The sequence below is a fragment of the Gouania willdenowi genome, chromosome 1 (assembly GCF_900634775.1).
Source record: "Gouania willdenowi chromosome 1, fGouWil2.1, whole genome shotgun sequence".
Taxonomy (NCBI): domain Eukaryota; kingdom Metazoa; phylum Chordata; class Actinopteri; order Blenniiformes; family Gobiesocidae; genus Gouania; species Gouania willdenowi.
In genome coordinates, this window is record NC_041044.1 from 4,388,223 (window position 1) to 4,532,401 (window position 144,179).

Genomic DNA, 144,179 nt, shown 5'->3' on the forward strand with positions numbered 1-144,179 from the left:
GATAGATAGGTAGATAGATATATAGATATAAGATATCTAAGATAGATGGATGGAAATTCTGGTTTTAATCAGAAATAAAATGGGTTAAAAGTGACAGAAAAAAATGGTTATAGATAGATAGATAGATAGATAGATAGATAGATAGATAGATAGATAGATCTAAGATAGATAGATAGATAGATAGATAGATAGATAGATAGATAGATAGATAGATAGATAGATCTAAGATAGATAGATAGATAGATAGATAGATAGATAGATAGATCTAAGATAGATAGATAGATAGATAGATAGATAGATAAATCAGAAAAGGTATTAAAACTCAATGTAGAAGTGGTAGAAATGAGAGTAATGTAGCAAAAATGTATTAAAAGGAGCAAAAATATAGCAAGAAAAAGTGATGAAAATAAGTTAATATATGGCAAGTTTGGTGTAGTTGCAGTAAAATGGTAAAAAACAAAGCAAAATTAGGCTCAAATATCAAAAAATGTTCCTAGTTTCTTGAAGGCATCTGGTGACGCCCTCTTAGTGTCTCGCAACCCCAAGGTTGAGAACCACTGACGTAACGTTTAATGACCCAAGAAGAGACTGAGGGAAAGTTTTATTAATGTGTTCAAGTAAAGTCGAATGTATCTGTTTTCTTCTCTACATGTTTGTTCAGATTCGTCCTCGATCCACTTCAAAGGATGGAATTCTTTCCAAAACAGGCGAATGAAACGTGAGTGGATCCTTTGGGATGAAAGCAGATAGAAAGAAGAAGAAAGAAGAATGTAACTGAACCCTAGAAAAAAACAGTGCTGTGTGTGTTTGTGTTTGTGTAGTTCACAGCCTGAGGCCATGACCGAGTGAGTGACTAATTGTGTCGTCACTAAAACACACACAGACACACACACACACACACATGGACATGCACTGATATTATGCAATCCCCTTCAGGATAATCTCTTGGGATTGGTGTTTTTCCCTCCATGGGATGAATATCAACACGTCTAGATTACTGTGGTCTGGAAATCTTTCCCTTTACTCACCTAATCCCTGACCTTTGCTTTCAGCATCCATTAAACCATATGCAGCTGATGTTCCACTCAACACTAACTAATCACATACATTTTATAAAAACTCTGCTTTCACTTGTTCTCAGAGAAATGCTTTTGCTGTAATTAAATTACAAAAAAAAGGAGTCATTTTTTACTTGTTTTAATCTGATATGTGATTAATTACAGTTAAAAAGTAACTTTTTTCAGCTGAATACATGTGTATTGGGTTATTAAGTAGTGCTGTTTATTAATCCTAGTCCCACGCTTCACATTTCATTAAAGTATTTTCATTCTTTGTATTTAGTTGTAAAATGTCAGAGTTACTGCCCTCTATGGGTTGAACGCCTGCTATTACAATAAAATTTAGCTATTCGCTGAAACAGATTCTTCGGATTGCCCCTCCTATAAAAGCTAAGAGGAGGGAGGAGGGTTTTCTCCAATCACAGCCCTCAGTAAGCATTGATTGACAGCTCCAATGAGGAAGTCCATGCACTTTGTTCTGTGTGATGTTTTTGACTCTGTGCCTCTATATAGAGCAGATTCTGGTCTAATCAGAGGGTTCACCAAGCTACGTGTGTATGTATAGACACGACTATGCTATGTGTGTATTCCCGTCTGTCTCTGTGTGTGCGTGGACGTGTGTGTACGTCTTATTGCTGTGTATGTGAGGTGGTGAGAGAGCAGGGGCCTCATTTATAAACGCTGCATATGTAAAAAAAGAAACCATGAGCAAAGAAACGGGAAACTCCGCCCCCAACAGAAGAAGAATGAAATTAAAGACAGCTCTGTGAAATAGATAAATTAGTGTGAAATAATTGAACATTGAACATTTCACAATACATATCATATATGAAGGATATATTTGCAAAAATGGAGGAAGATAGATATATACTGACGCCCCAGGAAGTGAGTGACGTACACGTGCCTACAAATACAGTTTTATATTAATAATAATTATAATAAAATCACATGAGCAAAACTGCTGATCAATTGGCTGCGACACCTGTAGCTGTTAATAAAGGAACACACTCACAATGTGTAAAGACCATTGTTGGGCGGTAACTCGTTACTTGTGACAGGTACGTGACAGGTAACGCGATACTTGTAACGCGTTACCTGTCACGTGTTACCACGTGACTTTTGACAGTAACTAGTACTGTAACGCAATATTTTTCTAAAGAAATAACGCCGTTACTGTGACAGTATGGTGCGTTTGTCCGTTACTTTGCTAGCTGCAGTGTACTTCCTGTTTACAGTGGCGCTACATTTTTTTGGAGGACGCCGTGCCAACCACGGTAAAACAGAAGAAGAAGAAGCATTGTCAGCGTGTTTCTGTTTACATCACATGCACCAATCATGGTGAATCAATGCGGGAGCAGGACAAGCTTCTCAGAGTAGAAATACGTGTATTATTTTACTCATCTGTCTCCAAAAGATGCATCAGTGAAGCTAAGCTAACGCTGCGTTGGTGGACGTGATGGAAGCCTCTGCACTGACACAACAGCGTATGGATTTTAACGGTCTGTGACTGTTATGCAGGGACAGATCAGCCAAACTATTGCACGGTGTGTTGTTGTAGATATGCAGCCTGTCGCTGCTGCTGAGTCACCGCTAACAGCAGCTCGTTAGCCTGATATGTTTAGCATTGTGTAGCTGAGAAAAATGCTGTGAATTTGTTTTTCCACATTTTTTACAAGCATTTTCAACAGCAGAATGTGCACCTGAAATACACACAGCTTACTTTACATTACTGTGTTAAGGCTGAAAAATTGCTGTTTTAATTTTGGAGCAGCTGTTTTGTGCTTTATATGACATCATTTATGGTTGTTTAATAGCACTTTTTGTAAAGCAGAGTTGGTCAAAATTTATTCCGAATGTTATTCAGATTGCTTTCATTTATTGATTTTAGAAGGTTTTTTGTGTTTATGTTGAACATTATTGCTAGTTTTTGTACTAAAACTGTAAAGGAACATTCTAAGGCTAAACACAACCGTTTTATGAAGCTGAAGCCACTTTAATTTTTAATCTTTGATTTTGAATAATATTCAGGATGTTTTGTGTTTTATTTATTTCACAATTCATTGTAACATTTTCAGTTTCTGCTGGTCTCAGGTAAATAAACTGGTATTGAAAGAATACTTAGTGTTTGAGTCAGATTGGTGTTTGTAAAGATCAATACTGAGCAGAGTTTAGTTCTGTTAATATAAATGATTATAAACTGTAGATTTGAATACAGTAACATCTCATTTATCAGAGGCTTTTATCCAAAACAATGTTAATACAGGGGCACAGTTGATCAACAGTGCATTATTATATTATTACAGCAGTAATATGAAGCTGTATGGACATAAATGACCCAAAATAAATAATACATTCTTTAATTCTAAGTAACTCAAAAGTTACTTTTTCCAGTAACGCATCACTTTTTGATGTAAGTATTTAAAATAGTAACTGAGTTACGTTGTGAATGAAGTAACTAGTCACGGTAACTAGTTACTCTTTTTTCGGTAACTAGCATAACACTGGTAAAGACACAATGGCTTATCGCTGACGTGCATGGCGCACAGGCACGGGAGACTCCGGAGGGAGCGGGTTTATTTGCTCGTTTTCCCACTCGGTCCACCGTGAAATTTGTATTCGTGAATATTCACTCAGGGCGTTCACCGGACCTTTTATGGGTGGAGAAAGGTGTAAAGGTTGTGTCTAATGCCACAATAGAAACTTCTACTGCTGGAACCTCCACCATTGCACTTTTACTACAGAGGACGTTTACGCGCATTAACTTCAGTTGAGCAGCCAATAGTAACACTCCAAAACAGCTTATAGAGCACTCTGTTTGTAAAAAGAGCTCTGATTGTCTGTAAAGGAGCATCACATTACTGGATTTATCCATCAAAGCTGATATACAGAGAGAAGAAGCAGAGGTCCAGAGTGCTCTCAGAACACTTAAAATTACTATATGATCAAAGGTTAGGATGGATTTTTGACCAAATGAAGCCCAAAAAATGTACATACTGCAGCTTTAAAGTAAAACAAAATGAGTAATTGTTTATTTTTTTTTTTGCATTCCATAAATATCATGTTGTGTCGTTATCAAAAGCCAATTATCATATATCGCATCTTAACGAGAATAGGGGTGTGCATTGTCCAACGACACGATCCACAATTTGCATGTTACACAACGATATATCCTGATACTAAATAACACTATATACATTGCGGAATCAATAGTTACAAATTTCACCACTGCAAGTATAAAATGGTAAGAAACACAATTTATTTCATTTTTTTTAACTTGCAAGAACAAGTAAATAGTAACTGTAATTCATGAACCAATATCAAAAACAAGTGGTATGTTTATCAAACTGTCAAATTACGTTTTTAAATTTTAATTAAAAAAAATTGATTTGGTCGTTTTTTGAATCAATACAATAATCGCATGGTGAAATATTGCAATATATTGCCAAATTAATTTTCTCTTACAACCTTACTGGTCAGCCCAGTGCGTCGTCTCACCCATTATCCAATAATAAAAGCTCACCTCAGGCTCCCATGACATGTATTAATTTATTCCTGGAAGAATCGTTTTAATCCTATTTTAGATCTAGATCTAGAATCTAATTTTTCTTTCTCATTTGTTTGCTCACACCATTGTTTAAAATAGCATCAAAGATTTCTTTGATGCTAATTGTAGGAGGAAAAAACCCCCAAAAGACACTTCACTAGTATTCCAACAAGTCACGACGATGCAACAAGCCAACGCACACAATAAAGTCAAGCAGCAAAATGAGCTTTAGCCAATTATTTAATGGAAGTCTTCATGCACCTGGCTGTTGGAATTTGGGAACGCTTCCAATGGGGAATGTTCCTTTTAAGAAGATGAGCAATTAGATGACGGCAACAAAAACTCTGGAGCTGGGCTCAAAAGAAAGACTCGTAACAGATCATCTGTCGGTGTCATCTGCGTTATTATGACAAGCTGCAGTGAAATAATAAACGTATAGTCTTAAATCATCACCTAACTTTAACGTCTTCATTAATAATGTGTGTAAAGGTTTTTTTTTTATTCATCCTGAGGGATATTCTCACAAATCTATCACTTTTCAAACAGATCCACTGGTGATTTGTTCTCTGCCTGAAACACAGCAGTGGATGGAAGGAGTAAAAAAAAGAGAAGAAAGGCCCTCAGAATAAACAGTTCTTTTTTCTAAATAGTGAGTATGCAGACGCTTAACTTGTCACGTTCAGATTTAAAGTGTGCTTTAATAAAACATGCTTGGACTCACATAGGACTTCCAGCTAGTATTCATCATGCTACATGCTTTTATGAGACATGGTAATGATGTATATGAGTGCAAGCATTTCTTTTTTTCTTCTTTCCTTTTCCATCTGTTCAAAGGAGCTGCCGTGAGCGTGCATGTGAGTGTGTGCACGTGAGTGAGTGTGCATTCATGCGTGCTTGTGTGCTTCAGCTGTGAGGTGTGCCAGCCACAGTTGAGCTAACGCTAAAACCATGAGCAACAAGTGAAAATCAAAACACAGACAGCTGCTCCCACAAACCTGTTAGCACCTCGGGGGGGGGGGGGGGGGGTTAATTATTATTCCGTCAGAAAACCTTAAAATGGGGAGTATTTTAAGCCCCACATTTTTTCTTTGGTCATTTTGTAACTTACATTGTCTCATTTTTGTCCCTTTTCAAAAAGTTCTGATACTTTTTTCAGACGTTATCTTCCCTTTGCCAATAAATATCTCTTTTTTCCTATTTTTTTTCTTTAATTTGTGGCCACTTTTGATCCAAATAAACTAACTTCTGTCCAATAATATCACTTGTTTGCTTTTTCCCCTACATTTTGCCTCTTTTTGTTCCACATTTTTGCCCTTTTTCATCATTGTTTGTCACATTTTGCCCATTTCAGCTTCCCTCTGCCATTGAATACCACCTGGTTTCTCTATATTTGCTCATTTTTGGCCATTTTTTACCACTTTTGGCCCATTTTAGTCACTTTTCACTCTTTTCTGCCATGTTTTTGCCACTTTTGGACCATTTTTGTCCTCCTGTTTTCCTCCAGTGGACCGGACTGGCCCACTTGGGTTGACTGTCTATCGGGACGACACCCAGTATGCCAGATGACTAGTCCACCCCTGGCTCAGAGGTATAAAGAGAACTGATACAGTATATCCTACTCAAGTAGAAGTATTGTTACTTGATTGAAATTGTGCACAAGTACAAGTAAGTCATACATAAAATATTCAAGTACAAGTAAAGAGTAGATCAATTAAATAGTACTTTATTTACCACAAAGGCATCTTTAGAAAATAAACTGAATAACAACAATGAATTCAATTCACAATTGTCAGGCTCTAAGTACAGTATAGCTACATTTATGAACTCTAAAACTGAGAAAATAACCAGTATTTAAAGCTGTAGTGCATTACATTTAATCTGATTGGTCGGCTATGATGTGATGCATTACATTTAATCTGATTGTTTGGCTATGATGTGATGCATTACATTTAATCTGATTGGTTGTCTATGATGTGATGCATTACATTTAATCTGATTGGTTGGCTATGATGTGATGCATTACATTTAATCTGATTGGTTGTCTTATGATGTGATGCATTACATTTAATCTGATTGGTTGGCTATGATGTGATGCATTACATTTAATCTGATTGGTCGGCTATGATGTGATGCATTTGATTGTTGTCTGGTCATTTCAGTTTTTGTAGTTTCACAAATTTAAAAACAAAAAAATAATAGTTTACTCAGTAACAGTTGGGTGTAGAAATGTAACAAATTACAGCTTCTAAAATGTGTTTATGTACAAGTAAAATGACTGATCTAGAAGTACCCATAAAAGCATCTTAATTACAGTAACGCTCTGAGTGAGCTACAGTATGTGTTCTTCAAACACTCCATTATTTATGTTCTTCATCAGATTATTCACTGTGATCTCAACCATTGATCAAATCAAAGGCCAACACAATCATGAAACTGTCACAAAAATTATAGTTTCACTTTTCATTAGGGATGTAACGATTCACTCAACTCCCGATACGATTCGATTCACGATACTGGGTTCACGATACGATTCTCTCACGATTTTAGAAAATGGGACTGTAGTCAAATGATGATTGAAAAATATTCCTGTATTCCTGTATTATTTTCCTTTTATTTTTTATTGTCAAAAGAATCCCTTGATAAACTATTGAGAACAATGCAATTTAACTAAAAATAAATCTTGAATGAAATAAATAAAGGAATAAAACAAATGAAGAAGAAGCCTATTAATTTCAATTCTGGTTCTAAACAATGCAAAACTGCATAATAGTTCTTTTTTATTTTAAAAGTGCAACTGAAAATGTATTTTGTGCACTGTATTTAGGTCAGATATTTGTTTGGACCAGCAGAGGGCGCTGGTAACCCAGTGGTCAGTTGGCATGCAGCTATTCTGTGCAGTGAAGAAGAGATGCTACGCGCTAGCAGACAGAGCTAATAGAAAAACATGCCTTTTACAGACATTCACGTAATATTACAGATATTCTTTCGGTGCTAAAGGAATAATTTATGAACATGTTTAAGAGTAGAAGGTGGCCAGAAAGAAAGTAGTAGCAGATTCCGCCCGCCGCCTCAGCATTTGGACAAGAGAAGGGTCATATATAGCGCCCTCTGCTTTTTTAAAAAAAGTACTGCGATTCAATTTTCAGAAAATCGATGTCAACCACGATACCTATGAATCAATTTTTAACTGCCTTACGATTAATCGTTACATCCCTACTTTTCATGCATGACACCATGATGTTTGTTTTTTTTGTTTTTTTTATACTGCGTGACACAAATCATTTATCAACCGTTGGTACATTCAGATGTGAGCGTACAACGTGCGTTTAACCATATTAACACAAGCTTCAGTATATATGAATTTTGACGTGAGCGTATACAGGCTATATTGAACAAACAGAGAACAAGTAACATCAAAAATCACAAACTAAATTGAACTAATTACCTGCATAAAAAACAAACGTAAAAGTACAAAAATACAGGTAATTATAAAAAAAAAATTCAGAAAACAAAAAAGGAATTTCTTTTTTCAGTCAGATATTAAAAGTTGCAATATTGATTATACAAAGAAAAAAAAAAAAGGACACGCTGGAGAGACTATGTATCTCTGCTGGCATGGGAACGCCTCGGGATTCCTGGGAAGAGCTGGAGGAAGTGACCAAGGAGAGAGAGGTCTGGGCTTCCCTGCTTAGGATGCTGCCCATGTGACACAAATAGGAAAAGCATCAGAATATGGATGGATAAAAAATTATTTAATAATTATAATAGTTTGATAGCTTCCATACAACATGTTCGTATTAAAAACAAGTGTTTATAAATGTATCTCAAAGGTAATGAAGTCATGAGTCTTTTAACAGTATTTTAACAGTATTTTGACATTTTTTTTATTAAAAAACAAAACAAAATAAGCTTTTTCCCTGGGTTTCCTGGTGGAGTTCTCCAGTAAATGTGTCACAGATTAAGCAGATTGTGAATAATGTTTGAAGGTCATGGAAAAGCCAAGCTGTGTGGAGGTCGTGACCCAGAGCAAACATACACGTCTGGAGCTCCTTCTACATCTGCTGGGTTTGTTCTGGTAAGTCTCACTACCTCCATCCACAGGCCTTTATTCCATCAATGGATCCATTGATCCTGCTTTATGTTTTCACACACACACACACACACACACACACACACACACACACACACACACACACACACACACACACACACACACACACACACACACACACACACACAGTGACGTAAGGATGGAGACATTGTTGAATCAATTTGGTGAAATAAGATCATTTCCTTTCCCTGTGACTTCAGACTGACATCTGTCTTTGTTAGTGTGATCACACGCTGTGATGGACTTCCTGTAGAGACTGGTAACTGCTATCACAAAACTTTGATTGTATTTAATCTAATCTAATTTAGTTGTGAATTTGTGTATTTTAGTTGTGAATTTGTGTATTTTAGTTGTCCTTTTGTGTGGGTTTTCTGTAATTTTGTTGTTTATCATGTTATCATAGTCATTCTGTGTATTTGTGCTCTCTTTTTGTGTATTTTTGTGTATAATTGTGTGAATTTGTTGTCAATTTGTGTATGTTTGTTGTCCTTTTGTGTCTTTTTGTATAATTTTCATGTTTTGTGTGTTATGAGTCATTTTGTGTTTTTGAAGTCATTTCTGTGTATTTTTTGTCATGTTGTGTATTTTTGTAGATAATTGTGTAATTTTTTTGGTCAATTTGTGTATTTTTGTTGTCTTCTGTGTGTTTTTCTGTAATGTTCTTGTTTTGTGTGTTATTTGTCATTTTGTGTATTTTTATTATTGTTCTGTGTGTTATGAGTCATTTTTTTGTGTTTCTGTGGTTGTTTTGAAGTCATTTTGTGTATTTTTGTTGTCATTTTGTGTATTTTTGTTGTCATTTTGTGTATTTTTACTGCTTTGTGCATTTTTATTTTTGTTTTGTATATTTTTATAGCTATTTTGTGTATTTTTGTGTATTATTGTAGTCATTTTGTGTGTTTTTGGACTCAGTTTGTGCATTCACTTTGGGGGCCACACTAAATTAGCCTGAGGGTTGCTTGTGGCCTCTGATAAATGATTGTGTTGTAGATTTTAATGAACCAAAATAGCTCTCAGCATAGGATCAACTGCTCCAACGTATCAGCAAAGTCTGCAAATATAAAGAAATGCTTCATAGAACTGCATATAACGTCTGCATTCAGTGTACAGTCAAATCAGTGTTGGTAAAAGAGGATTTTCCTTCTTTTAATACTTCCTTACATAGAGGGGATTGTAACCATGACCTCACTCTTACTTCTATTACAGAAATGGCAGAAGATGAAAAGATTAGCAATTTGTAACCATTTTTGTTTGCGTTGGCACTTGAGCAGTGAGTGTTCATGAAAAACAATGCTGTTGTGTTGTGAGCGCCAGACATGAGCTCACACACAGGATCAGGTTAAGTAGGCAGGTAGGAGGTGAAGAGGTGCTAACCCACCCATATCTGCACATGCAGTCGCTTGTTTGTGTGCATTTGACCACAAATAATCACTTTTAAGAGCAAACGTGCGGTTTTAAAGTTGGAAAAGTCTGACCTAAAGTGTCTGACTAATCAAATCTTCATTCATTCTTACTGTGAAAAACTCTGACAAAGTCTCTTTCCAACATTTTTGTGATGTTGTCACTGAAAGTTGTGGCAAAACAATGGTGGATGTTGATTTTGAGGCTTTAGAGTCAGACCAATCACTGTCCTCCTTGTCTGGAGAAAAAACACAAGAAATCACAGTAAGAATGAGTAAAAACACTTCAATGCTTCTGTCTACAGCAGTGGTTCTCAACCTTTTCAGCCCACGACCCTGAAAATAAAGGCCCCCGAGACAGGGCCATCTATGAGGGGGAATAAAGGGGAGAGATTTTTCGGGTCCATCCATAAAGTCAGCAAAATGATGGTCTATTGTTCTATGAATCTGTGATAACCATATTTACAAGTTTATTATTATTTGTGCCATAGTATATACTGTACATAGTTCCCACAATATTGGCCAGTGTGCGTTTTTCACTTCCGCCCGCCATTTTGTTTGGCATTTCACGCTTAGACGCATTAAACAGATTATGGCACGTTCACATTAAACGCGTTTTGGACGTCAAAATTGTGTCTCACGTGCGTAGTTGGACGCTTGTGCTCAATGATTACAGACGCTTGTCACCAGCGTCGAAGACGCTTGCGACGCGTGCCCAGCAAGTCGAGGGGAGGGGCTTCTCTGTCAAGAATGAGCATCAATGATCACTCAAAAGTTAAAGTCGTACAGGGAGAGCCTCCAGGAACGCCAGCAATATAAATAGGACTGATTGTGGGGCGAGATCCCTGTACGCTTGCAAAGGACGACCTGGTGAACGATGCAAAGTGCCGAGCAGCTGTCACGTACATCGACATTGTGAACTAATAAATGCTTAGAGTGCCTATCCGTTCAAACAGTTAAAGGCATATAAATCAATGGAAGCCTTTAATCAGCTGTGTTGTGAATGGGTATGTGATGTGTAAAGTACTTATTTGCACTTATTTGCTGCAAATATAACTAGATCGTATCAGTGTCCGTAACCGTAATCTACTTTGCCAAAAAAAATGGCGTCACACGGAAACTACCAATAGTCATCTTAAAGATATAAATCCTTGTTTTAATCAGAAATAAAAAGAGTTAAAGTGATCAAAAATAGTGGAAAAGATGGTGAAAAAGGATTTTAAAAACCACAGAAATTGGTTAAAAGTTGCAAATTAGAGTAGGCAAAAACGGAGAGAAAAAGTGGAAAAAAGGGTTGAAAACGTCAATATTGGCTTAAAAGTGGCAGAAATTGGGAGGATAGGGGGTTGGGGTAGTTTAAAAAGTAGGAACAAATAGTTTAAACTGAGCGTGACAAATTGTGAATGTGGTTAAAATGGCAAAAATAATCATGAAATATTGTTAAAAGTGACAATAATGGGTCAAAATATGTGACATTAGGTGAAAAAGTGGTGGACAGGGTTTAAAAGTGCTGAAAATGTTTTGAAAGTGTAAAAAATGTGCAGAAAAGGAATTGAAATTTGATAGAGAAGTATCAGAAATGGGAGTAATGTACCAAAAATGCATTAAAATGAGCAAAAATATGGCAAGAAAAAGTGATGAAAATAGGTTAAAATATGGTAAGTTTGGTGTAGATGCAGAAAAAGGGTTAAAAAAAAAAAAAAAAAAATAGCAAAAATTGTTCAAAAAAATATTCTTAGTTTCTTGAAGGCATCTGACCAAGGTTGAGAAACACTGGTCTACAGGAATCCACATCCCAGAATGCAATTCACCAAACTTTTCCAACAATGTCAATAAGACAGTGTTTACAGTGGAGATCAAAACAAACAAACCTACATTTGTTTGTGAGTAAATGATCTTTGATTTACTGATCTATCTATGTGATCGTCTGCAGAATTTCCTCCTTGGGATCATACAGGAATATTCTGATTCTAATTTTTCTCTCGTTTCATGTTTTTTTAAGTCATTTTGTCTTTTTTTTTGCCTTTTTGTTTATTTTTATTCTTATTTTGTGGGTTTTTTATCCTTTACTGTATTTTTCTTTCATTTTGTGTGATTTTGGCATAAACCTGTGCTCTTACTTTGGGGGCCACATGTGGGTCCCTGGGCCACCAGTTGCCCTTGTCTGATCTTCCAGTACGTTTGTGAACCACTGCTACATAACATCAATTCATTGATTATCCACATAATACACATTTACAGTTTGAGTCATTTTTGTGATTGGACATTGGGCAGATTGTTGTGGAGCAACAGGTGAGCAGCACTCAGCAGCACTGAGCAGCACTGAGCAGCACTGAGCAGCACTCATCATCCGGGCCGGGGGGGGGTTTCTGCTCAGGACAATCTGAGGAAGTGGAGGTGTTTTTATTCCTTTTATGGACTCAGTGCTGTAACAGTCTGGGCCTCTTGTGTCTATACGCTGTGATGTGATGTCAGCCATCAAGAATTCTGCTGTGAGACTGGTTAATAAGTGACAGGAACTGAAAGGAGCGACTGAGACACACACACACACACACACACACACACACACACACACACACACACACACACACACACACACACACACACACAGAGCCTGGTTGGTCCTTTGTCCTGCAGTAAACTGTTTTATCACATCGGGGCCACAATAAAGTGATTTTATCTCATCTAAGGGTCACATGATCAACATTCATGTCAGCATTTAGAAAAATGACAAATCTAAACATAAATACAGGAAAAGAACAGAGGTTTTGTGTGATTTTGTCATTGTTTTGTGAGTTTTCAAACATTGTGGGGATTTTCTGGAGTAAATATTACATATTTTTGTGGTTGTTTTGTGTATTTTGGTTTTTCTTTAGTTTAATATGTTGTCATTTTATGTTTTGGGAGAAAATTTGAGTATTATTGTTGTTCTTATGTCTAATTTTGTTGTCATTTTGTGGTTTTGGAGTCATTTGAATTTTAGGTTTGACTTTTTAGTTTTGTTCTTGTTTTGTCTATATTGATGTTTTTTAATTGTGTGATTTTGTTTTTCTTTTGTGCATGTTGTTGTCATTTTGTTTTTTTAGAAAAAAAAAATTATATTTTTGATATTGCCTTGTGAGATTTTGGAGAAATGTTTTGAATGTGTACATTTTATTTGTTTGTGTGCATTTTTCATATTTTGATGTCAAATAAAAAGCAGTGGTCTCCAACTTGTGGTACTGAACCTGATATTGGGCCATTTGAGGGTTAATGCTGGGCTGGAGGAAGGTTTGAAGCTGTTTTCCACCAGTGAACTGAAATATAGCTCCACCCACTCTCTCAGAATATAGAAACAGATCTGCTGTACACCCTATGTGGTGGACATGTCAGCTCCTCTAAATAGTCACAAAGTCAGTGTGTGTTTGGGTCTGGAACATGTTCAGTAAACTACTTAGCATATGTCTCAGCTCCCTGTAATGTGATCAGCTTAGAGCTATGAACATAGACTGTTCACATCACTAATGATTAATCACAGATACGTCTTTCTTCTGATTTATTGGGATAAAAAACACATTTTCTTTATGCGACTTTGGACCCCAACTTTAGGTTGTTTCATTATTCGTGGATATTGAAAATCATTTAAATGAGACCATTTTAGTTCGGCTCTGTGTCTTATCATCATTTGTTTATTAGTTTTTCACTAATAAGGTTAAAAACACAATAACAATTGCATCAGAAAATGTATGTATTTTTGAAAACATCTCTGAAAGCAAAAAATCTCTGTCTGTGTGTGTGTGTGTGTGTGTGTGTGTGTGTGTGTGTGTGTGTGTGTGTGTGTGTGTGTGTGTGTGTGTGTGTGTGTGTGTGATTGTGTGTGTGTGTGTGTGTGTGTGTGTGTGTGTGTGTGTGTGTGTGTGTGTGTGTGTGTGTGTGTGTGTGTGAGCGTGTGTGTGTGCGTGTGTGTGTGTGTGTGTGTGTGTGTGTGTCTCTTCCTCAAATATCTCTGTGGATCAGGATCAGACTGACCTGAAACTTTCAACATGGCTGCTGCTTGGGTCAAGGGTGTGCAACGTCAGGTTTGTTTGGACTGCAATGTAATTGTAAATAAATTATTTCATAAAATCGTCCACTGAAGTGGAACCATCACAGTCACATGTCCACCAGTTCCAATCGCTGGAGAGCCCACCCCCACGCCCCTCCCTTTTTTAACACTGGAACATTGAAATATTGGAATATTAGAACATTGGGACACTAAACGAGTTTGTTCTGGTCTGAGGAGATCCAGATCTACGAGGACAACAAACTGGAATGGGAATAGATGGGGTTCAGTTCCCTACAGTGTTCTAGCTAAAAGCCAAACTTAATGAAAACACAATATTTATCACTTTACACATTTCACAACAAACCTAAATGTCCCTGACGTCCCACCTTCAAACACGTCATTTAACTATCAATGAAACAACTACTAAACCTCACACTTTATTACAGTAATACATACTTCCTACGGGCACTGACCTAGTAATGTTAATTATGAACAAATATCTCATGTTCTATATTTCCTCTTTGAGACCAAAGTGTGTGGGTGATTTGTTGAAATGACATGAAATAACATTATTCTGAATGTTGATAATGTGATACAGTCACATGTTTGTGGTCTTGCTGTGATAAAAGTTGCCTATCTCTGATCTAATAACCAAATCTCAGCTGAGTGTGTGTGTATTCCATACCTACCACAGACATCAGTGACTCACCTTGATGACATCATCGTGGTGAGGTCATTGTCCTGCTGGACGGGGCTGGGATTAGACTGGGACAGACTGGGATTGTTGTGTTGATTAAACTTGAGCAGTGGAGTCAGCAGATTAGGAGGCGTGTCATGCTGATGATGATGATGATGTCATGATGCTGAGCCCTGCACATGACCTGCACTGGCTGCCAGCTTTCATCACACTTTGTTCAAATGATCATAATGCTAATCAGTGCTAATGCTCAACGTGCTGTAGTGGATGTAATGATGATTTGTGTAACACATGTTGTTCTAAACCAGATACACACTGTGCTGTGGTGCTGATAATCTGATGTCCCCGTTACACATGAGAGTAACAGCGCTGATGGAAGCATGAGTTCAGATTACAGACGCGTTACGCTGAGAGCAGGGGGCGTGGCCAGGAAAATCCATCCTGTTTTTGCACATTCCCAGAATTCCAAGCGTCACACTTTGTCATTTTCCCGACAGGAACCCAGTGTTGAAGGTGGAAATGCCCTCAGACTAATACATGATAGACATTGTTTGGATTTAAAGAAACACATCTACACACGTCTAGCTCCACTCTAACAGTCTTAATCACACGTGTCAAACTCAAGGCCCGGGGGCCAAATCCGGCCCCTTAGAAAATCAAATTCAGCCCTCTCAAAAAAGTTTATTCCACCTTTTCTGTACATGTTGTTGAAGAAAATATATATAGAAAAAACATTGTAAATTACCAACTAATTCAGCTGTAAATATCCTTCAAATACCAAAATGCATTTAAAATCCACAATATTTGCAGAGCTCGGTTTTCTAATGACAGCTTCACTAATAGTGTGTGTGTGTGTGTGTGTGTGTGTGTGTGTGTGTGTGTGTGTGTGTGTGTGTGTGTGTGTGTGTGTGTGTGTGTGTGTGTGTGTGTGTGTGTGTGTGTGTGTGTGTGTGTGTGTGTGTGTGTGTGCGTGCAGCAGGGGGACAGGGGAGACAACAGGGCTGATCACTTCCTTTATTATAAACAGCCATTTTCACGGTATAAATGATCAACTTACTGAGTTATAAAGGATGAGTTCACTCAGAATGTATTGGTTTATTCAAGATTAAATGCTTTAATTTTGCCCTGGTACATTTAGAAAGCCTCCTGCTATGAAGGCAGATATGTTTGTAAAATGTACAGCTCGTAGAATATGATGTGAGTGTGTGTATAAAAAATCCACACACATCTTAAATAAATGTAATGTCAAAAATGATAGGAAAAAGAAAAAATTATAGACTGATTTCTATGAGCATGAATCAGTTTTGCTACAAACGTCTCACAAAATGTGTTGCAAAACTCACGCAGCTCAGATTCACACGAGAAAAGTAGTTTGAACATCTGTAGCAGTAGATTGGATAAGTTATAACCAGAGAGTTGTGGTTGTAAACGATCATTTACACAAGCAGTTAAAAAACATGAATAAATGTTGAATTACAAGTTTGTAGATTTAATTTTATGTATAAATATCAGTCGATATTTTTTTCCAATCAATGGTGACATTACTTTTATTTCACTTGTGTGTGGATTTCTTATACACATTTTGCAACATATCTACCTTCATACCTGCTGCTAGTCTCAGTGTGTGTGTGTGTGTGTGTTGAGTGTAACCAGGAAGTGCTAACACACACCCTGCTGTTGAACTGGTTTTCAGGCAGTGACACTGACTCACAGACAGTGAAATGGCGCAGAGACAGACAGAAACCCTCTCCTGCTCCGTGTGTCTGGAGCTGCTGAAGGTATGTGACACGTGTGTTTATAGTGTGTGTGTGTGTGTGTGTGTGTGTGTGCGTGTGTGTGTGTGTGTGTGTGTGTGTGTGTGTGTGTGTGTGTGTGTGTGTGTGTGTGTGTGTGTGTGTGTGTGTGTGTGTGTGTGTGTAAATCAGGCTGTGTTTGAATATTCCCTCCTATCTCCTTTCCTGTCCACTTTTCCTAAACCCCATTGATGACATCACAGGGTTAAGGAAAGGTGTTAGGAGATTTACTAAAGTAGTTAGGGAAAGGCCATCACGTTGTTTTGACAATCAGACACACTTCCACTAGGTGATGTAATAATCTGACACTGAGGTTTAATCTAACACTGTCCTCTGAGCCTCTAACCACTGATATAATCTCAAATATCACAAGGTTTGAATGTAAATCAAAGTAAAAGAGGTTACCAGGCTACGAGGAACTAAAGTGAAACTAAAAGAACGTCACATTGAGAATGTTTGTTCACACTCACCTTCTACTCACTAATCAACATTAATCCAAGATAAATGAGTAGGATTTTATGAAATAGTTACATTTATACAAGACATAGTCCTACATAACGTTGTAGACATACACATGTACAACCACACAAAGCATTCTTAGGTGAATGAAATATGTTGAATAAAAATAATGAGGTTAATTTTCCCAAACTAGTCTGTTTTCTTTAGTTTTAGCTTCTGAAAAGTCTCTTTCAGAGCGCTCCTAATAACAGGCTATTTTGGGGCATTTATTCATATGCAACAGTGGGCGTGAACACACGCTGCTCAGCACTGCTTCAGCGTGTGTGTTTATCACAGCAGCAGTAAATCATTAACAGTCTTCCTTCTCCTCCTCTGACCACAGAAATAGTTCATTTAAGACGATAGTTCATTGTTTTGTCTGACCGCTGCATCGCATTGGGTCACAAACACGTCAGATCATCACATAAATGTGATACAAGGTGGTGTAACAGCTACTAAAATTGAAACTGATTGTGAGCGCTCTACAGTTTATCTTCATACTGGATTATCTATAAACTGAACATAAATATATTAACTGTAATATTAACCTGCCTTCACTATGTTTGTTTTACCAGTGAGGTAGTTTGAGAGGGAGGAGAAAACTCCAACTCGCCCGTTTGGAGCTGACTTTTTACAAAATGTGTAATAACAATGGAGGGAGGAAACAGAACGTTTTCCACTTTGACCCTCTGAATAAATATTAATAATAATTTATTTAACGTCATCTACACACTAATTAAGCCTCTTTACCATCAGTGTGAGGTGGACACGTTTTACAAGATCATTTTGATCAAAAGCAGCTGTATTTGGAGCAGCAGAAGTAACACTGGTCTCTAGGCAGCCCCCTAGTGGAGGGGTGGTGCTTTCCACATGTGGATCAGGACCTTTGTGTGTGTGAATCTGAGAAAAACTGTTGTGTTTGTCTCAAAAATAAATGCTAATGCTGACTGATCCACAAACGCACTTTACATAATTCACAAGCACAATTAAAGATTTACACATGATAATTCATGATAAATACACATAATTTATAAAACATGTGTAAATTGTGAATATATTTGTGAATATTTTTAAGACAAATCTCTCCCCGTATGAAGGAGCCGGTGACCGTTCCCTGTGGACACAGCTACTGCAGGACTTGTATCAGCAGCTTCTGGGATGGAGAGAAGGAGAAGGACGTGTACAGCTGTCCTCAGTGCAGACAGACGTTCACACCGAGGCCTGTCCTGATGAAGAACACCGTGCTGGTAGAGTTAGTGGACCAGTTAAAGGAGAGCAGACTCCAAGAAGCTGCTGGAGGTCCCAGCTTTGCTGCAGCTGAAGACGTGGCCTGTGATTTCTGCACAAGGAGGAAAGTAAAAGCCTTCAAGTCCTGTTTGAACTGTGTGGCTTCTTACTGTGAGGAACATCTTCAGCCTCATTATCAATCTGCTGCATTCAAGAGGCACAGACTAGTGGATCCCTCCAACAAACTCCAGGAGAACATCTGCTCTCGACACGATGAGGTGATGAAGATGTTCTGCCGCACTGATCAGCAGTGTATCTGTTTTCTCTGCTCCATGGAGGAACATAAAGGCCACAACATTGTTTCAGCTGCAGCAGAACACACTGAGAGGCAGAGAGAGCTGCAGGAGAGTCGAGCTGACATCTACAAGAACATCCAGGACAGAGAGAAAGAGCTGCAGTTGCTTGAGGAGCAGCTGAAGAGCATCCAGCTCTCTGCTGATCACACGGTGCAGCACAGCCAGCAGATCATCACTGAGCTGATCCGTGTCCTCCACAGAAGAAGCTCTGAGTTGGAGAAGGAGGTCCGATCCAAGCAACAGACTGAAGTGAACGCGGTGCGAGCGCTTCAGGAGAAGCTGGAGCAGGAGATCAGTGAGCTGAAGAAGAGAGACGCTGAGCTGCAGCAGATCTCCACCACTGAGGACCACATCCAGTTTGTCCTCAGCTACAGCTCCCTGTCAGCGCTCAGTGTGTCCACACACTCCTCCATCACACACACACATCCTCACAGCTGCTTCCAGGAGCTCACAGAGCATCTCCACACCATCCTGATGGAGGACTGGACCAAAGTCTGTGGGACTGTGGAGAGAGTGAAGGTTCTACAGCTGCCAGAGCCCACGAGCAGAGCTGGATTCTTACAGTATTCACAGAAAATCACTCTGGATCCAAACACAGCTCACAGATTCCTCAGATTATCAAAAGGAAACAGAAAAGTAACATTCATGTTAGACAATCCTGATCATCATCATCCAGACAGATTCACTGGGTGGTGTCCTCAGGTCCTGAGCAGAGAGAGTCTGACTGGACGTTGTTACTGGGAGGTAGAGGTGGAGGTGAGAGGGGTATGGGTTAGTGTAGGGGTCGCATACAAGAGCATCAGTAGGAACTGTGTGTTTGGATCTAATGACAAATCATGGATGTTACAGTGTTCTCATAACAATTACACATTTATCCACAACAACATCTACACTAAGGTCTCAGGTCCTGTTTCCTCCAGGATTGGAGTGTACGTGGATCACACAGCAGCTACTCTGAGCTTCTACAGCGTTGGTGACACCATGACTCTGCTCCACAGAGTGAACACCACCTTCACTGAGCCGCTCCACGCTGGACTTCGTTTTCCTAATTGTTTAGTATCTACAGGAGCAAATGCTGAGTTGTGTGAACTGTAACAGACCAGGTTTGTTTCTTCTTGCAGTTAAAGCAGGTTTGTTTCTGTAGAAGATGTGGTGAAGTCAAAGTGAAAGTGGAATCTAAAACATTCTATAAACCATGAAGACGCAGCACTGCTTCACTTCCTGCTTCACTTCCTGCTTCCTTCCTACCAGGGTTGGAGTCAATTCACCTACAATTACATCTTCAATTACCCATTTTCAATTATAATTCAATTACGATTACAGTGACCGGCATTTTTTTCCAATTATAATTTTTTTTTATTCTCAGAAAGTTCAATTACAATTAATCACAATTACTGAGTCTGAAATAAATAACCCCATAAAAGTTAACCTTCCTCTTGTGTTAGCTTTCTGTTAGCATCTCTAATGCTAACAGGTCCTAAATCAGCTGTAAAATACACTAAAAACTAATATCTATCATTTAATTTATTTCCATTCTATTGATTACATTGTTAGGCTTCATAATCAATAAAAATATAGATTTTAATTATTTTGGTGTGGGTTTCTGAGCCTTTTCTTTTTTTTTTTTAAAGACTTAAAACACACACAAAGCAGCAGAACACACACACATACACACACTTAATTGTTTAGTGCATTTCATACACATGGCAATTCAATGTCCTTTACATGATTTAAGGTGTAACAGAATACATTAAACAGAGTTTAAAAACCACCAAAAAAATTAAGCAGTTTAAAATCTTATTACAAATATATATAAATATATTTTCATTATTAATAACAACATTTTATTGAAATTATAATGATTTTGATCTTACAGAATAGAATAAAATCTTTATTGTTATTGCAACAGGTTCAATGACATTTTAAAGTGTCGTCCAGTGCCAACACAATTATACAAATATAATAAATGATCAATAATAATGATCTAATCATAATTTATCCTTAATAATTTGTTTCTGGTGAGAATTTATAATAACTATGTGTCAAAATTAGCTTCTTTTTTTAATGATCTGTAAATAATTGTCATTGTAATCCTGCATATGTTTCATATGTTTGTGTTTTTTTTTTTATTTGACATTATTATATAGTTCTTGTTCTTTGTAAACTAGTGAAATTGTTGATAAAGTGAGTAAAAATATCATTATTTCAATCTTTCTCTCATTGCGCTAATTTTACTCGTCCCTCCTGATATATTTACTCCACATTTATGTCATTTTTTTGCTTTCTTCATTGTTTGTTGGTTTTAACTTGGAGTCATAAATAATGTTAATGTTGTCTGAGGTGCACGAGCAGCAAAATAAATGGAGGTCTGAGTTAGTCATCATGTTCAGCAATGATGGGCAACTTTTATCACAAAAATATGAATGTCTGATTGGAGTCAAATGATCAACATTTATGTCAGTATTTAGAATAATGAACAATGTGAGCATTGATACATGAAAGATCAAAGGGTTTGTGTGTTTTTGTTTGTATTTTAGGAGTTCTTCTGGGTGTCATTTTATTGTTTTGTGTATTATGAGTCATTTTTAGGGACGTAAGAAAATACTCAACCAACGACTCCATTGGATCCTGATTTAAAAAATAAATAATTCAAATCAAAGATTTAATTTGAATACATAGAGATCATATTTTGGAGAAAAAAAAAAAATTAGTTAAAATATAGATTATTATTATTTTCATTTAAATTGTCAAGAATTGTTTAAACTAATATATCTTTCACCCTCCCCGCTGTCTCTGGCCAGAAAACAGCACTTGCAACTTTCCCTGCCTCCGACCCGGTGAAAGTCTTGCAGCTCTGTTCTCGTTCTCGTGACAACACGTACTGCTTTACAACAGTTACACACTAAAGGTGAAATCACACCAAAAGCGACTTTAGCGACTGCAGTCGCTTCAATCGCCTGTGATGAGTCGCTTGAACACTGCGCTCCTGTGTGTGTGTGTGTGTGTGTGTGTGTGTGTGTGTGTGTGTGTGTGTGTGTGTGTGTGTGTGTAGACTCTTTATTGTGAAGCAGATGATTAAGTGTCGTCTTATTTCTCTAAATTTACCTCAGTCAGAGGAAGCTGCTGCACAATGATAACAGACAGACAATGGGCTTCAATGGGCGTAAACACACACACACACACACACACACACACACTGCTCATAGGCCTGGGGTTCTGTCTGGACCTTCCCAGGTTTTTTTTTTAATTTATTTATTTATTTATTTATTTATTTATTATTTTATCATTATCATCTTTATTGACCATGTATGTTTAACACACAAGGATTTTAACTTTGGTGGACTGTGTTCTCACTGAACAATGTGAACATTAAATAATAACAATCAACTAAAAATATAAACAGTAAATTAAAGACTAGTGTGTACAAGACTAAATAGGATAACATAATAAGATTATAATAGGAATAATAATGTAGTGGTGAGTAGTGCAAAAGGATGATGAAGTAAACATGAGATCATTTATTTTTCAGTATTTACAATGAAGTGTGTGCTTAGATGAACATTTAAATTAAATAATATACGTATATGATTTATATTTATTCACAGTGACAGTTTAGTTCCAGGGTTATTTCATAGCAACAGGTCTGAAGAAACTGTTCTTATGACAGCTTGTTGTGGCGTACAGTGATCTGTAACGTCTGCCGGAGGGGAGGAGTTTAAACAGATTGTGTTCATGGTGTGAGGGGTCTGCAGTGATGTTACCTGACCCTAGATGGGGGGCAGTTCAACACTGATGATCTTTTCTGCAGTCCTGGTTATCTGTTGCAGTCTGTGTCTGTCTAGTTTGGTTACAGATCCAAACCAGACAGTGATGGAGGTGCACAGAACAGACTGAATAAAATATGAAACAATCTGCAGCAGCATTTCTGCACATTGTTCTTTGGTTTCTAGGAATTAAACTAAATTCAGTGGCACAAAATTTTGCAATATAAAAAAAAAAACGTCAATACGAAAAGCAAAAATCAAAGTAAAAAAGTGTTAAAGGACCGCAGCAGCTTCAATAACATTTGACCCTCGTGCTTCCCGTAGCAGGGTAGCATAGGCTGCTTTGTTTACAACATGGCGGACATCGCGGATGGTCTGTAGACTAATGGAGGGTGTCGATGCCCAATACTTTCACGGACCGGATCCTTTCAGATCCTTCTAATGCATGCGTGAAACGCGTCTTCATCTGGTCCGCCTATTTTACAGCAGTGTGTACTATTTAAAAGGTTGAAACCCTGCTATTTAAAATGAATTGGAAAAGTATGTTTTGTGTGAATTCTGATTTATTTTGTTTGTTTATCTTGTTTTCTGTTGGGTTTTTGATTGTTAAAGATGGGTATTATGTTATCTGTTTTTTTTATTTTTAAATTAACAATAAAAACATCACAAAACAGTCACATATTTAAATGTGTACAGTTAAAATATATAACAAACGTTGTATGGTTGGTTTATATTCAAATATCACGTGCCAGCAGCTCTGTCGTAAGTGACGTAAAAAACGTAAAAGTTCTGAAAGGATCCAGTTTGTGAAAGTATTGGGCACTGACAGAAGGTTTTCACAGCGTGTCAACACCGCGTCATCAAACCGGAAGTCGCCATATTGGAGGTACTCAGCAGGTAAACAAAGCAGATCCCAAACGTCGAACAAAAGAAAATGGTTATTGTCGTGTTTTTGGCTGTACCAATCCGTCAGACCGTAAAAACATTTGGAGTTTTATAGACTGGCAAAAGTTAGAACAAATCATGGAGAACAAAGTTAAAAATTACCAGAGAAAATGAGACGCAAAACAAAACATTTTATATACAGTGTAAATTTGGTTTTCATTTTTTATTTGTGAAGCTAAACACTCCCTTGTTACACATTTGTTTCTCTTCACTTCATTTTAGTCATTTTTTATATCATATCGTGAGTATTTCGTATCATGAGCCCTATATCAGCAATTCTCAACTGGTGGGTCGGGACCCAAAAGTGGGTCGCGGACTTGTACTGGGTGGGTCACGGACAGCTGGTCAAAAATAAATAAATAAATAAATACTAATACATATTTCTCATGTTGGACTTGTCTTTTATTTTGAAAGAAACTTTTCGTTTGACAGGCATGCTGTGAAATGCGTGTTACACAGGACAAAATATAGATTTATGTTATAAAAAAAGATTTCCTATTTTTGAAAAAAAATGATTTGGTTGAATTCTAAAAAAAATAAACCTGGATCACCTCTATTGGTTTTTATTCCTAAACTGATGAAGTGCAGTTTGTCATCACTCTGTGTTTAAACTGCATGAGGTGAGTGTGGCTTTATTTTGGTCAGTGCTGTGTAGAGTTCCTCAGGGTTTAGTGGAGGATTGGCCTCAGGTGAGCTTTTCACTGATATCAGACTGTGTTCATGGCTTTGTGTAAATACATACAATAATAAGTCATATCTTTGTTTCAAATCACTTAAAGGAGAACGATGCGTGATGTATTTCCTGAGTTTAAACCTACATCAGCAACAAAAAGCAACATGTCCCACAGATATGAATACATAGACCACATGTGTCAAACTCAAGGCCCGGGTGCAAAATTCGACCCTTTGGAGCATCCATTTCGGCCCCCAAGAAAAGGTAAAAATGAATCATTGTGTAAATTAGGGGTTCTCAACTGGTCTTACCCTGGGACCCACATTTTGCAATGGTCATTAAATTGCGACCCACTTTTTTTTTTTTACAATTCAACCAACACACATGTAATTTTTAAAAAAAACAGAAATCTATATATTTTCTCGTGCAACATACATTTCACAGCATGTTTGTCAAAATAAAAGTTTCTTTCAAAATAAAAGACAAGTCCAATGGGAGAGATATTAAGTATTTATTTATTTTTTGACCAGCTGTCCGTGACCCACCCAGTACAGGTTCACGATCCACTTTTGAGTAACAAAAACACAGGAACTTGTTTTTCATGAAAAGGACCCTGTGCAGCCCCTTATAATTAGGGGACAAAATGTAGAGGTAGTAGACCAGTTTAAATATTTAGGTACATATATTGATTGTAATCTAAATTTCAGTGAAAACACAGACTATATTTTTAAAACTTGTATCCAACGTCTCCATCTACTGCGCAAGCTCAACTCCTTTAGAGTGAGCAAGCACATTATGGAAACAGTTTATAAGAACCCGATAGAGGGCATTTTAACTTTTAATATGGCAATGTGGTATGGGAACCTAAACATAAAAGGAAGAAGCAAGCTGCAGAGAATAGTAATCCTTGCCTCAAAAATCATAGGACAAAACAGAAACAAGTAAGTTGTATGTACGAGGAAGTGCTGAGGAAAAAAGCTGTCAAAATAGCAAACGACCCGTCCCATCCACTCAATAGGGAGTTTGAACTTCTCCCCTCGGGTAGACGTTACAAAGTGCCAAAGGGCAAATCGTAATATTTTTAAAAATTCCTTTATCCCTAAAGCAATTGGGATACTGACCACCATGTCCTGTTGATGTGTTGTATACTGCCACTGCTGTCCTGCTTCTTGCCATGAAGATGTCTGTGTGTAAGTGTTGTTGTTGTTGCTGTTGCTGTTGTTGTTGTTGTTGTTGTTGTTGTTGTTGTTGTTGTTGTTGTTGTTGTTGTTGTTGTTATGTTGTTCTGCTTGTTGTTTTTATATGAGACCAAAGATAAATCTCCACACTGCGGACAATAAATTAACTAACTAACTAACTAACTAACTAACTAACTAACTAACTAACTAACTAACTAACTAACTAACTAACTAACTAACTAACTAACTAACTAACTAACTAACTAACTAACTAACTAACTAACTCACCAGTTGAGAATCATTGGTGTAAATGAAACTCAACAATATTTGCAGGGGCTCACAGATAACCTGGTGTTTATGTCACATGATTGCAGTCATTTTTAATGTAAAACTGTGGGAAAAAACATTAATTTTATTTTTTTTAAATTTTCCTCAAATTATTGTGGAACATTTTCCTTAATTAAATAATAATTGGTCAAAAAATCAAGGAAATTTCAAGTGAAAATCCTGTTGGGACTGATACTGATATCTGTCGCTTATATCTGGGATATGGTCTGTTTACATATTTAGTATTTTATGTATACCTAGAAGTGTCAACTAGGGCACAATAATCTTGACATTTCATTCCCTGTATAAAATCTATGGCCTCCTTGAGATCAAACTGCTCCGTATTTGGCCCCTGAACTAAAATGAGTTTGACAGCCCTGACGTAGACTGTATATAAGCATGAAGACAAATATGAGAAACACTCAGGGCTTACGTTGTTTTTGACATTTGAACATAAAAGTAGAGAGATTTTGATTTTTTTTAAAAATATTGTAAAACTTTCTTTCACATTAAATAACAATTGATGTTGTAATCAAATTATTACAATTATAACAACTTGAAATCAATCATGCATTTTTTATTATCAAAGTAGTTGAATACCCACAATACAGAATATGTGTAATATATATTTAAATGATTCATACACTTGTAGTGAAAAGCTGCAGCCAATAGCAGCTCAATGGCGCCCTCGTGCGTCAGCAGCTCGTGCATCAAACTGAACTGAAATAATAATAATAATAATAAGAAGAATAAGAATTATTATTATTATTATTATTATTATTATTATTATTATTATTATAACAATAATAATAATTCTGCTTATTGACACTAGATGACGCTGTGATGCAGTAAAACAAAAAAGAACAGAATAGAGCAAAATCAGCACAAAACGTTTACATTAACATTAAATTAACTTCCCTGAAACGTGACATGTTTTTATTATATAATTACTCACATTAATTGTCAGTCTCTTGTTTTCTGTGTTTTTATTTGCGGTGACACGTTTTGCACTTTAAATAGAAAGAAAATGTGTCATTTATGTTATAATAAATGTTGTTCTTCATATTCACTTGAGTTGAAAAGCGTATTTAGGACTGTATTTGTTAAAGGACGGCTACATTTTATTTTGTAAGGTCGGTAGTTGTTAAATGACGGCTACATTTTATTTTGTAAGGTCGGTAGTTGTTAAACTACAACAGAAGGAGAGATACATTTTATTTTGTATGGTCAGTATTTGTTAAAGGACGGCTACATTTTATTTTGTAACGTCGGTAGTTGTTAAATGACGGCTACATTTTATTTTGTAAGGTCGGTAGTTGTTAAAGGACGGCTACATTTTATTTTGTAAGGTCGGTAGTTGTTAAACTACAACAGAAGGAGAGATACATTTTATTTTGTATGGTCAGTAGTTGTTAAAGGACGGCTACATTTTATTTTGTAAGGTCGGTCGTTGTTAAATGACGGCTACATTTTATTTTGTAAGGTCTGTCTTTGTTTAACAACTACAGTAGGATTGCTACATTTTATTTTGTAATTATAGTGGTTGTTAAACAACTACAGTAGGAGTGCTACATTTTATTTTGTAATGCTGGTAGTTGTTAAACAACTACAGTAGGATGGCTGTGTTTTATTTTGTAAGACCGGAAGTCGTTGTTGTGTTTTCTTGGTGCAGCTTTACGCAGCTCTGCCGTTCCTGTGTTCAGACTGAAGGCTCCGTGCTGTCACTAGCATAGATATTATATTATATTATATTATATTATATATATTTATTATGTATGTGTATGGTCACTAGTCTGTAGTGAATGTTTTAGTAACTGAAGGATTAACGTTTCCACACGGCTTCGTTTCTCCTGGACTAGAATCAACAATAAGAGGTGAGTTCAGTTCAGGACGGTAAGTTTAAAGTTATCTGTGTTGTCTGTGGATCCATGATGATGTTTACTGACAGACACTGACTGACAGACACTGACTGACAGATACAGACACTTATCTCTAAGGAAGCCTGTGGGCTAATCACACCTTATAAGTCAGTGCTACTTTATCACCGCTACATTTACAGCCTTTCACTGATAAAACACATATAAATATGTTTATAACGTAAATAAAGGTCTGTTTGTAGACTGACAAATACCGACAGCTTAAACTGATTTAATAAATACAGATCAGAAAAGTATAATACCGTGGCTAGTTAGTTAGTAGCTTTATTATTATTATTATTATTATTATTATTATTATTATTATTCAATATAATGGTATTAGAAAAATAATATTGTTTTTATATTCTATTATTACTTTTTAATTTCAGTGGGGGCTTCATCACAAAGAAAAAAATATTAAATGTATTTCAATTATTATTATTATTATTATTATTATTATATTAATAATAATAATCACTACAATTTTATTAGAAATAAAATTTCTAATAAAACAATCAAATTAATTTACATCATTATTACATTTTATTTTAAAGTGAGCTTCAACACAAACTAATTTCTAAAAAAAAATTTTTACATGTTTTTATTTTACAATGAATAAATTATTTGCTTACAAAAACGCAAATTTCTCTAAAAAAACAGACAGATGAACAAAAATACAGTAAAATATAGAAAACACACACAATTAATCATAATTGACTCATAACACAGAAAAACAATATATATATATATATATATATATAATGAATGACTCCAAAAACACACAAAAATACACAGTAAATAACTGTGAAATAAATAAATAGACAACAAAGACACAAAAATAACATTAAAATATACAAAATGAACACTAAAAAATATGGATACACTGAAATGAAAATTGTTGGCTGAAAATGAAAACCATTTTTGGCCGGGTTGTTTTGGTGCAAAAAAGTTTTTCGCCCGAAAACCGAAAATTTACTTTTGGGCCATTTTCAGCCGAAAATGTTTTGGCGCGTCACTACAAAAAGAAAAAAAACAATGACTCAAACCACAAAGTGACAAAATAATTATACAGAATGACTCCAAAAAACACACAAAACAACAACACAAATGACAGCAAAATATACAGAACAGAAAATGAAATTACACAAAGCCTTGTTGTGTCCTGTGTTAATGCTCATATTAGTTCTAAATGCTGACATGTAAGTGTTGATCATGTGATCCTCAGATCAGAACATCACACTTTTGTCACTCTGCCATCAAGGCTGCAACAGCGGATCGATAAAATTGCTAAAAGTCGACTATTAAAAGCTTTGTCAACGAATTTCATTATCGATTCGTTGCCTTGTGCGATTTATGTCACTGATCGTGATGCAGAGCGTTTGATTCACCTGCAGAGATATGTGTGCGCGCACGAGTGTTTGTGTGTGTGTGCGCACAACAAGTGTTTGTGTTTGCGCAGTGTTTGTGTGTGTGCACTCACGAGTGTTTGTGTGTGTGCTCACCATGAGTGTTTGTGTGTGCGCAGAGTGTTTGTGTGCACGCAGAGTGTTTGTGTGTGCGGACCACGAGTGTTTGTGTGTGTGCTCACCATGAGTGTTTGTGTGCGTGCAGAGTGTTTTTGTGTGCAGACCACAAGTGTTTGTGTACGCGGACCACGAGTGCTTGTGTGCGTGCTCACCATGAGTGTTTGTGTGTGCGCAGAGTGTTTGTGTGCACGCAGAGTGTTTGTGTGTGCGGACCACGAGTGTTTGTGTGTGTGCTCACCATGAGTGTTTGTGTGCGTGCAGAGTGTTTTTGTGTGCAGACCACGAGTGTTTGTGTGCGCGCAGAGTGTTTGTGTGTGCGGACCACGAGTGTTTGTGTGTGTGCAGACCACGAGTGTTTGTGTGCGTGCAGTGTTTGTGTGTGCAGAGTGTTTGTGTGTGCGGACCACAAGTGTTTGTGTGTGCGGACCACGAGTGTTTTTGTGTGTGCTCACCACGAGTGTTTGTGTGTGCGGACCACAAGTGTTTTTGTGTGTGCTCACCACGAGTGTTTGTGTGTGCAGACCACAAGTGTTCGTGTGTGCGCTCCCCACGAGTGATTGTGTGCGCGGAGAGTGTTTGTGTGCGAACCATGAGTGTTTGTGTGCACGCAGAGTGTTTGTATGCGCGCGCAGGAGTGTTAGTGTGTGCGCACACAAGTGTCACTGTGTGTGCGCGCCAGTGTTTGTGTATGACTTGTGCGCGAGAGACACTTTTATTTCAGTTTAATTAGCTTAAGCTGGGTTTAAACGTGCTTTTAAGATAAAATGTGTTTAAAAAAAAAAAAATCTGATTCATTGATTAATCGATTACTTTATTGACCGATTAATCGATTATGAAAATAATTGTTAGTTGCAGCTCTATCTGCCATGATAAACGTTACCCATCTCTGCACTAAACTAATTTTTAGGTGTTGAATGTCTTACTATTTCCTCCCTGTGCTTTATATACACTCAGTGTAATGGATGACTCATCTACTCTAAATGTCTGAGTCATGTTTCACTGTTAACCACAGTGTTTACTAAAGTCTGTACCAGTCCCCGTTCTTTGCATTCTTTCCTCTGTTCTTTTCCTCCTGCTATGTTTTCTTACTTATGGAGGTTTTTTCCTTGTTTGTCTTTGTTCAATTATTGTCAGAACTCAGAATGTTTATGGACTCATTTTCTATTTCATCGTCTTGCCCTGTTTAGATGTCTTTAAAGTAGGGATGTAACGATTCACTCAACTCCCAATACGATTCACGATATTGGGTTCACGGTATAATTCTCTCACGATTTATTTTACAAAATGGGACTGTAGACAAATATTTCTTTATTTTTTGGGGGTAAAAAACTAGAAAATACTGTACTATTTTCCTTTTATTTTTCATTGTCAAAAGAATCCATTGATAAACTATTCAAAACAATGCAATTTAACTAAAAATAAATCTTGAATGAAATAAATAAAGGAATAATACAAATGAAGAAGAAGCCCTTTAATTTAAATTCTGGTTTTATAGTAAACAATGCAAAACTGCATACTAGTTGTTTTTCTTTTTAAAAGTGCAACTGAAAATGTATTTTGTGTCTTAACAATTGGACTTTAAAAAAAAAAGTCATTGTACTGTATTTACGTCAGATATTTGTTTGGACAGCAGAGGGCGCTGGTTACCCAGTGGTCAGTTGCATGCAGATATTCTTGCAGTGAAGAAGAGATGCTATGCTAGCAGACAGAGCTAATAGAAAAATGGGACTTTTACAGATATTCACGTAATATTACAGATATTCTTTCGGTGCTAAAGGGGTAAGGAATCATTTTTGAACATGTTTAAGAGTAGAAGGCGATTCCGCCCGCTGTCTACGCTTCTGGACAAGAGAATGGTAAATAGATAGCGCCCTCTTCTGTTTAAAAAGAAGTATTGTGATTCAAATTTCAGAGTATCGATATGAACCGTGATACCTATGAATCGATTTTTAACTGCCTTACGATTAATCGTTACATCCCTACTTTAAAGACTATTAAACGTTCTTAAATCATACCAAAAATGCTAAATTGGGTTAAATGGAGTCGACTAAGTTAACTAAGTCAAATCTGAATTTAAATCTAAATGTTAAATATTAAATACAAATCTAAATGTTAAACCTAAATGTAAATTTTAAATATTAAATCTAAATTTAAATGTTAAACATTAAATCTAAATGTAAATGTTAAATCTAAATGTTTATTTAAATCTAAATGTTTATTTAAATCTAAATGTTTATTTAAATCTAAATGTTAAACCAAATCTAAATGTTAAACCAAATCTAAATGTTAAACCAAATCTAAATGTTAAATATTAAATATAAATGTTAAATATAAATCTAAACCTAAATGTTAAATTTGCATGTTAAATGTTAAATATTAAATCTAAATCTAAATTTAAATGTTAAATATTAAATCTAAATCTAAATCTAAATTTAAATGTTAAATATTAAATTTAAATGTTAAATCTAAATTTAAATGTCAAATCTAAATGTTGAACCGAAATCTAAATGTTAAATGTAAATCAGACAATGGAGTTAAAAGTGAAAAGTGTCCCTGCAGCCCTCACTGAGTGTTTAAGGTCCAGTATGTTGATAAAGTCACAAAGTTTGGGTGTTAAGAGAACAATTAAATGATTTTGTAGAATATTTGACATGAGATTGTTTAACTACAGCACTATGTTCTTCCACTTCCTTTGCAGAGTTGTTGACCCATTTCCTCGTCAGTATGTGCTTCTCTTATCGTTCAAAATCATACCAAACATGCTAAATAGGGTGAATGGAGAAGACTTTTATTCATTTAAATGTATGTGCTTGAGATGAAGGAGGATGAAGGTTGCAGCGCGCTGAAATCAATATTGATATTACGTTGTGAGAAATCCGACATGTCCGTTTGCTACACTCGTAGACACTCAGTCTCCTTTTTTTTTTATCTTTTTCAGGGAATAATAGTGTTTAAATGTGTGATATTATCCCAAAACATGCATGTGAGGTATTTGGGGTCTGATTTTAAATAAAAATAGTTTTAATATAAAAAGTAAATTATGCTTAAAAAAGCTTAGGCACAAAGGCAGAACTTTGTAACACAGTATTGTATAAAACTACTACACTGAGCTTTAGATGTGAATATGTGCTCCTGTGCTGTCTTTTGGGCTAAATGTGAAAAGATGTTGCATCACATGCTTTAAGTTGGTCATTTAATCAGTTTACATCCTCCACTCCCGATAAACATCTTATTTTCTGCTTTTCTACACATGATTCTCTCTGAGCTTGTATCAGCTGTGCAGCTTTCGGTAGAGTTTGTTGTTAACCTGCTTGTCTCTATTCAACACTCTGCAGACGCCCCACGCAGCTTCTGTCTTTGTTTTATGGGGTGCCGAATGTAAAAACTTGGTCACCGTTTCATAGCGACATATTTTGAACATTTACCTCACTTTACTCACATTTAGCATTTTTTTTGTTTTATTTGAGACATGAATTCATGTAAAACAGCATGTTCTATATCATTGTTAAAAATGTGTACACAAAAAATAAATTGAAATGTAAATGTTAAATCTAAATGTAAAAGTTAAATCTAAATGTAAAAGTTAAATCTTCCTCAAATATCTCTGTGGATCAGGATCAGACTGACCTAAAACTTTCAACATGGCTGCTGCTTGGGTCAAGGGTGTGCAATGTCAGATTTGTTTGGACTGCAATGTAATTGTAAATAAATTATTTCATAAAATCGTCCACTGAAGTGGAACCATCACAGTCACATGCGCACCAGTTCCAATCGCTGGAGAGCCCACCCCCCACGCCCCTCCCTTTTTTTAACATTGGAACATTGAAATATTGGAATATTAGAACATTGGGACACTAAACGAGTTTGTTCTGGTCTGAGGAGATCCAGATCTACGAGGACAACAAACTGGAATGGGAATAGATGGGGTTCAACTCCCTACAGTGTTCTTGCTAAAAGCCAAACTTAATGAAAACACAATATTTATCACTTTACACATTTCACAACAAACCTAAATGTCCCTGACGTCCCACCTTCAAACACGTCATTTAACCATCCATGAAACAACTACTAAACCTCACACTTTATTACAGTAATACATACTTCCTACGGGCACTGACCTAGTAATGTTAATTATGAACAAATATCTCATGTTCTATATTTCCTCTTTGAGACCAAAGTGAGTGGGTGATTTGTTGAAATGACATGGAATAACATTATTCTGAATGTTGATAATGTGATACAGTCACATGTTTGTGGTCTTGCTGTGATAAAAGTTGCCTATCTCTGATCTAATAACCAAATCTCAGCTGAGTGTGTGTGTCTTTCATACCTACCACAGACATCAGTGACTCACCTTGATGACATCATCGTGGTGAGGTCATTGTCCTGCTGGACGGGGCTGGGATTAGACTGGGACAGACTGGGATTGTTGTGTTGATTAAACTTGAGCAGTGAAGTCAGCAGATTAGGAGGCGTGTCATGCTGATGATGATGATGTCATGATGCTGAGCCCTGCACATGACCTGCACTGGCTGCCAGCTTTCATCACACTTTGTTCAAATGATCATAATGCTAATCAGTGCTAATGCTCAACGTGCTGTAGTGGATGTAATGATGATTTGTGTAACACATGTTGTTCTAAACCAGATACACACTGTGCTGTGGTGCTGATAATCTGATGTCCCCGTTACACATGAGAGTAACAGCGCTGATGGAAGCATGAGTTCAGATTACAGACGCGTTACGCTGAGAGCAGGGGGCGTGGCCAGGAAAATCCATCCTGTTTTTGTACATTCCCAGAATTCCAAGCGTCACACTTTGTCATTTTCCCGACAGGAACCCAGTGTTGAAGGTGGAAATGCCCTCAGACTAACTCATGATAGACATTGTTTGGATTTAAAGAAACACATCTACACACGTCTAGCTCCACTCTAACAGTCTTAATCATATGTGTCAAACTCAAGGCCCGGGGGCCAAATCCGGCCCTTTAGAACATCAAATTCAGCCCTCTCAAAAAAGTTTATTCCATCTTTTCTGTACATGTTGTTGAAGAAAATATATAGAGAAAAAACATTGTAAATTACCAACTAATTCAGCTGTAAATATCCTTCAAATACCAAAATGCATTTAAAATCCACAATATTTGCAGAGCTCGGTTTTCTAATGACAGCTTCACTAATAGTGTACGTGTGTGTGTGCGTGCGCGTGCGTGTGCGCGTGTACGTCAGAATGTATAGGTTTATTCAAGATTAAATGCTTTAATTTTGCCCTGGTACGTTTAGAAAGCCTCCTGCTATGAAGGCAGATATGTTTGTAAAATGTACAGCTCGTAGAATATGATGTGAGCGTGTGTATAAAAAATCCACACACATGTTAAATAAATGTAATGTCAAAAATGATAGGAAAAAGAAAAAATTATAGACTGATTTCTATGAGCATGAATCAGTTTTGCTACAAACGTCTCACAAAATGTGTTGCAAAACTCAAGCAGCTCAGATTAACACGAGAAAAGTAGTTTGTACATCTGTAGCAGTAGATTGGATAAGTTATAACCAGAGAGTTGTGGTTGTAAACGATCATTTACACAAGCAGTTAAAAAACATGAATAAATGTTGAATTACAAGTTTGTAGATTTAATTTTATGTATAAATATCAGTCGATATTTTTTTCCTATCAATGGTGACATTACATTTATTTCACTTGTGTGTGGATTTCTTATACACATTTTGCAACAGTTCTACCTTCATACCTGCTGCTAGTCTCAGTGTGTGTGTGTGTGTGTGTGTGTGTGTTGGGTGTAACCAGGAAGTGCTAACACACACCCTGCTGTTGAACTGGTTTTCAGGCAGTGACACTGACTCACAGACAGTGAAATGGCGCAGAGACAGACAGAAACCCTCTCCTGCTCCGTGTGTCTGGAGCTGCTGAAGGTATGTGACACGTGTTTTTATAGTGTGTGTGTGTGTGTGTGTGTGTGTGTGTGTGTGTGTGTGTGTGTGTGTGTGTGTGTGTGTGTAAATCAGGCTGTGTCTGAATATTCCCTCCTATCTCCTTTCCTGTCCACTTTTCCTAAACCCCATTGATGACATCACAGGGTTAAGGAAAGGTGTTAGGAGATTTACTAAAGTAGTTAGGGAAAGGCCATCACGTTGTTTTGACAATCAGACACACTTCCACTAGGTGATGTAATAATCTGACACTGAGGTTTAATCTAACACTGTCCTCTGAGCCTCTAACCACTGATATAATCTAAAATATCACAAGGTTTGAATGTAAATCAAAGTAAAAGAGGTTACCAGGCTACGAGGAACTAAAGTGAAACTAAAAGAACGTCACATTGAGAATGTTTGTTCACACTCACCTTCTACTCACTAATCAACATTAATCCAAAATAAATGAGTAGGATTTTATGAATTAGTTACATTTATACAAGACATAGTCCTACATAACATTGTAGACATACACATGTACAACCACACAAAGCATTCTTAGGTGAATGAAATATGTTGAATAAAAATAATGAGGTTTATTTTCCCAAACTAGTCTGTTTTCTTTAGTTTTAGCTTCTGAAAAGTCACTTTCAGAGCGCTCCTAATAACAGGCTATTTCGGGGCGTTTATTCATATGCAACAGTGGGCGTGAACACACGCTGCTCAGCACTGCTTCAGCGTGTGTGTTTATCACAGCAGTAGTAAATCATTAACAGTCTTCCTTCTCCTCCTCTGACCACAGAAGTAGTTCATTTAAGACGATAGTTCATTGTTTTGTCTGACCGCTGCATCGCATTGGGTCACAAACACGTCAGATCATCACAAAAAGGTGATACAAGGTGGTGTAACAGCTACTAAAAGTGAAACTGATAGTGAGCGCTCTACAGTTTATCTATATAATGAATTATCGATATACTGAACATAAATATATTAACTGTAATATTAACCTGCCTTCACTATGTTTGTTTTACCAGTGAGGTAGTTTGAGAGGGACGAGAAAACTCCAACTCGCCCGTTTGGAGCTGACTTTTTACAAAATGTAGAATAACAATGGAGGGAGGAAACAGAACGTTTTCCACTTTGACCCTCTGAATAAATAATAATAATAATTTATTTAACGTCATCTACACACTAATTAAGCCTCTTTACCATCAGTGTGAGGTGGACACGTTTTACAAGATCATTTTGATCAAAAGCAGCTGTGTTTGGAGCAGCAGAAGTAACACTGGTCTCTAGGCAGCCCCCTAGTGGAGGGGTGGTGCTTTCCACATGTGGATCAGGACCTTTGTGTGTGTGAATCTGAGAAAAACTGTTGTGTTTGTCTCAAAAATAAATGCTAATGCTGACTGATCCACAAACGCACTTTACATAATTCACAAACACAATTAAAGATTTACACATGATAATTCATGATAAATACACACAAATTATAAAACACGTGTAAATTGTGAATATATTTGTGAATATTTTTAAGACAAATCTCTCCCCGTATGAAGGAGCCGGTGACCGTTCCCTGTGGACACAGCTACTGCAGGACGTGTATCAGCAGCTTCTGGGATGGAGAGAAGGAGAAGGACGTGTACAGCTGTCCTCAGTGCAGACAGACGTTCACACCGAGGCCTGTCCTGATGAAGAACACCGTGCTGGTAGAGTTAGTGGACCAGTTAAAGGAGAGCAGACTCCAAGAAGCTGCTGGAGGTCCCAGCTTTGCTGCAGCTGAAGACGTGGCCTGTGATTCCTGCACAAAGAGGAAACTGAAAGCCTTCAAGTCCTGTTTGAACTGTGTGGCTTCTTACTGTGAGGAACATCTTCAGCCTCATTATCAATCTGCTGCATTCAAGAGGCACAGACTAGTGGATCCCTCCAACAAACTCCAGGAGAACATCTGCTCTCGACACGATGAGGTGATGAAGATGTTCTGCCGCACTGATCAGCAGTGTATCTGTTTTCTCTGCTCCATGGAGGAACATAAAGGCCACTACATTGTTTCAGCTGCAGCAGAACACACTGAGAGGCAGAGAGAGCTGCAGGAGAGTCGAGCTGACATCTACAAGAACATCCAGGACAGAGGGAAAGAGCTGCAGTTGCTTGAGGAGCAGCTGAAGAGCATCCAGCTCTCTGCTGATCACACGGTGCAGCACAGCCAGCAGATCATCACTGAGCTGATCCGTGTCCTCCACAGAAGAAGCTCTGAGTTGGAGAAGGAGGTCCGATCCAAGCAGCAGACTGAAGTGAGCGTGGTGCGAGCGCTTCAGAAGAAGATGGAGCAGGAGATCAGTGAGCTGAAGAAGAGAGACGCTGAGCTGCAGCAGATCTCCACCACTGAGGACCACATCCAGTTTGTCCTCAGCTACAGCTCCCTGTCAGCGCTCAGTGTGTCCACACACTCCTCCATCACACACACACATCCTCACAGCTGCTTCCAGGAGCTCACAGAGCATCTCCACACCATCCTGATGGAGGACTGGACCAAAGTCTGTGGGACTGTGGAGAGAGTGAAGGTTCTACAGCTGCCAGAGCCCATGAGCAGAGATGGATTCTTACAGTATTCACAGAAAATCACTCTGGATCCAAACACAGCTCACAGACGCCTCAGATTATCAGAAGGAAACAGAAAAGTAACATTAATGTTCAACAATCCTGATCATCATCATCCAGACAGATTCACTGAGTGTCCTCAGGTCCTGAGCAGAGAGAGTCTGACTGGACGTTGTTACTGGGAGGTGGAGGTGGAGGTGAGAGGGGGATGGGTTAGTGTAGGGGTCGCATACAAGAGCATCAGTAGGAACTGTGTGTTTGGATCTGATGACAAATCATGGATGTTACAGTGTGATCATAACAATTACACATTTATCCATAACAACATCTACACTAATGTATCAGGTCCTGTTTCCTCCAGGATTGGAGTGTACGTGGATCACACAGCAGCTACTCTGAGCTTCTACAGCGTTGGTGACACCATGACTCTGCTCCACAGAGTGAACACCACCTTCACTGAGCCGCTCCACGCTGGACTTCGTTTTCCTATTTGTTTAGTATCTACAGGAGCAAATGCTGAGTTGTGTGAACTGTAACAGATCTTACAGAATAGAATAAAATCTTTATTGTTATTGCAACAGGTTCAAGTTTTTAAAGTGTCGTCCAGTGCCAACACAATTATACAAATATAATAAATGATCAATAATAATGATCTAATCACAATTTATCCTTAATAATTTGTTTCTGGTGAGAATTTATAATAACTGCATGTGTCAAAATTAGCTTCTTTTTTTAATGATCTGTAAATAATTGTCATTGTAATCCTGCATATGTTTCATATGTTTGTGACTAAAGTGGTTTTTTTTTTCATTTGACATTATTATATAGTTCTTGTTCTTTGTAAACTAGTGAAATTGTTGATAAAGTGAGTAAAAATATCATTATTTCAATCTTTCTCTCATTGCTCTAATTTTACTCGTCCCTCCTGATATTTTTACTCCACATTTATTTCATTTTTTTGCTTTCTTCATTGTTTGTTTGTTGGTTTTAACTTGGAGTCATAAATAATGTTAATGTTGTCTGAGGTGCACGAGCAGCAAAATAAATGGAGGTCTGAGTTAGTCATCATGTTCAGCAATGATGGGCAACTTTTATCACAAAAATATGAACGTCTGATTGGAGTCAAATGATCAACATTTATGTCAGTATTTAGAATAATGAGCAATATGAGCATTGATACATGAAAGATCAAAGGGTTTGTGTGTTTTTGTTTATATTTTAGGAGTTCTTCTGGGTGTCATTTTATTGTTTTGTGTATTATGAGTCATTTTTAGGGACGTGAGAAAATACTCAACCAACGACTCCATTGGATCCTGATTAAAAAAATAAATAATTCAAATCAAAGATTTAATTTGAATACATAGAGATCATATTTTGGAAAAAAAAAAAAAAAAGATTAGTTAAAATATAGATTCTTTTTATTTTCATTTAAATTGTCAAGAATTGTTTAAACTAATATATCTTTCACCCTCCCCGCTGTCTCTGGCCAGAAAACAGCACTTGCAACTTTCCCTGCCTCCGACCCGGTGAAAGTCTTGCAGCTCTGTTCTCGTTCTCGTGACAACACGTACTGCTTTACAACAGTTACACACTAAAGGTGAAATCACACCAAAAGCGACTTTAGCGACTGCAGTCGCTTCAATCGCCTGTGATGAGTCGCTTGAACACAGAGGTGTTTTTTGGTCCCTTCAGCGCTCCTGTGTGTGTGTGTGTGTGTGTGTGTGTGTGTGTGTGTGTGTGTGTGTGTGTGTGTGTGTGTGTGTGTGTGTGTGTGTGTGTGTGTGTGTGTGTGTGTGTGTGTGTGTGTGTGTAGACTCTTTATTGTGAAGCAGATGATTAAGTGTCGTCTTATTTCTCTAAATTTACCTCAGTCAGAGGAAGCTGCTGCACAATGATAACAGACAGACAATGGGCTTCAATGGGCGTAAACACACACACACACACACACACACACTGCTCATAGGCCTGGGGTTCTGTCTGGACCTTCCCTGGTTTTTTATTTATTTATTTATTTATTATTTTATCATTATCATCTTTATTGACCATGTATGTTTAACACACAAGGATTTTAACTTTGGTGGACTGTGTTCTCACTGAACAATGTGAACATTAAATAATAACAATCAACTAAAAATATAAACAGTAAATTAAAGACTAGTGTGTACAAGACTAAATAGGATAATATAATAAGATTATAATAGGAATAATAATGTAGTGGTGAGTAGTGCAAAAGGATGATGAAGTAAACATGAGATCATTTATTTTTCAGTATTTACAATGAAGTGTGTGCTTAGATGAACATTTAAATTAAATAATATACGTATATGATATATATTTATTCACAGTGACAGTTTAGTTCCAGGGTTATTTCATAGAAACAGGTCTGAAGAAACTGTTCTTATGACAGCTTGTTTTGGCGTACAGTGATCTGTAACGTCTGCCGGAGGGGAGGAGTTTAAACAGATTGTGTTCATGGTGTGAGGGGTCTGCAGTGATGTTACCTGACCCTAGATGGGGGGCAGTTCAACACTGACGATCTTTTCTGCAGTCCTGGTTATCTGTTGCAGTCTGTGTCTGTCTAGTTTGGTTACAGATCCAAACCAGACAGTGATGGAGGTGCACAGAACAGACTGAATAAAATATGAAACAATCTGCAGCAGCATTTCTGCACATTGTTCTTTGGTTTCTAGGAATTAAACTAAATTCAGTGGCACAAAATTTTGCAATATAAGAAAAAAAAAACTTCAATACGAAAAGCAAAAATCAAAGTAAAAAAGTGTTAAAGGACCGCAGCAGCTTCAATAACATTTGACCCTCGTGCTTCCCGTAGCAGGGTAGCATAGGCTGCTTTGTTTACAACATGGCGGACATCGCGGATGGTCTGTAGACTAATGGAGGGTGTCAGTGCCCAATACTTTCACGGACCGGATCCTTTCAGATCCTTCTAATGCATGCGTGAAACGCGTCTTCATCTGGTCCGCCTATTTTACAGCAGTGTGTACTATTTAAAAGGTTGAAACCCTGCTATTTAAAATGAATTGGAAAAGTATGTTTTGTGTGAATTCTGATTTATTTTGTTTGTTTATCTTGTTTTCTGTTGGGTTTTTGATTGTTAAAGATGGGTATTGTGTTATCTGTTTTTTTTAATTTTTAAATTAACAATAAAAACATCACAAAACAGTCACATATTTAAATGTGTACAGTTAAAATATATAACAAACGTTGTATGGTTGGTTTATATTCAAATATCACGTGCCAGCAGCTCTGTCGTAAGTGACGTAAAAAACGTAAAAGTTCTGAAAGGATCCAGTTTGTGAAAGTATTGGGCACTGACAGAAGGTTTTCACAGCGTGTCAACACCGCGTCATCAAATCGGAAGTCGCCATATTGGAGGTACTCAGCAGGTAAACAAAGCAGATCCCAAACGTCGAACTAAAGAAAATGGTTATTGTCGTGTTTTTGGCTGTACCAATCCGTCAGACCGTAAAAACATTTGGAGTTTTATAGACTGGCAAAAGTTAGAACAAATCATGGAGAACAAAGTTAAAAATTACCAGAGAAAATGAGACGCAAAACAAAACATTTTATATACAGTGTAAATTTGGTTTTCATTTTTTATTTGTGAAGCTAAACACTCCCTTGTTACACATTTGTTTCTCTTCACTTCATTTTAGTCATTTTTTATATCATATCGTGAGTATTTCGTATCATGAGCCCTATATCAGCAATTCTTAACTGGTGGGTCGGGACCCAAAAGTGGGTCGCGGACTTGTACTGGGTGGGTCACGGACAGCTGGTCAAAAATAAATAAATAAATAAATACTAATACATATTTCTCATGTTGGACTTGTCTTTTATTTTGAAAGAAACATTTCGTTTGACAGGCATGCTGTGAAATGCGTGTTACACAGGACAAAATATAGATTTATGTTTTAAAAAAAGATTTCCTATTTTTGAAAAAAAATGATTTGGTTGAATTCTAAAAAAAATAAACCTGGATCACCTCTATTGGTTTTTATTCCTAAACTGATGAAGTGCAGTTTGTCATCACTCTGTGTTTAAACTGCATGAGGTGAGTGTGGCTTTATTTTGGTCAGTGCTGTGTAGAGTTCCTCAGGGTTTAGTGGAGGATTGGCCTCAGGTGAGCTTTTCACTGATATCAGACTGTGTTCATGGCTTTGTGTAAATACATACAATAATAAGTCATATCTTTGTTTCAAATCACTTAAAGGAGAACGATGCGTGATGTATTTCCTGAGTTTAAACCTACATCAGCAACAAAAAGCAACATGTCCCACAGATATGAATACATAGACCACATGTGTCAAACTCAAGGCCCGGGTGCAAAATTCGACCCTTTGGAGCATCCATTTCGGCCCCCAAGAAAAGGTAAAAATGAATCGTGTAAATTAGGGGTCCTCAACTGATCTTACCCTGGGACCCACATTTTGCAATGGTCATTAAATTGCGACCCACTTTTTTTTTTTACAATTCAACCAACACGCATGTAATTTTTTTCAAAAACAGAAATCTATATATTTTCTCGTGCAACATACATTTCACAGCATGTTTGTCAAAATAAAAGTTTCTTTCAAAATAAAAGACAAGTCCAATGGGAGAGATATTAAGTATTTATTTATTTTTTGACCAGCTGTCCGTGACCCACCCAGTACAGGTTCACGATCCACTTTTGAGTAACAAAAACACAGGAACTTGTTTTTCATGAAAAGGACCCTGTGCAGCCCCTTATAATTAGGGGACAAATTGTAGAGGTAGTAGACCAGTTTAAATATTTAGGTACATATATTGATTGTAATCTAAATTTCAGTGAAAACACAGACTATATTTTTAAAACTTGTATCCAACGTCTCCATCTACTGCGCAAGCTCAACTCCTTTAGAGTGAGCAAGCACATTATGGAAACAGTTTATAAGAACCTGATAGAGGGCATTTTAACTTTTAATATGGCAATGTGGTATGGGAACCTAAACATAAAAGGAAGAAGCAAGCTGCAGAGAATAGTAATCCTTGCCTCAAAAATCATAGGACAAAACAGAAACAAGTAAGTTGTATGTACGAGGAAGTGCTGAGGAAAAAAGCTGTCAAAATAGCAAACGACCCGTCCCATCCACTCAATAGGGAGTTTGAACTTCTCCCCTCGGGAAGACGTTACAAAGTGCCAAAGGGCAAATCGTAATATTTTTTAAAATTCCTTTATCCCTAAAGCAACTGGGATACTGAACACCATGTCCTGTTGATGTGTTGTATACTGCCACTGCTGTCCTGCTTCTTGCCCTGAAGATGTCTGTGTGTAAGTGTTGTTGTTGTTGCTGTTGCTGTTGTTGTTGTTGTTGTTGTTGTTGTTGTTGTTGTTGTTGTTGTTGTTGTTGTTGTTGTTGTTGTTGTTATGCTGTTCTGCTTGTTGTTTTTATATGAGACCAAAGATAAATCTCCACACTGTGGACAATAAATTAACTAACTAACTAACTAACTAACTAACTGACTAACTGACTAACTAACTAACTAACTAACTAACTAACTAACTAACTAACTAACTAACTAACTGACTCACCAGTTGAGAATCATTGGTGTAAATGAAACTCAACAATATTTGCAGGGGCTCACAGATAACCTGGTGTTTCTGTCACATGATTGCAGTCATTTTTAATGTAAAACTGTGGGAAAAAAAACATTAATTTTAATTTTTTTTAAATTTTCCTCAAATTATTATGGAACATTTTCCTTAATTAAATAATAATTGGTCACAAAATCAAGGAAATTTAAAGTGAAAATCCTGTTGGGACTGATACTGATATCTGTCGCTTATTTCTGGGATATGGTCTGTTTACATATTTAGTATTTTATGTATACGTAGAAGTGTAAACTAGGGCACAATAATCTTGACATTTCATTCCCTGTATAAAATCTATGGCCTCCTTGAGATCAAACTGCTCCGTATTTGGCCCCTGAACTAATATGAGTTTGACAGCCCTGACGTAGACTGTATATAAGCATGAAGACAAATATGAGAAACACTCAGGGCCAATAGCAGCTCAATGGCGCCCTCGTGCCTCAGCAGCTCGTGCGTCAAACTGAACTGAAATAATAATAATAATAATAATAATAATAATAATAATAATAATAATAATAATAATAATAATAATAATAATAATAATAATTCTGCTTATTGACACTAGATGACGCTGTGATGCAGTAAATCAAAAAAGAACAGAATAGAGCAAAATCATCACAAAACGTTTACATTAACATTAAATTAACTTCCCTGAAACGTGACATGTTTTTATTATATAATTACTCACATTAATTGTCAGTCTCTTGTTTTGTGTGTTTTTATTTGCGGTGACACGTTTTTCACTTTAAATAGAAAGAAAATGTGTCATTTATGTTATAATAAATGTTGTTCTTCATATTCACTTGAGTTGAAAAGCGTATTTAGGACTGTAGTTGTTAAAGGACGGCTACATTTTATTTTGTAAGGTCGGTAGTTGTTAAAGGACGGCTACATTTTATTTTGTAAGGTCGGTAGTTGTAAAACTACAACAGAAGAACGGCTACATTTTATTTTTTTAAGGTCAGTATTTGTTAAAGGACGGCTACATTTTATTTTGTAAGGTCGGTAGTTGTTAAACTACAACAAAAGGACGGCTATATTTTATTTTGTAAGGTCGGTAGTTGTTAAACTACAACAAAAGGACGGCTATATTTTATTTTGTAAGGCCGGAAGTTGTTAAACTACTACAGAAGGACGGCTACATTTTATTTTGTACGGTCGGTAGTGGTTAAATGACGGCTACATTTTATTTTGTAAGGTCGGTCGTTGTTAAACTATATCAGAAAGAGAGCTACATTTTATTTTGTAAGGTCTGTCTTTGTTAAACAACTACAGTAGGATTGCTACATTTTATTTTGTAATTATAGTGGTTGTTAAACAACTACAGTAGGAGTGCTACATTTTATTTTGTAATGCTGGTAGTTGTTAAACAACTACAGTAGGATGGCTGTGTTTTATTTTGTAAGACCGGAAGTCGTTGTTGTGTTTTCTTGGTGCAGCTTTACGCAGCTCTGCCGTTCCTGTGTTCAGACTGAAGGCTCCGTGCTGTCACTAGCATAGATATTATATTATATTATATTATATTATATATATTTATTATGTATGTGTATGGTCACTAGTCTGTAGTGAATGTTTTAGTAACTGAAGGATTAACGTTAACACACGGCTTCGTTTCTCCTGGACTAGAATCAACAATAAGAGGTGAGTTCAGTTCAGGACGGTAAGTTTAAAGTTATCTGTGTTGTCTGTGGATCCATGATGATGTTTACTGACAGACACTGACTGACAGATACTGACAGACAGATACAGACACTTATCTCTAAGGAAGCCTGTGGGCTAATCACACCTTATAAGTCAGTGCTACTTTATCACCGCTACATTTACAGCCTTTCACTGATAAAACACATATAAATATGTTTATAACGTAAATAAAGGTCTGTTTGTAGACTGACAAATACCGACAGCTTAAACTGATTTAATAAACACAGATCAGAAAAGTATAATACCGTGGCTAGTTAGTTAGTAGCTTTATTATTATTATTATTATTATTATTATTATTATTATTATTATTATTATTATTATTATTATTCAATATAATGGTATTAGAAAAATTATATTGTTTTTATATTCTATTATTACTTTTTAATTTCAGTGGGGGCTTCATCACAAAGAAAAAAATATTAAATGTATTTCAATTATTATTATTATTATTATTATTATTATATATATATTTTTTTTTAATAATTATTATTATTTTATTATTAATAATAATAATAATAATAATAATAATAATAATAATAATAATCACTACAATTTTATTAGAAATAAAATTTCTAATAAAACAATAAAATTAATTTACATCATTATTACATTTTATTTTAAAGTGAGCTTCAACACAAACTAATTTCTAAAAAAAAAATGTACATGTTTTTATTTTACAATGAATAAATTATTTGCTTACAAAAACACAAATTTCTCTAAAAAAACATACAGATGAACAAAAATACAGTAAAATATAGAAAACACACAATTAATCAAAATTGACTCATAACACAGAAAACCAATATACACTGAAATGAAAATTGTTGGCTGAAAATGAAAACCATTTTTGGCCGGGTTGTTTTGGTGCAAAAAAGTTTTTCGCCCGAAAACCTAAAATTTACTTTTGGGCCATTCTCAGCCGAAAAATTTTTGGCGCGTCACTACAAAAAGAAAAAAACAATGACTCAAACCACAAAACGACAAAATAATTATACAGAATGACTCCAAAAAACACACAAAACAACAACACAAATGACAGCGAAATATACAGAACAGAAAATCAAATTACACAAAGCCTAGTTGTGTCCTGTGTTAATGCTCATATTGGTTCTAAATGCTGACATGTAAGTGTTGATCATGTGATCCTCAGATCAGAACATCACACTTTTGTCACCCTGCCATTAAGGCTGCAACAGCGGATCGATAAAATTGCTAAAAGTCGACTATTAAAAGCTTTGTCAACGAATTTGATCGTGATGCAGAGCGTTTGATTCACCTGCAGAGATTTGTGCGCGCGCACGAGTGTTTGTGTGTGTGTGCGCACAACAAGTGTTTGTGTTTGCGCAGTGTTTGTGTGTGTGCACGCACGAGTGTTTGTGTGTGCGGACCACAAGTGTTTGTGTGCGCGCAGAGTGTTTGTGTGTGCGGACCACGAGTGCTTGTGTGCGCGCAGAGTGTTTGTGTGTGCGGACCACGAGTGTTTGTGTGTGTGTTCACCATGAGTGTTTGTGTGTGCGCAGAGTGTTTGTGTGTGCAGACCACGAGTGTTTGTGTGCGCGCAGAGTGTTTGTGTGTGCGGACCACGAGTGTTTGTGTGCGTGCAGAGTGTTTGTGTGTGTGCTCACCACGAGTGTTTGTGTGCACGCAGAGTGTTTGTATGCGCGCGCAGGAGTGTTAATGTGTGTGCGCACACAAGTGTCATTGTGTGTGCGCGCCAGTGTTTGTGTATGACTTGTGCGCGAGAGACACTTTTATTTCAGTTTAATTAGCTTAAGCTGGGTTTAAACGTGCTTTTAAGATAAAATGTGTTTAAAAAAAAAAAATCTGATTCATTGATTAATCGATTACTTTATTGACCGATTAATCGATTATGAAAATAATTGTTAGTTGCAGCTCTATCTGCCATGATAAACGTTACCCATCTCTGCACTAAACTAATTTTTAGGTATTGAATGTCTTACTATTTCCTCCCTGTGCTTTATATACACTCAGTGTAATGGATGACTCATCTACTCTAAATGTCTGAGTCATGTTTCACTGTTAACCACAGTGTTTACTAAAGTCTGTACCAGTCCCCGTTCTTTGCATTCTTTCCTCTGTTCTTTTCCTCCTGCTATGTTTTCTTACTTATGGAGTTTTTTTCCTTGTTTGTCTTTGTTCAATTATTGTCAGAACTCAGAATGTTTATGGACTCATTTTCTATTTCATCGTCTTGCGCTGTTTAGATGTCTTTAAAGTAGGGATGTAACGATTCACTCAACTCCCAATACGATTCACGATATTGGGTTCACGGTATAATTCTCTCACGATTCATTTTACAAAATGGGACTGTAGACAAATATTTCTTTATTTTTTTGGGGTAAAAAACTAGAAAATACTGTACTATTTTCCTTTTATTTTTCATTGTCAAAAGAATCCATTGATAAACTATTCAAAACAATGCAATTTAACTAAAAATAAATCTTGAATGAAATAAATAAAGGAAAAATACAAATGAAGAAGAAGCCCTTTAATTTAAATTCTGGTTTTATAGTAAACAATGCAAAACTGCATAATAGTTGTTTTTCTTTTTGCAACTGAAAATGTATTTTGTGTCTTAACAATTGGACTTTAAAAAAAAAAAGTCATTGTACTGTATTTACGTCAGATATTTGTTTGGACAGCAGAGGGCGCTGGTTACCCAGTGGACAGTTGCATGCAGATATTCTTGCAGTGAAGAAGAAATGCTATGCTAGCAGACAGAGCTAATGGAAAAATGGGACTTTTACAGATATTCACGTAATATTACAGATATTCTTTCGATGCTAAAGGGGTAAGGAATCATTTATGAACATGTTTAAGAGTAGAAGGCGATTCCGCCCGCCGTCTACGCTTCTGGACAAGAGAATGGTAAATAGATAGCGCCCTTTTCTGTTTAAAAAAAGTATTGTGATTCAAATTTCAGAGTATCGATATGAACCGTGATACCTATGAATCGATTTTTAACTGCCTTACGATTAATCGTTACATCCCTACTTTAAAGACTATTAAACGTTCTTAAATCATACCAAAAATGCTAAATTGGGTTAAATGGAGTCGACTAAGTGAACTAAGTCAAATCTGAATTTAAATCTAAATGTAAAATATTAAATACAAATCTAAATGTTAAACCTAAATGTAAATTTTAAATATTAAAGCTAAATTTAAATGTTAAACATTAAATCTAAATGTAAATGTTAAATCTAAATGTAAATGTTTATTTAAATCTAAATGTTTATTTAAATCTAAATGTTAAACCAAATCTAAATGTTAAATATAAATCTAAACCTAAATGTTAAATTTGCATGTTAAATGTTAAATCTAAATCTAAATTTAAATGTTAAATATTAAATTTAAATGTTAAATCTAAATTTAAATGTCAAATCTAAATGTTGAACCGAAATCTAAATGTTAAATGTAAATCAGACAATGGAGTTAAAAGTGAAAAGTGTCCCTGCTGCCCTCACTGAGTGTTTAAGGTCCAGTATGTTGATAAAGTCACAGAGTTTGGGTGTTAAGAGAACAATTAAATGATTTTGTAGAATATTTGACATGAGATTGTTTAACTACAGCACTATGTTCTTCCACTTCCTTTGCAGAGTTGTTGGCTCATTTCCTCGTCAGTATGTGCTTCTCTTATCGTTCAAAATCATACCAAACATGCTAAATAGGGTGAATGGAGAAGACTTTTATTCATTTAAATGTATGTGCTTGAGATGGAGGAGGATGAAGGTTGCAGCGCGCTGAAATCAATATTGATATTACGTTGTGAGAAATCCGACATGTCCGTTTGCTACACTCGTAGACACTCAGTCTCCTTTTTTTCATCTTTTTCAGGGAATAATAGTGTTTAAATGTGTGATATTATCCCAAAACATGCATGTGAGGTATTTGGGGTCTGATTTTAAATAAAAATAGTTTTAATATAAAAAGTAAATTATGCTTAAAAAAGCTTAGGCACAAAGGCAGAACTTTGTAACACAGTATTGTATAAAACTACTACACTGAGCTTTAGATGTGAATATGTGCTCCTGTGCTGTCTTTTGGGCTAAATGTGAAAAGATGTTGCATCACATGCTTTAAGTTGGTCATTTAATCAGTTTACATCCTCCACTCCCGATAAACATCTTATTTTCTGCTTTTCTACACATGATTCTCTCTGAGCTTGTATCAGCTGTGCAGCGTTTGGTAGAGTTTGTTGTTAACCTGCTTGTCTCTATTCAACACTCTGCAGACGCCCCACGCAGCTTCTGTCTTTGTTTTATGGGGTGCCGAATGTAAAAACTTGGTCACCGTTTCATAGCGACATTGTTTGAACATTTACCTCACTTTACTCACATTTAGCATTTTTTTTGTTTCATTTGAGACATGAATTCATGTAAAACAGCATGTTCTATATCATTGTTAAAAATGTGTACACAAAAAATAAATTGAAATGTAAATGTTAAATCTAAATGCAAAAGTTAAATGTAAATGTTAAATCTAAATGTAAAAGTTAAATGTAAATGTTAAATCTAAATTTAAAAGTTAAATGTAAATGTTAAATCAAAATACAAAAGTTAAATCTTAATCGAAATGTAAATGAAAATGCAAAAGTTAAATTGAAATCTTAAATCAAAATCTTAAATCTAAATCTTAAATCTAGATCTTAAATCTAAATCTAAATGTTAAAACTAAAGATTTAGAATGTTAAATTTAAATCTAAATGTTAAATCGGTCCCCAAGTGTAAAGCTAAATGTATAGAAATTATACAAAGAGGGCAGGTCAACCAAAAATTGGGAGTAACTTTGATTAGCTGTATAATTTTGAATGAATGCTAATATTTAGATTTGGATATGATACAATTACAAAACATAACATTTTAACTTGGGTTGAAAAAATTTCAGGAATTTTCAAAGTTGTAAACTTTTTATTGGAGGAACAGGAAATTTTCTAAATTAAAGGTTGGCCCCTAACATGGATGTTAAAGTTAATGTATTAGAGTGTTTTAAAGTTCTATAATGAGTCAGCATTCTTTATGAGTTCAAAGAGTGAGTTCCAGAGGGCGGGGCAGCGGCAGCAAAACCTCGGTCTCCCAAGGTTTGGTGCTTATTAGTTCTTTTTGGGCGTGGCCAACTTAACAGTTTTCTCAGGCTGGCCACGCCCCCTGTCAGTAGATACCTCTGAGGAAGACTGACAGTTGGCAGTCGAAAGATGTCAGGAGATCAAAGTAAATTTCCTGAAAAAAGTTGTTTTTGAATATTTCAAAATTCCTGAGCTTAACTTTTAGTGGATATTTTTTGCCGCTTTGCAACAGTTATTATGACTTTATTTATTTAACCTGGCAAAAAAAAGATAAACATCAGAATCTTATTTATAACACAAACAGCCACTGTAACACAGCGCCACCTGTGGTCAAATGTGAAACTGTTGTGTTGTGCCTGCTACTCTCACAGTGTAACACTGGTTGTCAGATTGCTTGAAGTTAATTTGATATTTTTGTCAAATTCCCCTGGCGGGCCTCATTGGACCCTCAGGCGGGCCAGTTTTAGCCCGCGGGCTGCAGGTTTGACACCCCTGGGTTACCTTTGCATCATAATCCTCTATATAATGAGGTATTTGAATGTTGGGGCGAGGCAACGACTGCTGCATAATGAACTCTTTACTTTACCGTGAAGAAACACATTTCCTCTGACAGTGGTTTGACTGGTTGCCGTAGCAACGTAAATGGTGTCTGCACTAGTCTGCTTACATTAACATCACTGGTGACATCATCTACTGTACGTTTTCACTGTCATATTCTGCTTAATGTAAACTTAATCTAAATGTTCCTCAAACATGTGGAAATGAAGGAGAAACTTTCTCATAACTTTTACCGTCTTATGAGAAATGAGCAGCACGATGGTGTGGTGATGATAAATGACAGTGTGCTTTTTGTGTGTGTGTGTGTGTGTGTGCGTCTTCTCACTAACTTCCTACCACAGCTTCCTTTGCACTTATCTCCTTTGCACTCGTACGTAGCTAACGCTAAGTCGTGTCATGTGCTGATACTGGACAGAAAGAAGAAAACATCGAGTTTAACTCAAAGACAAAGAGAAGATCATCACACTGGTAGATAAACACAAGCTGCTGTGTGTGTGTGTGTGTGTGTGTGTGTGTGTGTGTGTGTGTGTGTGTGTGTGTGTGTGTGTGTGTGTGTGTGTGCGTGTGTGTGTGTGTGTGTGTGTGTGTGTGTGTGTGTGTGTGCGCGCGTGTGTGTGTGTGTCATTTTTGTATGAGTGTGTGTGGCGGACACTTTAAGGGTGTGTTGTCGGGTCAGGTTTAATGAACACAAAGTACACTGTGTACCTGCTCTGTTAGAAACAACAGCAGCTGAAATAGAGACGTTATTACATTTAATGATGGCGGCACAGACGCAACCACCTCCACCTGTGAGCTGTGTGTGTGTGTGTGTGTGTGTGTGTGTGTGTGTGTGTGTGTGTGTGTGTGTGTGTGTGTGTGTGTGTGTGTGTGTGTGTGTGTGTGTGTGTGTGTGTGTGTGTGTGTGTGTGTGTGTGTATGCTTGTGTGCTAGTGTGCGTGTATAGTTGTGTGTGTGTGTGTGTGTTTGTGCTCGTGTGTGTGTATGCTAGCGTTTTTGCGTGTGTGCTTGTGTTTGTGTGCTAGTGTGTGTGTGTGCTAGTGTGTGTGTGTGTATGCTCGTGTGTGTCTGCTTGTGTGCTAGTGTGCATGTATAGTTGTGTGTGTGTGTGCTAGTGTGTGTGTGTGTTAGTGTGTGTGTGTTAGTGTGTGTGTGTGTGCGCTAGTGTGTGTCTGCTTGTGTGCTACTGTGCGTGTATAGTTGTGCGTGTGTGCGTGTGCTTGTGTGTGTGTGTGTGTATGCTCGTGTGTGTCTGCTTGTGTGCTAGTGTGCATGTATAGTTGTGTGTGTGTGTGCTAGTGTGTGTGTGTGTTAGTGTGTGTGTGTTAGTGTGTGTGTGTGTGCGCTAGTGTGTGTCTGCTTGTGTGCTACTGTGCGTGTATAGTTGTGCGTGTGTGCGTGTGCTTGTGTGTGTGTTTGTATGCTCGTGTGTGTCTGCTTGTGTGCATGTACGGTATAGTTGTGTGTGTGTGCGTGTGCTCGTGTGTGTGTGTGTGTGCTCGTGTGTGTGCGTGTCAGGGTTGGGGTCAATTATATTTTTCAGTTACAATTACGTCTTCAATTATCCATGTTCAAATACAATTCAGTTATGATTCCGCTGACCAGCATTTGTTTTAATTACAATTAAATTACTATTATTTTTTTTCTTACAACAATGCTCTCAATTATGAAATGTCTGAACCATTTTCTTAAATCATCTGTAATATACACTGACAATTATCCATCATTTAATTTGTTTCTCATCTTGTTAGGCTTAAATCAAGGCCACACCCCTTGAGTTATTTTTTTTTTTTAAAGAAAAAATGATCTTCATAACATAACTCATAACAGCTAATCCATGATATTAAAAAACAACAGCAGACCATGATTCATGCTGAATAACTGTAATACCTTCTACCTGTGGGTGTGAAGATTCTCAAGGTATTATTCATCATGACATCTGAGGAATGCACACCTACTGTATAGAATGAACAACCAACCCTGATTAACGTGTTGGGATTCACCCACCTTTAGGAGGTAGAGCAGACAACGATACCAGATGAACAATGGCAGCCCAGGCCGGGCCAGGTCGTGCATGTGTGAAACCATTGGGGGTCTATTGGGGGTCTATTGGGGGTCTATTGGGGGTCTATTGTGAGGCTTGAGTTAGTGTTACATTCCTTGTTAAAAAGACCTTGTTGGTCACACATGTATTCTGTAAACAGGGACAAGGCTGGTCTAGAGCAGTGAGTGCTATCAGATATGTGTAAGCCATAAAGTTTTTATTGAATTTTTATGCCAATTACAATGAAAACTAAACTCAATTACAATTCAATTACAATTACAACAGCAAAACATTCTTTCAAGTACAATTTTACATACAATTATTCCATAATTGTAATTAATTATCAATTACGCAATTACAATTATAATTGACCCCAACCCTGGTGCGTGTATGTGTACGTGTATGCTAGTGTTTTTTAGTGTTTTTGTGTGTGTGCTAGTGTGTGTGTGTATATATATATATATAAAGTTGAGTAGTGTGTGTGTATCCACATGTGTGCATGCTAGTGTGTGTACTAATGCACGTGTGCTAGTGTGTGTGTGTGTGTGTCAAGAGGCTTTCCTGTGCCACACACACACACACATTTACATTTCAGTTCTGTAACCTGAATGATATATCTTTTATTTCTGTACTTTTTAATGTTGGTCTTTCGTAGCCTTTAACACTTTTGTTTGAACACACACACACACACACACACACACACACACACACACACACACACACACACACACACACACACACACACACACACACACACACACACACACACACACACACACGTTGTTCACTGTTTTCTCATGACTTAAGGTCAGCGAGGGGAGTAGAGCAGAGTTGGTCTGCCCTGTAATATGTATATATTTTAATCAAGTCCCAGCCCTAATTATTAGACATTTAGAGCACAACCTGACCCGTCAGCTGCACTTCCTGTTGAGGTGCTGCTATGAAAAGCTAATGCTAACATTGCAAAACTGTTGCAGTAACATTTTATGCATAAAGATTGTTGTTGTTGTTGTTGTATAGACTGAAGTTGGACACAGTGTTATCTTTTACAGCACATCTAATATTTAACTGCATGGGTCATTTTTCACATGTACGTATAACGTTCTTATGTGGAAGTTGGAGGATATTTGACATTCCAGAGACGCCGTACAGTAAAGCCTCTGAGCTGCGTTAGTGCTAATCATCAACAACACTGTGAGAACAATGAGAGGGCCTGTTTAATGTGTCACGAAAGTTTGAAACTTGGGAGTGTTACAGCCGACCGATAATTACACATGAAATCAGGTTATTCTGTATTCTTCTTTTTCTATCATATTGGCGTTTACACGCTCTAATACAGTGGTTCTGCAGGTACCCCTTTTCTCTTACTTTTGAATCTAAGTCTCTTCTTTTTTTGACTACAACATTTTGCTCAGAATTCTGTAAAAAGCATAATGATGGAATTAATTAGTGTTAAAACTCATTTTAATAACTCTAACTTCATAATTAAGTGGAATGAAACAGTATTTTGTGTCTCATTAATAGATTTATTTCTATAGTTCTTATAATGTACGGTCATCTCCCTCCTGATGTGGAACAAACACTGACATTTATATTTCAAGTTCATGTTTAATCAAGATCATTTCTATCATCAGTTAGTGGGTTTTTGGTGTCATATTGTTTATTTTGTTGTTGTTTGTTTGTTTTTTATTATTAAGTATATTTTTCTCTTATTTTGTGTGTTTTTGTGGTCATTTTTGTGTGTTGTTGGTATTATTAAATTTATTCTATCTCAGTGTGTGTGTTTTTGGTGTCGTTTTGTATGTTTCTCTGTTATATTTGTGTATTTCGTAGTGTTCTTCTCTCATTTAGTGTGTCTTTTTATGTGTTGCTGGTAATAGTAAGCATTTTTCAATCTTAGTGTGTGTGTGTTTTTGATGTCATTTCGTGTATTTTGTTGTTGTTTGACTGTTCTTTTCATTTTTCATTGTTATATATCATCTTATTTTGTGTTTACATTGCTGGTAATATTTAGTGTGATTATCATTTTTAACTCAAAATAAACATTATGAAACCCCATATTTTTTATGCTTTTATTTGTTAATTTTTCTCAGTCTCTCTCTAAAGTACCCCCCGTGGTGCCATCGCGTACGTACCCCCATTTCAGAAACACTGCTCCAATAGACGAGGCAAACGTTGATCAGTTTATGTATTATTTTTGATCAGCTGTGTGTCTGGAGTTCATATATGCTCTGTAATCCCAACAAGTGTTTTAGCTGTGCAGCAGATTAGTTGGATTACAACGAACCCAGATTAACAAAAAGAGCAGCTGTCAGAGATTTACCAGTTAGTGCTCCCATTACAGCCACTGTAACATGCTGCTTTATGTTCCACTGCACAGGTAAGAACCACTGCTTTATGCTCTGCATGTTAACGTACAGCACACAAGGCTCCACAGATGATACATTCCTTTTATGCTTCTTTTTATTTTGGATTCTGAACTGTCGATGGTTACTTTATGCAAGGATTACTGGGATTACTCATAGTGTCATTTAGGGCGACCGTGGCGCAGGTGGTAGTGGGTCGTCTTCTGATTGAGAGGTTGGGGGTTCGATCCCTGTACCTGTCGAAGTGTCCTTGGGCAAGACACTGAACCCTAAGTTGCTCCCAGTGGTCGACTAGCGCCTTGCATGGCAGTCCTGTCCCACTGGTGTGTGAATGGGTGAATGAGCTGATATGTAAAGCGCTTTGAGACTGCTTCTGTGTCGTGATAATATATAAAATCAAGTTCATTTACCATTTAGATCTCTGCCATAAAACGGTGATTGTCTGATCCGAGGGTCACATGATCAACAGTCACGTCAGCATTAAGATGACTAAGCATTAACACAGGAAACAACAGGGTTTGTGTGTTTTTGTCGTTGGTTTGTGTATTTTTCTCTAATTTTGTGACTGTTTGTTTTGTTGTTTGTTTTTTGGAATCATTTATTGTGTTGTAGTTGTCGTTTTGCATATTTTTTCTCTCCTTTTGTATTTTATTTTTTCATTTTGTGTGAGCTTGTTTTGTGTTTTTTTTTAATTCATTTTGTGATATTTTTATTGTCATTTTTTTAGTATGTTTTTCTGTCATTGTGTGATTTTGTGTATTTTTGTTGTCATATTTAGTTTTTGGAGTCATGTTTGTGCAATTATATCATCATTTTGTGCTTTTTTGTAATTTGTGTGTGGCTGTTGTTTTGTGTTTTTAGTTTCATTTTGCGATTTTATTTTTTTCTATTTTGTTTTGTGTGTTTTTGACTCATTTTACATATTTTTCTCTGCTTTTTGTATATTTTCTGATTTTGGGTGAGCTTGTTGTTTTGTGTTTTTGTTTTCATTTTGTGATCTTTTTTATTGTCTTTTTCTGTCAATTTAGGTATTTTTGTAGTTATTTTGCAAGTAATTTTGTGCATTTTTGTTGTCATAATGAGTTTTTGGAGTCGTGTGTGCTTGGTGTTGTTTTGTGTTTTTAGATTCATTTTGTGATTTTATTTTCATTATGTAGTTTTGTGTGTTTTTGACTTATTTTGCATATCTGTATCTGTCATTTTAAGCATTTTGTTTACTCTTCTTTCTGTGTTTGCTGTTGTTTTGTATTTTTTTTACTCCCTTTGTAAGTAGTTGTGCAAGTAAGTTTGTGCTTTTTTATTTGTCGTAATGTGTGTTTTTGGATTAATTTTGTTCAATTTTATTTTAATTGTGGGTATTTTGCTGCTTGTTTTGTTTTGTGTTTCATTTTGTGATTTTTACATTTTTTTTTTTACCCCTGTCATTTTGTGTGTTTTTGGTAGTTTTTCTCTCATTTTGTGTGTTGTTGTTTTGTGTTTTTCTTTTGACACATTTAGTGTATTTAGCAAATCATCAGTTGTTTAAAATTCCCCTGTATCTTGCCCTGTAGCCATTTCTGTTGTTGTTTTTTTACTAGCCAAGCTTTGCTGGTGGGAATTACTTCCACTCTGTATTTTGATGAATCAGAACAGTGATTATTAACAGTAATGAACAGTGTGATTTGCTGTCAGTGTGATTGAACAGACTTTATTATTCTGATGTTTTCCTTCTCTGTCTTTCAGTCATGGCTCGTAGGAGCACTCGTTTGATATCTGGTGGATATTACAACTCAGACGAAGACTCCGACTCAAGCACTGTGACCAACATTTCTTACCGTGAAAACACTGTTAAGTATGTTTCTCCTCTCTGGGTCCATGTGTGTCTGAGGGTAAAATGCCCACTATGATATCAAAGTCATTCTCATTTACTTTGGTCATCCTTAGGGTTTTCAAGAAGAAGGGCGGAAACCGCAAAGGGATCGTTTCCCCCTCAGCTAAATCCAGGAGCAATGCTAGATCTGCCACCCCGGAGGCTGAGCAGGATGACGGTAACATATTAGGAGCTCGTAGTACTAATGTGTTTAACTATGGTTGCATTGTATGATGATGAAATATATACAGTAGGTCAGACATGGGCCACATGCGGCTCATTGTTCCCTTTACTTTGGGGGCCGCACAAAATCAGACCCAGGACCACTAACTCATTTTGGCTCAGTGGTCATATGTATGGAGCAGTTTGATCTCACATGGGTCACAGACTATAGGTCAGAAAAAGGGCTTGTATGAGTTAAGCTAGACATTCCCGCCCATCATGAGTCTCTGCTGTCTTGTGAGCATACCACAACAGTTGGCTAGCTGTTGTGTCTGTGATCTTCAACTATAGGTCTTATCTACCTTGTATGTGAAGCCTGGTTTTTGGTGAATTACGCTGAGGAAACCTCAGTGGCTCAACGGGCATAAAGGTGATTCACAGCTATGCGTCGTAGAGTGCAGAGGGCATGGTGAGACAGACAAGGTCGTCTGGGTCATCCACTGCGTCCAACTCCGTCTCCAGCCGTCTCAACTCTGTCCTGCTGCTGGGCTACGATGGTTTTTTGGCAAGAGTGTGAGGTCTATGAGAGGCGCAACTCTTCCTCACATTATACCAATTCACCACGCAAGTCACTTGGCATCCTTCCCCTTTCCCACCCCTCCCCTTCATTCCATCCCATCATCACAGAAAAAAACAAGTCCTGTAACAAAGCGGCAGGTGTTGGTACACTGCCAGCCGTAGCCGCAGACACACAGGTGGCTCAGGGCATGTGGTTGCTCTTCACAGACAAGAAGAAGATTCTCGAACATTGGACTGAACACTTCAACAGTGTCCTAAACCGCCCTTTTGTCATTAACAATGAAGCAATCAAAAGTCTCCCCCAGGTGCCAATCAATGCAGCACTGGATGACATACCAATGCTACCTGAGACCCAGAAAGCAATTCACCAGCTCTCCTGTGGCAAAGCTCTGGGCATGGACTCCTTTCTTGCTGAGGTCTACAATGAATGGTCATGGCTGAAAAGCTCCTCCAGTTGTTCCTGCTTATGTGGCAGCATGAGACCATCCCCAAGAGTTCAAGAATGCTTCCTTCATACATCTGTACAAAATAAAGAGAAACCATCAGGCCTGCGACAACCATCGAGGAGGTATACCCTTGCTTTACATTGCTGGCAAGATAGTTACCAGGTTCCTGCTGAATCGCCTCACAACACACCTTGAACAGGGACTTCTGCCTAATAGCCAGTGTGGCTTCTGGAAAGTGTGCTAGACAGTAAACATGGTGTTTTCTGCCAGGCAGCTACAAGGGAAGTGCCTGGAGCAGAACTATGGCCTGTTCTCATCATATGTCAACCTGACAAATGCCTTTGACACCGTGAGTAGAGAGGGTCTTTGGAGGTTCCTGGCCAAATACAGATGTCTACAGAGGTTCATTGTCATGTTGAAGCAGTTGCACAACGGTATGCAGGCAAGAGTCTAGGACAATGGAGAGATGTCCTAGCCATTTGCTGTCTCAAATGGTGTGAAACAGGGCTGCGTCCTGGCACCATCACTCTTCAGCCCCATGTTCCTCTGCGATGCTGACAGATGCTTTCAGAGATCGTGATGTTGGAATCGCCATTTACAGTAGGTTTCAAGCTGTTTAACCTGCGCAAACTTCAAGCAAAAACCAAAGTTCTGACAGACATCATCAGAGACTTTCTGTTTGCTGATCTGTGTCACCAACTTTGGCCTGACCATCAGCACAAAGAAAACAGACCTTGTGCACCAGCCAGCCCCAGGGAAACTCTAAGTTGAGCCCAACATCACAGCCAATAACAAGAAACTCAGCGCAGTGAACAGGTTCACTTATTTTGGCTGCATACTCTCTCAGAATGCCACCTTAAACATCGAGGTAAATGCCCAAATCACAAAGGCCAGTGTGACCTTCGGCAGGCTACACACCTTGAAACAAAGCTGAAGGTGTACAGGGCAGTGGTGCTTCCCACACTGCTTTATGCCTGCGAGACATGGACAGTGTGTCAACGCCATGCCAAAAAGCTGGACCACTTTCAAACAAAGTGGCTCAGGAAAATCCTCAACATCTGATGACAAGACAGGATTCCCGACACTGAGGTTCCTGTCTCGTGCAGACATGCCCAGCATCTTCACCATCCTGATGCAGACACCGCTGCGCTGGGCAGGGCATGTAGATCGGTTCTATATTGAACTACAGCATGGAAGATGCTTCAAATACACCTTGAAGGCATCATTGAAAGAATTTGACATCAACCCTGACTCCTGGGTGCAGGCTGCCATGGACCACTCCAAGTGGCACTCTGCTGTTCATAGAGACACTGAGCTGTACGAGGCAAACCAAAAAAGTATCTTTGATTTATTGATTAATGAGGCCTACACTGTGTCTTTATCTGTGGTATAAAGAAGTGTTAGTTCATTCAGTGCTTGGGGATGTCCAGTGTGTGAAATGTAAAGATCTTTAATCTTATGGTAAATACTCCATATAATAAAGTTACTCACATATTTGATAAAGTGCAGTAGTTTATCTGTCCTTAATTAAAATATTCATGGATTTGGACAAAACCTCAGCTCGTATGCTTTTCTATGAAGGTAATCTGATTTAGAAATCTTGTTTTGGTTAAAACCGTTCCTTCACTCTAACTAATTATGCTGTAGACATTCAGAAAACCATAAGAAAAGGCTTTTTTGTAGTTTCTGATTGGGTGAATACTTCACTGATGATTCCCATATCTCCCCTGCCTCTCAGGTCTGAGTCCATCCTCTTACAACAGTCAGACCGAGTCTACTATGAGGACCGTAGCGTACGTCTCCACATCGCCCACCCCCCGTCCAGCCCTCACCACATCCTCATCCCGGGGTAACACCCCCACCCGCCCCTTCTCAGAGCATCTGCAGAGGCGTTCTTACAACGGCCGCCTCAGCAGCAGCAGCAGGTCCGAGCCCAAAGAAGTGAGTCAGAGCGCCGTGGACAGCTCGGGATACTCGTCCTCTGAGGGATTCTACAGGAAGACCTTAGCGTCAGTCAGCGACGCTGTCAGAGCTGCCGGTGTCGGCCACAGGAGAGCAATCAGCCAAACCTTCTACAGTTTAATCAGTGAGTAGCAAACTCACTACGTCTGTGTCCGTTTGCTTTGCTTTTTACTGCTTTCTGAGCCTTTGGTTGTGTTTCCTGTTTGGAGCAGACTCAGCGTCAGCAGCTGCATCTGCGACGCGTTCAAAGATACGTCATGTGACTGCTTCAGGTACGAAACACATGAGGAGTACACACTGTGACCATTCAGTGACAGCAAGTGTTTTCTCCTGTGTCTGCTGCTCCGTGCGTGTGATCTGGCTGCAGTTTACTAACATCCTTATTTATGTGTGTTTTCCTCCTGAAGCCAATGTGTCACTCAGCGGTCGTATGAAGAAGGCGTGTGCTCTCATTCTCCTCCTCCTTCTTCTACTTTTAAGTGAGTAACATGAACTTTAGATCTCATTTGAATGTTGAAACATGTCCTTATTGTGGGTTTGTCAGAGTTGATTTGATTGTTATTCTTTAGCATTGGTTATTCACCATTTGGAATCTTTTCATTTGCAACTAATCCCACACATGTGAACCCCAGACAGTGATGATCCTTATTTCTAATATAAGAGGATGTATTAATTATAATTTGTATGGAATCCACACCAGAGAGGATTAAACGCACTTGGGTTCACAACATGGGACGATATACAGGCAACAGAAAATGCTAGAAGGCCACTCTGTTGGACTTAAGTACTTTGATGATTTTTCTAGAGTAGACCAATGAAAGAGTTCCATTTCCACCTCAGCATTCTACCGACCAATGTCGATACCGGAAACACACGAATGTCCACAAAAGCATCCAATCGTGATTACTGGTTTGACTACCTCGCTGATGTTTTCCCCCAAATTATGGAGAAATTACTGATGGTAAAGTAAATCACTTAAAAAGGATTTAAGATAAATTCCATATGAAACTAAAGCAACTATGAGTAAAGACAAAAAAAAAACATGTACCTTCTTGTAATTTTAAACATTTAAGAATTCATAGTTTTATATTGCAATATGTTAAAATCATTAAAAGTGTAAACAGAAAAACAGAAACAGATTTCATAAATATGAATAACCACGGAGAAATAAATAGCAATATTACTTACAAAATACAGTAATGTTCTGTTATTTTGCTTCATATTTAAGGAAGTTGTATTTGTCTTACTTTTTAGGTTAAATACTAAAATATAAAATTGTGTTTATTGTTGAACTTTGGGGAAAATAAGTTTTGTTTTACCTTAATTTGGAATATAAATGCACAGTTAAGTGAAACACTGGAGTTGTGTTTATTTAATCAGTGTTGATTGTTGGGCTTTTAACAACAATAACTAAAGCTCATTACGCAGGTATATCAATAAAAGGTGATCTGGGACACTCTGGGGGGCTCGGCCGGTGTGCCTGGGGATGGTCAGTGCTGCTTTTATTCTGGGTCCTTCTGGCCTGGGGTCTGGTCCCTGCTGGTTCTGGGCCTGCCGGCGAGCACCCCCTGGCTGCCCATTTGGCACGGCTCTGGCCGTCTGCTGGGCGTGTGCCTTGGCTCCTCTGCTGGGGTCTCGGGCGGGGGGCTGGCTGTGAGGGTGTGGGTGTTTTGTTGGCAAGGTGCCTTGGGTTTGGGGGTTGGGGTCAGTGGCAGTGTGCGCTGGGTCCTCGGCTCCTTGAGGCTTTCTCGGGTGTGTGTGTGGGGAGCGGTGGCTGCCTCTTGGCTTGGGATCTTGGGGGCATCTGGGGGGCTGCTTGGCCGTGGCGGGGTGCTCTTTCAGCTGGCCTGGCTGCATCTCGGGCCCGGGGCGGCGCTTGGGTTTGCAGTAGTGGTTCTTGCACATACATTGGTCTTGTATGCACTGGCACGCCTTGGGCTGTGGGATAAAACTCATACTGGGCTAAACTTTAGACACGTTAATCCCAAATACCTGCTTTAGGTACTACCACTCACTCCTTCCCCCTGTCCACAGCCACCACCATTATAGCTAAGCTTGTCACTATACTGGCTTGATTACCCAACACAATATGCACAACTACAACATCACATCTCACTCTCACTTTAAAATATTCAACTCTTCCTCACCCTTTCCATTTCATACCTTGAATTTCTCCTCCCTGTTCCCTTCCCCCTCCCCCTCCCCCTCACCTAGCTGTAACACTGCCCTCTCTTTTTATATCCTCCCTAAAATCAAGTATTTCTTACCCTTCCTTAGGGAGGGCTGGTGATGGTCACAATTATGCAATAAAATAAATTAATTTATATAATTGCAATAACAAAACCTGCATTGCTGTCTTAAAAAAGATACACTTCTGGTAGTGTTGACTTTTGACAGCATTTGCAGACAAGTGGAAAAAAAGTCCCTTGCACAGAGACAGCCAATAGAATGTCCCGGTTTGATTACCCACACATACGGATGTTAATATTGACACACAGATTGGATTACGCAACTTTGTTTCCAAATCCTAATTCTTAACACATGGATTGAAACACATACACCCAGATCAAGGTACAGACACACGGATTGTACTACAAATAGTTTTGTTACAATAATGGCTCCATATAATGCCTATTGAAAAAGTCATGTGAGTTGATTTTGTTTAATTCGTCTTTGTTTAAAGCTGCAGTCTGTGGAATCCTCTCTCTGTTTCGTTTTGTAACCAAAACTGAACTTCCCATACCCATATTTTTTGTGAACACTCTTAGTGGCTTTTTTCTCTATATAGACTAGTGACAAATGTATGGACTTTATCTTTTTTTTTTTTTTTTTTTTTTTTTTATTTGTTTATTTGATATGGACATAACAACTGCATTGGACGAACCAGATACATTGTTTTCAGTGTTATAGCAAAACTGCTAATTTGCAACACCTGTCCATAAATGTGTTGTGTTATTGGACATTAATGTACCTATCACTCTGTAGTTACCGTCCTGAGCAGCGGCTGCTTCCGTCAGCTTGTCCCCGCCACAAGCACACAGAGGCGGCTGCACTGATCCCAGCTGCCTGAGCTGCTCTAATGGAACTGATAACCATCACTCCGCATCCAAACTGCAAAAAGAATTCAAAAAACTTACAAACTGCAGCTTTAACTGTGGAATAAGAATGATATATTGATCGATTACTATAAGAATTGTTTACTGCGGCCCTTTTTGTGTGTATGTTTTTGTCATTTTGTATATTTTTGTTGTAATTTTTTTTCTTTCTTTTTTAAAAAAGATTTTTAAAGTATTTTTGTGTTTTTTTCTGTCGTTTTGTGTGTTTTTGGAGTCCTGTTTCTGGGGCCACACATAATGAGACTGAGGGCCACAATGTAGTTTTGCTGAAGTAACGAGACACCTGCTCGCTTCACACAGTGTTGCACACATCCGCCCTGTTTTTCCAGGTGTTTGGTGGCTCCTTCCTTTCGTCGCCTCTTTCTTCTCTGCCATGACGACCACAAAGATCCAACCACACACAACGACTGAGGCTCAACCTGCTGCCCCTGCTGTTCCTCTGCCTCCTCCGCCCAACGTCATCTCGTCCTCTGCTGAGCTGGTGGGTCTGGTAGGTCTGCAGCTCTCTGATTATTGAACTGGCAGTGGGTGTGTGGCTAGATTAGCAGTAGATATGCAGTGCTACGAAGCAGCCTGAAAATAACGTGAGGCTGTTCTACAGGAAACACCCACCACACATTAAGCATTACACATTACGCACGAGGTCTGCATGTTTATGGAGAATGAGGAGTGCCACAATTAAATAAATATATAAATATACCGTTCATTAATTAATTAAGTGTTAATAATTCATTGAACACATTTTATATTTCACTTTCATTGCATAAATTCTGAAGTATTTCATAATTTTATTTATTTATATTTCATGCAGCAGTTCATGAATTAATTTTATTTGTCAAACTCGCTCATCAGATGCTGGGTTTCCGTTACACATTTTCTCAAAATAAAAGCGATATTTCTAAATGTCAACAAAGTATAATTCTGCTTCGAACATGTTTCCATTGAACATTATTTTGAGCAGGAGCCTCGTAACTCCCGTGAAATCTCATCTCGCGAGACTTCGGCGTAGGAAGACAGACGTCCAAACCTCCTCATAACACTTTGTATTCCTTTGTTGTTTCTTGTCTAATGTGGCACTAATAATCCTTTAAGTATAACACTAAGAAATGTTCCGGTCTCCTCTTCTGTTTACACGCAGCGCGTCATGTTATCTCAGAGAGAAGTGGTCATGTGACCAGGTACGTCATGTTCCGTCATGTGTATTTGCTGAAAAAGTGTTTCCATTGCACTTTTGCGACACATTTCAATATCGAAACATCTGAAATACCTCGTAATGAAAGCGTTAAAGCTTTTTTTGAGATATTTGAGTGTTTTTTTTTTTTAAATTCCATTACCAGTTTTTATTGTGCTACAGTATTTAGATTTTGCGCCCCCCACAGAATGCAGCTACAGTCTGTGGGGGCGGGGTTTACATCAATTCAGCCAAATCCATTGCTTTGGTCTTCACTCTTTCCAATCATGGCTATGACAATGGAGGATGTGGATGAACTTTCCAGGGAGTTGATGAGAGAGATTTTAGTCCTCGCTGAATGTAGAAGCAGGAATATAGAACAAAACCAACGTACAGATTGTATAGCGCCACCCAGTTTATTAGATTAATGTTTACTAGCTCTGCATCAATCTATTTGTCAGGGACTGATTTAGCTTGACTTGATGTGCAGGTAACCAATCAAGTTGTTAGGAAACCTCCCCCACAGACTTTGATGAGCGAGTTTGACAGATAAAATTAATTAAGTGTTGCAACACCGGACCATGAAATAAATAAAGAGTGAAATATTTATACTTTATACGTTTGAAAGGTAAATGGATTTTATTAATTATTGACTTATTTAATTAATTAATGAACGGTGTATTTATTCATTTGTGGCAATCCTCGTTCTCCACATGTTAGGCATATATTTCTCACATACCTAAATATTAGCAATCTGGACTTTTTTTAATACGTGCTTCAGCTAGCAAACAAATGTTGTATTTAATCATTGATTCATTGCTGACTGTGTAGATGTAGCCACAGATTTAGATGACTACATAGATACTTTACTCAAATTATATAAGATAAGATGTTTTTGTCATCTCATAATGGGAAAATTGGGTTTCTTCTAAAAGCAAGAAGATTAAAAGAACTGAGATTTAAATATAATATAAACAGTATCAGTTACTTCTATTGTTTTAAATTACAGTTTTTCTTGTTTGTTTACACACATTTTTGGAAAGCATGCCTCACACTCTCAGAACTCTACACACAAATCAAAAAACACACAATGGGCAAAACCCCCTTTATTCTCCTGTAAAAGCAAACTTCACATTCCAAACAATGTTATTTCTTATCCAAATGGTGTTTTGTTTTCAAATGACACAAAACATCTGAATAAACTTTTAAAAAAAACCACTGATGTACTCATCAACATAAAACACTTCATAATTACTTATGCCTTTATTTGTTTAGTGTGTGTAGTTAATGTAACACTGAATACATACGTGTGCTGTGAAATATTTTAGAATATTGTTTTTATACTCAAAAAACACCAATACATGGCAACATATTAGGGGTGTAACGATTCGTTTTAGCAACGATTGGATTCAAATCACGATTGGTTGATATTAATTAATTTATAACGATTTGATCCAAAATGATTCAGTAACTTTTTAGCCAAAATATAATAATAATTCAACCAGTGTAAGTGAAATAAATCCCTACTGGACAGTATAGGTGAGGTTTAAATTATTTATGGACATAAACAAACAAGCAAACATTATTTAATGGATACGTTAAACATTAGACTGCCACTTTATGCATATGCAGCGCCCCTCATTGGCCAGTTTAGGTCATGTGATAGTTGCACCAAGGCAAGGCAAATTTATTTGTATAGCGCATTTCATAGACAAGGCAACTCAATGTGCTTTACATGATCAAACATTCAACAGCTTAAAATCAATAAGAACATTTAAAATCATTATTAAAATCATCAACAAACACATTACATCAACAACATGAAATCTCTCTCTCAATCATACGCAGTAGAGAAAAAGGTTCCTTTAACTTTTTGATTTAAAAATGTTCACATGTGATGCTGACTTCAGCTCTGCTGCAGTTTGTTCCACTTCTTTGCAGCATAACAACTAAAAGCAGCATCACCATGTTTACTGTGAACTCTGGGCTCCACTATCTGATCTGTGTCCATAGATCTGAGAGACCTGCTGCGTTCATACCTGACTAACATGTCACTGATGTATTCTGGACCAAACCCATTCACAGATTTATACACCAGCAGCAGAACTTTAAAGTCTATTCTGAGGCTGACTGGGAGCCAGTGTAAAGACTTTAAAACTGGAGTAATGTGTTCTGATCTTTTTGTTCTGGTTCAGACCTGAGCTGCAGCGTTCTGAACCAGCTGTAGATGTTTGATGAAGACCATTACAATAGTCCAGTCTGCTGGAGATAAAAGCATGGACCAGTTTCTCCTGAACTTTCTGAGTCATTAAACCTTTCACTCTGGAGATGTTCTTTAGGTGGTAGAAGATGTTTTTGTGATAGATTTGATCTGATGCTGAATGTAAGATCTGAGTCAATCAGAACATCAAGGTTTTTGACTTGGTCTTTAGCTTTTAAAGATCGAGACTCAAGATAATTGCTGACAGCAGTCCTCTTTTCCTTGTTACCAAAGACAATCACCTCCATCTTGTCATGGTTTAGTTGAAGGAAGTTTTCACTCATCCAGCAGTTTACTTTTTCTAAACAGTCACACAACACCTCAATGGGACCATGGTCATCTGGGTTCAGTGATAGATATAGTTGTGTGTCATCTGCGTAGCTCTGATAATCAACCTTACAGTTCTGTAAAATTTGTCCTAAAGGAAGCATATAAAGGCTAAACAGAAGGGGTCCAAGAACAGAGCCCTGAGGAACCCCACAGGACATTGGTAATCTGTCAGATTCAAAGTTTCCAATGCTTACAAAATAACTTTGATCCTCCAAGTAGAACTTAAATCATTGCATTACTTTTCCATTTAGTCCAACCCATGTTTGCAATCTGTGCAACAAAATTGTATGATCTACAGTGTCAAATGCAGCACTTAGATCCAACAGAATGAGAACAGATACTTTTCCTGAATCAGTGTTCAACCTTATGTCATTGATCACTTTGATCAGAACAGTTTCAGTGCTGTGATGAGAACCAAAACCTGACTGAAATTTATCAAATATTTTGTTGAATGTTAAGAATTGACTCAGTTGGTTGAAGACCACCTTCTCAATGATCTTGGCCATGAATGGAAGGTTGCTGATTGGTCTATAGTTAGCCAGTATAGAGGTATCCAGTGTTCTCTTTTTTAACAGCGGTTTCACAGCAGCTACTTTCAGGGATTTTGGTACGGTGCCTGATTGGAATGAGCAGTTAATTATCTGACACAAATCAGTGACAATTGACTTTACAACAGTTTTAAAGAAGTTTGAGGGTATTGTGTCAAGGCAACACATTGATGAATTCAGCTGCTGAACAGTTTCCTCTATTGTTTTTGGGTTCACTGTAATAAACACTAACATTGTAGTTGACTCATCCCTCAGTGGTTGAAGCTGTTCAAGCTTTTTGTGATTTTGCTGGTTTGTTCTGATGTTTGACCTTATTGATTGTATTTTTTCATTGAAATATACAGAAAATTCATTGCATTTTCCAGCTGACTGTAATTCAGGGGCTATCTGATCTGGGGGGGTTGTGAGCTTTTCAATTACAGAAAATAATGTTTGTTGTTGACATTTTTAACAAAATTTTCAGAAAAGTGCTGCTGCCTCGCTTTGAACAAGCCATCATTGAAATTTTGCAGACTTATTTTGTATAGTTCTAGATTACCTAAACTGTCCATTGAGACGCTACTTACTTGTACTTCCATTTCAACTAAGTTATGGACTACCTAACCCTAACCTTAACCCTAAACTACGTTACGGACTAACTAACCCTAATCCTAACCCTAAACTACGTTACAGACTAACTAACCCTAACCCTAATCCTGACCCTAACCCTAAACTACATTACGGACTAACTAACCCTACCTTCCGGTAACGTCATCGGTCGTACCCATAGTCCCAGGGGCTATGGCTACATTTAAGTTATCTATAAACACTTTCTTATTTAATGGCAAATGTGTTCACATTTTATTTGAGTAAAGACCAACACACATTTCAGTTTTCAATATAAATACATATTAGGTTTACCTGACACTTCTGTTAGTTTTTTCAACATGAAAATACAATATTAATATAAAAAAATCAAGTTCAACCAAGATCTGTTCAGGTTAACTGAGCGGTGGTTAAATCTGCTTCTTTTCACTTCAACATGATGGTGAGCCTGAGGCAGCTTCTGCAGAGCTAATGCTAGCGAGCTAACGCTACCTGTGCTGCTGCTGTGAACGCTGTCAGAAGGGCCTGGTGGTGGACGGTTGAATATCCAAAGTGTTTCCACACACTGGACCCAAAGGTGGATTGATCCATTTCTCCTTCGCCAGTTTCTCAGTTTTGTTTGCAGTCTGCTGACGCATGTCGTGTGACGTCACAGACAGCCAGCAGTCGGTGTAACGTCTCTATTATTTACAAGCGCTTTTAAAACACATCCATATTAAGTCTGCTGTGCTTATATATTCAACACGTTATTTCCTTGTATTGATACAATCGATTGATTAGCTTTTAAAACCATTTTAGATTGATGAATGTCATCCGGAAGGCCAACTTGCCAAGCACAGATTGATGTAGTTGGATCGTAGGAATATAAATCAATTCATCGATCTAATGGATGAATTGTTACTGGCTTACAATACAGCAACACAGCATAACGTGGATGGCTGTTCATCATAGGAATGGGATCCACACAAGGTTCCTGCTGCTTAACAGAAGGTTTTCCTTGCCGCCATGATGAATTCATGTTGGGTGTGGGATACATATGTATGTGTATATACGTATATATGCATATGTGTGTATCCATAAAATGAAGAGTCCGTCCTTAAGACTGCTCTACTGTAAAGTGTCTTGAGATACCATTGGTTATGATTTGGCGCTATACAAATAAAGATTGATTGATTGATTGATTGATTGATTGATTACAATGTACACAGTGTACATCCCATTCAACACAAAGTTGCAAATACAGTGTTCTACATACCAAACAGAAACATTGACTGCATACAGTTAGAGTGAAATAGAAACTGCACTACTGTACTCAATCAGTCCTGTATTAATATGCAGTACTTCAGTTTTCCAGTGAGAGTAGATTTCTTACCTATTGTCATTGTGTAAAGTGCTGATGATGATGCTACTGTGAATCTGCTTAGATTTCCTTTGCCCAGCCTCCCTCACTGTAACACCATGGTTGACCACATGGTCCATTAAAGTGGCTCAGATCTCATCATAGAATATAGTCCTTTGCTTTCCTCCTCCTCTTATTCTCACTCTTCTGGCTCCGCCTCTGTTTTCAATGTTGCTCCAAAACAGAAAAGCTCACCTGTTGCCCTTTTATCCTAAAGCTTTGATTTACGAAATGTAAACGTGTGTGACAGGAGTTTGCCCATGTGATGAGCCAGTGATCATAGTACGGCAATCCACTTAAGAATATTTAATGACAGCGGGTTCCTTAAGAAAATGAGAGATTTTTTTCATGAAAATTGTGTGAAATGCAGAGAATTGTGTGTAGTGTATACAAAAAAATGTGTGTTTTACAACTGAAGTGTAAGTGTAAAGCAGGAATTGTGCCTGTAGTTTACCAGAATTGGTTCAGGGGGGGTTGGTGCATGCAGTACATGCTGTGGTCATCGTGTCTGTAGAACCAGTGCTTGTGTGTAAACTGTTGACGTGTTTCCGTTCAGGATCCAGACGCTGTGTCCGCTGCTGTTGATGCAAAGATGGATCGTCTTTTGGTGAGAATTGGATTGAACATTTGACTTTTATAAAAGTGTGTTATTATATTATAGAGTAAAGGTGATGTGAGTATATGGAGCTACCTGACATAACGTGTTATCTGTGTTTGCTGCAGGTGGACATGCAGCTGAAGCAGGAGCATCTTCTTGCCGAGGTCAGCATTTCTCTTTGACTATTTAACTCTGACCTTTTTCTCGGGTTTCATCCTCTGCTGGTTGTGCTTTGATTTTGTAGCTCAATTGTTTTTTAACCTCTTCAGCTCCAACGGACTGAAGCCATGGTGGCAGCTCCAGCCTCCGTCACGGATCTCATGGGTCTAAATGTTGTAAAGAAATGAATGAAATCTATATCTATACCTTTCCCTATTCTTAAGAAACTCCCTTCTGCTAAAACTGTAGCCAACCCACATTCAGAACAAAAGACCACAGCACGCACACTAGGCCGTTATGTTCAAAGAGGGAAAAGTCGAGAACTCGGCAAACTCGGGTTTTCTCACTGCTGTGAGTCACAAAATAAACACAGAGCTCTATAACAAGAGCCGAACCCCCTGATATACAGGTTGGATATGTTACGTACCAAAACAATGCCACAAAATCTGATACACAGCGGCTAAAGTCAGCAATTTAGGTTACAAATTGTGTCTTACCTTCGTTGTTTCTTATCAAAAGTTGCTCTAATGTGCATAAAACTCCATATTTTGATAAATCCAAGTTGTCATCAGATAGCTACCGCCATTACAGATATCCAGGCATTTTTCAGTCGATAAATCCGTCCTAAGAGCGCATAACACTCGTGCGTAAAATGGCAGGTCCCTCATATATTAAGCTCTGATTGGCCAGGGTTAAAGCCACTCCCATAGTGTTTGATATCACCAATTTCTACAGGTTCTGAGCTTTACGACCCTGTGTCAAGCATTCTGATTGGTCAAAGCATTGCTGAATAACATCCATGCATAACGGCATCAAAGAGTGGAACGAGAAATAGCATTACGCATGGCACAGCAGAACAGTTCTTTTAACTACAGATTTCTGTATTTATAACATGATTTATTGTCACTCATATATATATTTCCAAAATGTCACATCATCTGTAACCACTAAGGGTCCTACTTCAGTATGAACAGAAATTAGCCATTTAGGTCATGTGGAAGCTTAGAAAAACGTTAATTGTTATGTGTATGTCATTTTTAGAGAAAAGTGTGTGGGGCTTTATTAACAGCAGTGTCTGTTTGGGGGTTGGATGAAAACTGGATCCTGATCTGTGTTACATGTGCTACACTGACCTCCAGTGGAGGACATCAGATACTGTAACTCAACATGTGGAACTCATGCTGTTTCATTGTGTAGATAAAGCGTAGAGTGCAGCTGGACATCCAGGATATGAAAGCCCAGCTGGAGGAAGTGAACTCTGAGAGTCGTCTGAATCTGAAACAGGAGGTTTCTGCTCTGGACAAACAGATCTCTGACTACCACGAGGAGAGCCAATCAGCTGCTGCCACTTTGATGTTAAAGATGGAGCGTTTGGAGGCTGAGAATGCCAAGGTAAGTGATTCAGGAGGCCCTGCTGGGATAATAAGCTAATGGAGCTGCTCCACTTTGTAGCTTCAAATATTTACAAACCATTTCAACCTTATTGCAAATGTTAAGCTTTTGCTAAATGAATGCTCAGCTAATGCTAGGTTAATGTTATTGCTAGGTTATTGCTAATGCTTGCTAATTCTAATGCTACCTTATTCTAATGCTAGGTTATGTTAATGCTAGCTAATGTAAATGCTAATTCTAGCTAATGCTACCTAATGTTAGTGTTAATTGATGCTAACTTATTTTAATGCTAATTCTAGCTAATGCTACCTAATGTTAGTGTTAATTGATGCTAACTTATTTTAATGCTAATTCTTAGCTAATTGTAATTCTTACTTATTCTAATGCCAGGTAACGTTAATGCTAGCTAACGTTAAAGCTAATGAAACCTAATGGTAATTAATGGTAACTTATGCTAATGCTTAGCTAATGCAGTGCAACACAGGCCAGCACCTGCATGCAAATATTCTAGTTGACTTTGTAATTGAAATGGAAATGCTGTCAAATTTTTAATTTAAAGGTCCAGTATTATGTTATTTTCCAACACCAACAACACAGTATTTCAGGTTTATTTTCCCAAACTCGCCTGGTTTCTGGAGTTTCAGCCTCTGAAAAGTGACTTCCTGAGCAATTCTGAAAATGTGCTAATTTGCAGCGTACTTATGCATATTCATGAAAATGACTCCTTTGGTTACGTCACGACAGGCTCTGAATCTGAACATCCTGTTGGAGCGCCGTTTTACCAGTGGGTGGGCTGCAGAGACCATGCAGGAATCTCTTGTTTTCCTCATTCTGGGAGTTGGCAGGTTCAGAGAAGACCAGTTTATAGATGTAGAGACCAGAAAAAAAACATTTTTAATAATATGGGACCTTTAATATAAATTAATTAAATGTAAAATTGAGGAACCATGTTGCAGTTCTATGTCCTACACATATATAGTCAACAATTATTAAAAAGTGTTTCATATCAAGTTTCCCCACAGCTTGTGAGTGAATCTTCACACTCATACAGGAGGTAAGGGTTAGAGTTAAGACATATAGTGATTTTACACAGTAACAGTAGTGTGAGTGTAACCAATGTTTTGTACAAATAGTTTATAGCTATTGCTAAAATCCAACCCCTGTCTCTGGTCCGAGTTTTTACATAAGTTATTATAATCAATGCACTAAGATGTAAATGTAAAGATGCTAAAACTATTCACTAGTGCTTCTCAAAGTGTGTGGCGCGCCTCCTGGTGGGGAATAGAGGTACGACAGGTGGGGCGACAAACTTTTCAATTATATGCCAAATGCCTTTCTGAGATAAATAACACTAAACAAACAAAACACCTACACACAAAGACAGTAATAATGAGAACCTAAACATGTTGCAGACATTGAACAAAACGTAACGTGGAACTAAAGTGCTAAAATAATGTTCTAAAATGACTGACAAAGTAAATGTCCTGTTTGGGTTTCTTAATATTTTTCTCACAGATTGCAGACAAAGTTTCTTTATTTCCTGTATTTTTGACTATTGCACTTTAACATTTGTTTTTCATGCAGGTGATGAGTTCAATTTATTATTTGGATTTTTGATTTATTATAAAATATGGCGTTACTTGTTCCGTTAGCTCAATAAATTTGAAAATGTGTTATTTGTCAGGATTATTTTGGAGGGGGAACCCCGCCCAAAAAGTTTGAGAACCACTGCTATACACACACGTAGAAAAGCACATACCTGGTACACCAAAGTACATACTACATCATTAGTAAAGCACTGTGGGCTGTTTTTAAGTGCTATATAAATAAAAGGTGGTAAAATTGTAAAATTGAACTTCAGTAATTGAAATTGTAATTGTAATTAATCGACCTTTACCGTAAAAATGATCATTGTAATTGGAAGAAATGCCAGTCACCCTAATCATAATGGAATTGTAATTGAAAACATAAATATATTTGAAAAATGTAATTAAACCCAACCCTGATTTTTAGTCTCTGATGGAGTCTGACCTTCTTTCTGTCTCAGCTCAACGAGGAGATGTCGTCCATCAAACTGACCCCGCCTCCAGTCCCAGAACCTGACACCAGCTCCTCTCCTGTCCATCATCTCACCCCAGAGCTGGAGCAGGCCATGGAGAACTGGTTCAGTGCCCGTGTGCAGGTAGAGATCACACCCCTGTACATAGTTTGTCTGTCAACAGTGTCATCATTTACTGTGAATGTGAAACAGGAGCACGAGGCCACCCGACCGAGCCAAGGCACCGACAGTGAAAGTCCATGGGCTGACAGAATGCCAGACTTTACTTTGGAAAGTCAAGGTGAGAAACGTTCAATGGTATGGGGCATCGATTGTAACATTCCGCATGCTAAAATAAACAGCAACGTTTAGCAACATTTAGCAACAAACCACATTTAAAAAAACACATGTTCATTTTTTATGTTCCTTTTTACCAGATTTACAGCAGTATTTGTGAAACTTGTGATTTACTTCTCATAGAAATATAATGTCAATGTTAGATGCAAATGTTAAATATTAAATCGAAGTACGAAGCGCCCCGCTATATTGGCCGCATTTCGCATTCTCTGCTTTTTGTTATACACTTGTGTAGGTGGCAGTGTGATCAGCACCAGGTGTTCAGAGACGTACCGTAGCCAATCAGCCTGTGTGACCCTTTTTGGTTTCCCCCTGTGGTATCCGTCAGAGAGCCCACGCACTGTTATTCAGGTAAAACACACACACACACTGCTCTCTATTTGCCTTCTTAACTTCTCAAAAGTTTATTTTAAATTGTCAATCATCTATCGCAGTATTGTGAGAGCGCAGAACAGTTTTAAAAGCCACAATACTGTTTATTACGCACAATGTGCGGTTTTTACGCCCTCGATTTGCATTTCTACTCTTGCGTAGTTAAAAAGGCAAAGTAACGCCTTAGTTCTTCGTCTTCTGTTGGTTTAATGCTGCATTTGGATTAATACTCCCGCCCCCGCCGTAATGAACGTCCGGGTCACTGAGCTGTCCCTCAAAAACCAACTAGCCAATGAGGACACACGGTTAATAAACTCCACCTACACGAGACATTTGTGTCAGAATCGCAAGCAAAAAGTAAAAAAATCAAAAGCAAAAAGTAAAGAATCTCAAGCAAAAAGTTAGGAAGTGGAAACTTTTTTAGATGAGTTTTTTGGAAAAGTTTTATTTTTTGTTTTCGATTCACAAATTGTTTCTTTTGGACACAAACTGGACTCCATTCTTCCAGGGCCACCCCGTACTTCTGCCTGGTAAATGCTGGGCCTTCCACGGTGTACAGGGCACGCTGGTCATCTCCCTCTCCCACCCTGTGAGCATCACCCATGTGACCTTGGATCACCTGCCACGCTACAACGCCCCCACGGGCCGTATCGACTCCGCCCCCAAAGACTTTGAAGTTTACGTAAGTGCTCACACTCTATACAGGTTTCACAACATGAAACTGTGAACGGTTAGCATTGTGGTTCTGACATTGTGAGTGTGAAGCAGGCACTGCTGCAGTGATGTTGGCGGCCACAGGTGGCAGCACTCTGACGTCAGTGACTGTTTGTGTTTCTGATGCAGGGGATGACCAATGAGAACGAAGAAGGAACTCTGCTGGGAAGGTTCACTTATGACCAGTATGGAGAACCAACGCAGACCTTTGAGCTGCCTGTAAGTCCTTCACTCTACAACATAGGTGTCCAACCCATGGTCCGGGGGCCAAATACGGCCCTTTAGAGCAGAGATTCTCAACCTTGGGGTCAGCACACCATTTAGGAGGGTGTAGTCAGATGCCTTCAAGAAACAAAATATATATATATATTTTTTTTTTACAATTTGAGCCCATTCTGCTTTTCTTTTTTTTTTTTTTCCTTTTTTCTGCATCTAAACCAAATTTGCCATATTTTAACCTATTTTCATCACTTTTTCTTGCCATATTTTTGCTCCTTTCAATGCATTTTTGCTACATTTTTCCTGTTTCTGCCTCTTCTAATGCCTTTTCTGCACATTTTTACCACTTTCACGACATTTTCCACCACTTTTCCACCTAATGTCACATATGTGTGACCCATTATTGTCCCTTTTAACCTCTTTTCACCATATTTCATGCTTATTTTTGCCAATTTAACCACCTCCACGATTTGTCATGCCTATTATTTGCCAGTTTAAATTGATTGTTCCTACTTTTTAGATTACATTACTCACAACCCACACCCAATTTATGCCACTTTTAGGCCAATACTGACACTTTGAACTTTTTACCACTTTTTCTGTCTGTTTTTGGCCACTCTAATTAGCAACTTTTAACCAATTTCTGAGTTTTTTTTAAAGAAAAATCCCATTTCACCAACTTTTTCAACCATTTTTGGTCACTTTTTACCGATTTTATTTGTGATTAAAACAAGGATTTATATCTTTAAGATGACTATATACTATGGCCCCAATAATACTAAACAGCAGATATTATTCAGATGAATAAATAAATGTGGTTATCACAGATTCATAGAACAATGGACCATCATTTTGATGACTTTAGCTCTCCTCTTTATTCCGTGGGCTGAAAAGGTTGAAAAACATTGCTCTAGAAGACGTGATCGACGTCATGTTGTAAAACACTTTTCTTTCTGTCCTACAGAGTCCCAGTGCCGTCCATCACCTGGTAGAGCTGCGTGTCCTCACTAACTGGGGTCAGGTGGAGTACACGTGTCTCTACCGCTTCCGTGTGCACGGAAAGTTGGCCGAGAGGAGATCACACATATTGTGAAGAATTAAAACTTCTTTTGAAGCTCTGCGGTGTTTTTAGGGCCAAATGTTACAGTAGATGTTGACTGTTCTGCTGCTCTCTGCTGTGTGTGTGTGTGCGTGTGCGTGTGCGTGTGCGTGTGCGTGCGTGCGTGCGTGCGTGTGTGTGGTGCAGCTTCTTACCTGATTTTGAATGACAACGTTCTTCCTGGCTTTGCTGTGCTGTGCACGAGAAGCTTTGAATAACTGGAGTGAAAAATGTAAAGGACAAACCCAAAGTGGACCTGATGAAGAAATTTGGAAAAAGAAAGTTCTGGAAACTTGATGCTTTCCCTCAGTGGAGCTTCAGCAAGTAATGTTTGAGTTGTGTTTGGATATTTATCACCTCAGCAGCAGGGAGCCTCCAGGCTGTGACTCACAGAACGAGTGCGATTCTCTTTGAAACTGTTTCAAACTCAGACTCAGGCTCTGCAAAGCTTGTGTTTCTGGTGTGTTAGGGTGCTTTCACACATACCTCTTTGATCCGCACCATCCTTTGTGTTCTCCGATAGTCCCGTGTTTTTGCGATATGTGAAAGCTCACTAGAACTCTGGTGTGGGTCTCGGTTTGCCTCAGCATACAAACAAACACACTACTAACATTTACGCTCACATCATTCATTTATTTCACTTCTCTCTCTTCCTCAAACTGTTCACATGGTCAGCGATGGATGCACACCTGACTGCTCTATGTTTCTCCTGCTCATACAGTCATATTCACACGATACATCCTTACCTGTCAGTTATCGGTGACGTGACGTCACTGACGGAGTGGCATCAGCTGTGTTTATGTAGCACATTAGCACAGGCTGTGGGATCATGTGATTATGGGGTTTTTTTAATTAATATTAATGATGTTTTTGAGGTTTTCTTTTAGAATTTCCTTTGGAAAACATAGGTAGAGGGACCAAATATAGGACGTGACTGCAGCGACACGTCGTCACGGCAACGAGCACACACACACAATAAACACACACACACACCTGGCGCTCCTCCGTCCTTCAGCAACACACATACATACACAACACAAACATTTCCACACTCATTGTGTTTATGGGATATTTTTATTAATTATTGATTACATTTCTGGGGGTTTTGTTTCAGAATTTCCTTTGGAAAATGTATTTATCTGACAGAAGTGTTGTTTTCGTCTGTGGAGGCTAAAGTATTCTGTCCAATAGACACGCGACCGTTTTGCTGCGTGACGTTTTTTATAAAGAGCATGTGTGAAAGTGGACCGGACCAAATTAAAATGCAACAATGTTGCAGATTCAGCGTCTGAACCGCACCGAGTCCACCGGTCTCTATGTGTGAAAGCACCCTTAGTGTAGTTAGTGAATGTTCACGACCGCACTCGTTATTTAAAGACGAGAACAGATACCAAAGCTACCCAGTCATGGAGCCGTTTTAACACTTATTCATAGGGCTTACTCGTTGCTAACTCGTTTTCTACTTTGACATTGTTGAGCGTCTCTTACTTCCGTTGATTTCCAAACACTCTGCAGTTTGCTCCACACACAGAAGATGGCGACGCCTAGCCCCGCCTCTACACGCACAATGAGGCGTCTACGTATATGACGTCTATGGTTTGATCAAGGAAGCCTAATTATATCAGCAGAATGGCTGATGTTTGATACATAATTTTAAAGTCGATTTCGGCCGATACCGATAATGTGCTGATAAAATCGTGCATCACTACTTCTCACTAGTATAGTGGTGCTTTCTGTGGCACCAGCCTTTCCAGAGCTCTTCCATCACAACAACATGTATTCAAAATGAGTAAAAAAAATGTCAACTTAATTGAAAACGGTAAAAAAAAAATGTCTATTATTTTTCAAAACTCATAAGAATAACATCAAATGTACAATCACACTTTTTAGAACAGTAATAATAAGGTTTTGTGTGTATCCGTTTTGCAATATTTTGACTAATGTCACTTCTAATTCTAATTTTGAAAATCTGTAAAACTATTTTGACAAAGTACAAATATATTTTAAGACATAATTATATAAACTAGTCAAGCCTTATTTACCTTATCTTTATTTTATTTGACTTGTGGAAATTTATTTTTCCCATTTCTGATATCAATAATTGCATTCATATCCATATCCATTCATATCCAAAAAAATGTTAAAATGGTTTGCTGATAGGCTCTTTTAACATGAAATCGGATATGTTTCCTAAATTTGCCCATTCATTTTGGATTATTGGGCTAATTTTGATGTCTGAAGTTAAAAAAAAAATGGATTTTACGTAAAACATGCACATGATATGTGATTAAAGGAACCAGAGGTGGTGTAATGAATCTACTGGTGTTCCTCGTTTCTTGTGATCAACTTCTGTATGTTTTGACGACTGCTGTTGGTGGCTAGCGGTATTATAACCTGCACAATATATGTGTTTTAATGCTCTCAAAAAAGCTGTGTCATTGTTTTTGCAAACGTGTCAAATGGTAGAATTTCTAACGTCTATTGTTCCTCACACCAGCCTCACAGTCGATAGTGAGTCAGCAGTTTATTTGGATACTGTTTTGATCGTAACGCTGTTCGGTAAAGTTGGTACGATATTCACAGATTCAGACTTTCAGCATCAATAACTCTTAAAAGAAACGTCATCGACACAAATTAAGCCTCTGCCATCGGTGTGAGGTGGACAATACGCTGCAAGATCATTTTATCAAACGCAGCAGAGTAAAAGTCTGCCCCCGTCTGTGGGTCCCCTCTGTGTGGTGAGATTAAAACATGAAGCTCTAGTTTCCCCGTAAATATCCAAATATCACACAAACGGAACAAGACTTTATTTTTGCTTATCTGGGTTTTGATTTTTCTGTTTTGTTTTTAAGTCAGTAAAACAAAATAACCACAATGTTATTTTTATTTGGTTTTAAAACAAAATAACCGAAGAACGAAGAGAAACCTACAAAAGTCATGTCTACTGATTAAATGTTAAAACGGCTCGCCATAATAAAGTACTGTTGTGAAGAAAAGCTAGGAAACCATTGTCAGAAGGAAAACGTTTTCATGTTCTCGTGTTGCACTTTAGGTCAGGATGCAAGTTTTTCAGAGTAAGGCTTTGCTTTTTTACACATACTTTTATTTTGAAACCAGAACTGGCACAGTTTGACTTCCTGTCACTTCTATGACCACAAACTTGCCAAAAACAAGAAGCTAAAGCTGCGCTAGTTTAGCTCAAGTCGGTTCTCGTCCATTCATACAGGTAGTGGGTAAACATACAGGTATGTTTCACTCAGTATTGTTCAGGTATGTTAAGTTTATTTTGGTACATTTTTGTACAATGGTAAGAAGGAAATCTACTGGTTTTCTTAGATTACTTGATTACTTGAAGACTCCTCTCGACACTGAACCAGTCACTGCTTTTGTGTCTTGTTTATAAGTAAGGAATTTGTTTATTTAAAAAAAAAAACAACAACTATGCATTTCTTGTGTTTTCCTTGGACAGCTAAAGCCACTTTGTATTCTCGTGCATAATGCAACAATTAGAAACGCACAATCAATATCCTGCTTTTGGAACAAACTTGAATTTCTGAGTTTATTTTCATGTTTCATGATGATCTGATTCAGGATGATGGACTTTTATTTTCACACACAGTTGACATTGATCGTGACTAGTTCTCTATAGATCAGCATTGATTGTCTTTTGTACGTGTGTGTCGAACTAAATCAGCATCTTGCTTTTTGAATAAAATCATGCAAATACCAAATGAAGTATTTAATAAAATTGGACTTTCTGGTTTTTTTTTATTTATTTTTTTAATCAACACATTCACTATTTCCTGATAATTGGTGCAACTCATGGAAGGAAAGGATACTGTATAAGATAATAGTTTGTCTCACAATGAGGAACAAAATAAATACTGAGACTTCATGTTTGAAAAAAAAACAAACGTTCAACAACTCAACTACAAATTACACTTTAATTTTATTACTTTAATAAGTAAAGTCATTTATTTATTAAAGGGTAATTTACTGAGACCATTATAAGTAAATTAAAGTCAATTCTTGCTCTAAATGTGACTTGATTTAAGAGTAAGTGAATTTTAGAATTGTTTGACTTCCATTAAATGTGCTGAAGCTCAAACAAACATCCCTCTTTCTATTTGTTAAATGTAGTTTTTTGCACATCTCTGTATGTAAAGATTAAAAAACATTTTTAAAGTAGGGAGGCACTTCGTCAGGCACTGATGTTGGATGAGAAGGCCTGGGCCTTCCGCAAACTGCTCCTACAAAGTTGGAAGCATAACATTGTCCAAAATATACTGGCATGATGAAGCATTACCATTGGCCTTCACTGGAGTGGAAAAACAGGTGTGACCAAATACTTTTGTCCATTTAGTGTAAGCTGTTGAAATTGTTGTAACTAGGGATGTAACGATTCACTCAACTCCCGATACGATTCGATTCACGATACTGGGTTCACGATACGATTCTCTCACGATTTATTTTACAAAATGGGACTGTAGACAATTTTTTTTTTTGGGAAAAAACTAGAAAATACTGTATTATTTTCCTTTTATATTTCATTGTCAAAAGAATTCCTTGATAAACTATTCAAAACAATGTAATTTAACTAAAAATAAATCTTGAATGAAATAAATAAAGGAATAATAGAAATGAAAATGAAGCCTATTAATTAAAATTCTGGTTCTATAATAAACAATGCAAAACTGCATAATAGTTCTTTTTCTTTTTAAAAGTGCAACTGAAAATGTATTTTGTGCCTTAACAATTGGGCTTAAAAAAAAAAAACCGTGATTACACTGATTTACGTCATATTTGTTTGGACCAGCAGAGGGTGCTGGTTACCCAGTGGTCGGTTGGCATGCAGAAATTCTTGCAGTGAAGAAGAGATGCTATGCTAGCAGACAGAGCTAATAGAAAAACGTGACTTTTACAGATACTCAAGTAATATTACAGATATTCTTTCGGTGCTTAAGGGGCAATGAATCATTTATTAACATATTTAAGAGTAGAAGGCGGCCAGAAAGAAAGTATTAGCAGACTCCGCCTGCCGCCTACACTTGTACACTTGCCCTCTGCTGGTTAAAAAAAGTACTGCGATTCAATTTTCAGAAAATCGATATCAACCGTGATACCTATGAATCGATTTTTAACTGCCTTACGATTAATCGTTACATCCCTAGTTGTAACTATTGTGATGGATTGTGTGGAATCATTATTTCCACAACATGCATTGATTACATCTTAATAGCTAAACACTCTGGGCCGATACTATAAAGCTAGATAATTATATCCTGGATTTATCTCCATTAGCTTCACCTACCAAACATTGTCCGTCAGAGAGAAGCTGTCCTACAAAGCTTGATTACAACTCGCTAAGCTAAGCGAGTTGATTCCATCATGGCTACGTGCACGCTCTTGTGACAGAAGAGGATATGTCATCATCAGGCCAATCACAGATCAGCTGTCGAGCAATTTACGTCACAATTGAGAAATCATTCTTTAAACATATGAAGAATTAAAATCCATAACTCAGATTAAAAACAACACTGTTGCTTCAGTAAAAACAGGAAGGAATTAATGCAGGAATTAATGAGTGTTAATGATTAAAGGTATAGTGGAGGATGTTATTTTATGGCTTAAAATTCTGGGTGGATCATTGAGACTATTGGTCCAACTAATTGTCAATCATTCTGACGTAAGGCCGTCGTACGTGCTCGTCCCTAGCTAGTTTTTGCTTGCTGCACATGCGCACTTTCAAATGTTTATATGTCTCGTGAGCTACGGTTTTAGCCATTCATTGTAGCTCGCCGTTCTCACCGGGTGCAGATCTTTTTTTGGAAACAAAGCGTGTGTGAGCGACTTGTAAACAGAGCTGTGCACGAGGAAAACTGGTCTCGTGCACGCTCTCTCGCACGCGTTTAATAGACGTTCCCTCTTGGGAGCAGGTAGAGTGTTGTGCATGTGCATTTTTTCCAAAAGTGGAGAGGGCGTTTTTTGTTCTAAACTTTGGAAAAATCATCCTCGAAACCTTTAAATGAGTGAGATTATTAACGGAGAATAAACACGCTTTGATCAGTTTCACTTTTCCCTTGTCTGTGACTCTGATGCTGCGTTCATACAGATCAGCCTTCATCATAAGGTGGAATATATTTATATTTTATTTTATCTTACAGGTCTGAGGCTCTCAGTGTCACCACAGAATGCATGAATTAATTTATTTATTTATTGGTCTGAAAGCGTCCAACGCACACATTTATTATCAGGTCAGTCTATCAGATATAAATCTATATGTTTCCTATAGGATGTCATCAGTAAATGAAAGGATAAATATTCTCTCTCTGTCAGCGTCACACAGACGTGTTCACACAATGATCCTCCTTTTATTGGACAGGTCGTTTTCTAAGAGAGTTGATTGGTCAGGAGGCGGGGCTTTAGTACTCACTCAAATACAAAACCTGGTCCCAACCAGGCTAGTCGTTCAGTCTAAGTTACCATGATGATTAAGCTCCTTAAGACGTTAGCGAGCTTTGTAGCAGCACACACTGATTCAATCCTGGAAGTTAGCGTGAAAAGAGGAAATCTTGCTTTGTTGTAAAGACCCCAGGAGTCGGTTCTCATCCAGTTTGTTTGGAACTCCCTTTAGGTGCTGCTGGATTTCCTTTTATGTTCCACACAAAGCTGGCAGGTAGCAGGTACACATACTGTAAAGGTATGTTTCACTCAGTGTTGTTTGGGTCTGTTACGTTTATTTTGGTACATTTTTGTACAAAGGTAAGAAGGAAAGACTTTTCTTGAGCTCCTTCTTGGTCACAGTAGCAGCAAATTTAATTTATTACGGTAAGGTTCCAACGATGAAGAACAACGGTCATTTATCAGAAGTTTTATTGAATGTTTAAAAATTCACGCAGTACCTTTAATAAAGCATTGATATGGTTTGAATTACTTTAACCTTCTTTCTTTTTTATTGCAATAAAAATGATAAACACTATATTAAAAATCATTCCATAAAGTTCTATAAATAAAGATAATTGTTACATGAAATCATTTTTTTAAAAAAAGTCTGTTTTTTAATGATTAATAATAATAAATGTGATGGATGGTTGACTCAGGGGCTGTTGATGACCTGCTTCATCCACTCAGTGAGTCTGGTGATACGAGTGTAGACGCCGTAGTAATCTGGACGACCACAGCCTCGGCCCCAGCTCACCACTCCAGCCAGGAACCAACGTCCAGACGATTCCTGGCAAACCAAAGGACCCCCAGAGTCTCCCTGATGGATTATAATAATGATCAGCAGAGGTAACAGTAACAGATTACAACTACTCACTTTACTGTAACTGAGTTGTATTTATGGCTATTGGTTTTTGTTTTTCTAAATCAGTCATTTTACTTGTACTTAATTACGTCTTAAAAGAAGTAATTTGTTACATTTCTACAGCCAATCGTTACTGAGTAAATTATTATTTTTTTGTTTTAAAATGATCAACATACATTGTGAAACTACAACAAATTAAATGACCAGAAAACAATCAAATGGAGCGGAGCGGCCTTTGGATTTTTCTTGGAAAATTGCTACATTATAGGAATGCGGCGAATACAGCGATGCCTTCAATAGCCCAGAAAATACGATATCAAATAATATCAAAAACTGGCTGAGATGTCTTACATTTGAAACCTTAGTGTACTTTTTATTTATAAATGCATACTAGCCAGCACCGCTCCACAAACTTCCTTTTATTACTGGTATTTGATTTGTATTTAAACCATCAGAAATCTTATTTTTATATATGAATAGACAGTAAATATATCAATAAAAACTAATTATCAACAGATGTTTGACTTCAGCTCTCACTCCCTCCACGATCAGACGCCATCCTGCACACGGACCATGACGCCTCCGTCCTGTTATTAAAGCAATGAGAGTTTTCACTTTTCCTACATTATCTGAAGCTGGTTATGAACGTTGAGTTCACCGTGACGTTCATAAGTGGCTGTTACAGTGAACTCATTCTGCTGTACGGGGGGACTATCAGTAATATTCTGCCTCCTACTGATGCTGTCACTGGACACATGTGTGCGACTGACTGAAGGATCCACACATAAAGCTCACCTCCACATTGGCCACGCCCTCAACTTTAAAGGAAAAAAATGGCGTCCAATACGCCGGAAAATACGGTCGTAACTATTACTACTATTTGATTGAGCTACTTTTACTTGTACTTTTGTATTTTATGTATGCCTTGCTTGTACTACAGTACTTCTACTTGAGTAGGATATATCAGTTCTTTACACCTCAGGCTTGGATATTTTCTTCTTCTATGGTCCTAAACATGTAGATGTTTATTTATACCTGACAGGCATCTTTCTTTCCACTGCGATAACCGGCACAAAGCATTCTGGGAGTGACCAAGTCTCCATAGGAACGAACACATGCGTCCTCGCTGACCAGACGTACGTCCACCTTCTGAAGGGTGTTACTGGCTCTCCCTGAAAATCAGAAAATAAAATAAAAACAAATCTGTATGCAATGAAATTGCAAATGATTCCAAAATAAATGACTCAAAAAATATACAAAACGACAACAAACATACACAAAATTATTAAAAGAAATGTTCAAAACAAAACTCTTTTCCAGATATTATCAGTTTTCTAGATCAATGGTACCAATATCATTCATACTTTAAAGGCTTGGATAAAACTTTGATAAAGTTTGGTTCATAATAAACTGAGATGTGGATTTCTGACATTTTTAAAGCTGATCCAGAAACAATCTATTGATCTGGATTTCCCGCAAAAATGAATGGAATTTTCCATGACATAAAGTCTATCTTTGACTTTAAGTACTTTTGACTTAATCCTGTTTACAAAAAACAAAGAAATAAATAAACCCCAGTGAAAATATTACAAAATGACACCAATAACATAAAATCCAAAAACATACAAAACAACAACAAAAACACACAAAAAGAGATAAAAACCTACTAAAGACTCCAAAAATATACAAAAACAAACAAACCCTTTGTTGTTTACTGTGTTAACGATCAGATCATTATTCTGAATGTTGATCATGTGACCCTCGATCAGATACAATCACAGTTTTATGATCCTGCAGTGATAGAAGTCGCTCATCTCAGTTCGACCTTAATCAGTTAAATTGATTTGTGAGGAAACACCAACACATCATCGGGAAAAACATTATTATTTCAAAATCCATTTCCAATTTTGTCAATAAAGATGTTTGTATTTTTGTTGTACAGCTGTGTGTGTGTGTGTGTGTGTGTGTGTGTGTGTGTGTGTGTGTGTGTGTGTGTGTGTGTGTGCGTGCGTGATGAGATGACATCAGAAACACACTCATTTCTTTTACACTTCTCTGTCTACAAACATTCTGTGTGTTAAGGATGCACAACATGTACAGGAAGTTCCATGAACAAGAGGAATGGCCTTGTGCTTTTATTTTGAAAGGAATTGTTTACTGTAAGACCTGTGCACATGCCTCTGCGTACATCTGTGGAACCAAACAGTAGTTTAGTCCACTGTGCTTGTCGTCTTTCAGTCTCCAAGCGTCTTCTTCTCATTCTTCTTTATTTCTAGTATTCAAGCCGTCGAGAACGCGCACCAGCGTCATTTGACATCATGTCTGCAGAACTACGCGGGAAATTTGTGCCCAGGACAGAAGAACAAAATGTTTCACACCATAAGTAGAAATATGTGTGGACTCGTTCTCCATGGTTTAGAGTGCTTCATCAACCATTAGCATTTAAAAACTTAAAATGTATTTTTATTTTTTCACAAATCTTGCTCTATGCTCCTTTAAGCTCTAGTAGTAATCACATTTGGAGTACATGTGCTCAAGTTTGATTCATTAGTGCACTGGTGAAGTAAAAGGTGTTACTATCGGAACTAGTAAGACTTATATGCTAATGAGGGGGCGGGGAAAGCCAATTGAAGCTTGCCATTGGCATTCAATAGTATTCCAACCAATCAGAGCTGGATTTATCCCTCCTACTACATTTGCATTATGACTAAGAGTACGACTAGTGAATCTTTTTTTCCCCTTTGCTAGTACTACTAGTAGAATAAAACAGTCCTACTAGTCGTGATATTTTGAGTGTACTAGTAAACAAACATTTTGTTCCACTAGTAAAGATTTTTGGTGCACTAGTAAGTAAGTAATATTTATTTATATAGCACCTTTTACAGACAGGAGTCACAAAGTTAAACCATCTACTAGTTGGCAATTTTGTGTTACTAGTAGTACAGACTTGAAATATGTCTTTTTTTATTTTTTAATTAGCCTTTATTGTCATATACTGTACATACAGGGAGCAGTGGGCAGCCATGGTGTGACGCTCAGGGAGCAGTTGGAGGGTTGAAGGACTTGCTCAGGATCTCACAGTGTTGGCCCAGATGAGACTTGAACCGGTAACCCTCCTTAGCCACTAGGCCACCATTCCCCTAGTTAAAACTCAAACCTTTACTTGTCGTACTCGTAACTTAACATCAATTTTTAAAATATCAAACCAAAATTGAGTACATGTACTTAACTATGGCTGATATCACATTTATATTCACAGAGATATTCCACCAAGAGCAAGACTCTCTTGTTTATATTTGCTGTACAAAGTGATCTTGCGAAAGAACGTGATAATGTCAAAAAAAAAAAGAAAGAAGCTATTGTTGCGGCACGTTTTTGGCAGGCTTTTGTTGTGCTGGGTAGTGAAACACACAAATAGTTTTTATGTTTTTTATGAACGATTTTAACAACTTTTTTCTCATTAAAGACATAGCGACAAACATATGGGACGTTATCTTGTGTTAGTGGATATTTTTCTGGTGTTTTAGAGATGATGACATTAATGCGCGTATCACTCTGTAGTTAATGTCTCGAGCAGCGGCTGCTGTTGTCGGCTCAGCCCTGCCAGCGTACACACAGGGGGCTGTGATCCTAGCTGCCTGAGCAGCAGCCGCATTCAGACTGTGAAATGAATTCACCTTGAATAAGCTTCTCTTAGGATTACACGCGATTTATCCCGTCTGTTCTCGCTCTCCCTATGAAGCCAGTGTGTGTGTGGCAGACCCTCCACAGTCACATCTGCTGTAGTGAAAAAACTACACATTTCCGAAGATGAACTAAAAGCATTTACTGTATAACATTTTACCCTGTGTCTCTAACCACTGATATAATCTCAAAAATCACAAGGTTTTGACCTTTAGGTCCACAGTAAACATTTGTTGCTTCTTCTCTTTGTCCTAAAGCCTTATTTAGACACCACATGTCGGTTTCAGGTTTCTCTTCAGAACATACGTATATGTGTTCGCTTTCCTGTTTTCCTTGGAGCAGCATTTTGGCTTTGATGTTCTCTGACCTTACCATGGAGGGTCTAATTCGGACACTGATCTTCACTTTGTGTTGATAAAATGTTATGTTTATATCAAGGTGCCCGCAATTAATTCTTCACATCATCACATCAACATTTAGATAAAGAGAAACCCACCACAGTTTGAACGTAAATCAAATGAAAAGAGGTTACCAGGCAACAAGGAACAAAAGTGAAACTAAAAGAACGTCACATTGAGAATGGTTGTTCACACTCACCTTCTACTCACTAATCAACATTAATTCAAAATACGTAGTATTTTATGAAATAGTTACATTTATGCCAGACATAGGCCTACATAACGTTGTACACATACACATGTACAACCACACAAATCATTCTGAGGTGAATGTGGTTAAATCTAAATGTCTGTGATCTCTTTTTCTTGAAGGACAGAGTGTCTGTTTTCAGTCATTGTGAGTTTCCGTGAACGCTCAGATGAGTGGGTCCCTTTAAATGTTATCGCTGCAAGGAATTGTGGGTCAGCATTATGTGGTCTCCTTTGGTAAAGGATGCATCAGTGTTTCCTAGGCTAAAGGAGGTTATAAAGGAAGCATTAAGCCTCCTTTCCTTAGATTTTAGAGAATTGGAATGCTCCTTATCATGGTCGCCACTTAAACACTTCCAGGGTTTAAAGTAAAGTGGATAGGAAAGGAGATAGGGAAGAATAATCAGTATAAGTTTGGCTCCCAGAGTGGGAGCAGCTGAGAAACACTGGGTGAGTAGATGCTCATTGCTCACCTCCTTCTCTCATCGCCCCCCACCCAGTCACCCAGCACAGCAGACCTGCTTCCAGCTGGTGAGTGGGTGGAGGCAGGCAGGCAGGTCGGGCGTGTCCGGCCAGCAGGGCGGAGGCGGGCCGGTCCAGCTTCAGCAGAGCCAGGTCGTAGTCATTTGACTCCTGGTCGTAGTAGTGATGCAGAACGATGCGTCTGATTCGAGCCACTTCTTCAGTTGAGCTGCTGCGGCTTAGCAGGAGTTTCCCCAGATAAACCGTCCACACTGAGGGGGCGTACAGACTGCACGGAAACACATCCATTCATCACAGTCAGGGTGGGGGCGTATAAAGACATTTTTACCTTCCACGTGTACATGAGAAATACATTTAAGCAATAAGTGACAGATATCAGACCCTACAGGATCTTCACTTATAAATTCCTTTACTTATTGACTCATTTTTGGATGATTCTTCTTCGAGTTTTGTGGGATTGTTTGTGAGAAATTGCAGGATTTTTAGAAAAATACAGAGTTCTTCTTCCCACACATGATTAAAAATGGCTGCCGTCACGTGATAAAAACATAGAAAAGTTTTACAAAAACTGTAGTTTCATTGATTTGGCAGGACTGAGATTTCTACAACTGAATTGCTTGCTCATTTTTTATTGCTCCTGTGGGCCACATTGGGTGCTCTAAAGTAGTTGGACACATATCATGCAGGCAATAAACATTACACAGCACAGTTTTCATGCTTAAGGTTCAGCATGGCCATTCTAGCCCCCCCCCCATTATTATTAAAAATGTAAAATTACTGAACAATATGCAAAACACACAAAATTAGAGGGAATAAATATAAGTATTACAAAACAAAAAAATCACCTAAAAATATACAAAATGACTCCAATACATAAACGTTAATAATGTGGCCCTCAGATCATCACATGTTTGTGGCCCCGCTGTGATAACAGTTGTCCAGCTCTGGTCCGATCAGCTGCTCTATAATGTGTATGTGGTTACAGAAGCTGAGCTCAGCATTTTCACAGTTTGTTGAAAGCAGAAATATTAACTCGAGATGCTGAAAGCGTCTGATCGGAGTCAGCATAACTAATGAAATGACTTTCACTCACCGGTCATCATAGAAACAGTGTGCAGCAGACACCACCCACTGGCTGGAGATCAGGGCCCCCCCACACAGGTGGGAGCCTCGCACCTGAAGGCTGGCCTGCCATGGCCACTCCCCCTCAGAGGCGTCGCTGCCTCCAACAATACGACTGGAGAAGTGACGAAGGCCACAATCTACACACACACACACACACACACACACACACACACACACACACACACACACACACACACACACACACACACATTAAAGGTCCAGTATTATGCTATGCTATGCCGTCTCCATTTGTCCAGAACCCCAACAACGCAGTATTTGTGGTTTATTTTCCCAAACTCGCCTGTTTTTTGGAGTTTCAGCCTCTGAAAAGTCACTTTCACAACACTCCTAAAAACAGGCTGTTTTTGGGCCTTCGTGCATATGCACAAGTGGGCGTAAACACACACTGCTTCAGTGTGTATCACAGCAGCAGTAAATCATTAACAGTCTTTCTCCTCCTCTGACCACAGAAATAGTCCATTTTAGACAATAATCCATTGTTTTGTCCGACCGCTGCATCGCATTGGGTCACAAACACATCAAATCATCACATAAAGGTGATACAATGTAACGGATACTAAAAGTGAAACTGATTGTGAGGGCTCTTCTGTTAATCTTTATACTGGATTATCTATATACTGAACATAAAGATATTAACTGTAATATTAACCTGCCTTTGCTATGTTTGTTTAACCTGTGAGGTAGATTGAGAGGGAGGAGCTCACATTCTTATGTAGGGTAGGAGGAGCCAGGATTGTCAGGAGGAGTTGGACATTTTACATTAACAAAGTAATTAGTTACCGTTACAAATTACTTCTCCCAAAAAGGAATTGAGTTAGTAACACAGTTACTATGCTGTAAAAGTAATTAGTTACTCTGCAAAATAATTATGAAGTTATTTTTGTTTTTATCTTTTGTACTATCGTGTCAAACAGTGTTATTTTCATTGACTAAATATTTTCGTCACCCTAACCCTAACCCATCACAAATATATTTTTGTGGATGAAAACAAAAACTAAAGAAGTCATTGATTGAGACTAAAACTATGACTAAATTGATCATTATCGTCAATGAATAAAGGACGAGACAAAAATAGACAGAGACGTAAAATCAAATCAGAAGACGAGAGAGATGTAGCCTGGAATCTGTCCTAATCTTGTATTATTCATACATGCTCTCACCAGGCGTTTGAGTTCTGGTGGCTGAGCGGGGCGGGACAAACAAGAGTGTAGCTCTTTTTCCCTAAACGGAGCCAGCAGCTGAAAACAGCGTGTAGTACGGTACCAACTTACGTTTTTTTAAAACAGAGCAGAACGCAGCTGCGATGGTCTTCTCCCTGTCGGCCACCATGTTTGTTTTGATACTGCTTTGCGCTTTTTTCCTGTTCGGCTCTCATTGGCTTGATCAACTCTGCGTGAGCAGAGACTCCGCCCACCAACACTAACCCTGCTCACCCATGCACTCTCCACTGTCCTGCTGCTGCTGCTGGGCTGCCTGCTGCCTAGATGCCTGACACGGGACACTTCATTAAACCATTTTATTTTCCCAGTAATGATAACGGTGTTGTAACGATAAGAAGAGTAATTAAGATTACTCCATTACCGAAAAAGTAGCTCCATTGGTAGCACCGTTATACTTAAACGCTGTTATTCCCAACACCGGTCAGGAGGAGGAGTTTCCACGTTGTGACGTCATAACGCGAGAAAAATCCAACTCGCCCATTTGAAGTCGACTTTTTACAAAACGTGGAATAACAAGGGAGTTAGGAAACAGATCTTTGACCCTCTGAATGAGGCTAGATGAATATATATCACTGTAGCAAAACCATTAGAAAGATAATTTTTCATAATATTGCCCCATTAACTGCTCAGAGTTAACAGATGAAGAACAGAAAAGTCAGAATAAGTGGAAGTTTGATGTAATCACCACATTGCGTCTCATCGGACTCATCCGGGCAGTCGGTAACAAAGTCACACTCTGGGTTTGGCTTCTTCAGACACGTGCCGTCAGCACACACATACGTCATGTCTGTACACTGCACACCTGAACACAACACACACAAATACACAGCTGCATGAAAACTCATCTTTTTTAAATCTCATAGCTTAAAAAAAATACATTATTTATGTTGAAAAGCAAACACGAGGTTACAATGTTTACACTCGATATGCTTGAAACTGGTGGAAACTGGAAGTGACGAAGAAGCCGAGGGTTTAACAACAACCCAATTTATTTCCTTCCTACCATTGGTTTGACTTTTTTTTTAGAAAAAAATCAACTTATTTTCGTTCTCGACTAAGTGATTTCAAAATAAGAGTGATGAAACTTTGTCATCATAAAGTTTTTTGCAAACAGAAACAGTGTGACTCTGTAAACATTCTACACAGGACAAAAACAGTTGCTCTCAGAACGCAAGCTTTACAGCACTGCCCCACTCCCAACTCACAGCTTCCTGGGGGGGACGGGGGGCCCCTCGCCCCTGGCGCAACTGTCAATCAGAGCAGTTTGTCCTCAGTACGCCCCGACTGCGTGGCGCTGCCCAAAGTGGGGACCGGCCCACGACAGTTGGCGCAAGGGGTCGGTAGCGATGTCGGCCACCCACCCGACTCATCTTGAAGCCTGGCCCCACCAGCCAGGACTCTACCCAGGGACCAGGCAACCTCCCCAGGGACGAGGCACCCTCCCCGGCCCAGGGGGACCAGACTCCTCCTCATGCTCCTGATGCTCGTCCTCCATATCGGTCACTATCCTCGTCCCCTTCGGCTCGCTGGAATGTCACGTGACCAAACAGGCTGAGCACTTACACCCCTCCCAGAAATAAACACACATGGACAGATGTTCTGAGCCGTGATGAATGTGATAAAACAGACTCCAGAGAACAGACCCACTGGTCTATTTAAATCACAAACCACAGCCTTTCATGTGGTTATATAATAGCATATTCTCATATTAGATACATCTTACAGCATTAATTTATTCATTCTTTTCTGCAGCAATAGTATTGTTTTTTGGTCTGAATTATGGATTTTAATTCCATATATTTTTTAAGAATTATTCCTCAGTTGTGATGTAAGTTCCTCTACACAGTTTCTCTGTGTTTGTGATTGGTCAGACACTGTAATCTCCTCCCATTTCATGTGAGCATGCTAATAGCCAGGCTGAAATCACCCGGGGTAGTGAATGTGTTGATAACCTGCTTCATAGTACAGCTGCTCTGTGATGGAGAAAGTTTGGTTAGGTGAAGCTAACGGAGAGCTATCAGGATATACTGATCCATCCTTGTATTACAGGCCCTTTGGACCCTTTGGACCCTTTGGACCCTTTGGACCCGAACGACAAAGAACAGAAAAACTGTGAATACTCAAGTCACACATGGGGAATAATTCTTTAAAAATATGGAGAATTCAAATCCATAATTCAGACCAAAAAGAACGCTGTTGCTGCAGAAAAAGTAGGAAGAAAGGAACGCCCGACGCACACAGGCTTTATCAGCTGACTAATAAAAATCTATATGTTTCCTATTGGATGTCATCGGTAAATGAAAGGATTGATCAATGTCTAAATATTCTCTCTCCTGTCACATCAGATCCCCACAGTGACGTGTTCACACAGTGATCCTCCTTTTATTGAACTGGTCATAATCTAAGAGAACTGATTGGTCAGGAGGCGGGACTTAAGTACTCACTCATGTCCTATCCACATCTTAACCTACTTCCGACCAGGTTTGTTGTTCAGCCTAAGTTACCATGGTGATTTAGCTCCGCAAGACGTTAGCCAGCATTGTAGTACAGCACATACCGAATAAACCCTGGAAGTTTGGGTGATAAGTACAGGTCCTTTGTGTTATCTTGTGTGTTTTTGCTGTCATTTTGTGTATATTTTTATTTATTTAAATAATTTTGTGTTCACTTTGAGGGCCACACAAACAGCAGCCTGGCCCCTGGGCCACCAGTTGCTCATGCCTGCCTCATAATATGACATTGACCTGGGATTTTCAAATCCTGGGCTGCCCCTTTTCTCTAATTCAGACTTCAGGTTTAGAAAAATGTAAATGCAGGTGGGCTGGGCAGGACCCTGAATAACCCCATCACATGTTCAGAAAGCAAACTGTGTATTTGTTAAAACTGTCCAAAGAGCAGGAAACGATCTGCCATGTGAGAGCAGGACAGGAAATGACAACTGATTATATAACGAGGTTCATGATAATTAGACAAAAGCCTGCACATTATTTTACAGTACAATTCAGACTTTAAACTTGTGTTATTTTAGGCCATGTGAGCGAGTGTGTTACCGTTGGTACAGTTGATCTCATCTGAAGCTTCAGGGCAGTCAGGGTGTTGGTCACACACTTTGTAGTAGTCCACACACTGACTGTCCTCTGGACACCTGTACTGTGCCACACACACTGACACACGCACACATGGAAATAATGAGTTAGAGTTTCCACGCTAATCCATCTGAGGGAACAATATGGTAGTGGTATTTCTCCTATATTTAAATAATGATATTTTTTAGGCTGGGCTGATGAGACGCTCGGAGCCTCCCATCATATTCATTCATAGAGTATTCATACCAAACTACATTCTGATCTAACGAGAACTAACGGAGGAGTAATCATTTGACAAATGGGGCCCTCTGGCGTCCCCTTGACACGGCCTAAAAAGAGGAAACAGGTGGTATATAATGGCAAACCAATGGGGCAAAAATGTGGAACAAAAGAAAGCAAAATGTAGGGAAACAAGTGTTGTTTATTGGGCAAAAGGTTGATGAAAAGTGTCCAAAAATGTAAAAAATGTATTTTCCCCAAAAGCATCTGTATAAAATAAAAGGTTTGTCAAAATGTACAATTATTATTACTTTTTAAATAAAATAACACCAATGAATTCAATTTAAATTTAGAAAAAATGATCATGCTCTAATTTAGCAACATTTATGAACTCTAAAACTGAGAAAATAACCAGCATTCAATGCTGTTTAGGCCGTGGTGCTTTAGGTTTAATCTGATTGGTCGGCTATGATGTGATGCATTTGATTGTTGTCTGGTTATTTCAATTCTTGTAGTTTCACAATTTCTGTTGATCATTTTAAAACAAAAACATTATAATTTACTCTGTAACGGTTGAGTGTAGAAATGTAACAAATTACTTTACTTTTTTAAAAACATACTTAAGTGCAAGTAAAATTACTGATTTAGAAATGTATCAGTATTCAAAAAAGTACTTATGCTTTAAAAGGTATTGCTTATTTAGATGAAAAGTAACAAAAAATGGTTAAAGAATGGACAAAATTTGGTCAAAAAGATAAATGGACAAAAATTAGGAAAAAGGAAGCTAAACAAAAAAGGGACAAAGAAAAGATAAAACAGAGTTAAAAAGTTTCCCCCTTTTATGGTTTTTTGAGGGAAAAATAATGAACATTAAGACATAAAGAACCACATGTTGAGAATCACTGACTTTATCATGGTCTGTGACATTAAGTGGAATAAATAAGAAGAGATCAATACCACAGTTCCTCTCATCGAGCCCATTGGGACAGTCCTTGATCCCATCACAGACTGGAACACACAGACCATTGAGCGTGCACAGGAACTGGCCTGGACAAGCTGTTGAAAACACACACACACACACACACACACACACACACACACACACACACACACACACACACACACACCAGAATGATTGAAGTCTTCTCATAGTAAATCCTGCATCTGTAACTCACGGTCCGTTAGGTTAAAGACACTGTAGTGCAGCTGAAGGCCCGGCCCGGTCAGAGACACCTCAGAGGTCAGGACCACCGTGGCTGTAGACGTGAGCAGGTAGAGGCGTTCACTGTAGGACTGCAGACTCCTGATCCCACACAGTCTGTGCACAGGAACGGAACCAGGATCAAAATGACTCCAAGGAACATAAAAAACTTTGAACAAAATAAACAAAAGAGCAACGAAAATATACAGTGACAATAAAAAGCTTCAAATTGTTTTCAGTTACAATAAAATATACAAGAAGAATAACAAAAACACCAACAGACTACAAACTACACATGAAAAAGTACAAGTTAAAAGCAAAAATACATAGAATGACTCCAAACATACCCAAAATGACTGATAACACACACAAAAGCAACAAAAACACACAGAATGACAAAAAAGACAAATGACGACAACAAATACACACAGTATTAAAATAATATACAAAATTACACAACATGATTCATAACACACAGAATGACACAGAATATCAACAAAAACACACAAACCCTGTGTGGTTTCCTGTGTTAATGTTGATAATGTGGCCCTCAGATCAGATACAATCACATTTCTGTGGCCCCGCTGTGATAAAAGTTGTCTCTAAATGTCTTTACAGAAATTTTAACTTCCACTAAACAAAACAAAACTGCTTCAGAATAAAAACCAACATAAGTGCAAATAGTTTAAACTCAAATCTTTTGTGAATATAAATGTGGTTCAGCACTCAAGGAGAAGATGCTTCTAGCTTAGATATGAATCTTAATATTTCTTTTGTTGGGTACCTTTAAAACCTTTACAACTTTTATTACAGCATTTAGGGGTCAATTTTAATTGCAATTTTCCTTTAATTATTCCACAGAATTCCCCCAAATTGAATAAAAATTGGTCACAAAATCAAGAATAGTGAAGAAAGAAAGTGAAGATTCTGCAGGGACTAATATCTGTTTGCTGGTTATTGTCTGAGCCTTTACATACTTTATTTTTCACTAAAAGATGGAAATGTAAACTAAGGCACAGTATTGTTGAAATTACTCATTTTCTGAGGGCCACCAGAGATCAAACTGATGCATATTGGGGCCCCTTCCACTAAAATAAGTTTGACAGCCCTGCTCTGTTACTTTTTTGTACTCGTGCTAATGTTAAGCTAGCACTAGCTGTGTTTCCATTACAGATTTTTGCAAAATAAAAGCGATATTTCTAAATGTCGACAAAGTATATTTGCACTTTAAACGTGTTTCCATTGAAGGTTGTTCTGGGCAGGAACCTCATAACTCTGGTGAAATCTCATCAAGCGAAACTTCGCTGCAGGAAAACGGACGCTCAGAACCTCCTTATAACACTCCGTATGACTTTGTTGTTTCACGTTTAATGTGGCAGTAATCATTTTAAAGTCTAATGCTCCTTTTCTGTCCTCCCGTAAGTGGTCATGTGACCAGGTACATCATGTCCTGTGACGTGTATTTGTGGAAAAAGTGTTTCCATGGAGTTTTTCCGACACATTTCATTATCGAAATGTCTGAAATTCCTCCTCATGAAAGCGTAAAAATGTTTTAGCGATATTTGAGTGTTTTTTCGAAATTCCAGGAATTTCCATCACCAGTTTTTATTGCACTATTGAGATTTTGCGCATTTCGAAGGGTGATGGAAGCAGTAAGTAAACTTTCTCATTCCATCCCTCGTTGTTGGTGATATGTGATTACAGTCTCTCCTGGTCAGTTCTGGTCACACTGCCCTAAGCAGGCCAGATACTATCGTATTGATAGCATTTACCAAGGCCTCTTCTCAGAGGCTCCGTCACTGTTATGCTTAGCGCTATCAGTAGCATACAAAACCCTAAGAGCACAGAACAGTTACAGATTCATTGGACACACACACTGAAACCTCTGAGTCTGAATTTAGTTCTGCCTAAAAACCCTTTGACCAAATAAATCCTGTGTCCGCATCTGACCAGCAACCCTACAACGTGACTCTGTCTCATTCCATTCAAAACCAGCACAACAGTTAGTGCTGCGTTTACACAGCAGCTAGCTTATATCTTACCTGGAGAAAAGTCAACTCTCTCAGTGAGGTTAAAGAGAGTTAAACGATTAAACCTGTGTCTGCTGTACCTGCGGTTCTGGATGATCCACTGACCCTGGGTGCAGGCCTGGTTGTAGCTGGCTCTGCTCAGCTCGTAGCCCTCAAACTCCAGGGACAAACCCATCTGTGCTTCAGGCATCTGGAAGCACCAACAGAAGCAGAGTCTGAGGTTGGTTTCAGATTTAACATCACGATCGATGTCCAATCACACAAATGAGGAATCATAACATAAATGTGTTGCAATAACAACTGAATTTGTCTTATATTAATATAATCATACGCAGAGTTTGCGGATGGGTCAAAAGTTTTCATTACTGTTTTTCCAAATTCATTTGAAAAAATACAATTCTTGATTCTATTATATTACTGTTATTTATAATGCTGCATTCACACCGATTGTATCTTCTGCGGCTCCGAACGCATCTGCCGCATGGAATGTTCCGCATGTGTCGCAGGATCAAAAATGTCCCCATTCGCTTCATATGCATGTCTGAAGCGAAGCACCGCCCACCAGTGACACATACAACTGGGTGAGTTTCACTGCCTGCTGAAGCGAGGAGCTGTGCTCCTTTTTCTCCTCTTATAAATATAAACCATCAGTGAAAAACGCTGTTGTGATTAGCAGCTAATGCTATCCTAGCTCAGTGCTACAGAGAAAACTTTTACCTGCTACTACCACCTCCTCGCTGATTCTCCTCCACGCCAAATCCTTCCTAGTCCGGTCCTGGTTATAAAGGGCGTGTCCTACAGCTCCAGGTGGTCACACACAGCTTCTACTCCATGGTTGAATGGGTGAACAGACCGGTGTCCGTGTTGACGGCCTGACGTTGTCGTCAACAAAGACTCTCATTGGCTTTTGTCATGTGAAGCAGTCACAGGAGTTTAATATTTTCAACTCTTGCGAATGTGCGGATAAGCATAAAATCGAGAGCGCGCTCGCACGGCCAACGCTCTTGAAGTGCGGATCGGACCGCACCGTCACACAGGAAAGATTTCACATCTGGGACGCATCTATCTGTTGATTTTGTATGTAATCTGGACATACGGACATTTCGTGACGCATCCGGTGTGAACGCAGCATTAGTCACAGATGTTAGTTCTACCTCAGGTGTGTTGTATAAGTTTTCAGTGAAATGATCCCAAACTTTTGAGACTTTAGGTTGGTTCTTAATCCGTGTATCATTCGTTGATTTGTTTTTCATTATGTAACAAAAACATGAAAAATGAAAAAAACACTCATTATTTGATATTTGTTTCCAAAACCAAAATGAAAAAACGGAAAATGCGTTGTTTTTCGAATTCAAGCTCTCTTGCTTCTGTACGAAAAGCAAAAAACAGAAAACTAACACCTTTATCCGTTTTCTCTATCACCGATTTGCCAAAATACGTGACCCAGAAGTGAAGCGTTACACATTCCGAGATATCTTTAGCTCTGCAACACTTAGGAGTCTCTAAATCCTCTGAAATGTCCGTGAGGAGGTTCTGTGTCCAACACCAGCTACAGTGAAAAGGACACGTTTCTGATGTACAGTTGGAATGCGATCTTGTCATGCCGCTGTAGGTATTACCACTCACTCCTTCCCTCTGTCCACATCCACCACCATTATAGCTAAGCTTCACACTTTGTCACCAGACTGGCTTGATTACACAACATAATAATCACAATATGTTGTACTACAACTTCACATCTCACTCACTTTTTAATAATCTATTCTTCCCCACCCTTGAGTCTCTCCTCCCTGTTCCCTTCCCCCTCCCCCTCCCCCTCCACCTAGGTGGAACACTGCTCTCCCTTTTTATATCCTCCCTATAAAAAAAGATTTCTTACCCTTCCTTAGGGAGGGCTGGTGATGGTCACAATTAAGCAATAAAATGAATTAATTTATTTTATTGCAATAACAAAACATGCATTGTTGTCTCATAATGATTGCACTTCTTGTAGTGTTGACCTTTGACAGCATGTGCAGACAAAGAAAAACAAGACATTTTCCATTTTTTCATTTTGGATTTGGAAACAAATATCAAATAATGAGTATTTTTTTTTGTTTTTTATGCTTTTGTTACATAATGAAAAACAAATGAATGAATGATACACGGATTGTTCTTCATTCTACAATTGACTTCTGTGAAAAATTACAGATCATTTTTGTGCGACATAGTGCAGAGTTTTTGGAGCGATGTTAAAAGTTGGTTTCTATCTAAAGGGATTCAACTCAATATGTATCAGATGGGACATTTTGCTTGTTTGTTAATGAAGATGATTGATTTTGGCAAGAATAATATTATTTTGTTAGGTAAATATTATATTCATTAATGTTGTTTCTTTGAATCTAAATTTAATTTTATGCAATAGAGGAACTTTTGCCAGTATTTTATTTTTTCTTCATGGCAGAAATGCCTTCTTTTAAGAAAAAACTTGATTTATTTTAATTGCCAGATTTGTTGTTTGATTGTAAGTACATTGTTAAGCCCCTTAGTTCTTTTTGTTTTGTCCTTTATGTCTTTTGACCTTGTCTATAATCTGCATTAATTCTTTTTCTCAATATAAACAGTGAAACGACACTGTATCCAGTTCATGTGCAGTATATGGTACTGCAGCAAAAATGAAGCAGAAAGATTTTATCATGAATTTACAACATTAAACAAAGTGTCAATGCAAGTTTTTATCAGTTATGTTACTAAGCATTTTTACATTATTGTACTGTATATGTTACACACATTGTGATTAGTGCAAATCTCATGACGGTCTATATATTTAATCTCAAACTCCGCCAATAGCCAATAGAAAGAAAGAACCACTCCCTCTGTTCCAATGAAATGGTGCTGAATGTGCAGAGGAGGGGCTTACGATGAAGCTCCAGGAGCAGTTGGTGTTTGGGGGATAGTAGCTGGGAAAGAAAGGAGTCTTTAATGTTCCCTGGACTCCAGGCAGTGCATTTAGATGGACTGTGGCGTTGCATTCTGGGTAGGACAGAGACAGAGGACAATAGCAGGAACCGGCTATCAATGTACCAATGATACTTTGATTTAAAATGTCTTTAGTCCCAGCCTACTATAACACACACACACACACACACACACACGCACACACACACACACACACACACACACACACACACACACACACACACACACACACACACACACACACACACACACACGCACACACACACACACACACACACACAGATTATCATCCTGAATCAATGTAGAGTTGCTCATACTTTGCATGTTTTGGACAATAAAAAATATGGAGTAAAATCATAAATGCTTTCATTTAATTAATAACATCTGATATTACCGTCAGAATTCTGAGATTAAAGTCTGATTCTGGGTTTAAAGTTGAGTTTTAAGTAAGAATTCTGAGAAGAAAATGAGAATACTGAGAATTCTAAGATTAAAGTCAGAACTCTGAGTTTAATGTCAGAGTTCTGAGGAAAAAAAGTCATTATTTTGGTGGAAAAAAAGTCAGAATTTAAAGTCAAAATTCAGGGAAAAAAGTCAGAATTATCACATTAAAATCAAAATTCTGAGTTTAAAGTCAAAATTCTAAGTTCAAAGACAGAATTCTGAGGAAAAAAGTCAATATTTTGAAAAAAAGTCAGAATTCTGTGATTAAAGTCAGAATTCTGAGAAGAAAAAGGTCAAGATTCTGAGTTGAATGTCAGAATTTTTAGATTAAAATCAGAATTCCGAGTTTAATGTCAACATTTTTGAGTTTAAAGTCAGAATTTTTAAACTAAAGTCAGAATTTTGAAACTAAAGGCAGAATTATGAGTTTAAAGTCAGAATTCTGAGGAAAAAAATTCGAATTCTGAGTTTGAATTCAGAATTCTGAGAAATAAGTTGGAACATTAATTAAGAAATTTTGGATCTTGTTTTGTGTTTATTTCGGTGGCCCTAATCCTCATAATATCAGAACAACTGTTATATTGCATTATTTGGATTGTTTATTGCTCTCCCATCAGCTTTAAACATACAGTATATAGTTATTATTGTATGTTTTTTCAGCTCCAGGGTCATAGATGGTCTCCTTACCTTGGTGGTCCCAGGCTTGTGCAGACAAAGAGAACGGGTCTTTGTAATTATACAGTCCCTGTTTCCAGATCACCGTCATCCACTCGCCTGATGACAGCACACGCACCACGTGCTCGTGTCTGCTGCAGCCGTACACGCTGCAAACACACGACACCACAACTAAAATATACATTCACATGTACAACGCAAATTTCAATGTAAAATATAAATATTTCTGCCCAATTTTTTTTTTTCATTTTTTTTGTACCATGTCAGCATAAATGGCATGGTGCACGTTCATGTGCAGTGGAAATAAAAGTCAGAGCGACTGACTGACTGACTGACTGACTGACTGACTGACTGACTGAATCAATGACTGACTGACTGACTGACTGACTGACTGAATCAATGACTGACTGACTGACTGACCGACTGAATCAATGACTGACTGACTGACTGACTGACTGACTGACTGAATCAATGACTGACTGACTGACTGACCGACTGAATCAATGACTGACTGACTGACTGACTGACTGAATCAATGACTGACTGACTAACTGACTGACTGACTGAATGACTGACTGAATCAATGACTGACTGACTGACTGACTGACTGACTGACTGACTGACTGAATCAATGACTGACTGACTGACTGACTGACTGAATCAATGACTGACTGACTGACTGACTGACTGACTGAATCAATGACTGACTGACTGACTGACTGACTGAATCAATGACTGACTGACTGACTGACTGACTGACTGACTGAATCAATGACTGACTGACTGACTGACTGACCGAATCAATGACTGACTGACTGACTGACTGACTGACTGACTGACTGACTGAATCAATGACTGACTGACTGACTGACTGACTGACTCGAGCTGTGGATCGTTTATTGTGACCAAGTAGAATATCAACATGTGCTCATTTCATCCATAAAACTCACATAAACACATTTAATGCCAGAATGTGGAGACCCTCCATTGTGCTACTGACAAAACTTCTGGTTAACTTCAAAACAAGAGCCCTATACAAAAGAGTTTAAGAGATGCTTTTATTTTGAAAAAGGGATGTTGGATTTTTAGCTCAAAGTCGGTCCGAGGACCATTTTACATTCCGCTCGCAATGCATCATGGGACAGTTGAGTATGACTAGTGTGCCCACAGTGCATACTTCAAAAATGTCCCCATACATCCTGGTATTTCTCACATACTCAATATTTTCATACTATTTAATGTGAACACGCTACATACTCATTTTGAAGTATGAGTTCTACGTTAATATGACATTTCAAACACAATGCAACCCTCACTGGAAACCAGCCTGACTTACTGCCTGCAAGGTGGACCAAACTCTGACTCGGATCGTACAGGGAACGGATCCGTTAATTAGTTTATATTTAGATTTTCATTTACCTATAATAACCCTGGTACTGTTATTGAAACAGTGATTAATTGTTACGTTTGTGACGTGTTCAGCGTCTTACGATGTAATGAGATGATCGTCAGAGGGCGTGAGGGAGTCGTACACCACCAGTCGGTCCCTGCACTCCGGGAGAAGCCACTCTATGTGGAGCTCCAGCTGGGAGCCCGGGGCCGCCTGGAGGTGCCACATGCAGGAGGAGCGCTGGGTGTCGGGCCCTCGGAGGCTCACGGGGCCACTGGGTGCCACCCTCTGGTAGCGGTAACAGTCTAAGATGAATTCACATGAGGTCAGGGCTTTGTCAAATGCATCAAATTATCCTGGATCATCATAATCTACTGCACTGAGCAGCCATAGCATTAGGATACTTTTTATTAAAACAGATATGGACTCTACTGCTCATCTAAAGGTGTGCTGTGGTAACTGGAGGCAACAATTCAGCTGTGGATCTTTTAAGTGCTGTCGAGGTCAGACATTAGCGACTGGCTCTGTCTAATTTTTGAAAACCTCACAACCTCAGCCAAGCCCCAGATACTGTCAGCCCGGGTTGGGGTCAATTATAATTGTAATTGCGTGATTTTTAATTAATTACAATTGTGACATAATTTAATTTAATTAAAAATATATATATTGCTGTTTTAATCGTAATTGAATTGTAATTGAGTTCAAATAACTGACTTTGTAATTGTAATTTGCATAGAACTTAAATAAAATACATCTAGGGGTTATACTGACTCACAACAAAAATACCAATATGTTTATGGATACTGACCCCTTCTGTTTAACCTTTACATGCTTCCTTTAGGACAAATTTTACAGAACTGTAAGGTTGATTATCAGAGCTATGCAGATGACACACAACTATATCTATCACTGAACCCAGATGACTATGGTCCCATTGAGGTGTTGTGTGACTGTTTAGAAAAAGTAAACTGCTGGATGAGTGAAAACTTCCTTCAACTAAACCATGACAAGATGGAGGTGATTGTCTTTGGTAACAAGGAAAAGAGGACTGCTGTCAGCGAGTATCTGAGTCTGGATCTTTAAAAGCTAAAGACCAAGTCAAAAACCTTGGTGTTCTGATTGACTCAGATCTTACATTCAGCAGTCAGATCAAATCTATCACAAAAACATCTTCTACCACCTAAAGAACATCTCCAGAGTGAAAGGTTTAATGACTCAGAAAGATCAGGAGAAACTGGTCCATGTTTTTATCTCCAGCAGACTGGACTATTGTAATGGTCTTCTGACAGGAATCCCCCAAAAGAGCATCAAACAGCTACAGCTGGTTCAGAACGCTGCAGCTCGGGTCTGAACCAGAACAAAGAGATCAGAACACATTACTCCAGTTTTAAAGTCTTTACACTGGCTCCCAGTCAGCCTCAGAATAGACTTTAAAGTTCTGCTGCTGGTGTATAAATCTGTGAATGGGTTTGGTCCAGAATACATCAGTGACATGTTAGTCAGGTATGAACCCAGCAGGTCTCTCAGATCTATGGACACAGGTCAGATAGTGGAGCCCAGAGTTCACAGTAAACATGGTGATGCTGCTTTTAGTTGTTATGCTGCAAAGAAGTGGAACAAACTGCCAGCGGAGCTGAAGTCAGCATCACATGTGAACATTTTTAAATCAAAGTTAAAGGAACTTTTTTCTCTACTGCGTATGATTGAGAGAGAGATTTTTTGTCATGTTGTTGATGTAATGATGATTTTACTGATGATTTTAATTGATTTTACTGATGATTTAAATGTTCTTATTGATTTAAATGTTCTTATTGATTTTAAACAATTGAATGTTTTATCATGTAAAGCACATTGAGTTGCCTTGAGTATGAAATGCGCTATATAAATAAATTTGCCTTGCCTTGCCTTGAAGCCAAACAACAAAACCAAGAGATGAGAAATAAATTGGATGATATATAATATTTTTTTAGTGTATTTTACAGCTGATCATCAGAGATGCTAACAGAAAGCTAACTCAAGTTAAGTTTTATGAGGTTGTTTATTAAAGGCTCAGTAATTGTGATTAATTGTAATTTAACTTTATAGCAATTGAGAATTTAATTGTAATTTACTTTGAGGGGAAAAATTATCCTTGTAATTGTAGTTGGTCACCATAATCGTAAATGAGTTGTAATTGAACATTGATAATTGAAGACGTAGTTGTAATTTACCCCAACCCTGGTGTCAGTTACTGTATATGGACCAATGATCCTGATCATTTACATTTCTACCCTTATTAATAACCATACATTAGGTCACAATGTATGGACACTCCCATTTTTTTTGTTGGAAAATCATCATAAAATGCACAAATCTGATTTGATCTGGATGAAACTCAGTAGGATAATTGAGGAACCAACCCAATTTCATAAAGAATGTTGAATTATGAACCAATATATTAATTTAAAAAATGTTGTCAATCATAAGATAGAAGGATTTTTCCATTTTAAAAATGATCTATAGAATAAGTATGTTGATCTGGATTCCCTCCAAAGTTTGATGACGTCTTTAATTGCCTAAGGTCTGACTGTCTTTGGTTAAAATCTGTTAACTTTTGTTGATGCTACAAACAAACAAATAAGAAAATATGACTTGGTGGATGAAACAACAGAAAAATGAACAAAATGAAAACAACAATAAGCAAAATCCCTCCAAAAACACACAAAAAATATACACATTTTGTAAAAATGTACAAAACTGTTGCACATTTGGTTGATTTGTTGTAAATCTGCAAAATTTTAACTCTTCCACTTTTTGGAGAAATGGCCTTTTTTTGCAGCTGAGACAATTTGACATGAATTCTCATATTTTGACCCCTGGATCAGATACAGTCACACTTTTCTGGCCCTCACTGTGACAAAAGTTGCCCATTTCTGATTCTTTTCTGGCTCAAAAAAGGTTGAAAAACACTGTTCTAAGGCATAGGTGTCATAGGTTAATGTAGTGCAGCCGGCCTTAAAGATAGAATAAAGTTTAAAAAATGAGATCGATTTAATTCTCCTTATGTCTGCCCATATTTACAGCTACTAGCACAATGAGGACAGAACAAAAGGCCGTTCAGTGTTCAGCGTGTGTTCAATGTAGAAAACGACGATCATATCCTTCAAACATGCATAATTATACATGAATTGAGGTCATTGACACTTAGACTAAGAGATTTAGTACGATTTTATTACCAATAATTATACAGAGTAGGATAGAAACTTTTGGACACATCTTGATACAACTGATGTTGTTTATTGAATCATAAATGATGCACAAGGCTGACTTTGGCAAGAAAATTCAGGTTCGTGTTTGGTGAAAGCAGACTCGTCTTGTGAAGCACAACAAATTAATTTTCTGTAAAGTTTTTATGGTCATAATTAGGATTTTGTTAAATCTGAACAGTGTCCATAAAGGTTTTCCCATTACTCTATACCATATGCATGCAAATCAATTGGAATAGAAGATTATTGTGAATTGAAAATTGTTTTGGAAACAAAAACAAAAGTAATACCAAATGAGGATCTCAAAAGTTCTACCACTTTCTGTTCAGTTTCTGTGGAAAACACATCACAGACAAGAATAAATACTTCCTGTTTCTATTGTTAGCACACACTACATATATCTATGCTTTCCATATGTATCTGCTTGGGACTCACCCATGACAACCAGTGTTGGAAGGTGGAGTAAATACCCTCCGATCATAGCCGTCTCCATCTCCTTTGATTCTCTCCATCTGTTCAGGCTGATCATCAGACTCTTTGTGACCTGCTCTGAGGTCACCCTACCAACATGGCTGCTGGGTATGGACAGGATCATCCACAAGTGAGCCACAACGCTGCCCTCCCTGCAGAGGAAAGTGATCACGTTTACAAAAAGCCCTGGAAAGAGCTGCAAGTCAATAACATGTCTTTATACCAGCAGGTCCATCCAAGATAGTCTAATACTCAGTAGTACGGTGTAATAATATGTAAATTAAAACTCCAAGCATTGATAACAGGCCCTCGCACCTGCCCTGCCCATCGAGCCATGAGGCGACTCTTTCCTACCGTCGCATCCAAGTCAAACTTCATTCCGTACGGCACAAGATCTGGTTGCGGATTGGGGCAGATCGATAAGTAAGCAAATATATAATATATTACTCTTTCAGGGGTTAAAATGACGATCTCACAAGAGTTTAAGGTTCGCCACTCCCACACTGTGTGAGATATGGAAATACTTTCAAGACCTATTGATTTCTCATTGGTCCTTTAGTGATGTGCACAAGAAGCTAAAATGTGAGTCCAGTAAATTGGATTAAAAATTAATTTTGATTAGAAATAGCAGGTATTAGAACATGGCTTCAAGAGACTTTTTTGTCCATCTTAATAGATTCTGTATGTCAGTAAATTGTGGAATGTTTAGAGCAAATGTGTGCGAGGGGCTGCTAATTAAAAGTTTATGGGGGCACTACAAAGCCAGTTTTGAAAAAAGTAATTACATGACAGGTTTTGTCACTTGCAAAAATGTCTAACTACTCTAATTGAGACATTCTGTTTTTTGGCGAATAGCGCTCTGCCACAGGAAGTGCATTCCATAAAAACTTGCCATCTTCCTGACAAATAATTATCCACTTGTCCAGAGCATTTCTGAGCACATTTGGGAAGTATGTGTCGAAAAAAGACCAACACAATGAGTAGTAGAATGAAAAAAGTACTTTTCTATCACCACCAGGGGGCAGTAAGGGTTGGTTATTGATGTCATTATTATGTATTTATTCATCCATTATTATTACTATTATCATTATTGCTGTTGTTCATGTTGCCCTACATAATTTTCCCTTTGACAAACACTCCCTTGTGTAAAGAACAGTTATATTTCATAGTATTTCGTGAGATGTCTCACTATGGGATGGATCCTCCATCTGCAACCCTCTGAAGCATTTATATCAATATGCCAATCCTGATTGGCTGGTGAAACGTGTCCGTCCACCAGGGACACTCCCAACTCCAGTAAAAGGAGGAGGCGGACAGACACCCTCCATTCAAACACTTCTTCTTTCTCTCAGCATATCTCACGTTTTTTATCTCCAGCTAAATTGTTGACGGACGCTGGTTAGTATATACGCATTGCTTGGACCACACCAGGTTGAGAAGAAGTGCTGTCCTCGGTTCATCACCGGTAGGTATTGAACCACCGAGCCTAAGCTCCGGCTGACGGCGCTCTCCCAATGCTGACGGTCCGTCCGTGGTGTGATCATCATCATCTGGTGATGGTCACGCCGGGTGTGCCAGGGGTGTGCCATTTTTTCCTGGCACAAGGGATGACTAATGGCACCGTCACGTTCAGAAAGGTTCTACCTGTGGGTGGTTTCACATGAGCTGAGTCCTGTGCGTCATGATGCAAGGAAAGTGTTGGTTACATCAGAGTGCGGCGCGACTCTGCGCCACTGTGCGCCAGGTTCCCTGACGCACGGTGTACTTGTGGGCACCATTATGTCCAGGAAGGTGGTCTCCACAAATGCCAGCTTGAAGGGCTGGGATGGGGTTCACGCTGGCCAGTCTGTAAGAGGTTACTGGAATGAAGACCACCGGCGTTCTCACATAAATGATTTGGAGCTCTCAGGGGTGTTCCTCTTGCTGATACGCTTCCTTCCATCTCTCGGGGGATACCATGTCCTGGTGAGGACAGACAATACCACGACTGTCATGTATGTCAAGCGCCAAGGCAAGTTGCGCTCCTCTCAGTTACATATGCTAACGTGTAAACTGATCCTGTAGAGCTGCCATCGTCTCCTCTCATTGAGGGCAATGCGGGGGATCCTGAACACGGGCGTAGACTTGTTGTCCAGGGGCGTGCCGGTATACGGGAAATGGATGTTACACCCACAGGTGGTGCAACAGTTGTGCAAGGTTTTGGTCCCTGCGCAGCAGGGATGATCCCCTCGGCGAAGATGCACTGGCGCACAGTTTGGCTGAGCATACTTCTTTACACATTCCCCCGTTGGCTCTGATACCCCCACCCTATCAAGGGTGATGGAGCACGGCCATACACTGATCCTGGTGGCTCCATATTTGAGATCTACCAGTTGCTGTGTGCTCGTCCTTGGCAGCTCCTGCTGCACAGGGACCTGCTGTCGCAGGCGGGGGACACAGTTTTTCACCCACGCCCAGAGCGCATGTACTGTGGGCTTGGCCCCTGAGTGGCTTAATCTGTCAGCTGTGGGACTCTCACAGAGTGTGATTTCCACCATACAGAGCGCTCGAGCCTCCTCCACTATATCTCATTATGATTGTAAGTGGAGGATATTTGAGGGATGGTGCCTCCAGAGGAGTTACATCCCTTTTCAGTACTCGATGGGGGTGATTTTGTCATTCCTGCAGGACCTCATTGACAAGTGCAAAGCTTTTCCTCTGTGAAAGTGTGTTTGGTGACAATGTCCACCTGTCACGTTGGCTTTGGGAACAAATCGGCGAGTCAGCAACCACTGATCTTCCATTTTATGAAGGGAGCGCGTAGGCTCCTATCCGTGTCCAGACCACTGGTAACACCGTGGGATCTGGTGGTGGTTCGGGGAGGACTTAAACATCCTCCGTTTGAACCACTGGAGAAGGCGGGCCACAAGTTCGCCTCTCTAAAGGCTGTTTTGTGACTGGCTCTTGGCTTGCTGGACTGTCCTGATGTGTACGGACTTCTGCCCTGCGTGCTGGTATTTCTTCGATAAGCATGTCTGCAAAACAGGAGCGACCATATCCTATAATCAGACATCTCATGAAATATTATGAAATACAACTTTAGGCTATTCACATAACCTCGGTTCTATGAGTAATATGAGTGAGATGTCACCAGACAACCCTTCTCGCTCAAACGAGCAAGAAGAGGTGCTTATTTTGAATAGAGGGTGTCTGTCCGCCTCCTCCTTTTATAGGAGGTGGGAGTGTCCCTGGCGGACGGACACGTTTCACCAGCCAATCAGGATTGGCAGATTGATATAAAAGCGGGCTGCAGATGGAGGATGCATCTCATAGTGAGAAATCGCTCTCATATTACTCATAGAAGGGGGTTATGTAAATAGTTTTTTTTTTTTTTTTATTATTATTATTCTGGAAAACTAAACCAAACCATGAAGTCAAAGAATGGTTTTATATTTCAAAGTATTTTCTTTGAAACTCAATCTTTGATTCAATCTCACAATTCTGGAGTTTTACTGTTTAAGCACATACCCAAAAGCAAACACAGTGGTGTAGTTGAAATATCGTGACGTCGCTGAGCCTTTCATGACCTCTGTTATCTACAGGAGAAAAAAGAAAAGTGTGTAAATTATGATGCTGCCTTCTCACTAGGGTTGGGCACCAAGAACCTGTCCATACACATTTTTCATTATATCCATGTCTTTTAAGGCTCTTATTAAATAGTCTCGGTTGGAGTCCGGGCCGCCGCCATCTTGGATTATGTCATGACCAGCGCGTCATCGCCGCAAGTCGTGCAAGCGCAGAATGACCCAAATTAACTTAATCTTTCTCAATAAGAACTGTTGATTGATTTGTCACATGACTGTTCCAGGGTTTGAGTTTGTTTTATTTAGTTTCACATCTACCTGTAGCTCTTTGTTTTCTAGACTGCTGCCAATTTGTTTTTAGTGTTGTTTCAGCAAGTTTCACTTTTACAGTTACAGTTGAGGACCTTTTTAATTTAATACCCTAGTTACAGTACAGGAACAAAATTAAACTGTATCAACTAAGTGAAATAATAAAAATGGCCTGTGTAAAGGCTTTTTCAAAATAAAAAATTATCCTGTGAAATCTGTGACCTGTTGACCTCCACAACTCAAAGAATCGGAATCGAGAATTGTTTAGAACAGGAATAGAAAATGAAAACCGGAATCAGAATCGTTAAAATCCAAGCGATGCCCAACCCTAGTTCTCACCACTCTCTGCATTCCTGCTGCTTCTCTCTTGAAATCAGAGCTGATGTGAGACGACAGATGGGCTGAGAAGTTCTTGTTTAGGATGGACACATAGATGGTGTACTGCTGCTGGATCCGAGGCTCCAACACCCACACCCTGTACTCTGTTACACATGTTTCACGTGTTTGGTCAGATCAACAGATGGAGGTTCAACACTTAGGACATCCTCAGGTCTCAGACTGAGGTATCAGGAAAACCTCTGTCAGATGAAAAGGCCTCACTTGTCAAACCAAACAGCATCAAATAAAACGGCTTCGGGCTTCAAAATAAAAGTCATCAGACTCTGTAAAATACATGACGTTATATTTTGAAGGAAGCAGAAGTACACATGATGAAGTAAGTTGAAAAGCTGTTGTGTGTATTGTTTGTGTGTGTGTGTGTGTGTGTGTGGTGGGGGGGGGGAGTACTACAAAGCTAGATAATTATATTCTGGATTAGCAGGCTTCACCTAACCAAACATTCTCCGTCAGACAGAAGCTGTCCTACTAATCTCAATTACAACTCACTAAGTTAAGCAACTTAAGTTCTGCCTGGCTATGTGCGCGCTCTTGTTACAGAAGAGGAGATTACAGCGTTAGATCAATCACAGTCACAGTGAAACTATGGAGAGAAATTCAAGTCACAAGTACAAACAATTTAAATCAATAATTCAGACCAAAAACAAGACTGTTACAAACAACACTATGTGATTGAACCCGACCACCAGTTCTAAAACCCGACCAGGGGTCCCGTCAGAGTATGGTCGAGTATTCATCCTCTAGTCACAGTATCAGCCGTACTCCACTGATAAACAGTTGATGCGCGCCCCAGCGGTGGCTTGGCTGATGACTGCAGTTACTGTGGAATCTTATATCTGAAGCAGCAAATATTGATGATGTGATGTGTATTTCCGGTTTCTTCAAGAGACCATTGAGTGTGATGACTTTTATTTCTGATCTGTGTCATCTGACGGAGGTTTTGCTGAGTCATGAGTGAACTTGGTCTGACCTATGACAGAGGTTTTCCTGATACCTGATACCTCACTCTGAGGATTTCCTAAATGTACACCGTACAGTAGGAAACAAACAGTAGGACAGAGACGAACCCAGGAAGTACCAGACCAACACAGCTACTGCCACTACTAGTATGATGAAGAAGACGATGAGGAAGGCCAGGAGACACTTGCACAGTCGACTTCTTCCTGGAGGGGAAGCCATGGTTTGAGCAGCAGATCCCAAATCCTGAGAAAAGTCAAATCCTCAGACACTGATTAAAATATGAGAAAACATAATTTTAATAACACTGTGATTATTTTGTACACAGACACATTCATCCTTTTCTTTTACTTTGTGATGCATAAATAATGAAAGAAGATCTGAGAAGATGAATGTTTTAACTCTGTATAGCCAGAATTCTTAATAATTGACAGGAAATTTTGAAACTGGAGCCTTTATTGGTCCCTATGAAAACCAAAAAATACATAAAAAATCAAATATCAATTTCCATTCATGAATTTTAATTTGTATCACATTTGATACATCCGGTGTCAAGAAATGATTAATTCCATACACACATAAGAACATTTTTAGAGCTACTTTCATGCATCAATGAGATATCCACGATGGAACTGGCACGCTGAAGTTTATAACATAATATTTCACTTATTTTTCCTCATTATGTGCATCACACGAGCCTCTACCAGCGGGGACTGCCTGGTCCCAAGATGCAGGACTTCTTTTGGTCATTCTGCTCTCTCCGTAAAACGAGCAAAACTGTGGAACTCTCTACCCACGCATCTAAATTTAGAGACTAGTAACAATGCTTTTAACAATCGACTAAAAAACGGCTAAAATCAAAATAACAGTGTTTGAAGAATCTTGTTCTGTGCAGACTTTGATAATTATGCTGAGATGTGAAGGATACAGTACCAGAGCGGAGTGCATTCAGAGCATAATCTAAACTGCGTTAGCACTACTGACCTCATCATGCAGAGCTGCTGGTGCGACTCCCGGCTCAAATGAAACAGACTTCGTCGCGCCTTCCCCGAGGGCCATGGGTTCACTTTACGTTGGTTCTTCTTCCACAAGTCATTTTATCCTCCATCTGAGCTGCTAGAGAGCTTATTTGTTTGAATATATTAGGTTTTAGTTGTCCTCGTGTGTAATCACACAGCCAGACATGTTGGAAAACGTCTGTTTGCAGGTCCAAAGGTAAAGAAAAGTCAAAGCCAGTCGATATTTTCTGAAGGTCTCCTGGCTCTGCTCATTGTGCACAGCCCTCCTGCATTGTGTGAACAACATTAGAAAGCACCATGTATTCCACTGATGAGAACAGAGAGCATTCTCCCAGCATGCAGCAGTGAGGCAGGTGCCTATACAGCGCTCTTCACCTAGCAACACTGATGCACAGCATGGACTCACCTGCACAGGTACTGTACGTCATTGGGGAGCAAAGAGGCTTAATATTCCTTCTCATTCCTCCTGAGTTCAAATTACTTTCCATGCAAACAAGTCTCCCCAGTGAGCATTAGGACCAGTATAACCATAACTACAGCCATGGGACAATTCACAAAGCAGAGGTTGGTTTATTCTATAGTTCCATATTGAAAGTATCAAGAAACACAACAAGAAATCATAAAAGCTCACATTCATTTGCCAACATTATTGAGATTTTCAGCAAGAAAAAAAAGGCCAAAGCAACTTGAAATAATGCATGATTTTCCATTTTAAAATTTGTTTGTTTGTTTACAGAGTTTACCTTTTCCATTTCATCTTATTTCCCTGTTTTTACTGGCTATCAAATTCCCGACATGGTAAAGAGGATTTTTTTTTGCTGAATACATATGTATTTGGGTATTAAGTAATGCTTATGTTTATTATTCCTTGTCCCACTCTTCACATTTCAGTAAAAGTATTTACATTTTGTGTATTTATGTGGATCAAATGTCACAGTTACTGGCCTCTAATGCTGCGGTAACACCGGATGAGATTACATACAAAGTTTATGGGAAAGACGCGGTAAGAGGCAAATTCTTCTCCTGTTGGGCGGCGCGGTTTGATCCGCAGCACGCGCGCTCCTGTTGTTCCATGACATTTGTCATTCGCTTGAGTTGATAATATCCAGCAAATGTTTTGTGTGACGCACAGGCGCAAAAGCCAATCAGAATCCTTGTTGTCAATGACGTCAGGCAGTCAACACGGACACCGGTCTTTTCACCCATTTCAGCATGGAGGAGAAAATAATCTTGGTGTTTTGTGACCACCAGGAGCTCTACAACACAGTCAGTTGGTTAGACATTTACATTTCATTTTCATTACATATTTTCTTATAGTTTCTCATGCTCACTTCTGGTATTCAGTAATGACTTATTAGATATATTTGTTGCAGAATTTAACACCTTTTTAAAGAAGTGAATTTGTGGCGCTTGTGATTGGTGTATTTTTAATTTTCCTTGCTGACCTTTCCACGTTCTTTCCCCCTGAGGAGACGCTAACATCTCAGTTACAAATCTTACAGAACGTGTAACTGTGTCTCATCCTGCTGCTCTTTAGGAAGATAAACTCTGTCACATTTTCCAAGGTATTTACACAGGTTCATTGTTTTTTTCGCCTTTCGTCTTCTTTCATCATCTCTCTTGTTGTTTCCTGGTTTGTTCCTGCTGCTGTCACTAATCTCGCAAGAACTGCCACTCAGGCCATTTCAGGTGGCAGTTCTGGCAAGGCTAGTGACGGCGTCCAGTTTAGTAAGGCATCTTTTAATTATTATTACATTAAAATACAGGATATTTACAGGAAAATACTAGTACAGAACGATGGTGGGAAAGAGGGGTAAAATACTGGAGTTTCCCGGCCAAAACCTGATACTTGACAGGTATGACAGTGACGTGTTCACACATCACCTTTTATTGGACAGCTCACTTTATAAGAGAAAAAATCCAACTGGCCCATTTGGAGCTGACTTTTTACAAAATGTGGAATAACAAGGGAGGAAAAAACAGAACGTTTTCTACTGTGACCCTCTGAATGAGGCTAAAGGAATGTATATCACTGTAGCAAAGCCATTATAAAGTGATTTTTTCCATAATACTGCCCTTTTAAAGTTGGTTTCCCTTCTGTTCTCATGAGTGTTCCTGTTTCACAGGCATGTAACCGTCACCAGCCGGTTCTACGGACCCCACAGATGACATCAGAGCAAACGCTTGCAGAGATGGAGCCAAACCTGTAGAACAGGATGGCGTGTGTAACAAAGTCAGCAAAGAAAAATGTCCTGAAGTAGAAGGATGAGGTAGCAGAAGATGTGCTGATTCTGCAGATTCATCCTCCTGTTTGTCTAAATCCTGATGAGGGAACGTCAGACTTTGGTCCTCCTGCTTCTCAGTCGACTCATAGTCATAATACAGCTGAATGGACCGTGTGCCAACACAAGCTGCACTGAGCAACGAGTCGGAACGGGCTTTAGTTTGTAGCTGCTGGTCGATGCTGTCGGCCTCCATGCTCTCCTCACTCACCTGTTCACTGGTGCACACACCTGAGTCCAGGCTTTGGAGTCGGAGAAGCTCAAGTCGTGGCCTCGGGGCTTTGTCAAGAACCAAAATCATCTGTCCTGACTCTTTGGAATGCAACTCCAAAGTCTCCACTTCAGTGCCGTCACACGCTGGGCTTTGTTCCTGGTCTTTGCTGACGACTGGTCCGTACGGTGAGTCTGACGGACATGGATCCAGGTTCCCATCAGCGTTAGAGGAAGTGGGAGACAGAGCGTAAAGCATGGAGTACGTGGGGTTGGAAAAGTGTCGCTCTCCCATGTCTGTGTTCAGTCTGCAGCAGGTGACAGCGTCTACTGGTGAAGTAACCTCCACTGACACGACCTCTGGCTGCAGGAAGGCCAGAAAGGACTCAGTGGGAAAAGGTGGATTCAGCCAACTCTGGAGATGAAAGTTTGGAGAAAAAGAGTTTATGTAAAGATCCTCACAAGGTGAAAATAACAAAAGTCACGTGTGAAATGTTTGATTTAAGATGATCAATGTGAGGTTTGGTCAATATTTAAGCTTTGAAATAATAGACTTGAATTTGATTCAAAAGGAATCGAGAAAATTTGAAAACAATATCACTTCACTCTCCCCCCAGAAGTAAAAATAAAATCAGTACAAATTTTAAATGAGATTCATCCATCAGGTGAATTCATAACTTTGTACTTTGAAATGAATTATTTAGTGCTTTGTGCAAATGAAGATGAAGATCTCGTCGTCTGGTTTGGAGATCCAGAGATGGATTTGTCAAACAGAATCAGTTACAGCAAGTTGTTCATTTTAATGATAATAATGTCACGTGCAATGTCAGTTAATTATGACAGCGTATTAGGCCCGCATTAAAAAGAAATCTTAGAATTACGAGATTAAAGTCGTAATATTTGTAGAATAAAGTCGTAAAGCCACTTCCTCCTTCACAATAAAAGAGGCTCTTTGCTCCTAATCAGTCTGGTTCTTTGGTTGAAACAAACGCAAACATCTGCAAAGTGTCTTTAAAGTCCTTAAAGTGATAACAGTGGTGATGATGGACCTAAAGGCTCAGTATTTCACCATGTGTGAACCCTAAACACAAATATAATCTCAATAATCCTCCACAAAGCACGAGTGACCACAACACAGATAACGCGTTTTGATTTCAATTTTATTCTCATAAAATTCAAACTTTCTTCTTGAAATATTACAACTTTAATCTCATAGTGTCCAGATTTTTTTTTATTTATTCTAATACGCTGTCATAATTCGTTCTTTAAAAAAAAAATACATAAATAAAAATAGACTTCTTTGATTTTGATTTTATTTGTTCATCTATTTAAATCCCTTTCTATAATCAACCAATTAAAATGACGTTTTATTTAAATGTCCATTTATTGTATCACATCTACATTATATACTGTATATCATGTATTTACTTGTATATTCATGTTCTGTTTTTATCATTATTATTATTATTATTATTATTATTATTATGCTCTGATCTTTAGTTCACAAAGAAAAGCTCACGGTGTTTGTAAGTGATTGCGAAGCTGCTGAGATGAATGTAAAGTCCTTCTCAGTTGGTTTTGATGTTTCCTACTTAATCCAGGTCCACTAAGACGCAGGTATTTGGGAATGGCTTGGATCACATAGACAAGGCGTGTCAAATGTGTTCTCGTTCAGGAGGGAAATACAGACCAGTTTGATCTCCAGTGGACCACAGAATTTATTGTGCCCTAGTTTCCACTTTCACATATAAATAATATAAAAAGTATGTAATGCACTGACAATATCCAAGCAATAGATATCATTGCCTGCAGAAACTTCCCTTAAAATGTCCAAGGTTGAATGAATTTGGGAAAATGTTCTGAAATAATTTGATTTTGGAATGATTGAGAGTTTCTTTAAAGAGTTTCTCTTTGTTATCGAAAACTTAACCCAGGGTTTTTCTACCTGGATCATTATAAACAGAGACAAACTCTCGAGTCAATTAGGAACTCCAAAAACCTGGTGCACATGTTTTCAAACTATTGGGAGGAAACTGAAAAAACCCTCTACACTCTTTTACATTTAGGGAGAACATGCAATCTACACATAGACAACGCTGTCAACACAAAACAGATCCAAGGAAAGCTAAAAGCAGAGTGGAAACTTTACACCAGACATGAGCAACTCTATGACAGTGGGGACCACAAAAATATGATTGCCACATGATCAACATTTATGTCAGCATTAGAATAATGAGTGATCTGAGCATTAATACGTTTTGGTTTTGTTGTTTTGTCAGTTTTTAGTCGTTTTGTGTGTTCTTTTTGTAATTTTGTTTTTATTTCTGTCATTTTCTGTATTTATGTTGTCGATTTGTGTGTTTTGGGGCCCTATGCTACAAATCTAGATAATTACATCCTGGATTAATCACCGTTAGCAGGCTTTTTTTATTCAAATGTTTTTTGTCTTTTTTTAATTGAATACTAAAGACACAAATCTACCTCCATCAGCTTTGGTTCTCACTTTACCCATTGATAATCACATGCACTGACCTCATTCACGTATGATTATCATCAGTGGATAATAATAATAATAATAATAATAATAATAATAATAATAATAATAATAATAATAATAATAATAGTAAAAATACCCCCGCAAGCCTGGAATAGGACAAAGCAGGTCAGAAAATGGATGGATGGATGGATGGATGGATGGATAATAATAATTAGAGATGTAACGATTCACTCAATTCCCGATACGATCCGATTCACGATACTGGGTTGACGATACGATTCTCTCACGATTTATTTTACAAAATGGGAATGTAGACAAATATTCCTTTATTTTTAATACTGTACTATTTTCCTTTTATTTTTCATTGTCAAAAGAATCCCTTGATAAACTATTGAGAACAATGCAATTTATGTAAAAATAAATCTTGAATGAAATAAATAAAGGAATAATACAAATGAAGAAGAAGCCTATTAATTTAAATTCTGGTTCTATAGTAAACAATGCAAAACTACATAAAAGTTCCTTTTCTTTTTAAAAGTGCAACTGAAAATGTATTTTGTGTCTTAACAATTGGACTTTAAAAAAAACAGTCTGCACTGTATTTACGTCAGATGTTTGTTTGTACCAGCAAAGGGCACTGGTAACCCAGTGGTCGGTTGGCATGCAGCTAATCTAGCAGTGAAGAAGAGATGCTATGCTAGCAGACAGAGCTAACAGAAAAACGTGACTTTCACAGATATTCAAGTAATATTACAGATATTCTTTCACTGCTAAAGGGGTAAAGAATCATTTATGAACATGTTTAAGAGTAGATGGCGGCCAGAAAGAAAGTAAAAGCAGATTCCGCCCACCACCTACACTTTTAGACGAGAAGGATATATAATTTAAAAAAGTACTGCGATTAAATTTTCAGCGCATCGATGTGAACCGTGATACCTATGAATCGCTTTTTAACTGCCTTACGATTAATCGTTACATTCCTAATGATGATACACTAATAATATTCACTCCACCCCACTATTGACCTGTAGGAGTCAGGGCAGAGGCAGTGAGAGGAGAGAGACTTCTACTGGAAAGGTCAGTAGGAGAGTAATGATTAGAAAGCGGAGAAAGGCCGCGTATGAGCCAAATTAGCCGTTTTTGTCACATATGTATCCAAATTTTAATCTGTGCAACTTCAAACTATTTGGGAACAAACAATGATTGTGTTGTGAACAAAAGTCAAGTCATTAGCCTTCATGTTTTAGTGCACTGCGTCGACTGCATTCCTGGCTGCGTAAAACAATGCGACAGAAAAGACTTCACAGTCATGTCTATCAAAAAAGATGAGCTTCAGCAACTCAGTCACAACAGAGCGATAGACAGATTTGCTGCCTTAAAAAACAGACGCATTCGTTGATTCGTCCATCCACAAAGTAACTTTCAATTATAGCTTTTTTTTGTTAATGCTGTTAACATACTGTTAGCTGGTGAAGAAGGCTCAGTAGCTGTATTTCCTGAGGAGGCTGAGGAAATTTGACATGCCACCAAAAGTCCTCACCAACCTCTACAGCTGCATCATTGAGTCCATCCTCACCAGCTGTATCACCGTGTGGTACGACAACACCAGTGCTATGGACCACAAACACCTGCAGAGAGTGGTGAAGACAGCATCTAAGATCACCAGGACTCCACCCCCCTCTCTGCAGAGCATTTACAAGTGCAGAGTTCACAGGAGAGCTGGTTCCATCATTAAAGACCCCACACACCCCCAACGCGGTCTGTTCACAGTTCTACCCTCAGGATGGAGGTACAGAAGTGTGAAATGCAGGACCACCAGACTGAGGAACTCCTTCTTTCCCTCTGCCATCAGACTCCTCAACAGCCAATAGGACTGGTTATGTTTCACTATGTACACTTTATATTTGACTTTTCTATCTTTTCCAGCGTGTACATATTTATATTTATCTTTATTACTTTTTAAATTATTATAATTATTGTTACTATACTTTTCTCTTTATTTGTTTTTTGTTTGTTTTGGGGTTTTTTGTGGCATCCAGTGTGGTGAGCAAAATAGAAATTTAATTGTACAGGGAAACACGTTTCTTTACTGTGCACATGATAATAAAGACTTTGAATCATGAATCTTGTTACTGTGTTTGTTGTTGTTCTACTACTGTATAAAAAACAAACTGAAATTATAATGAATAATTTCTCAATATATTTGTTAGTCGTTTGTAAAGTTTTGTGCTTGTGTGCTATGTTTGCTCATCCTTTGCATCTACTGGGGGCTAGCCCCCCCTGTCAATAAAACCTAGTGACGCCCTTGGTTGTGTTTCTCTTTGTCGTCATTTTGTGTATTTTAGAAAAACATTTTAATACTCCATTTTCCTGTCTATTTGTGTGTTTTGGGAGTTGTTTTGTGTATTATGTTTGTCTTTATATTCCTTCCAACTTCTTGAAATACAATTTTTGGGGGGATTTTAAAATTCAAAATCAGACTGAGTGCCTCATGTGGCCCCTGGGCCGCCAATGTCTGCTTCATACTATAGACTTCTCAAGTGGTTAAAGTTATTTTCAAAATATAGAGTTTACATTTGTTCACCAACATACAGTAAATACTATGATATCCCACAGTGCTTTCTGAAATTTAAACAGTTTGAATTAAAAAACCCAAATATTTAAAATATAAACCCTTCTTAAAATGCTCCTGAGCGGACAAAGATACGTACCTTTTGTAGAAAGGAATTTGCTGGGTTTGGTACAGGTGCTCCCTGAATCTTCTTTACCAGGTAAACCCTAAAGAATCAGAATCAGAATCAGAAGAGCTTTATTGACCAGGTACAGTTTAGAACAATACGAGGAATTTGACTTGGTAGTTGCAGTGAAAGAAGACACATCAACACACCGGAGCAGCCATTTGCGGCGCCCATATATTTAGGTGAAAAAGGGATCAACAACAGGAGGAGAGGAGGGGTGAGGGGAAAAAAAAATGCCAGTTTGAAACTGATTTCCCTAAACAGAGAAAGCAGTGTGAAACCAGGAAAAAAAAAACCGCCTCCGCAAACATAAATGTAGGCATGACACAGTCAAACAACTCGAGACAAGGCATGTGGGAAGGGTTGGGTGGGAGGTTGGCTGGGGGAGGGGGTCAGGTGGGAAGAACAGCAGGATTCCAGCCGTTTGGGGACATGGTGCTGCCAATGGGCGCTGCAAGATGGCCAACGAGGCATTTGAAGTTGAAGACCTGTAGCTGCGTTACTGACAACCAGATGACGTGTGGAAAAGTTCAGCATCAACAGTTCCAGGTGGGAATGTAGGGAAGGAGCGGGGGGAGGGAGTGGGGGTAAGAGCCGCCGTCTGCAGAAACTTCCTGGTGATAAGAGTTGGGACACCCTTGGCTTTAGCCTTGGCTAGCTGGGGAGCCGAAAGGGAAATAAGCAATGTGATTTGATACAGGCTATGTCAATTTCCAATAGCCTTCTGTCCTGGGTCTCTCTGCTGTAATCCAAGGAGTGGCCTAGTTTCCACTTCCAAGCCGGGTCTCCAACTTCTCCCAGTTGTTATCCATAACGCGTAGACGATCCAAAAGCAGCTCTTGCTTGCTTTTGATATCGATCAACACATGAGTCTGAGTGTTCAGAGCCCTGCTACATCCTTCAGAAATCACTGGCAGCTTTTCCAAAACAGTCACCAGCGTAGTACGGACTTTTCGATAGATTAGGAAGCCACCAGCTTCGATCAGCAGCATGCCTACTATCATTATTCCAATCATGTAGATGTCCTCCACGTCTTCCACAGAAAGGATGGACAGACACACAACTCGCCACTTGTTCCAAGGGTCAAGTGTGTATCCAGCCGCAAACGTCCTGCTTGGACATGGGGGTTCACCACCCCCGGTTCTTTTCATCAAAAAAATCTGATCGATTGCACTGAGAGACCAACTAATTAGTTCCATTATTCCGGTTTTGGATGAGTTACAGAGAGAGGCTCTTGTTAGGCTCACAAGACCAGACAAAGCAGCAGCTGGGAGAGAGATAAGAATGGAAGGGAGGGAGAAACAGAGAGTGCGACTGTCCTTGTCGAGAGAAGCAAGAAGAAAAGCACATCAGTGATGGTGAGTTTACAGCAGACATACACTTTATATACTTTAGTGTTCCTGCTTACCAGATGGTTTTGTCCTTCCTATGGAGAACCACGATCAGCATTAAGACAACCACTGCCACGCCCACCACAGTCATTTCCCAAAAACTCACAGCAAATGCTGAAAAACACAGAAATATGCATGCATGGAGCCCAAAGTTAAACCCCAACATGGACATCTGAGGACAACTAAAAATACACTCAAGGAAAACAAAAATATGCACAAAATCAACTCCCAAAACATGCAAAATAACAGGAAAGTGCATCAAAACACAACAAAAATGACTCCAAAAACCCCAACGGACAACAGACATGCACAAAATGACACCACAAACACATAATATGACAGAAAAATACAAAGAAAGGACAACAATTAAACAAAAAAGGACTCAAAAAACCCAAAACAGCAAAACATCACAAGAGACTGTAAAAGCACACCAAATGCAAATAAAATAACTACAAAAATACAGAATATAATCACACACCCTTTGTTGTTTCCTGCATTAATGCTCATGTTGGTCACTATTAATATTGATGATGTGATCTTCAGATCAGATACATCCACGCAACAGAACAAAGATTGTTTGTCAAATGAAAAATAACACAAGCATCTATTTAGAGCTAATAATCACTTTCTATTGTGTCATATTTATGATGTCTATTATTTAACACATCTGTGGGGATTGGATTGGTGCCTGCACTGCAGTAAATATAATCAGAGTGACAGTCCTGCACTAAGGAGATTATCACAGTTGAAGAACCATTTAATTATTTTAAGAGGTTTTGTTTTTATTGCTAAAACTTATTCTCTGTTTAATATTCTCTGCACTAAAAAACCGAGCCCTCATTACGAACATTAGCTGACTATTAGCACCTTCAGAATTATTCACCGTTTTTTAAAAGAGCTTGTAAATAAAGTGAACCACAGTAGAGGTGAAGATGAACATTTGTATTATTATTATTAGTAGTATTTTATCTTATTTTATTTTTCCACTGTAATGTGTGCACTTATATTTAATCCTTATTTAATTATCAGTCTATTGTAAGTTTTATTTTCTCTTTCTTTAGTGTTTATTCATTTCATTTGTATTATTTTTCAATTCTTCTGATTTTCCCATACGCGTAAGTCAGTAAAGTCAGGCACTATTCTCCCCCTGTACCTAAATCAGTCACTGCTCGACGCTGTGGGCTGAGCGGCCCAGAAATGTGGGCGTTCCCATTCAAATCTGGCCTTACGCCCATTCTCCGGGTGACCTTTTATGCGCTTCTGAACCTGGAATAAGTGCAGCACCCCGATATGGTAAAACGTTATATTGCATTAGCAGTTTGGACTTGGTTACAATTTGAGCTCCACAGACTCATAATATTGCAAAAGAGACACAGAAAGAATCTATTCAAAGTGACACTGTCACGCTGTCACTAATCAGCTCTGTGACTCTGACAGACGTCAGACTGATGTACAACTATTTTCACACAAGCCACAGTTTGATCCACAACAAGAGTAAATAACAAGTGAAACATAGCTAATCATTTCTGAATGTAGCAATGTAAGAAATTAATAAAATCAGGCTTTCCACACTAACGATCATTAATCTATAGTTAATATCAGGTGGAAAAAAAGAGGGATTTTTACTGTGGTTCGGACAGAAAAAATGCGGTTGAATCTGGTTGATTTACGTGTGGTGGGCGTGTCATGGAGCCTGGACCAGACAATAAGCGCAGGAGAGAAGCGCGTAACTGCAGGCGCGTAAAAAAGACACTTAAGTCCAGACGGGAGAATAGGGCCTTAAATGAATAATGTTTAAATGTATAAATGACTTGTTCTTTACTCGATCATGAGCTGTGTGCACACATACGGGCTTGAACAAATTGTCTTCATTTGGGTACAGGTCGAACGTTTATGGCCCGTTGTTAAACGTTTTATTTTTTTATCTGTGATTATTTCTTAAATGGCTGTAACAAAAGCAATTTCCCCCTGGGATTAATAAAGGAATTCTGATTCTGATATGTCCATATTTTGTAAACTAGGTCTTAAATTAAATTTTGTCAGGTCTTAAATTATGTATATTCATTGACCACTTGCTTTGTCACCCCCGTTTGTATTTAATTACTTGTTAAACTAACTAAAACTAAAAAAAAAACTAAAAAAAAAAAGGTTAGATCTGAAAAACAAAATAAACAAACCAAATTAAATTTCAAGAAGTATAATAATCCTGACACACACTCACTCACTCTATTGTATATACCAGAATTTCTCAAATGAATAGAAACTAGTATAGTGCCCGTCGGAGGTATGCATTCATGTAGGAGCTTAAGTAGAGTTAATTATGACCAAATGAGCATGTGTTTGAAGGTTGGATGTACAAAGAGGTGTACATACTCTGTAGTGTTATGAAGGGGTTTATTATTAATTACAGCGTGTGCGATTTCCCTGGTTTAATTCTATGGGCCATTAACATGATAAATGTGTTTGTTGTTTTTTTTTTTTTTACTTTTATATTTTTTGGTTTGGTGTATTTTTCTGTAATGTATGTTTTTTGGAGTCATTATGTGTATTTTTGTATCTTTCTGTTGTGTTTTTGTATAATTATAGTTTTTTGTTGCCATTGTAGTGTGATTCTGTTGTCATTTTGTGTATTTTTTTGTATAAATATTTAGCGACTGCTAAAAGTGGAACTGATTGTAGGCTTTTTGTTTTATCTATATACTGGATTATTCACTGAACGTAAAGATATTAACTGTGATATCAGCCTTTCGTCGCTGTGTTTGTTGTAGTGTTGTGTTCAAGACCACACTATCCGAGACCAAGACTTGCCCGAGACCAGAATGCACTGAGAACAAGACAAGACCAAGACTTTCGGGAGCCGAGACCGAGTCAAGACCAAGACCGAGACAAGCCGAGACCGAGACCAAGACCATAAACATTATTTTTTTCAATTTAAAAAAATCTATAAATAAATAAAATTATGACAAGGTTTAACAGTTAAATAACATTCTGTCTTTAATTTTAGTTTATTTTAAATACATTTGACGGACAAAAAAGGTGCCTGCAAAAAATTAACTAAAATATTAAAACTACTACTGCTACTGATAAATTCACAATTATTCTACATATTTGAAAACAAGATTTTTATGTCAGCTCAATGTACAGCAAGTGTTTAAAAGCATTTCTGCCAAGAAATAATGATTCTTGATTCTGATTCTTTGAGTTGTGCAGGTCAACAGGTCACAGAGTTCACAAGATCATTTTTTTGTTTGAAAAAAGCCTTTACACAGGTTATTGTTATTAATTCACTAAGTTGATATAGTTTAATTTGGTTGCTGTAATATAACTAGGATATTTAATTAACAAAGGTTTCCAACTGTAACTGTAAAAGTGAAACTTTCTGAAATAAAACTACAAACAAGTTGTCATCAGTGTAAAAAACATAGATCTACAGGTAGATGTGAAACTAAATAAAACAAACTCAAACCCTGGAACAGTCATGTAACAAATTAATCAATAGTTCTTGTTGAGAATTATTATTATTCTGGATACAGTGGAAACAGAAACTATAAAAATAATTATATTGTGAACCTGTTTATATTGTGGGGAACATATTATCTACATAAATGTAATTAGAGTCTGAAGCCACAAAAAAAACACCACTTTAAAAAGAAAATAGACTAATATAAGACCTCTTTACAGTTATTTGAGTCATTCTGTGCTAGTGCAACTCTGCGGCGATGACGCGCTGGTGACGACATAATCCAAGATGGCGGCGGCCCGGACTACAGCCGACATTATGTAATAAAGCCTTAAAAGACATGGATATTATGAAAAGAGTGGATGGACAGAGGCATAAACATGCAGACTTTCACACGGACACACACAGACTTATTAAACACACACAGACTTATTAAACACACACGGACTTATTAAACACACACAGACTTATTAAACACACACAGACTTATTAAACACACACAGACCTCAGTAAACACGGTAAACGGAACAGGCTTCACCAACCGGCTGGCACTAGGACCCAGAAGCAGAGTAAGTGCGTCCCCTATCCAGCCTTCACAGGCTGTAATATCATCAGTTTATCATTTTACCAGTTATTAGAGCTACTGTCTTTACCAGGGAGATAATATTTATTACTGGTGATTGTTTTCTGGAGTTTTACTGGGATTTTTACCGGTGAATAGTTCATTTGTCCCTTGCGCTCCGCGGTCCAAACTGACACCGTAGCCACACACGTATGAGTGTCACACACGTCACTCAGTCACATTAAGGAAGGTTGTGGTCATTATATGGGGTGGATTAAAGAATGAATAAAGGATTGTTTTATCCCGTTCTTCTCCGTGTTATTATCACATTATAAAAAAGTTTAATAATAGCAGGAATTAGTGCTGGTCTCGAACGGTCTTGACGGAAAATCCAGAGTCCGGGCAGCCCGAGTCCGAGACAAGACCGAGTCAAAATGCTTCAGAGTCCGAGACGAGACCGAGACCTTTAAAATTTGGTCTCGAGACCAAGACCGGTCTTGACCACCACAACACTAGTTTGTTGTACCTCGGAGGTAGTCTGAGAAGGAGGAGCTCACATTCTCACATTATTATAGGGTAGGAGGCGCCAGTATTGTCAGGAGGAGGAGTTTCCGCGTTATGATGTCACAACAAGAGAATAATCCAACTGGCCCGTTTGGTGCTGACTTTTGGCAAAATGTGGAATAACAAGGGAGGGAGGAAACAGAACTTTTTCTCCTGTGACCCTCTGAATGAGGCTAAAATAATGTATATCACTGTAGCAAAGCCATTATAAAGTGAATTTTTCATAATACTGCCCCTTTAACGTGAGTAAAGTGTGGCGTGACATGATGACTGTGTGCTCATTTACTTTTGTTGGAATCACAGGTCATGTGATGATTGTTACCTGTTGGTTGTCCTGATCTCCCAACTGGTGACACCCATGACACTGTTGGACTCCAGTCACTCCAGGTTCCCAGAAATCCTTCTTCATTGCTCTTCATTCGAACACGTGCCTCATACTTCTCACCCCTGATCAAATTTTGTTGTGGCAGGTCCACTTTGAACTCTCCATTATCCTGATGGTCTTGATTCTTTGAAGCATCCTGAAAGTAACAACATTTAAAACTTTACACACTGTCATTCATCTCACTTCCTCTCATGGGCATTGGACTAGGGCCAGTAAAGGGTACTGAGTACCCAGGGCTCATGGCAGGGGGGACCTCAGAAGTAATTTTTAATTATTTTTATTATATGTACGAAAATGCATTTAAAACAGTTTTAGATTGTTTATATTGGAATGTAAAAGGCCCTGTGTGAAAATAAGCTGGTTGTTAAGCACAGTTTTTCACTAAAAATAATGATTTATGCTGCATCTGGCCCTAGCTACCAACCCTGTTAAAACAGTGTAAATGGTACGACCCACAAGTGTTTTTGCTGCTGCTTTGGCAGGTAGTCTGAACTGTGGATGTGACAAGGAACGAGAGATAAACAGCTGCAGGAAAGCATGTTTTTCCTCAAGAAAGGAAAACCAGGCCAAAAACACAAAGAAAGAAAGGAGAGGGAGAGAAGGTGAAATGAGGGGAAGCAACTGCTACTCAATTCTTCAGAGATGAGCTTCAAAACACTCATCTTTTTTCGGCAATATATTATTTCAATTAAAATACCCCCGCGCACTCTCACGCATTTAAATGCTGGAACATTCCTTTTGCTTGTAAAATCTTAATTGGAAATAAAAATATATAAAAAATCAATGATTTTTGAAGACAAAATTTTACAATATATATATATATATATATATATATATATATGTCTTTTTCAGTTATAGCCCCCCAAAAAACATTGTTTAGCAAAAGTATGTCACACAAACAATATTCAATAAACTAAAATATTGTAGAACAGATTTATAAAACAGAAGCAATGGATATGGAGTCATTAGGTTATTGCAGTGTTTTTCAACCTGGGGTTGGGACCCCATGTGGGGTCGCCTGTAATTAAAATGGGGGTGCCTAAAATGTCTAGTAATTGAAAAAAAAACAGATAAAAACAGATTAAAATTCAATTTTTATTTATTTATTTATTTTATTTTATTTTTTTGACTACAAATCACAAACAAATGTCAAATAACTGTATCCTATACTTTAACTTTCTCAAATTAATCAAGTTCATAAAATGCAGTATAAAAATATCTAAGGTGGTGCACTCGTCACTTTGTGCACTAATCCTGTATAAACTCTGTATTTGTAGCATAATCAAAAACTAATTCTAGAAAATAGAAATGTCTCTGTGGTCACTGGACATTTGTGATATCAAAATGGGGTCACGGCTCAAACAAGGTTAGGAACCGCTGTACATAACTTTCAGGGGGGGCCCACCAAGACGGTTTGTACCCAGAGCCCCAAAATGTGGTGCTACGGCCCTGCTTCCTCTACTTATTGTATTAGCAGTAAAACCTCTGACACACAGCTACAGGGTGATCAAATGCAGTAAATGATACTATTTTCTTATATTACTCATAGAAACATCAACATGAAGTTATACATACGCTCCATAACTGGTTGTGTTGTTTCCACTGCAGCTCGTAGCTCCAAACATTGATAAATCCATGATCGAAGAACCAGGAAATTGTGGAAATGTTGACCACTGGTTTTCCCACACTGACTTTGACTGTTAGAACACACACACACACACACACACACACACACACACACACACACACACACACACACACACACACACACACACACACACACACACACACACACACTGTTTTAGGTCATTCTGAACAGCTCAGTAGTAAAGCCATGCTATAGTGAACTAGTCATACTCACCATGACATCTTGGCACATATGTCATATTCAGCTCCTTGACATGGTTACAGTGTACAGAGATGGACAATTCATCATGCTCATCGAACTGAAAACAGAAATAGATGTATCACTCTAATGATCTCATCATATTATTATTATTACTTTGAAGTATGCCTGTTGAAATTGGGTCATTCAATGCCATTTCAACAAATTTTCTGGACATCCCATGCCTTTCGGTCTAAAGCAATTCTGCATTTTTTATTATTCAATAATCACACTGTTAATTTTTAGTTTGATCATATAAACACTTTTTGAGATATGGACAATTTAGTGAAGGGGGTATGTGTCGATCTTTGTCCATCCTTGTTTTTTTTTTCCATTTTCAGCTTCCAATATCTCAGGAACTACATCACATAGGAAACTGAAATTTGGTATAGTAATGTATGTAGTAAATAATCTCAAATGGAATTGTAGTTAAAATGCAATGCAATAAAAAAGAATATCTGAGCTGGGGCATCTTGTGCATTTTTGCGCACTAATCCTGTATAACTGTGCGACCGCTCTCTCTGCTTATGCATCTCCACGTAGCTCATGGAAGAGCAAGAGGGGGCTCCCTTTGCTTCGGGCTTTCCACGTAGCTGTTGCAAGGACAGAGAGGTCCCAGAACAGAGCCTTACTGCTTACTAACTAATTCTAAAGAGAAAATGTCTCCTGGGTGGCCAGAAATATGTGATATAAAAATGGGGTAAAGACCCATAAAAGGTTGGGAACCACTTATGCAATAAATAAATAGTTTTTGAACGTTTAATACGTTCCAGAAATAAACATTTATTTTGCAATGGTTTTAAACTAGTAATTTTTTTTTTATGATGCTACTCACGGTATAGTCTGTGTCGAAGATCAGGGAGCAGTTCTTTACTGTTGATGTGGTAACAGAAAGTGACTTGAGGTCACAGGAAGCTTTGAATGGGCTGCCATTGGATAGAAAATGCACACGTTATATTTCTGTCAACAGTGACAGTGAAATAAAATACTTTCTTTTTGGATTGAATCCTCACCTGTAATTAGGGTGGGAATATTCTGCCAATATCTCGCACTCATTGTTGGCCGAATCAAAGGAATCAGAGCTGATCCAAACACAGTCGATAGTATGATTGAAGTCATTATAGCAGCTGAGGTCTGTGAGAAGATGAGAATAAAAGCGTTACATTCCGTCACCTTTCAACATGTCTCCAGTTTTACCAGTTTTACCAACCTTTGCTGGAGTGGCTGGGACACGCATGATGTTGGACGTTACACAGATTAAACAGAAACTGGACAAACAGGAGAATAGATGTCTTCTTTTTCTCCATTTCTAATCCTAAACCGTCATGGCAACGCTTTCCAGAGGTGGGAGAAAATTATAACCTCCTTATTTTCATCCTGTGAAACATAAAACATGGAATGCTTGACATGGTCACAGACACACCAGCCATTTTGTGTTGTCTGATGTCTAAATGAGATCATTCATTTAACATGAAACTCATAACATCCATCTTTTCCTTGGTTTAAAGATCTACATCAGACATGAGCAACTGGCGGACCGGGGCCACATGCAGCGGTCGACTTCATTTTGTGTGGCCCAAATGCTCAAAATAAATCCAAACACGTAAAATTATTTAAAAATACATAAAATGACTTCAAAAAAAGACACACAAAAAACCTCACAAAATACACAAAATGGCAACAAAAACAGACAAATTAGTGCTAAAAGCAGAGGTGTAAATAGTACTGATGTTTCCTACTCAAGTAGAAGTATTATTTGGTTGAAATTGTACACAAGTACAAGTAAGTCATACATAAAATACTACAGTACAAGTAAAAAGTAGCTCAATTAAATAGTACTCAAAGTAAAAGTAACTAGTTACTTTCACTCCATACATTTATTTTTGGTAATAAATTTTGGTACGTTGCCATACATACAGGAAACATCTCATGTATAAACTTAAAAAGAAAAAGAACAAATCTTACACTTCTTTTTTTTTTCTACAAAGGCATCTGTATAAAATAAAAGATTTGTCAAAATATACAATTATTTTTGTTATTTAAATAAAATAACAGAAGAATTCAATTTAAAATAAATCAATAAAAAATGATCAAGCTCTTTTTTGTAGTTTCTCAATGTCCGTTGATTATTTAAAAAATAAATAAATAAATGACTCAGTAACGGTTGGATATAGAAATGTAACAAATTACTTCTTTTAAAATGTACTTAAGCACAAGTAAAATTACTGATTTAGAAATGTACTGAAAAAGTACAAGTACCTATAAAAGCAACTGAATTACAGTAACGTGTAATCCATTACTTTCACCTAAAATAGAACTAAATATGTCTCAAGATTCCTACCAAATACAACGTACATATGCAACATATACATTAATGCAAAAATGATTAGTAACATAATTGATAATGTCGACTACAGAAATTTACATTGACTCATTGTTTATGCTCCACAGTGACCTTCAATTTTCTTTTAATTTAAAAGTTAGTTTTGGTCTGTTTCAAAGCAGACAGCGTCTGAAAACTGCACGTACACCACAGCGACAAAATATTAGGAAGTGAGAGTGAACGTGCGTCTTTCTTGTAGAATTTATCTCATGTGGTTAAAACCCACAGATTGGCACCTACAACCATAAACGTACATTTACTTTTGCAGCAATAGAATTAGAATGTTAAAAATGGTAAAGTAAAAAATGTTCAAATGAAAAAAGCTACATATCAAATCAATAATTCTTACCAGACTGACAGACTTTTCTAAAGTACTTCTGAGGTGAAGATTAACAACAACAAGCCTGTAACTAAACGTACTCACTGCATTGTTGAAAAGCTAATTTTAAAATATGTAGACAAACGTTAGATTCTGACCTTTATGGCAAGAGGATGAAGTGAAAACGAATGAGGTTTGAGGCTTCTTTTTCTGCACTTTGGTTTCTGTGAACATGGGAAGTGGTCTCCTGGCTTTAGGTACTGCTTTTGGTCAGGATAGCTTTCTGAGAACTCAAAAGTTCCTTTTTTCCGACAACTGAAAGCTGACTGACATCTACACTTCCTGCTACTGTTGTATAGTTATCATCACAACAATGATCAGCTTTGTGCGTCCTAACGTTAAAGGAAAAAAAAAAACAAATCAGGAAGATATTTTTAAACTGATGTTAAACCAAAGTGTTACTTCCTGTCTGTGAAGGTACAATAAAAATAGATGGAGTTATAGCTTCTGACTGTGTTCCTTTTCATTTGCTATTTCAATGTTTAAAGTAATTGCAAACAGGGAAAGTAATTCATGTTACCTTAAAAGGCCAGTCAGCAAATAAGCTAAACATCACTTTAGCATTCACATACCTGTACGAAATACATAAAAAAGCTGGACATAGTCAAAACCTTTTTTTTTGTCTTGAATCTACATTGCAACGGCAAATAAACAATATGATAAATAAAAAAAGTTGTTCTTGTCCATAAGGTATAAAATTTTCTCTTTTTATAACAAAGACTTTTAAATCTGAAATCAGTGGTGACTGAAGTCAATCACCTTTATGTTGTTTTTATGATGATTTTGTCTGAATCTTTGAAATGTTGTTGATTTTTGTTGTACAATAAAATGATTCTATTGTAATCTCATTTAAACCTTGAAATCTCCGAATAATTGAAACAATATGAGAAACATTGCCTAAAAGTGTGAGAAAAAACTCGAGGTTTACAGAACATAAACTAATCATTAAATAAACACTTCAATAAATAACCTTTTCAATGAAATCCATCGCTATTTGGTCTCTTTGAATCTCTCTCCCTTTCTCTTGGACTTTGCTTCTCTTTCTTTTTTCCTCGTGTGTGACGATTTTGTCAAAACAAAGCGGCATCGTATATTGATTCTGTGACGTATGAGTAAAATGACTGTGATGACCCAGATTGCCTTTAAAGAGCAACTCATTCGCTTTCAGAAACTGGTGGGCTTTCCCGGATATTAGCGGCATTACAGTCTTTTACTTTAACATGTTCCCAACTTCCCAAGATGCGTTCAAGGTCCCTGAGAAACCTGGACAATTTTATTAATTTCTAAAATATCCCCAGACAGAGGACATGTCTGGGTATTGTCCCCCCCCAGTACTGTGTCGACCACCAAAATCACTTTATAAGGTGTGGCAATGTGGTATGCTAGTACTTACTTAGAGCTACAGAGTTAGATAGCCTTTAGAATTATCTATACTCTTTCTCCGAAAGTCTCAATAAGGTGCTGTGAAGCTAAAAGTGTGTTTAAGATGGGTATTCTGTGGTAAATAAACTGGTTGGGAACAATAGGCTCATTATACTTTTCAACCACGAATGCGCAAGAAATTGAAGTCAAAGGTTATGGTAACCAAAGTCATTATTCTGTGCCATATTTACCATACATTGTTACGATTTGTGAACTGTGAAGCTGTTTTTACTGATTAAAGCAACTTTATGTCCCGCCCACATTGTGCCATTAAGAACTGCTCAAACGCCACCATACACCCGTGAAATGGAAATGGTTAAAATGCGATCTACATGCTTGTAATTACGTTATAAGGGTAAAGGATATGTTTTCCACTAAAAGACCAGACACAGCAAAACATCAAACAAGGAGGAAAAACATTAATAAATGTATGATGGTGTGACGTGTGATCAGGAGGAGGGAGGTGATTCAGGGAAAGGCTCTGTGTGATTGACTATTTCCCTGAAAAGCGGCTGGAATGGGAGAGTTAGCACACTCCTGTAGAGAAGCTGAGCTGAGCTAAGCTAACAGAACTCTGTAGGAATAAATAGAGATGATTTCCCACCATGGTGAAGTTAGTTTGATGTTGGACAATGAACAGTGTTAGGCTGAAAATACTAATTGAATGTCCATTATCAAACTAATTTCACCACCGTTAGATTTCCGTGTCTGTTAATTCCTTTCACTTAAATACTCTTCAGTGTAAATATACGTACACAGGAGCCACAAGCAGGTTCTAGCTGTGTTTCCATTACCCTTGGAAAAGCTCAAAATCTAAATTGCGCAAAAAAAACTGGTAATGGAAACACCTGAATTTTCGAAAAAGCATTCAAATATAGCTAAAAGGTTTTTACGCTTTCATGAAGAGGTATTTCAGACGTTTTCATATTGAAATGTGTCGCAAAAGCGCTATGAAAACAGGTTATCATTTCTACAGCTAAAAATCTGTTTTTGCAACAGACGTCTCGCAAAAAGTGTTGCAAAACTCAAGCAGTGCAGAGTCTCACGAGGTTTGTGCAGCTGTTGTGTCAGATTGGAGAGTTGTGGTCGTAAACAATAATTGACACAAGTAATAAAAAAAAATGTGAGTAAATGTTGCATTACAAGTTTGCAGTCATTTTATTTGAGTAAATATCAGTCTACACATGTGTGAAGACTATTTCTGTGACTTCACATTCAGATCATGCATGTGTGGATCTTTTTGTTTGGGTTTAAGTTTTAACCCTAATACATCAAACATATATTTTACGACGGTTGGTGGAACCGAATCATTGGCACATACCAGTATTTGAATGGAGCCCATTTCCCCGTACGTGTCACTGGGGGGGGGATTATTTTTCAAATGAGTACTCCTCTGTTAGTTCTTGTTAGATCGGAATGCAGTTTGGTATGAATACTCTATGAATGAATATGATGAGACACTCTGAGCCCTTTCTTTGAAATGGGACCCGGGGCCAAACTCCAATTTCTGGTAATTTCCAAACTAATGGGAACATAGTCGTGTGATATAGCGTTTCAAAGGTAATTCAACGTAGATTACGATTATGCCTCGCACAATTCGGTTAGGGGCTCTTCCCACCCCCCTTTTTTTTTGGCGTTTTTCATTAAAGTCATTTTCTCATTTATTTGTGGATCAAATATTGCAACAGTTGCTGGTACCTAATCATTGACACATACCAACATAGGATTGGGGCCCATTAGTCCGTATCTGCCAGGGGGCAAATGACTACTCCTCTGTTAATGCTCGTTGAATCAGGCTGTAATTTGACATGGATTATCTATGAGCGGAAGTCAAGAGTTTCTCTGAGACCTTTTTTTACTCGATGGAATCGAGTCATTTGACTGTATTCTCTGGAATGTGGTACGTGCTATTTGGCACAGAGATGTTCTGCGGGCCTGGCCGTATTTCGTCATAACTTGTTTCTTAAATAAAAAACCTGATGTATACGATTATATACATGCAATACAAGGATAATCCACCCAGAGGCAGTAATTAGTTCAGCAGCGGTCTTTCCAGCAACTCTACAAGATTGTCATTTATGAGGAAAGTTGCACAGGTGGTTTTAGAAGAAGAACTTTTCCAATTTTGAAAAGATGACTGTGAGATTTTTTGTTTAATGAAACATCAATAGGAAGAGTTACTGGGTTAATACAGTGTGATAGTAGCTTGTATTTCATAATCTGTGTTTAAGTAATACCATGTTGAAAAAGGTCTATGAGGTCATGTAACTCTCAATCAGTCAATTTTCATTTTATTTCATTTTCATGCATTTTACATATCAAGCAAAAAAAAAGTATTTTTTTTTATTTTCCAAGTAATCTAAATAAATGTTTAAATTGCATAATTTGGTAACCAACATTATAAACAGACAGTGATGTAAGCACTGTGCAGTCCACTTTGTCCATGTGTTCTGTGAAAAATGCTGAATGCATCTCTATCTGAACAAGACCAGGAACTATTTTCAACACCATGCAAAATAAAATGTTTGTGAAACACAAAATGTGGAAAAGTAAGTGAAATATTATACTGTATGTTATAAACCTCACTGTGCCAGTACCATTGGTGGATATCTCATTGTTGCATGAAAGTAGCACTAACATTTTCCTTACCTATATATGGAATTAATAATTTGTTGGTTTTTACCTCCGCGAAGCACAGAGAGGGGTGAAGTTATGTTTTACCCTGCGTTTATATGTCAGTGATTCTGTCAGTGTTAGCAAGATAACTTGAAAAGTTCAGGAAAAATTATAAATGGGTCAAGGAACAGGTGATTACATTTTGGTGATGTTCTTCTTACCAAAATAAATTATATACAATGGGGCATAAAAGTATTTAGTCAGCCACCGATTGTGAAAGTACTCCAACTTAAAAAGATGAGAGAGGCCTGTAGTTTTCATCATAGGTAAACCTCAACTATCAGAAACAAAATGAGAAAAAAATCCAGAAAATCACGTTGTAGGATTTTTCATGAATTAATTGATAAATCCCTCGGTAAAATAAGTATTTGGTCACAGTTAGTTATGTTTACAATGTTGTGACGATTCTAACAAAATTTGGGCTGGGAAACCCTCTTCTACGCCATCTTCCCGTATTATTGTTATCCAGTAAATATCCTGTATTATAATGTCATGATAATTAAAAGATAAATAAATAAAAACATTCCTCATCCTCTCTAAACTGAACATAGTCACGAGCCTTGAGAGAACTGTCACACAGGCCACTGCAGATGATTAGATTAGATTAGATTAGATTAGATTAGATTAGATTAGATTAGATTAGATTAGATTAGATTAGATTAGATTAGATTAGATTAGATTAGATTAGATTAGTGTCGACAGCGGGAACAAACCCAGAAATAACTAAGAAGAGAGATGATGAATGAAGACGTAACGGCAAAGAAAAAAACAAAGAACTGGTGTAAATATTTTGTAAAATGTGACATATAGTTTATCTTCATAAAGACCATCAGGATGTGACACAGTTACACGTTCTGTTAGATTAATAACTGATATTATAACGTCTACCACAGCAGAAGGAACCACGTAAGTCACCATGAAAAATCATCCAATCACAAGCTCCACAAATATACACTGTTTATAAAGTGTTAAATAATGTAAAGTCTGTAATAAATGTGTCTAATAGGTCATTAGTGAACACCAGAGAACCAGAGAATGAAAAATTATAACAATTTAAGTTAATGAGTCGGGCTTTATGCCCGTGGGCTCGGATCAGGAGAAAAAGCCAAAAGTGGCACATATTGTGCAGATGTTTGTTAATAAATGAGCCTGTGTTGCATTTAGTGTCAGCAAATTTAATCCAGAATTTTCTTTCTGGTCAGACTTAACTTGAAATAGAATTATGTAGATTTACATCATATTTCACCATTTTGAGAAAAACTATTGAGATATGAGTTTTGGTCCATATCACCAGCCCTAGTAGGAACGTTCACAGCATTTCAATGTTAATAAAGGTCGAGCTACCAGATTCTAATCACCTGGTTGACAAGTGACTAATTTAGATTTCCTATACACTTGTCTTAAAATATAATACTGGAGCTTTGTCATTTCAAATCCAAAACTTGACAGGTATGCTCATACATCAGACATACTTCTGAGTAGAATATGTAGTTTTCAAAGTTAAGAAGATGTTTCTTTAATATGTTATAGTGGTTATACTCCCTTGGTTTTTTAGCTGGTATTTTGTAGAAAGAGTGTACTACTGGTTTGAGGGTGGTCACCACTGCTTGGGACCAAGTGGTTATGCAATATGTGAGTGTGAGAGTATCACGGCATGCAAAAAGACTTTTGCAGCAGACGTGGGTATTTGATGCTCAGTTTTTCACTCTGTTCTGTTTCCAGACATTGAGTGCCATATGGAATGAAAATGACTTCTCTTCTGTTTGTCAGATTGCATGATTTATTTTGTTACTTTGCAAACTTTGACTTGACTTGTCAACAATCTAACCCACTTGTCAAACTCATGGCCCGGGGGCCAAATCCGGTCCTTTAGAGCATCCAATTTTTGCCCGCAGGAGAAAATTACAGCAAAAACATGCATCATTGTGTGAGTGAAACTAAATATTATTTACAGGTGGCTCACAGTTTCCCTGGTGCTTACTGTATATCACATGATTTTATTTTTAATGTTAAGCATTACCAAATCCTTGAATTTTGCTCAAAAAATGATATAAAATTTCCCTTAATTAAATAGAAATTGGTCACAAAATCTTGTAAATTTAAAGTGTATAACCTGTAGGGACTGATATCTGTCACTTATTGCTTGGATATGGTCAGTTTGTTGTATATTTAGTATTTTATGTACACGTGGAAGTACAAACTAGGGCACAATAATGTTGAAATCTGTGGCCCACTTAACATCAGTATGCTCCGTATTTGGCCCCTGAACTAAAATGAGTTTGACACCCCTGTCCTAACCTTTACGTAAATGTCTTTTTCTCTTCTCTTCATATCTGTTTCCTCTCTATTTGGACTTCCCCAACAGAAAAAACCCCACAGCCTTTACAGAGTGAGCACACACACACACACACACACACACACACACACACACACACACACACACACACACACACACACACACACACACACAATACCTGCTGTTTCTTTATTTAAAGCCTGGTAGATACAAACACCTTTATCTCTGTTGTGTTCACTTAATACAATTAAAATATCCGAAAACATTGTTAACTAAACTTAACAAACTCTCCTTACGAGAATAAAAACGTGACATGAAGACATGCACATGTTTAATCAGATACTAGTTCATTTTTAATACTTGCTTATGAACATTGTTATTGATGCTAGTCTACTGTACTTATGTTTGTTTAGGTAGTTTTTATTTTGATGTGGTCTTTACAACATACATCTATAGAAACACACAACCTGCACACAGACCGGATTCTGTTGGAATAACAGGACCAACAGTCCTGGGAAGTCAGTGTGCAGCCCTTTTACCTCATCAGGTCCAGGTCCTGGACCAGGACAGTACTGGACTGTGAAACCATGATGAAATGCTGAGATATTATATATATATAGTTTTCTGCCGATTTGATTCTAATATGGCCATACCAGCCTGTCATTGCCCGATCCCATTAGATGTGTGAAGCTAAGCAGGTCTGGACCTGGTTAGTAGGTGGATGGAGACCACTGAGAATTCCAGGGGCCACAGTGGGGGACAGTCACCCCAGTGGCATCTGTCATTGTGTCCTTAGGCAAGGCACTTCACCCACAGTATGAATGTCGTGTGTTGGTGGTGGTCGAAGGGGCCGATGGCGCACCATGGCAGCCTCGCCTCTGTCAGTCTGCCGCAGGGCAGCTGTGGCTACAATAGTAGCTTACCACCACTAAATGTGGAGTGAAATAATAATCCCTTAATTCTGTAAAGCGACTTTAAGGGTCCAAAAAAGCGCTATATAAAATTGATGCATTATTATTATTATTATTATTATTATTATTATTATTATTATTATTATTATTATTATTATTATTATTATTATTATTATTTTCATATCACAGACGTCAGTTCTAACTCAGGTGTGTCAGGTTCTGTTTGATTGTTGTTATTAGCCCTTGTGAACCTCTTTCTGAGATGCCTTAACGCTAGTCTTTGAGTTCCCAGATATTCCTGCTTGTGTCTCCTCCTCCCGGTGATGTCAGTGCGTTTGGGTTGTAAGTGATTAGCTGTGTCATGTTTTTACAGCCTGGTGACAAAGGTTGGCTCTAGATTGGCTCATTCCTAATCAGGCCTCCCTCACTATTTAGTGTTTAGACACAGAATGAAGGCTGGATCATTGTTGATGTTACCTACCTTTTTTACCCTTTTTCTGCAACTACACCAAACTTACCATATTTTAACCTGTTTTACTAACTTTTCTTGCCATTTTTTTTCTCCTTTTAATGCATTTTTGCTACTTTACTCCCATTTCTGCCACTTCTCCATCAAATTTCAATGCCTTTTCTGCCTATTTTTTTATATTCAAGACACGTTCAGAATTATAAACCCTTTGCACCACTTTTCGACCTAATGTCACATGTTGACCCATTATTGTCACTTTTCACCATATTTAATGCTTATTTTTTGCCAATTTAACCACATTCATGATTTGTCATGCCCATTATTTGCCAGTTCAAACTAATTATTTCTACTTTTTAAATTAAATTACCCCTTAACACTTTTAAGCCAATATTGACACTTTAAACTTTTTTCATCACTTTTTTTGTCCATTTTTGCCCACTCTAATTTGCAACTTTGAAAACATTTCTGTGTTTTTTTTTAAATCCCATTTCACCACTTTTTCCTCCATTATTGGTCACTTTTAACCCATTTTATTTCTGATTAAAACAAGGACTTACATCTTGGTATAATGGAAGTATGATTGCAGTGATAATACGTATATAATGTTGGTGATGTTATCTCAGACTTTGTGTCATGTTGAGTCTATTGAAGAGTTATTTGTTCATTCTGTGAATCTTGGTTTGATTTGGTTGGTTTGATGTGGTTTGTTTGAATGTTGTGCTCATTAAAGAAACACCACAGTGTTATTCAGTTGTACTATCATTGGGTGACAGTTTATATATGTTTATATAAATTTAAATATAAATAATAGTGGTGGGACTCGATTAAAATAATTAATCTAATTAATTAGAGACTTTGTAATTAATTATTCTTGATGCATTTAAATTAATTGCTTAACAATATTTGACACGAGAAGCAACATTTTTCTAATTTAAATGTATGTTGGTATATGAATGAATCAAGAAAACAATAACTGAGCTTAAACAACTCATTTATTATTTCCATCACTGAGTGCTAACGTAATGTATAATATGAATAAATAATATTATGACTGCATTGTTCACAAAACATTAACTTGAATTTAAGTAAGACATATTCATGCATTTCAGGATTTTTTGTAAACTTTCTAAAATAAATGTGTTTTTGTATTAAAATAGAACATTCCAGAGAAATGTAAACTAAACAGTGTAAAATAATTAGAATATTTGTGGATATCATGAAATAAACAGAACAACTGATGAAGATGATGAATTTAGTTTGAAATAGTTTTTCTACATAACAGATGATAAGTTGGGTCAGACGATGCTATCTGTAGCAGTGCTTCTAGCCCCGCCCACATCCTCTACCACAGAGTGGTCGACTGTCACTACAATCATTAATCACTGACTTTGTTCATTTGTCACTCATGGATTTATTCATTTTGTCTCTGAACCCTGTCTGAGTGTCAGTGTGGATTGGAGACACTGTCTGCTCCATTAGGACCATTGTCCCTGCTAGCTGCTACATGTTAGCATTGAGGTGTTAGCTGCTACATGTTAGCATTGAGGTGCTAGCTGTTACATGTTTAGCATTGAGGTGTTAGCTGCTACATGTTTAGCATTGAGGTGCTAGCTGTTACATGTTTAGCATTGAGGTGCTAGCTGCTGTATGTTTAGCATTGAGGTGCTAGCTGCTGCATGTTTAGCATTAAGGTGTTAGCTGCTACATGTTTAGCATTGAGGTGTTAGCTGCTACATTTCTAGCATTGAGGTGTGAGCTGCTACATGTTTAGCATTAAGGTGTTAGCTTCTACATGTTTAACATTGAGGTGCTAGCTCCTAGATGTTTAGCATTGAGGTGCTAGCTGCTAGATGTTTAGCATTGAGGTGCTAGCTGCTGCATGTTTAGCATTGAGGTGTTAGCTGATACATGTTTAGCATTGAGGTGTTAGCTGCTACATGTTTAGCATTGAGGTGCTAGCTGCTATATGTTTAGCATTGAGGTGCTAGCTGCTACATGTTTATCATTGAGGTGCAAGCTGCTACATGTTTAGCATTGATGTGCTAGCTGAGGCTAGCAGAGCTCCAGTGATCTACAAACTCTTTCTTGCACACAACTGGGCTTTAGTTTTCCATCTGGTGTTTTTAATTAAACTAAAATTATTACCCACGACGCACAGCAACAACTTCTCCTCTGGTTCTCCAAACTCTTTTGAAAAGAGAACGGTTCCGTGCTGTTTGAAGTGCAAAAAATGATTTTTTTTCTATAATTAATTAATTGCAATTTACACGTTTAAGTCCCAACTGTAATAAATATTAAACAAATAAGTCACTGATTCTGCTAAGTGTTTGATGATGAAAAATATATGTTGGAGTTTTTTTATTACTTTCATTACTTATGTAATTTGTCATACAAATCATTTTGTACTTTTATTTACAGTAAGTAATACTTAAACGGAGCTACTTTGACTTATATTGGAATTGTCTTCGACATGAAGTATCTGTACTTTTACTCATGTATTGAAATTGCGTACATTGTCAAACTCTGTTGAGGACAGTGACAAGCTTCCAAAATCTCTGCAATTACTTTTTCTTTTTACATTAAAACTGTAAAATTCTATTGACTTGATGAGATTATCTCAGAAGATTGTAAATCTCTCCCTCAGCTTGACAAACTGGCAGCACCCGTCATCTTAAAACACCCAAAAAAAATAAATAATCAAATTTAGCAGGTACGAAAATTATACAGGAAATCTCAACAGCAACAGATTGTTGGATTTAAAGAAAGCATTTGATACGATAGATCTTTCTATATTATAAATGTTTTTTGGTTTGTTTTTAATTTTTTTTGCCGACTTTAATGTTCTTATAGATTTTAAGCTGTTGAATGTTTTTTGTTGCACTTTTTGATCATGTAAAGCACATCGAGTTGCCTTGTGTATGAAATGTGCTATTCAAATAAATTTGCCTTGCCTATATTGATGAGACAATTGTATTTGTATAGAGTAAGAGGAATAGTCTTGAATTGGTTTAGTAGTTACTTACAAAACAGGAAACAATTTGTTCATTTTGGAGGTTATGTATCAAAATGTATGAACAGTGAATGTGGAATACCACAGGGTTCGGTTCTGGGAACCTAAACTTTTTATTATATGTATTAATGATATTTGCAAGGTTTCAAAAATGCTGCAATTTGTGTTATTTACAGACGATACAAATGTATTTTTTTCAGGAGACGATTTAAAAACATTGAAAAGTAAGTGCTTCTACATAAATATTGGTCTTGTGAAAATAGGTTATCATTCAATTTGAATAAAATCAGTTTCAATAATAAAACTGTGGTTTTTGGAAACAAAATTAAAGAGGAATTGTCATTTTTTTATGATGGTACTGATTCTACTGAAATTCAGAGATTAACTGAGTTTAGATTCGTTGGAGTTATTTTGGATGATCAACTGTCATGGAAAGCTCATATATCGTATGTAAAAAGTAAGGAGTCTAAATACATTTGTATTTTGAACAAAGCTCAGTATGTTTTACCTTGCAATATTTTGAGAATGTAATATTGTTGTATTATTTTTGCCATTTTTCACTTATTGTGTTGAAGTGTGGGGGTAACACACACTTCAATGATTTAAAATCTATATTTTACCATTAATTTTGCGTAAAATGGCAGAAAGAACAAAAAAAACTGCAAAAATACACAAAAGGAGCAAAAGTTCACAAAAATACAGAAAAATTCACAAAAACTGCAAAAATACTAAAAAAGTTCAATACACAAAAATACACCAAAAACATTTGAGATGACTACAAATAGATAACGTGAAAATACTTTTTACATACGATATATGAGCTTTCTATGACAGCTGATCATCCAAAATAACTTCAATCTAAACTCAGTTAATCTCTCAATTTCAGTAGAATCAGTACCATTATATATATATATGAAACTTCGTCTTTAATTTAGTTTCCACAATCATTTTAATATTAAAAATAATTGTATTCAATTCAATTCAATTCAGCTTTATTTATATAGCGCTAATTACAACAAAAGTCATCTCAAAGTGCTATCAAAATATAAATTAAATGATAAGCTATTTTTATTAGAACAATATCTAAGTAAAAGCAATTTCCTTTTCAATGTATCCAGATATAGTTTTTAAATCGTCTCCTGAACAAAATACATTTGTATCGTCTATAAATAACACAAATCGCAGCATTTTTGAGAGCTCGCAAATATCATTAATGCATAATATAAAAAGTTTAGGTCCCAGAACCGAACCCTGGGGTATTCCACACTCACTGTTCAAACATAACCTCCCAAAGAGAACAAATTGTTTCCAGTTTTGTAAGTAACTACTTAACCAATTCAAGACTATTCCTCTTACGCCATACAAATACAATTTAGTCATCAATATATAATGATCTATTGTATCAAATACTTTCTTTAAATACATGAATACTCATTAATACTGAGGTTTCCTCTATTATTTGTGTAACTGCTAAATTTGTAGATCTTTTATTTCCACAAAAACAACAAATTACACAAAGCAACAAAAAATGACAGAAAAACACAAAATAACAAAAAGAAACCAAGAAAACAACAATAAACAAACACAAAGCCTTTGTTGTTTCCTGTATTAATGCTCTGATTGGTCAATAATGCTGAAAATATTGTAGATAATGTGTCTCTTTTGCCATCTCTGTTCTATCTTAATCAGTTGAGTTATTTTTTGAGGAAACACCGACACATCATCAGGAAAAAACCTCAATTTATAACTCACCTGTATCACATCAGATACAGTCATATTTCTGTTGCTCACCGTGATAAAAGTTGCTCATCTTTGTGCTAATAATTTTACTACAGATAGAAATTTGATGAATCATTCTTATTTAGGTTGTCATTCAATACACTCATTCATGTGACAAACTGAGTGAAG

General features: G+C 37.8%; 4 protein-coding genes across 11 annotated transcripts in view; 2 read left to right on the top strand and 2 right to left on the bottom strand.

Annotated features, from left to right (window-relative positions):
• The first annotated feature begins 15,780 nt into the window (after positions 1 to 15,780).
• Positions 15,781 to 38,143, top strand: LOC114471215 (tripartite motif-containing protein 16-like). 4 transcript variants are annotated; one of them, XR_003674952.1, is made up of 4 exons: positions 16,312 to 16,612; positions 18,223 to 19,464; positions 34,883 to 34,967; positions 36,524 to 36,656. XR_003674952.1 is itself a non-coding variant. In XM_028459867.1 (3 exons), the coding sequence occupies exons 2-3, from the start codon at positions 34,911 to 34,913 to the stop codon at positions 38,099 to 38,101; spliced, it is 1,635 nt and encodes a 544-aa protein (XP_028315668.1). In that variant the 5' UTR covers positions 15,781 to 15,927; positions 34,275 to 34,910; the 3' UTR covers positions 38,102 to 38,143. The 4 variants fall into 4 exon arrangements, 3 of the variants coding, with proteins under 3 accessions (XP_028315668.1, XP_028315676.1, XP_028315684.1); XM_028459867.1 differs by lacking the exons at positions 16,312 to 16,612; positions 18,223 to 19,464 and adding an exon at positions 15,781 to 15,927 and having other exon boundaries at positions 34,275 to 34,967; positions 36,524 to 38,143; XM_028459875.1 differs by lacking the exon at positions 18,223 to 19,464 and having other exon boundaries at positions 16,308 to 16,612; positions 36,524 to 38,143.
• A 6,498-nt stretch (positions 38,144 to 44,641) lies between these two features.
• On the top strand, positions 44,642 to 76,599 carry LOC114471981 (uncharacterized). 4 transcript variants are annotated; one of them, XM_028460991.1, is made up of 17 exons: positions 44,642 to 44,838; positions 50,882 to 51,008; positions 56,670 to 56,778; positions 56,871 to 56,974; positions 59,722 to 60,069; positions 60,158 to 60,217; positions 60,353 to 60,424; positions 63,391 to 63,551; positions 69,911 to 69,961; positions 70,078 to 70,116; positions 71,309 to 71,503; positions 73,551 to 73,685; positions 73,755 to 73,842; positions 74,134 to 74,249; positions 74,779 to 74,952; positions 75,114 to 75,203; positions 76,168 to 76,599. In XM_028460991.1, exons 3-17 carry the CDS (start codon positions 56,672 to 56,674, stop codon positions 76,294 to 76,296), a joined length of 1,869 nt encoding a protein of 622 aa, XP_028316792.1. In that variant the 5' UTR covers positions 44,642 to 44,838; positions 50,882 to 51,008; positions 56,670 to 56,671; the 3' UTR covers positions 76,297 to 76,599. The 4 variants fall into 4 exon arrangements, with proteins under 4 accessions (XP_028316792.1, XP_028316818.1, XP_028316810.1 ...); XM_028461017.1 differs by having other exon boundaries at positions 63,391 to 63,542; XM_028461009.1 differs by having other exon boundaries at positions 50,956 to 51,008.
• Positions 76,600 to 83,398: 6,799 nt separating this feature from the next.
• On the bottom strand, positions 83,399 to 113,037 carry tmprss6 (transmembrane serine protease 6). The gene is made up of 18 exons (XM_028447928.1): positions 112,717 to 113,037; positions 111,843 to 111,978; positions 110,719 to 110,861; positions 110,015 to 110,082; positions 106,472 to 106,659; positions 106,327 to 106,368; positions 102,892 to 103,096; positions 101,414 to 101,550; positions 100,224 to 100,336; positions 97,405 to 97,514; positions 95,269 to 95,411; positions 95,051 to 95,149; positions 93,839 to 93,952; positions 91,474 to 91,590; positions 89,516 to 89,684; positions 88,413 to 88,690; positions 84,644 to 84,780; positions 83,399 to 83,563 (listed from the first exon to the last, which is right to left on the bottom strand). Exons 1-18 carry the CDS (start codon positions 112,789 to 112,791, stop codon positions 83,399 to 83,401), a joined length of 2,439 nt encoding a protein of 812 aa, XP_028303729.1. The 5' UTR covers positions 112,792 to 113,037.
• Positions 113,038 to 114,655: 1,618 nt separating this feature from the next.
• The window catches only part of LOC114468425 (interleukin-4 receptor subunit alpha), a 29,678-nt gene continuing 154 nt past the window's right edge, over positions 114,656 to 144,179 (bottom strand). Inside the window, exons 2-11 of one of the 2 annotated variants that reach the window (XM_028455320.1) lie at positions 129,936 to 130,102; positions 129,739 to 129,859; positions 129,561 to 129,651; positions 128,702 to 128,786; positions 128,416 to 128,537; positions 126,778 to 126,976; positions 121,887 to 121,983; positions 120,452 to 120,518; positions 119,317 to 119,368; positions 115,496 to 115,658 (exon numbers count right to left, since the gene is read on the bottom strand). In XM_028455320.1, coding sequence (XP_028311121.1) covers positions 115,630 to 115,658; positions 119,317 to 119,368; positions 120,452 to 120,518; positions 121,887 to 121,983; positions 126,778 to 126,976; positions 128,416 to 128,537; positions 128,702 to 128,786; positions 129,561 to 129,651; positions 129,739 to 129,859; positions 129,936 to 130,032 — 960 coding nt within the window. In that variant the 5' untranslated portion in view covers positions 130,033 to 130,102 and the 3' untranslated portion in view covers positions 115,496 to 115,629. Of the gene's footprint in view, positions 115,659 to 119,316; positions 119,369 to 120,451; positions 120,519 to 121,886; positions 121,984 to 126,777; positions 126,977 to 128,415; positions 128,538 to 128,701; positions 128,787 to 129,560; positions 129,652 to 129,738; positions 129,860 to 129,935; positions 130,103 to 144,179 lie in introns of both variants that reach the window. The other variant, XM_028455311.1, reaches the window with a different exon arrangement.

Bases quoted from the DNA above. Each gene is read 5' to 3' on its own strand.
- LOC114471981 (XM_028460991.1), top strand. From the start codon at position 56,672: ATGGCTCGTAGGAGCACTCGTTTGATATCTGGTGGATATTACAACTCA. The intron at 74,250-74,778 runs GTAAAACACACA...CCATTCTTCCAG, and splicing joins GCCCACGCACTGTTATTCAG to GGCCACCCCGTACTTCTGCC. The intron at 75,204-76,167 runs GTAAGTCCTTCA...TCTGTCCTACAG, and splicing joins CGCAGACCTTTGAGCTGCCT to AGTCCCAGTGCCGTCCATCA.
- LOC114471215 (XM_028459867.1), top strand. From the start codon at position 34,911: ATGGCGCAGAGACAGACAGAAACCCTCTCCTGCTCCGTGTGTCTGGAG. The intron at 34,968-36,523 runs GTATGTGACACG...CCCCGTATGAAG, and splicing joins TGTGTCTGGAGCTGCTGAAG to GAGCCGGTGACCGTTCCCTG.
- tmprss6 (XM_028447928.1), bottom strand. From the start codon at position 112,791: ATGGCCCTCGGGGAAGGCGCGACGAAGTCTGTTTCATTTGAGCCGGGA. The intron at 111,979-112,716 runs GTCAGTAGTGCT...GACTTTTCTCAG, and splicing joins CAGCAGCTCTGCATGATGAG to GATTTGGGATCTGCTGCTCA. The intron at 106,369-106,471 runs GTGAGTCCCAAG...TGTTTTCCACAG, and splicing joins TCCAACACTGGTTGTCATGG to AAACTGAACAGAAAGTGGTA.